The sequence below is a fragment of the Chiloscyllium plagiosum genome, unplaced genomic scaffold, assembly GCF_037043375.1.
Source record: "Chiloscyllium plagiosum isolate Xiang-an unplaced genomic scaffold, Cpla_swu_hap1 HiC_scaffold_27, whole genome shotgun sequence".
NCBI classification, from domain to species: Eukaryota; Metazoa; Chordata; class Chondrichthyes; order Orectolobiformes; family Hemiscylliidae; genus Chiloscyllium; species Chiloscyllium plagiosum.
In genome coordinates, this window is record NW_028270165.1 from 62824430 (window position 1) to 62968608 (window position 144179).

General features: G+C 45.2%; 2 protein-coding genes, 1 long non-coding RNA gene and 3 other non-coding genes across 6 annotated transcripts in view; 2 read left to right on the top strand and 4 right to left on the bottom strand.

The window, feature by feature from the left end:
• LOC148144434 (uncharacterized) overlaps positions 1–2062 on the top strand; it is a 26155-nt gene extending 24093 nt beyond the window's left edge. The window contains exon 3 of the long non-coding RNA XR_015751506.1: positions 1998–2062. This is a non-coding gene — a long non-coding RNA (uncharacterized LOC148144434). The remainder of the gene's footprint in view (positions 1–1997) is intronic.
• Positions 2063–8039: 5977 nt separating this feature from the next.
• LOC148144435 (uncharacterized) lies at positions 8040–115244 on the bottom strand. The gene is made up of 5 exons (XM_087975327.1): positions 114126–115244; positions 72239–72495; positions 71496–72168; positions 8795–8961; positions 8040–8636 (listed from the first exon to the last, which is right to left on the bottom strand). Exons 1-5 carry the CDS (start codon positions 115144–115146, stop codon positions 8040–8042), a joined length of 2715 nt encoding a protein of 904 aa, XP_087831453.1. The 5' UTR covers positions 115147–115244.
• trnae-uuc (transfer RNA glutamic acid (anticodon UUC)) lies at positions 39598–39669 on the bottom strand. Its single transcript has one exon. It is a non-coding gene; the product is annotated as a tRNA-Glu (tRNA).
• Positions 42138–42211, bottom strand: trnan-guu (transfer RNA asparagine (anticodon GUU)). Its single transcript has one exon. It is a non-coding gene; the product is annotated as a tRNA-Asn (tRNA).
• Positions 63062–63133, bottom strand: trnae-cuc (transfer RNA glutamic acid (anticodon CUC)). The gene has a single exon. It is a non-coding gene; the product is annotated as a tRNA-Glu (tRNA).
• Positions 101190–103147, top strand: LOC148144439 (uncharacterized). Its single transcript, XM_087974715.1, has one exon. The coding sequence runs from the start codon at positions 101205–101207 to the stop codon at positions 102378–102380; it is 1176 nt and encodes a 391-aa protein (XP_087830841.1). The 5' UTR covers positions 101190–101204; the 3' UTR covers positions 102381–103147.
• Positions 115245–144179: the final 28935 nt, after the last annotated feature.

A 144179-nucleotide genomic window follows, 5' to 3' on the forward strand; every position in this document is an offset into this window, starting at 1 on the left:
ACCAACTACATAGGATCAATGTAGATTTCACCAGTTTCCTTATTTCCCCTCCCCTCCCCCCACACCACACACCTTGTCCCAGATCCAGAGTTGAAAAATGTGGTGCTGGAAAAATGCCTCGAGGCCATGCCTCTAGGAATTCCCTGGCTGTTCTCTGGCATGGCACTCATCCACAGATTCTATCAACAAACACATTGACCTGGACCCAATATACCGGCCACTGCAGCAGACAGTTGGAACTGACAACCGGAAGCGGCAGAGACAAACCACTATAAATGCTGGAGGAAACATCACAGAAGCGCTTCACAAGAGGCTCCCAAGCACTGAGGATATCACCTGGACAGGAGATGAAACGTCTGCAACAAAAATTCCAAGCTCGGCGAACAGAACCACAACAATGAGCACCCGAGCTACAAATCTTCTCTCAAACTTTGAATTGAGCATAGGAGTTGGGACATCCTGTTGCAACTGTCACACGAGCCACACAACGCAAGGCGTGGTCCTTCTCTGACTTACCATCCCTTGGAATATCGGGGGGAAGACACCCCTTTAATTGTAACATTCAGGAAATATGCCTTATTTCAACAAAAATGTGCTGTGCTCACAGATGTTTGGACAGAGAAAGGGAGTTGCAGTCTGGAGTGAAGCTCAACCTTCATTCAGAAAGAGAGGAGCAGCAGTAGCTTCAGAAGCTCACCGTCCAACTTGCACATTCAGACAATAGGGGGGCTCTTCTGGGCAAAATCTGGGAATGAAGCAATGTCTCCCCCTTTCCATTCCTTATCCTGGGAGGGAGAGAGAAAGGGGGAAGCACTGTTCACTTGCAACAACGCGAGGCAGTATGAATACAAGCAGGGAGCAGACTCTGCAAAAGTCAGTTTCAGTCGGCTTCTTCTGAAATATTGTGTGCAATCCTGGTCTCCCTCCTATAGGCAGGATGTTGTGAAACTTGAAAGGATTCAGAGAAGAGTCACAAGGCTGTTGCCAGGGTAGGAGGGTTTGAACCACAAGGAGAGGCTGAATAAGATGGGGCTGTTTTCCCTCGAGCATCGCAGGCTGAATGTGTGTTTTTTAAAGAGGTTTATAAAAACTTGAGTGTGGATGGGGTGAATAATCAAGGTCTTTTCCCTGGGATAGGGGGAGTGCGGAACTAGAGGGCATAGGTTTAGGGCGAGAGGGGGAAAATTTAAAAGGGACCTTGCAGTCAACCTTTTTTTTTGCAGAGAGTGAAGCGTGTATGGAATGAGCTGCGGAGGAAGTGGTGGAGGCATCTGGATGGTTATATGCAAAGGAAGGGTTTAGAGGGATATGGACCAAGTGATGGCAAATGGAACTAGACTAATTTTGGATATCCGGTCGGCATGGACAAGTTAGATTGAAGGATCTGTTTCTGTGCTTTATGTCTCTGACTGTATGACTGGTGAAAAGCGTTGGCATTCGTCGAAACATTTATGCAACAGAAAATTATAAGAGGGTAAAGATAAGCCTCACGTCATTGATCCATGAATCCCGGTGTAGTATGGATGTATTTCCAGTAATAGAGTCAGTATGGCATGGAAGGAGTCCAAAACGACGGCTTCTTTTACAAAAAGTCACACTTAAAACTTAAATCTGAGTCTTCTGGAATTGTAAGACAACCGTGCGTTAATATAAGACAGATAAGTCTGGGGTATATGTTACATATTTGATGGAATGTTTATGGCTCTAAAAGCCTGATTTGCAGTTGTTTCTGGGCACATAATATTGCACTGCAGCATATTGTATATCTTCAGTAAGAACGTCAATACCGCATGATAGATGTCCATTCAGCAACTTGAGTGAACTCTTCCTGGAGTATGCAATCCACCACATTACCCTGCTGTATACATTTACGTATAGATCAGCACAAAGATCTTGGGTATTAAGAGAGGAAACAATGATCCACAGAAACTAGAAATGTGTGTTCTGATTTTCTATTGTGGACTGACAGCGATGACCTTTGCAATCTCTTTCCACAGGAATATTACAAGAGAAGAATTTGGAGGCAGAAATCTCAGACCAAACATCACATCGAAGTCTGACAATCGCTTGATTCACCAGGACTTGGATATTGATGGCCTTGAAAACAAAGGGGAGAAGGTCTGTCTGCTTTGTTAGGTTTTAAATGTCAGTGTGACTGGAAACTCACAGAGTCTTACATACCCACACACCAGAGTAGTGACTGGAACATGTTTTACAGAGTTCTCCAATTATCAGAGGGTTCACCAGTAACACCACACCTATGCTGTAAGTGTGAGCGAGTTTCAACTGATTGTTGAACCTGGAGAAATACGAGGACACCTGCACCATGGAGAAATCATGAAAATGCAGGGAGTGTCGGAACGGTTTCCCTTCCCCGCCTGCCCGATATTCATCAGCATTTATATACCGGGCAGCGGCCATTCACCTGCATTCAGCACAGGAAAGGCTTCACTCAGTCGCATCACCTCCTGGTCCACATTGGGGAGAAACTGCTCATCTGCCCTGTATGCTGAAGCAGATGAAGGACATTTTTTTTTTATCCTGGATGGAGCATACTGCAGGTATACCTGAAATAGATACATTTGTCTCTATCCCATTGAGTCTCCAGCACAGGGCCAGTCTGGGCTGCTCAATTGGTGTCTCAGTGTTTATTATTCTGCACCTGAGCCTACATCCACCCCTCTTCATTGCCCCCCCATCTCCCCTCCATCAGCATAAAGATATCCCCCACTTTTCGAAAGTTCACTTTACACTACTTCACTTTAACAAAAGACCTACATTAATACCTGTTCTCACAAACCGAAAGAAATCCGAAGAGGATTGTCGCTTTTACAAAGAAAGGCATAATATAAATTAATTCATGGTAATTGCTTCTTCGCTTTAGGCCATTTCGGCTTATGAAAGGAACACTCTACTTTCAAATAGTGGGGGAAAGCTGTATCAATACAATACAGCACAGTCACAGGCCCTTCTCACTTGCTTTAGGCACACACACCCCCTCAAGCCTGTGCTACTTCTTAATTCTTACTTAGACCTGCTATTTATTGCCCATGTGTGGCTTCTGTTCCTCTATTCACCTCCCCTTCATGCGTCTATCAAGATACACCTTAAACGTTGTTAAGGTGCCTGCTTCCATTACCTCCACTGGCAGTGCGTTCCAGAAACCCACCACCCCTCTGTGTAAATTCCCCACCCCCACCACTTTCCCCCCAAACAGTCCTTGAACCTCTTTTAGTTGAACTTTCTACTTTGGAGGGAAAAAAATGCCTCTGACTATCATAGAATCCCTCCAGCGTGGAAACAGACCATTTAGCCCAACAAGTCAACACTGGCCCTCTAAAGATTAACACATAGAGACTCGTTTTCTTTCCCCCATTATCTACATTTACTCCTGACTAATGCACCGAACTTACACATCCCTGAACATTGGGGCAATTTACACACAGACAATCCAACTTATCCTGCCTCTCCCTGGACGCTATGGGTAATTTAGCATCGCTAATCCACCCTAACCTATACAAGTTTGGATTGTAGGAGGAAGCCCACACAGACACGGGAGGTGGGGTGCAGGGACAATGTGCCAACTCCACACAGATAGTTGCCTGAGACTAAAATCGAACGCAGGTCTCTGGCACTGTGAGGCGTCAGTGCGAACCACTGAGCTACCATGCCACCCCTGTCCAGCCAATCTGTGTATCTCAGCATTTTGTCGAGGTCTCCTCTCAGCCTCTGTTTTTCCAAAGAAAATAATCCAGGTTTATGCCTCCTCTGCTCATAACGAGAGCCCTCCAGACGAGGTAATGTCCTGGTGAACCTTGCCTGTACCCTCTACCAGAGCACCCACATCCTTCCAGTAGCACCGTGACCAGAACTACACACTATATTCTGAATGTGGCCATAATAAACAGCTGTAACGTAACTCTTACACTCAAGGAAGTGTGCTGTGTGCTTTCTTGACCACCGTGCCCACCTGCATTACCACTTCCACGGATCTATATGCCCAGATCTCTCTGTATGCCAGTGCTCCTATGTGTTCTGCCATTTATCATACAATTCTTGTATTTCCTTCATCTCTATCGAGCTTCACCTTAACTGTCTTTCTCTCTTCATCTCTTTTTTCCCCCCTTCTCATCCCTCCACACATCAGCATATCATAAGACCATAGGAGCAGAAATTAGGCCATTCAGCCCATTGAGTCTGCTTCGCCATTCAATTATGGCTGATAAGTTTCTCAACCCCATTCTCTCCCTTAACCCTTGATCCTCACGAACCTATCTATCTCCGTCTTAAATATATTCAGTAACCTGGCCTCCGCAGCCTTCTGTGGCAGTGAATTCCACAGACTCACCACACTCTGGCTGAAGGAGCCTTTCTTCCCTCTGTTCTAAAGGGTCTTCCCTTGACGCGAAGGCTGAGCCCTCAGGTTCTAGTCTGTCCTACCAATGGAAATACCTTCCCAACATCCACACCGTTCATTATTTTGTAGGTTTCAATTAGATCCCCTCTCATCCTTCTGAACTCCATGAAGTATAAACCTAGAGTCCTCTAATGTTCTTCATATGTTAAATTTTTCATTCCTGGACCATTCTTGTGAACCTCCTCTGAACATGTTCTAGGGCCAGTACATCCTTCCTGAGATATGGGGCCCACATCTACATACAGTACTCTAATTGTGGGCTGACCGGAGCCTTACAGAGCCTCAGAAGTACATCCCTGCATTTATATTCAAGTCTGATCAAAATAAATGCCATCATTGCATTTGCCTCCCCAACTACTGACTCAACCTGTAAGTTTACCTTGAGAGAATCCTGGAGTAGAACTCCATAGTCCCTTTTCACATCAGATTTCTGAATTTTCTCCCCATAATCCTTCCGTTCCAGAGTAGCAGCAGAGATTTCCAGACACCTCGATTGTTTTCAGGGATACCAAGGGATCTTTGGAATTGCCAGTATCTCAGGAGGAGGCAGAGGGGAATGTGGTGTGGTCCTGTAAACTGCAGAACTTTGCAACTCCCTGAATCAGCAGGAACTCTTTCTGGACCAAGAAACAAAAGGGCCACTGAGAAACTGCTACATCAGGAGGCAGAAATTAGGCCATTCAGCCCATTGAATGGTGGAGCAGACTCAATCATTCTTAAGTATCAAGGGTTACAGGGAGAATTGGGTTGAGAAACGTATCAGCCACGATTGAATAGTGGAGCAGACTCAATAGGCTGAATGGCCTAATTTCTGGTAGTTAACCATCCCTGGGAAGAAGGACGCAAAACAACAAGATGTTTCCTGGGACAGATGAGCGAAGTGTTTAATAAGCTCATGATAAAAGGACAATTAAGTTTGTCTGTGGAAGCAAGGCCCTGACGTAAAGGGTTTTTTTGCAGGAAACGCTGTATCAAACAAACCACTAAACCTCGAGGATAAGAAGGTAAGCTACAGACCGGAGATCTCCAGAAGTATGGGGAGGTGGTGTTAGAATCTAAAGAAGCATCACATCACAGATTTGAAAGCGAGGAATCTCCACCAGAATGATGTAGCAGCAGTACTTGGAAGAAGAATGCTGCACTGAATCCCTGGACACTTCCAGAGACAGATACTGTTGGGGGAAACTCAGTTAAATTCTGCCATCAATTGGGTGATAGCCAAGTTGTGAGTGAGGTTGAACTTGGTTACATAGAAGAATACAGCGCAGTACAGGCCCTTTGACCCTCGATGTTGTGCCGATCCAAGCCCACCTAACCTACACTAACCCACTATCCTCCATATGCCTATCCAATGCCTGCTTAAATGCCCATAAAGAGGGAGCGTCCACCATTGCTACTGGCAGGGCATTCCATGAACTCGCTACTCGCTGAGTAAAGAATCTACCCCTAACATCTGTCCTATACCGACCACCCCTTAATTTAAAGCTATGCCCCCTTGTAATAGCTGACTCCATACGTGGAAAAAGGTTCTCATGGTCAACCCTATCTAAACCTCTAATCATCTTGTACACCTCTATCAAGTCACCCCTAAACCTTCTTTTCTCCAATGAAAACTTGAGGAGTTTTATTTTTGGTTGCTCCATACAATAAAGTGTTAATCATTGTTTCAGCAGTTAATTGTGTGCAGTTTCTGAGTTAAGAGCCAAATTAAGACGATTCACCCACAACCACTGAGAGGCTGGGATTCATGTTGACTCCATTGCATTCAGCACTACATTACGTCAATACTTTTATAAAGCAAAGGCTGACAGCCACACCTATCTCAAAGAAAAACACCCAGAGGAGCGTGTTGCCCAATAATCTGTAAAATTAGCATGAAAAGTGGTGTAACCTGCTCTAGTGATAAGAATAAATCCCCAACACTTTAAAATCAACAATCAGCAATTTATTTATCCAACTCTCACGGTGAACAAATGAACAAAAGTATTAACATACTGGATACAGGCCAGGAGCAGATGGGTGGCACTAGTTTAGTTGGGGATCATGGACTGGTTGGTCTGAAGGGTCTGTTTCCAGGCTGCATGACTCCATCGCACGGAATGAATGGGGATCCATCCCAAAGATGATAAAGGTTTCAAGCACCACCTTAGGCAAATGTGTGGACACCCCTCCAGATAACTGAGGGCAGTGGGACACTGAGGGTCAGTAGATCAGTCAGCCAGCCAGTTCTCTCCAGGAGACTTGTCTCTCAAGAAAGGAAGTGGTTTCCTGCCCCATCAGCCAGATTACCCAGTTTGGATTAGGTCCTATATTTCCAACAAAATAGGTAGACAGGGCAGTGTCTATAACAAATATGTTATTAAACTTGGAAGCATGCTGAAGACATATACAAGGATGTTACCAGGATTCAAGGGTCTGTGTAAAAGGGAGAGGTTGGACAAGCTAAGATATTTTTATTTAGAGCATTAAGAGTCTGAGAGAGGCCCTTCGAGAAATGAAGAGATCGTGAGAGGGTGAATGCACTCAGACTTTTATCCCGGGGTTGGGGAAGTGAGGGCTAGAGGGCATCAGTTTAAAGTTAGAGGAAAAAGAATAAAAGGAAATGTGAGGGGCAACGTTTCTTTTCACGCAGACGGTGGTACACATATGGAATGAGATGCCAGCGGAAGTGGTTGAGGTGGGTACATTAACAACATTTAAAAGGCATTGGGGCAAATACGTGGATAGGAAAGGTATGGAAGGAAATGGGCCAAGTGCAGGGAAATGGGCTTAGTGTTGATGGACAGTTTGGTCGGTGTGGACCATGTTGGGCCGAAGGGCCTGTCTCCTGCTGTAGGACTCTATGATTTGCATCTCTTTGTTGGTCAGACAGTTTTGAGTTTCCAAATGGAACATCTCACAATCAGGCCGAATAAAATCCAATCTCATTCGTCAACTCTGATGCGGAGGTGCTGGTGTTGAATTGGGGTGGACAAGGTCAGAAGTCACATGGCACCAGATGAAGTGATGAGGGGGCAGTACTCATGAAAGAGCAATGCTCCTAAAGCTTGTGATTTCAAATAAACTTGTTGCACTATAACATGGTGTCGTGTGACTTCAGACTTCTTCAACTCAAACTTGATGGGATACTTTGTCCAACTCGGCATATTTTATCAAGATTGCTTGGAGGAATTCTTTTTGTTAAAGATTAGATTCCCTACAGTATGGAAACAGGTCCTTTGGCCCAACAAGTCCACACTGGCCCTCCGCAGAGTAACCCAGCCATTCCCCTATCCCTATTCCTCTACATTTACCCCAACTAATGCACCACACCGACACATCCCTGAACACTATGGGACAATTTAGATGGGCCAATTCATCCTAACCTGCACACCTTTAGACCAGGGGAAGGAAACCAGAGCACTCAGAGGTAACCCATACAGACGTGGGGCGTGCAACGTGAAAGCTACACACAGACTGTCTCCCCAAGGGTGGAATTCAACCCAGGTCAGCATCGTGAGGCAGTGATCCTAACCACTGAGTCACCATGCCACCCCTGAGCCATGTAGGTGGGCTTGGTGGGTGTGAGTCCAGCACAAAACACAAAAGCTCACTGCACCCACTGTCAGAATGGGCAGGAGGTTCAGCCCTGGGGGTGACCCACTGCAGTGTCACTGGTGGAATCCGATTGTTGGATGCACTGGTGCCTCCGCAAGTTGCAGGACAATGAGAACCTCCGCCTGCAGTCAGGGCAGGCAAACGGCCTCTCCCCAGTGTGGACCCATTGATGGGCCAGCAGTTTGGAGGAGTGGGTGAACCCCTTCCCGCACTCGGGGCAGCTGAATGGCTTTTCCCTGGTGTGGACCCGCTGGTGGAACAGCAGGTCAGAGGAATTGCTGAAGGCCTTACCACACTCAGAGCAAGCGAAAGGCCTCTCCCTCATGTGGATTTGCCGGTGTCTCAGCAGGTCCGAGGAATTGCTGAAGGCCTTCCCGCACACTGGACAGCTGAAGGGCCTCTCCCCCGTGTGGACCCGCTGATGGGCCAGCAGGTTGGAGGATTTACTGAAGGCCTTCCCGCATTCTGGGCAGCTGAAGGGCCTCTCCCCCGTGTGGATCCGCTGATGGGCCAGCAGGTTGGAGGAATTGCTGAAGGCCTTCCCACACTCTAGGCAGCTGAAGGGCCTCTCCCCCGTGTGGACCCGCTGGTGGGTCCGCAGGTGGGAGGTTTTGCTGAAGGCCTTCCCACACTCTGGCAGCTGAAGGGCCTTTCCCCCGTGTGGATTCGCCGGTGGACCAGCAGGGAGGAGGAATTGCTGAAGGCCTTCCCACACTCTGGGCAGCTGAAGGGCCTCACCCCCGTGTGGTGCCTCAGCAGGTTGGAGGAATCGCTGAAGGCCTTCCCGCATTCGGGGCAGCTGAATGGCCTCTCCCCCGTGTGGACCCGCCGGTGCGTCAGCAGGTTGGAGGAATTGCTGAAGGCTTTCCCGCACTCGTGGCAACTGAAGAGCCTCTCCCCTGCATGGATTCGCTGGTGGGTCTGGAGGTTGTCCACCCAAGTGAATCCTTTCCCGCACATGGAGCAGTAAAACTTCCTCTCACCAGTGTGTATATTCTGGTGGGGCAGCAGGACACAGGAGCAAGTAAAGCCCTTTGCCCGCTCGGGGCAGGAGAACGGCCTCTTCCCAGTGTGATTGCACTGATGAGCCGCCAGGACAGGTGGGACATGGAAGCCCTTCCCGCAGTCGCCACAATTCCATGGTTTCTCAACAGGGCGTGTTTCCTCAGGTTTCTCCATGGCCCAAGCTTCAGCTGCACACACACGTGTACAACCCTGCCATGAATTATTCTTTCCAGGCAATAGAGTTGTTTCAGGCTCCACACTCAGTGCGCTGCAACAGTAGGGTCTTTCAACCGTACTCAAACTGGAACCAAAAAGAACGCTTTGCTCCTTCTCACAGAATCATAGTTGAAAATTGTTGCGGTCCTGATGGATTGAGTAACTATCAGACATTGATGTGAAAGTGAGGACTGGAGACGCTGGAGAGTCAGAGTCAAAAACTGCATCGCTGGAAAAGCGCAGCACAGCAAGCAGCATCAGAGAAGCAGGAGAATCAACATTTTGGACATAAGCCCTTTATCTGTTAACTTGAAACTTCTGTCTTCAGATAGTCTGTAAGAAAAGATTACAAAAGTCATCACTGCCAATCCAGTTTTTTTTATAGATATTTTTATTAGAAATTTAACATTTTAACAAGTTTACAAAAATAAACAAAACTCTCAGATATAAACATTGATATACAATTAACTCAAATATACAATAGCCAAAATTTAACAAAAAACAGAAAAAAAACGAAAAAGAAAAAAAATCAAACAAAACTCAACTATCTCCTAATCTAACCTACAACTAACCAGAGTGTATATTTAAGTCTCTTACATGCTCGGGATGTGTTAGTATCAGATATAATAAAACCCGTATTCGTGCGGGATTCGTCCCCCGAGGGGCCCCGGACCAGCCAGGTTTGTAATCTCAATTAAATAAAAGCCCTTGTTAGGATAGCCGAAATATCTGTATTTATGTAATTCAAGAAGGGCTGCCATATTTTATAAAATAATTCGGTCTTTCGGTGCACCATATTTGTAAGGAAGTCAAGGGGAATACATTCCATAATTAATCTGTGCCAATTTGAAAGTCCAGGATGGCCCTCAGCCGCCCAGTTCACCAAAATATTTTTCCTTGCACGAAAGAAAGAATAGAAAATAGTCTCTTCCCGTACGTGTCCAGGGAGGGAAGGTTTGAAAAGCCCAAGAGGAGAGATACAGGGTCCACTTTAATTTCCGTTCCTAAAATTTCTGTCAGGGTACTTGCTACTTTAGTCCAATATCTACAGATCTTATGACAGGTCCATAGGCAATGTACATGAGTGCCCACTTCTATTTTGCATTTAGGACACATTGGAGATGCTCCTGCCTTAAATTTTGCCAATCGAACCGGTGCTATATGGGCCCTATGAAGTATCTTCAGCTGGATAGCCTGGGTTCTGTTACAGATAGTAATTCTTCTAGCATTTTCCCAAATATCATTCCACGTTTCTATAGATTTCTCGTCCCAAATCCTGATCTCATGTTTTAAGCAGATTATCCATATCTCCTGATACTTTATCATGTAGTAAATGATAAATAGTACTGACGGAAAATACCCCCACTGGTCGTAGGACACTACATTCTCTATCTGATTTATAAAGACTATCTGATAACGTGGTCTTCTTCTGTATATAATCTCGAATTTGGAAGTATCGAAAGAGGTCTCCATTAGGTAATCCGAATTTCTGACGCAGCTGTTCAAAAGACATCAGGACCCCATCTTTAAATAGATCCCCTAAACATGAGATACCCCTGGATCTCCAGAGTTTAAAAGTGGCATCTGTAAACCCCGGTTGGAATCCCCATGCTCCCACTATCAGTGCATAAGGGGATGTTTTATGTGAATTGCCCTCATTTTGCCGCATTCTATTCCAAGCACTGCCAGTCCAGTTAAGAATGAGATATCAAGGCATTGACACTGACACCAGACAGAAACTGTACATATAGATGTGGCAAATGTTAGTGGCAAGCCAGAGTGATAGCACGGAAACAGACCCTTCGGTCTAATTCATGCGTGCCAACGAGATAACCTAACCTAATCTCGGCCAATTTGCCAGCATTTGGCCCATATCGTCTAAACCCTTCCTAATCGTATACCCATCCAGATGCCTTTTAATGTCATAATTGTACCAGCACCCACCACTTCCTCTGACAGCTCTTTCCTTAAACATGCCACTTTCTGCATGAAAGACTTATCCCTTATGTTCCTTTGTTAAGTTCTTTTGCTTGAGCTTCTTACACTGCAATACGCCAACTTCTGTGAACAACCAAACTTTATTAAGTACAGTACAAGTTGTGGAGAAACTCTTAACACTCTTCGCAATGCTTGAACACAACAGTACCAAAAAAAAAACAAACCCCTTAAACAAAGTAAAACTGAAACAGAGGCTGACAGTTGAAGTTAGAAGGGCAGAAGGAGACAGTGTTAGCAGCCTTTCTCCACATAGTCCACTGCTTAACTCACCCAAACGAGACTTCAGCTTTCAGGACTGACCACTCCCCTTTCATTGTACAGGTCACTTCTAAAACAAAAGCTTTGGCCTCAAGTCTCATCTGTTCACATATAACCAAAAATGCCTCCCAATACTGTTTTTCATCTCTGTACTAAACCAGTCACTTCGGAGCCCGGGTTTGTTTTACCACCCCTCTGAAAAAAAAAACCAAGGACACAGCATCCTTGAGAAGAATGACCAGCTTTTAGTAAAAGGACCAGCTTTTAGTAAAAAGGACCAGCTTTTAGTAAAAAGGACCAGCTTTGTGACTGAGGGATATAGGCCAAACACTGGCAGATGGGATTAGATTAGTTTGAGAACTAATCAGAGAGCATGGAGTAGTTGGACTGAAGGGACTGTTCCTGTGCTGTTTGACTCGGTAATTGTTCTGCAATGGTCTGAAAACCATTTTCTTGCCTTCCCCCATAAACATCCACTTCTTTGTTGTTCCAAAATCAGATGAACTCAGCCTTGAATATATTCAATGATCCCATAACTGCAGGAAGACATCCCCACTTCTGATCTCAATTCCTCTTGCTAAGATAACACCTGCTTTGCTCATTGCTTGCTGCACCTACCTCACAACTGGCATTGACTGGTATGGAAGGACGCTGAGGCCCCTTTATACACATTCCTGATGAAGAGCTCGTGCCTGTAACGCTGACTCTCCTGCTCCTCGGATGCTGCCTCATCTGCTGTGCTTTTCGAGCACCACACTTTTTGACTCTGATCTCCAACATTTGCGGTCCTCACTTTCTCCACATCCCAATATATCACCATTTAAACAATGCATCTCCTTTCTGCTTCCCCGCCCACAGGGAATGCTATCACTTCACATCGTGGTACTGCATTTTCCATGAGTTTGCCAACTGAGACACAGACCTGGCCCAACTTTTCCAGAATCTCTCCCCTCCATAAATTGAGATTGAGAGAGAGACACACACAATAGGGGTGTCTCTGATTAGGAGGACCACGCTCCTTCCGGTCCTCCAGGGCTTCCTATTGGCCCAACAAAAGAAGATCACGCGCAGTTTCCGCGGACAACCAGGAGCACGCGCAGGTTTTGCTGACACCGGCGAACATGCGTAGTGTGTTGTCACCGAGGAGCATGCGCAAGATGCTCTGTGACGTTGCTGATGTTACCGACAGGTTTTGTGCCCAAATGACACTCGGAGACAAGAAAGGCTGGAGCGACATTTTATATTTATCCTGCAGCTCCACATTTTATTTGACGACTCATCTTTTCCTCAGGGTAGGGGACTCCCAAACTGGAGGGCATAGGTTGAGGGTGAGAGGGGAAAGATTTAAAAGGGACCTAAGGAGTAGAAAAAAAGTGTGAAAGTTAATTCCCCACAAGTGCCCTCTCCAAACCTGCACATCTTTGGATTGTGGGGAGAAACCGGAGCACCAAAGGAATCCCACGCAGACATGGGGAGAAGGTGCAAACTCCACTCAGACAGTTGCCCGAGACTGGGATCAAACCTGGGTCCCCAGCGCTATAAGGCAGCAATGCCAGCCACTGAGCCTGTTCAGAAAAAGCAGCAATTGATTTATATGAGGGTGAGGGGGGAAAGGACTAAAAGGGACCTAAAGGGCAACTATTTTACACAGCGGGTGGTGCATGGATTGAATGAGCTCCCAGAGGAAGTGGTGGAGGCTGGTACAATTACAATATTCAAAAGGCATCTGGATGGGTATATGAACAGGAAGGTTTGGAGGGATATGGGCCAGGAGCTGGCAAATGGGCCTAGATTAATTTAGGATATCCGATTGGCACGGAACAGTTTGTTTCCACACTCCACTACTGTTTCTATATAGTCAGAATTGTTATGACACGGACTGCACCCCCCCCCCCCCCCAACTAATTTAAACCCAAAAAAGATTTACCCCATGTGGTAATGTGAAAATTCAAGAGGTAAGGAACTGTTTCTAAAAGTCACTATTTAAAGTTTTATTTAATGATCTAGGACACTAACTTGCAAGTGTTTAAATCTGCTGGGAATTTTCGTACCGCCAAATCTATTCAAATCTGTCTAAACCAGTTCAAATCTTGGACGAAAGCCCTCAAATTTTAAAACATTGTGTGCAACCTCCCCCACCTAATTTAAACCAGCAACATAGAGAAGGTTTAACCCATGCAGTAATCTGTGAAAATTCAAGAACCAAGAAACTATTCCCAAAGGTCAGTATTTAAAGTAAAAATTAACAACTTTATTTATTAAAGTCTAACAGAGAATAATTAATTAACAACTATTTACAACTCCTGTCTCTAACCTATCTTCTACCTTCCCCTATACGATACCAGTCCAATAAAAACCCCTGATTAAGATTTACCGAAAGATTCAAACTTCAAAACCAGCCAGCTGTTAAATCTTCTCTTTGTATCTTCCTCTGTAGATTTGCTCTCCAGGTCGGTGTCGATGTTTTTTCTCTGTGCAGACTCCTCTGGACAGGTACTCTTAGAGTTCTCACTAGCAGCCTACATTTGTTGGTCTTTTGGCAGTTCTCCTGTAACTGTTCAACTTTTTGTTTTGATTTTGTACTCCAAAGCATCAAATCGTTTCATTGGTGTTAATATTAGATTGGATTAAATTCCCTACAGTGCGGAACCAGGCCCTTCGGTCCAACCAGTCCACACTGACACTCCAAACAGTAACCCACCCAGATCCATTTCCCTCTGACGAATGCACCTAACACTACGGGCAATATAGCATAGTCACTTCACCTGACCTGCACATCTTTGGACTGTGGGAGGAAACTGGAGCACCCAGAGCAAACCCACGCAGACACGGGGAGAATGTGCAAACTCCACACAGTCAGTCACCCAAGGCTGGAATCGACCCTGGTGGTGTGAGGCAGCAGTGCTAACCAATATTCTCAAAATACTAAATTCAAACTTGATTGGAATTCAGTATTTTGGGGCAAGATTTAAATCGATTGGCCAAAATTGAGTATGTTTTTGTCTCCAGGCAACCCAGCTACTGAGCTGTTCGACCAAATGTTAAATTGTTACCTTGTTCAGAACGCTTGGTGCTACGTCAGGTGGTTCTGCTCGCTTTTCAACTCTCTTGAAGGTAAAATACACCTCTACACCTTCTAACAGAACCAATTTTTCAAGACTAGGGTTCGGCCATTCACCCCTAACAGGAGAAAGTGAGTACTGCAGATGCTGGAGATTAGATCAAGAATGTGGTGCTGGAAAAGCACAGCAGGTCAGGCAACATCCGAGGAGCAGGAAAATTGACATTTCGGGAAAATTGACATTTCGAGCAAAAGCCTCATTCACCCCGAACAGCCTGTCCTCAACTGCACATAGTTCAAAGCAAGTTTGAGAAAGATGGCTGCAGCTTTGTCTTAATATAAAATTGAACATGCGTTCAAACTTTACTGCTATTTCTGAATATATTATTTTAGCTATTCTCAATTTGAAAGATCAGCCATTTCTCGTGCACCCCCATCTCCCAGGCAGTTTCATCATCAACCATTCTCTCTCTCTCTTCTAAGAGCTTGATACAGCGATCAAAGAGAGCTTGAGGCATGAGAAAGTTCAGTGGGAGTTGGAAGAGAGACAGAATGGACAGGGTGACAGAGTGTGGGGGCCATTGAGAGACTGGGGGGAACAGAGGGTGGTGGGGGCGGAAAGGAAAGACTCGGGGGTCAAAGGGTGGAGGAAGAGAATGAGGGGGAAAGAGAGAAAATGGGGGGCAGAGAGTTGCGGGGTGAGAGAGAATGGATGGGGGCAGTGGGTGGGGAGAGAGACAGCACAATTCCCACCTTCCCCAGGACTGGGGCAGTGTCCCATGAACTGGAGCCTACTCCTCCCACAGCAGGTCATTTCTCAATCCACATATGGCTAAAGGAGAAGAATTATGTAATCCCTGCACGCCATTTCACCTATCAAATTCACACCGACCTTCCACACAGCATCCCACCCAGACTCATCCACTTACCCTACAGCCCTGCAGTTCCCCATGGCTAACCCACTCTAACCTGCACATCCCTGGACACTTTAGCACAGCCGATCCATCCAAAACTGCAGATCCTTGGACTGTGGAAGGAAACCGGAGCACCCAGAGGTAACCTGCGCAGACAGAAGGGGGAGAACATACCAAAGTTCACACAGACAGTCACGAGAAGATGGAATCAAATCGCTTCTAACAATTCTCCCATACCTGCAAAACCCTGAGCACCATGGGTAATTTAGCAGAGCCAATCCACCCTAACCTGGGCAAAGCTAAAAATCACATGACGCCAGTCCAACAGGTTTATTTGGAAGCACTAGCTTTCGGAGCACTGCTCCTTCATCAGGTGGTTGTGGAGTCTAAGATCATAAGATACTGAGTCTACAGCAAAACATTACAGAGTCATGCCACTGAGATGATATATTGAAGAAGCCTGGATTGTAAAGTCTTTCATCTTTAGAATGAGTTGCTGGTGTTATTAATATGTAAACCCCAGAACTTCTTATAAGACACCTACTCAAGATAACAAGGTTTTATAAGAAAAGATTACAACTTAGCTCAGACAATGCATTAAACGTGTGAGGCCAGAGTCTGTCTGCATCCCAGTTTTTGAGTCAGACTAGTTCTGTTTCCAAAGTGGAATTTATAAAATATTCCATGTATTATCTGCCTGCAGATTGTGCATTTTTTGAGTAAAATAGATGGTATCTGCAAATACAAATTCACCCCATAGACCTCGGTGTGTGCACGAGGGAGAGTAAAAGTCTAGTTCCATACTGTATATCTCTATGTCTATTGCATAACAGATGCTTTATTTCTGTTGATGTAAATATTGTTATAAATCGTAGCTGGGTACTAATACTTAGATGTAAAGGAGAGACAATTTTTCAATTAGGGCACTATAAGAATCCTGGCAGACCCCTATTTCGAGGTTACTTGCCAATGAACAGACACAAGCACCTATTTAATTCTAACTTTTCGCCTTTTTTGTTATATTTTCTGGTATGATACTCTGTGTCTGGATGGTTGACAGGCTGGGAGATTGTGGGCTGGACTTTGATTGACTTTTATTGTTCCGGAAGGTGTCAAAGGAGGTTAAAGCTTCAGCAGAAATGAAGCAGAGCTGAGAACGGACAACAACTGTGTGGGAACAGGGAGATCAATAGAGGACAAAGAAACCAGGACCTGAAATCCGAGCTGACACCAGACTACCTTGTGATCAGTGCTTTGATTAGCAGTGTCAACCCTCTACCTTTACCTAGCTTCTCATTCGACTTGAATGCCACATCTCCCCTCAATATTTAGGATCCAATCCTTGTCATCCTGAAGCTATGTCTCTGTAAGGAGTCCCAGATCATAATTATTCTCTTCAATGTGTGCAGTCAATTCATTCACTTTTGTTACGTTGCAGCGCTATTACGACACAGAGTAACCCCCTCTGCTAAATTAAACCAGAAACACAGAAATGATTCACCCCACGCAGTAATATGTAAAAGTTTGAGAGGCAAAGTACTATCCCAGAGGTAAATATTTAAAGTAAGAATTAACAACTTTACTCTTTATGTCCAACACAGAGTATTAAAACTCACAAAAATGCCTGGTTTTATAATCCAAAACATCGGATCATTTTATTGGTATCAATATTATCAAAATACATAATTCAAACTTGATTGGACTTTGGTATTTTGGGGCAAACTTTAAACTGATTGGCCAAATTTGAATTTGTTTGTGCCTCATGGCAACCCAGTTGCTCTATTTGTGTTGACCAAATATTACATTCTCATCTTGTTTAGAACACTTTGTTCTGCTCAGCTTTTTAACTCCCTTCAAGGTACAGTACCTCTACCCCTTCAAGGTACAGTACCTCTACCCCTTCAAGGTACAGTACCTCTACCCCTTCAAGGTACAGTACCTCTAACCCTTCATAACAAGCACAAATTCAGATACTGAGCTTTTAGTTTTATTGTTTGTAATCTTTTGAATCCAGTATTAATTGCTGGTACGTTTATTCTCCTTGTTCCTTTCTATTTTTCTCTGACGTCTATTTTCCACATCACTACATTGCTTACCAACCTTGATTTGGATTGGCCATGCTAAATTGCCCATAGTGCCCAGGGATGTACAGGTTAGGTGGGTTAGCCAATGGGAAATGCAGGGTTATTGTTTCATAGTAATAGAAGTAGGAGTAGGCCGTTTGGCCTGTTGAGCCTGCTTCACCATTTATTAAGATCGTGGCTGATCTATCCATCATCTCAGCTCTTCTTACTTGTGTTATCTCAAACTCTTGATTCCCTAAGGGGCGCGAGGGGTGTATGAGCAGGATGGTCTTCGGAGGGGTCAGAATGGACTTGATGGGCTGAATAGCCAGCTTCCACACTGTAGGGCTTCTATGATTTACCGCAGTTGTGTTTGCCTCAGATCACAGCTCCCAGAATCTCCCACCTTCTGCAAATCGAAAGACAAATCCCACCCTGACCTCTCGTATGTACGTTATCTAAATGCTTAATTGTTTCTAGTAAATACAGCCCACACCTCCCTCTGCTGCCAGTAACGTTTACAATGCTGATGAAACAATGCCATTCCTGCAGTACTGAAAATCGTAAGGCTTCTAACAATACCAGTTACTGATTCACCGCTCCTCCTGATGGACAACATTGGAAATACAATGTTGGAGGCTGGCAGAAATGAGCAGTTTAACTCAAAATTCCACCTAACCCTTCACTGGGCACCCCAATCAGCACACTGTCCTTACTGCTGGTAAGCCTTAAAGCACTTCACCCCCACAGTGCAATGAATTCCTACTTTCCACCAAAATCCTAGACGTACTCACGTACTCAGTTGCTGTCTCACCAATGAAATATTTCATTGTCACTTCTTCTGCTTCCAGTAAAGGCAAAACATCTTTGAAAGCTGCTCTGAAAGTCCAATCTTCACAACAACACTTCTGCTTTCACACAAGATGATTAAAGTCATACAGCACAGAAACAGAGCCTTCGGTCCAACTCATCCATGCCGACCAGATATCCTAAACTCATCTAATCCCATTTGCCAGCATTTGGCCTGTATCCCTCTAAATCCTTCTTATTCACATACCCATCCAGATGCCTTTTAAATGTTGTAATTGTAGCAGCCTCCACCATTTCCTCTGGCAGCTCATTCCAAACATGCACTACCCTCTGTGTGAAAAAGTTGCCCCTCAGGTCCGTTTTAAATCTTTCCCTTTTCACATGAATCCTATGCCCTCTAGGTTTGAAGTTGCCTACCATGGGGAAAGGATTTTGTCTATCCAACCTATCCATACCCCTTATAAACTTCTGTAAGGTCACCCATCAGCCTCTAATGCTACAGGGAAATTATCCCTGGCGTATTCAGCATCTTCCTATCGCTCAAACCCTCCAACTCTGTCTACATCTTTGTAAATCTTTTCTGAACCATTTTAAGTTTCACAACGTTCTTCCAGAGGAGGGCAACTGGAATTGCACACAGTTTTCCAAAAGTGGCCTAACATGACCTCCCAACCCCTGTACTCAATGCTCTGACCAATAAAGGAAAGCGTACCAAATGCCTTCTTCACAATCCTGTCTCCCTGCAATTCCACTTTCAAGGAATTATGAACCTGCAAGGACACTGTTTAGCAACACTCCCCATTAACTATGTAAGTCGTGCCCTGATTTGCCTTTAAAAATGTAACACCTCACATTTATCTAAATTAAATTCATGTTGCCATTCCTCGGCCCATCAGCCCATCCGATCAATTCTAATTTATATTGAACTTTATTTCCTCTCTCATCCCCTAAAAGCTGAGAATCTCCATCCCACTCACACTCCCCCCGTTCTGACTTTGCTGAACCTAATTCCTGCTGTAACTCATCCTGAAGGGTGTGGTTCATGCTGATTAACAGACCCACACTCGGGGGAGGTGGAGATCTAATTGAAACAGCCAGAATTCTGAATGGCCTGGACAAAGTGCACATGGGGAAGATGTTCCTATTGGTAGGAGAGTCTAGGACCCGAGGGCACAGTATCAGAGTAAAAGGAATATCTTTTAGAACAAAGATAAGGCGAAACATTTTCAGCCGGTGAGTGGTGAATATGTGGAATTCATTGCTACAGAAGGCTGTGGAGGCCAGGTCACTGAGTAGATTTAAGATGGAGATAGATAGGTTCTTGAGTATCAAAGGGATCGAGGGTTACAGGGAGAAAGTGGGAGAATGGGATTGAGAAACTTATCAGCCAGAACTTAATAGTGCAGCACCCCTGATGGGCTCAGAGGCCTAATTTCTGCTCCTGTGTTTTATGGTCTCTTGCTGTTCTGGACTAGGAGTGTGCAAATTGGGAGCAGGAATAGGGCATTTAGCCTGTCGAGCTTGCACCAGCATTGAACAGATCATAAGTAGATCTGAGTATACCGACGTAAAAGGCTAAAACAAGGACTGCAGACGCTGGAAACCAGAGTCTAGATTAGAGTGATGCTGGAAAAGCACAGCAGATCAGGTAGCTCCTCGGATGCTGCCTGACCTGCCATGAATATACCTACATTCAGGTTAATAAGCTGGAAATTTTTCCACTGGAGCAGAGGAGGATTATAACATCGTGAGGGGTATAGATCAGGTGAACGGCCAAAATCCTCTCTCTAGGCTGGGGGTCAAGATTACGGAGCAAATTTTGAAAGAGAGAGAGGAGAAAGATTTTAAAAGGACATGAGGGTCGCCATTTTCTTCCCCCCAGAGAGTGGTTTGTGTGTGGAATGAATTTCCAGACAAAGGGGTGGATGCAGATACAGTTAGAACATTTAAAAGACATTTGGATTAGTATATGAATGATGAAGTTTAATTTAAATTAATGTGAAGTGCTGGATTTTGGGAAAGCAAATCAAAGTAGGACTTAGCATAAAGTGTATAAGGTCCTGGGGAGTGTTGCTGAATAAAGAGACCTTGGAGTGCAGGTTCATAGTTCCTTGAAGGTCGAGTCCCAGGTAGAGAGGATAGTGAAGGCAGCATTTGGCATGCTTTCCTTTATCGGGTACAGCACTGAGTAAAGGAGTTGGGAGGTAGTGATGTTGAAGCTCTGCAGGACATTGGTGAGACCACATTTGGAATATTGCGTGCTTGGAATATTGCATGCAACTCTGGTCTCCTGCCCATCAGAAGGACGGTGTGAAACTTGAAAGGGTTCAGAAAAGATTTACCAGCATGTTGCCAGATTTGAAACAAAATAGCTCTCGGGAGAGTCTGAATAGGCTGCGGCTGTTTCCCTGGAGCGTCGGAGGCTGAGGGATGACCTTAGAGATTTATAAACTCATGAGAGGCATGGATAGGGTAAATAGACAAAGTCTTCTCCCTGGGGTGGGGTAGTGCAGAACTAAAGGTTTTGGGCGAACGGGGAAAGACATAAAAGAGCTCAAAGGGGAGCCTTTTCACACAGTAGTGCATATATGAAATGACCAGCCAGAGGAAGTGGTGGAGACTGGTATAATTACAGAATTTAAGAGGCATTTGGATTGGTCTATAATAAAAGGGGTTCGAGGGATATGGCCCAGGGCTGGCAAATAGACTAGATTAGGATAACTGATAGGCATGGACAAATTGGACCAAAGGGTCTGTTTCTGTGCTGTACATCTCTATGACTCCAATATAAAAGGTTCAGAGGGATATAGGTTAAACACAGGCAGGTGGGTCCAGTTTAGTTTGAGAACATAGTCAGCATAGTAAGTGATCTGCACTGGTCTTGCCTCCCCCATAATCATCACTTCTTTGTTGTTCAAAAATCAGATGAACTCAGCCTTGGATATATTCAATTACGCCCAAACTGCAGGAAGGCGTCCCCACTTCTGATCTCAATTCCTCTTGCTAATATACCACTTGCCTTGCTCACTACTTGCTGCACCTGTCTGACAACTTGCATTGACTGGATTAGAAGGACGCAGAGGCCCCTTTGTTCAGCCACACATCATTGCTGATGAAATGTTCGAGCCTGAAATGTCAATTCTCCTGTATTTGCCATTGAAAAAAAGACCTTGACTAACTTTCCCAGATTCTGTCCCCTCCCTGGATTCACTCCGTTTCCCTTCAGTTCCTGCAAGTCAACAGCTCAACCCCGGAATGGAAAAGGGGGTGAGAAAAGAGTGTGTTGAACTCACAGATGTTGGAGAGAGGAAGGACGTTGCAGTCTGGGGTGAAGCTCAATCTTCATTCAGAGAGAGAGGAGCAGCAGCAACCACCTCAGAAGCACATGGTGCTACTTCCGCATCCAGACGATGGGTTTGCTGTGATTGGCAGGAGAACCAGTCTACATCCGGTCCTCCAGAGCTTCTCATTGGTCCATCAAAACAAGGTCACGGAGTGTTTCCGCTTCTTGCGTGAGCATGCGTAATAGTTTGCTGACACCGTGGAACATGCGCAGTGCGTTGCTGACACCGAGTAGCATGCGCAGTATGGCGATGTTGGCATTACTGCAGATTTTCAAAATTAAAAATCACACAATGCCAGGTTATAGCCCGACAGGTTTATTTGGAATCACTAGTTTTCGAAGCGCTGCTCCTTCATCGTTGGTTGTGGAGCAGAATCATAACACACAGACTTTATAGCACCAGGATTGCAGTGACATGGGATGGAATATTAAACAACTTTAGCTTACCTCGACCATTTTTTAGAATGACCATGTTAGTTTCGATTCCTTCACATGTAAATCCTAAAACTTTTCAAAAGTTACGTTGTCAAGCTAACTTTTAACAATAGGTGTCATCTCAATCAGATGATGCATTGAAGGTGTTAAGTTAAAGTCTGTCTGTGTCCCAATGTTAGGTCAGACGGATTCTATTTCTATCGTTGTATTACAGAATCTTACGTGTATGAGTTTTTGAGCAAAATAAAATGCGATTCTGCAAGTACAAATTCAACCCACAAACTTTTATGTATGTGTGTGTGTGTGTGTGTGTGCAGGAGAAACCAAGTGATCATGTGTGTGTGAGAGAGTGTAATGGGGAATACGCCTGAGAGGGTGTGGGTGTGTGTGTGTGAGAGAGAGAGTGTGTGTGTGAATGCATGCGCACGCGCGTGTGTATGAGAGAGAGAGAATGTATAGTGTAGTGTGACATGAACCCAAGGTCCCGTTTGAGGCCGTCTCAAAGGGTATTGAACTTGGCTATCAGCCTCTGCCCAGCCACTTTCCGTTGTTGCCCATCCTGAAGTCTACTTTGAAGGATAGTCACCCGAAGGTCCAAGGCTGAATGTTCCAGACCACTGTACTGTTCCCTGACTGGGAGGAAACACTCCTGGCTGGTGATTGTTGTGCAGTGTCCATTCATCTGTTGCTGTAGCCTCTGCTCGGTCTCACCAATATACCAAGACTCAGGGCATCATTGCCTGCAGCATATGAGATAAACAATGTTGGCTGAGTCACATGAGTACCTGCTGCACTCATGGTGGGTGGTGTCCCCACGTGTAATAGTGGTAATCGTGTCAACATTCTGATACGTCTTTCATTATCTGCCGTGACAGAGTTGTATCATGTTGTCCTGAAGGCCAGGCAGTTTACTGCGAACAATTATCTGTTTAAAGTTTGGCGGTTGTTTGAAGGGGGTAAGTGGAGGCGTGGGGAAGGTCTTGGTGAGATGCTCATCCTCATCAATAATGTGCTGCAGGCTGTGAAGAACATTGCGTAGTGTTCCTCCTCACCTGAACAGATCCTATGTATGCGAAGGGCTTGTCCAGAGGGGGTGTCTGGATGAAGAACTGGTTGCAGATCTTTGGACTGTGGGAGGAAGCCAGAACACCCAGAGGTAACCAACACAGACACAAGGGGGAGAGAACATGCCAACTTCACACAGTCACCCAAGGGTGGAATCAAACCCAGGCTCCTGGCGTTATTAAGCAGCATTGCTAACCACTGAGCCACCATCCCACCCAGTGCTTTGAGGTTCTGCTTTGTCTTTGCAGCTTTTACCTTCTCATGCGCCCTCAGCAGAGGCTGTCTCCTGCTGACATCGTTGGACCACACCCATTGCACCTCCCTTTCCCACTTCTCCAGCCCAGAGCACAGCGGTTCCTGAATCCTGGCACCAGATTCTGATGCCATCTGTGCTTCTGCTGCCAACTGCAGACAACGGAGGCAATCCGCATCACTATTCTGTCCCTTATCTCCCCCTCCCTCACGTTGTTCTTACTCCCACCACCCCACAGTTAGTTCCCCCCCACCCAGCCCTCTCTCAGATCCCCTTTACCTGCCTGACCCGGGCTCACACCCTCCTGACCCTGTCCACTGACCCCATCGGAAGGCTCTCTATGGAGGGAAAGACCATCTTCCGGAATAAAAAACATCTGATTAACTTTCCGCCTTGCCCTCCCAGTGTGTCAGCAGCCTGGCTTCCAGCTCCACCTCTGAGCCGAAGGTCCTCCAAGTTGTGTTTCCCATGGATCACATCATCCAGAGCCTTCCACCTTTTGCAAATTGAAAGACAAGTCTCACCCTGCCCTCTCCAGTGTCTATTGTGTAACTGCTTAATAATTTCTCGTGGCCGGACAGAGACTGATAGCCAAGTTTGGAACCCATGAGGATGGCCTTCACCAGGATCTTGGGTTCATGTTATATTACAGGTGATCTCACTACACTGTACACATTCTATCTCTCTGTCTCTCACACACAGCCATACATTCTCAAATACTCACGCAGCCACTCTCTCAGATATACGCGCTCTCTCAGATGCACACACATGTACCCACCCACACTCTCACCCACACACACATCCTCTCACAGACTTATACTCCTGCACACTCTCACTTTACCAAGCATGCACACACTCAAACACACACTCTCTCACCAGACTCACGTATATGCACACACTCACTCACTCTCATGCATGCACACATAGATAAGACTATGGGGTGAATTTGCATTTGCAGAATTATGTTTGTAGATACATTCTATTTTGCTCAAAAAGTGCACAATCTGCAGACAGTCAATCCATGTAATATTTTATAAATTCCTACTTTGGCTCAAGACAGACTCGAACCTCACATCTTTCATGCATTGTCTGAGCTGAGATGGCACTTCTTTGTAAAACCTTAAGTTATCTCGAGACTGTGACTTAAAAGAAGTTTTGGGATTTACATACTCATGAACTGAAACCTGCAACCCATTCTAAAGATGAAACACTTAAAAGCAGTCGAGATTTGTTCAATGTATCAATTTGCTACAAATTCTGTGTCTTATGATCCTGCTGTACAGCTACCTGACGAAGGAGCAACACTCCGAAAGCTAGTACTTCCAAATAAACCTGTTGGACTATAACTGGATTTTTAACTTTGTTTCCAGTGAAAACAGCCCACCCCTCCCACTGCTGCCAGTAAACTTTACAATGCTGAGGAAACAATGAACCATCAGTCCTGAAAAACGTACAATTCTAATAATACGAGCTACACATTGACTGCTCCTTCTGATATAAGACATTGGAAACCTTGCGCCGGAGATTGAAAGAAGGTAGGAGCTTTAGAAGAAACACCTGTTGGATCTCATAGCCTTCAATGTCCGAGTCCGACGGTACGTTCAGGTAACTTTTGTTGGGACCCAATTGTGTTGCTGCTTCAGATAACTAACACACACACACACACACACACACATATACGCATGCACGCACACACACACACACACCCCTGCATCCCACTTTCTTCACTATTGGTCAGCTGAGTTGTCCCTTTGTAATTCGATCCTTGGTGCAGCCTTAGCCTGGAGGAAGTATTGCTTCACTCAGCAATTGCAACCCATAGCCTGTATGCAAGTAAGATTCCCCCCGCACATTTGCAGATGGGCTGTCAAGAATCAACCACACTGCTGTGGTCTGGAGTCACATATAGGCCAAACCAGGGAAAGGATGCAGCTGGGACGACTGAGTGAATCCTTTCCCACAACGGCAGGTTCCTCCCCTAAAGCATAAGTGAATCAGATTGGGGTGTTTGTTCCCCGAAAATGGTTACATAATGAGATTCTGAACTCCAGATTTCTGACTGAACTCCAAATCCGCCATCTGCTATGGTGAGATTCAAACCCGGGAGTCCCCAGAACTGGGTTATTAATGCAGTCGATAATGGCACTCGGCCGAAGCTCCTTCAATGCCCCGGCGATGGTAGGTGAACTCACTGATGTCTCTGCAGGTGGGAGGATCGGGTGAAGCCCTTCCCGCACAGAGAGCAAGTGAACGGTCTCTTTGATCCTCCAAGCTCAGTAAATGGTGTGAAGTCCTGTACTTTTCACGGTCACCGCACTGAATCTCCCTCATTCGGGTGTATCAGTATTCTTCCTGCCACACCAGTATCCAAGCAGACAGAAGCAAACATTTCTTCTCGACTGGAATAGCTGCTGATATTCAAGTCCCAATGAATCAAATGACTGTCAAAAGCTGATGTATCTTTTGGTTTCAGATTTCTTTCCCCATGTCTTCCTGCAAAGAAAACCATGAAATAAGTCACGGTCAGTACAGTCAAATGAACATAACATCGGTGACAATTCCTTAGATTGCCAGATACTTGCTGATCATATATTATTCATGACACAGAAACCTGAAAACCCTCATTCAGCCAGATAGCATTAAGTATATAAAGAGGAAAACTTCATTTAGGTGACAATGACCTGGAACAACCTTCCTACAAAGGTGCTGGGAATGGAGCTGAATGAAGGATATGAAAATGAAATGTCAAGGCTGCTTTAGGAAAGAAAGCCAGTAAAGTTGCTGAAAGACTTCCTGCTGACCTGTTAAAATAAAAATGAATACAAGAAATACAGGATGTAATTCCATTACTATATTAGAAGGTGAAAAATCATAGCCATGCAGCTTGTACAACAGCGAATATCAGATATACACCATATGAAGCACTCATAAAATCCCTGCAGTGCAGAAAGAGGCCATTTGGCCCATCGAGCCTACTCCGCCATTCTTTAAGATTATGGCTGATCCATCCATCATCTCAGCTTCTCTTACCTGCATTATCCTGACTACCATAAATTCACCTACAATCCAAAATCCCATCGAACTGTGTCTTGAATATGCCTGCTTCTATTGCTTCCTTGGGCAAAGAATTCCATAGATTCACCACTCTCCAGGAAATGTAGTCCCTCCTCCTCTGCCTTAAACCTACCCCTAATCTTGTTACCTAGTCTAACCCACCAGCAGAAACGACGAGATAGGGTGAGTCTGGGTGGGAAGCTGTTTGATGGGTCAGTGTGGATTGATGGGTAAAATGGCCTCCTTCCACACTGTAGGGCTTCTATGATTTACTGCAGGTGTGTTTGCCCAGAACCACAACTCCCAGAATCTCCCAACTTCTGCAAATTGAAAGACAAGTCCCACCCTGCCCTCTCATATGTGTGTTATCTAACTGCTTCATCGCTTTCAGTGAATACAGCCCACACCTCCCACTGCTGCCGATAACCTTTACAATGCTGATGCAACAATGCAATACCTGCAGTACTGAAAACCGTAAGGCTTCTGATGATACCAGTTACTGATTCACCGCTCCTTCTGATGCACAGCATTGGAAGTACATTGTTGGGGGCTGAAAGAAATGAGCAGTTTAAAACAAAAATCCACCGAAACACTTCACTAGGCTTCCCACTCAGGACACTTTACTTAAAACACTTCAACCCCACATTGCAACAAATTCCCACATTCCGTCAAAATCCTGGATATCCTCACTTACTCAGTTGCCGTCTCTCAAATGAAAGATTTCATTGTAGTTCTACTCCCAGCGTCAGGACAAAATATCTTTGGAAGCTGCTTTGAAAGTCCAGTCTTCACAACAATACTTCTGCTTTCCTTCAGTCCAAATTGTCTGTGCTGACCAGATATCCCAAATTAACATAGTCACATTTGTCAGCACTTAGCCTATATCCCTCTCAATTCACCCTGTTACCAGATGCCATTTAAAATGCTGTAATTATACCAGCCTCCACCACGTCCTCTGGCAGCTCATTCCATGCTTGCATCACTCTCTGTGTGAGAAGGTTGTCCATATGGTTCCATTTAAATCTTTCCCCTCTCACCTCAAATCTATGCCCTCTAGTTTTGGACTTCCCTACTATGTGGAAATGTTTTTGGCTATTCACCCCATCCATGTTCCATATGAACTTCTATAAAGTCACCCCTCAGCCTTCAATGCTCCAGGGAAAACAGCCCCGGCCTATTCAGCCTCTCCCTATAGATCAAACCTCCAACCTTGTTAATCTTTGCCAAACCCTTTTAAAGGTTCACAACACTTTTCCTGTAGCAGGGTAACAAGAACTGAATGCAGTATTCCAAAAGTGGCTGAATCAATGTCCAGTACAGGGGCAACATGACCTCCCAAAATCTGTACTGAAATGCACTGACCTATAAAGGCAAGCATACCAAACACCTCCTTCACTATCCTGTCTACCTGTGACTCCACTTTCAAGAAACTATGAACCGGCACTCCAAGGTATCTTTGGTCAACAACACTCCCCATTAACTTCGCAGACCCTTCCCTGATCTGCCTTTCCAGGGTGAGAGAATTGGGAGCAGGAATAGGTCATTTGGTCTTTCCAGTCAGCACCAGCATTGAACAGTTCATAACTGGATATAAATATACCGGCATCTAGGTGGACAGGGTGGGATTTTTTTCACTGCAGCATCGGAGGTTGAGAGATGACCTTAGAGAGGATTATAAAATCTTCAGGGGTATCGATGAGGTGAATAGCAGGCATTCTTTCCCTGGGATGGGTGTTTCAAGGTTAGGGAGCAAACTTTGAAGATGAGAGGAGAAATATTTTAAAAAGACATGAGGGGCACCTTTTTATTTTAAGACAGAGAATAGTTCTCATGTGGTATTAATGTCAAGAGGAGGTGATGGATGCAGGTACAGTTACAGTGTTTAAAAGACATTTGGATAAGTAATAGAAATGTAGAGCATGGAAATAGACCCTTCGGTCCAACCCGTCCATGCTGACCAGATATCCCAAACCAATCTAGTCCCACCTGCCAGCACCCGGCCCATATCCCTCCAAACCCTTCCTATTCATATACCCATCCAAATGCCTCTTAAATGTTCCAATTGTAATAGGAAAGGTTCAGAGAGTCTGGGCCAAACACTGGCAGGTGGGACTAGTTTAGTTTCAGAACACAGTCAGCATGGACTACTTGGACTTAACGGTCTGTTTCTGTGCTGTATGACTGTAACTGTTCTATACTGGTCTTAAAACCATTTTCTTACCTTCCCCCACTTCTTTGTTCTTCAAAGTCAAATGAACTCAGCCTTGAATACATTCAATGATTGACCTAACTGCAGGAAGACATCCCCACTTCTGAACTCAACTTCTCTTGCTAATAGGATAAAAACAATGACTGCAGATGCTGGAAACCAGATTCTGGATCAGTGGTGCTGGAAGAGCACAGCAATTCAGGCAGCATCCGAGGAGCTTCGAAATCGACATTTCGGGCAAAAGCCCTCCATGAGGAATAAAGGCAGAGAGCCTGAAGCGTGGAGAGATAAGCTGGAGGAGGGTGGGGGTGGGGATAGAGTAGCATAGAGGACAATAGGTCAGTGGGGGAGGAGATGAAGGTGATAGGTCAGGGAGGAGAGGGTGGAGTGGATAGGTGGAAAAGGAGCTAGGCAGGTCGGACAAGTCCGGACAAGTCAAGGGGACAGTGTTGCTGGAGGTTAGAAACTAGGATGAGGTGGGGGAAGGGGAAATGAGGATTTCGAAGCTTCTCTTGCTGATATACCACTTGCCTTGCTGATTGCTTGCTGCTCCTGTCTGACAACTGGCAGTGACTGGTGTAGAAGGACGCTGAGGCCCCTTTGTCCATCCACACATCACTCCTGATGAAGGGCTCGTGCCCAAAACATTGACTCTCCTCCTCCTCAGTTGCTGCCTAACCTGCTGTGCTTTTTCAGCTCCACAATATTCAACTCTGATCTCCATCATCTCACTTTCATCACATCTCAACATATCACCATTTAAACAATGCGCCTCCTCTCTGCGTTTTTTTTTAAACATCAAAGGCTATAGATTGTGTCACTGCATTTGCCATGTGTTTGCAAACTGAGACACAGACCTGGATCAACTTTTCCAGAGTCTGTCCCCCCGCCGCCCCCCGATTCACTCTTTCCTTTCAGTTGCTGCAAGATAACAATTGAACCCCAGAATGAAACAAAAAATGGAAAAAGTGGTGAGAAACAGACTGTTGTATTCACGAAAGTTAGACAGAGGAAGGAAGTTACAGTCTGGGGTGAAGTTCACAGAGAAAGGAGCAGCAGCAGCTTCAGAGCTCATGGTCCAACCTCCACATTTCGACAATGGCCGGCTCTGGTTGGCAGGAGGACCAGTCTCCTTCCGGTCCTCCAAGGTTCTCCATTGGTCCATGGAAAGGAGCTGACACGCAGTTTCTGCGGACACCAAGGAATATGCGCAGTGCTTTGCTGACACTGGCCGTCATGCGCAGTACTTGCTGACACCGCGGAGCATGCTCAGTGTGCAGGAATTTGTTACAAATTTTAAAGTTAAAAATCACACAACACCTGGTTATAGTCCAACAGACTTATTTGGAAGCACTAGCTTTCACAGCGCTGCTCCTTCATCGGGTGGTTGTGGAGTATAAGATCGTAAGACACAGAATTTATGATCGTATACTCCGCAACCGCCAGATGGAGGAGCAGCGCTCCGAAAGCTCGTGCTTCCAAACAAGCCTATTGGACTGTAACCTGGTGTTGTGTGATTTTTAACTTCGTACACCCCAGTCCAACACGGGCACCTCCACATCATGACAAATTTTAAGTGTCCAAATGCGAATACGAGAGAAAAATACCAAAGCAAATTTTGTCGAAATGTTTTTCCCCTGTGCCCAGACATGTTATTCCTTTTGCATTTTGTCTGGCTCTACCCTGTCATTTCCCCAGGGTAGAGGTATTGCAAAACTACAGGGTATAGGTTTAGGGTGAGGGGGAAAAGATTTTAAAAGATTTAAAAGACTCGGAATATAATATTCACCCCTTACAGGGCGAAAGTGAGGACTGCAGATGCTGGATATTAGGGTCGAGAGTGTGTGCTGGAAAAGCACAGCAGGTCAGGCAGCATCTGAGGAGCAGGAGAATCGAAGTTTTGGGCAAAACCCTTCATCAGAAAATAGCCATGGGGAACTGCATGGCTGCAGCGTCTGGGTGGGTCTGGGTGGGATGCTGCTGGGAAGGTCGGTGTGAATGGCCTGCAGGGATGATATGCCTTAGCCATGCTTATATTGAGAAATGGTTACCCCAAATCTGCTGTGGGATGAGTGGGTTCCAGTTCGTGGGACACTGACACCAGTCCTGGGGAAGGTGGGATTTGTGCTGTCTCTCGCTTCCCATTCTGCCCCTTGTCCATTTTCTCCCCACCCACTGCCCCGCCCTTTCTCCCTTCTTCACACTGCACCCCGATTCTCTCCCCAACCCTCTGAACCCCAGTCATTCTCTACACCCCAACCTCTGACCCCTCTCCATATCTCTCCCTTCTTCACCACCACCAGTGCCCCCGCCCGTCCTTTCTTGTGCCTCAGCCCTCTTTGATCTAGTGGCCGAGCAGAGGCTGATAGCCAAGTTTAGAACACATGAGGATGGCCTCAGCCGAGACCCTGGGTTCACATCACACTACAGGAGACCCAGCAACACAATACACTCTCACACACACAAGCACACTCTCTTACATACTCACACGCTCGTGCAGACCCTCTCTGATAGACATGCTCTCTCTCAGACACACAGTAATACATCCCCACACTCAAACCTACGCACACACCATCTCACATGCTTATATTCCATCTCTCTCTCTCTCTCTCTCTCTCTCTCACACACACACACACACACACACTGTACCCAGCATGCACACGCACACACACGCTCTCTCTCATGCATGCACTCACATACAGAAGTCTTTGGGGTGAATCTGCGTTTGCAGGATTATATATTTGGAAATAGAACCAGTCTCACTCAAGATTAGGATACAGATAGACCCTACCCTCACAGCTTTCATGCATTGTCTGACCTGAGGTGTCACCTCCTTTTATAGAACCTTAAATTACCTGGAGAATGTGATTTTTAAAAAGTTCTGGGATTTACAGATTAATGAACTGAAATCTACAACCCGTTTTAAAAGATGAAAGACTCAACAGCAATCTAGGTTTCTTCAATATATCATTTATGTTACATGACACTATAATCTTTTATTCTATATTCTGTGTCTTATGATCCTCCTCCACAGCAACTACAGGTCCAAGGAGATCTGTCCAAACTTTCCAATCTACCTTCAGAACTGACACTCCTCAGGCACGGCACCATTCACGTCAACCTGTTCATAACCTGAGACCAACGAGCCACATGCCATGGGCGCAACCAGCTCCAGAAGCCGCTGAGACTTGCTCAGTACGAAATACATTGTACATTGCTCCCAGAATTTCAAGCCGCAACGAGTTTCAAGAACATCTGCTTCTCAGTCTGTCTCCTGCTCCCTGAACACTGCTGTTTGTCCCTTCCCCAGGGACCGGGCTCTCTCCACTCGCGGATAATTGAACCATTTTGTTTCTATTTGCAAGCTGTGCTGGTGGAAGGCAGAGCCCATTCGCTCTTCTGCTCTCTCTCACTATCACTTGGGGTAGGAGACGTCATTGACACGAATGCATCAAATGGCAACTTTGAACTTGTTCCAAAGGTCTGTTATCGAAGAAATGGCAAGGTGATGTGCTATCGGGACAGACAGAAACGGACACCGGAGACTCTTCCCTCAGGTAAATTGATATGAGTGCCTGCTTGTGCAGCCTGTTTGGTGTTCAGAATTTGCCTTGACACAGCAATCCTGCAGAAAGTATTTTGTTACACGGGCGTCTGTTTCTTTACCGCAGGAAATGGACAAACAAAAGCAAGTCATGTGTTTCGACTTCACCATCTGAGGGAAGAGGTTTCACACTTGAGATCAGATCACACCGACAGAACAGGACAAGACAACTCAGAGCTCCACATGGTGCCAGCGCAACTGTGTAAATCTGACCCTAACTACTCTCTGCACGAAAACGTTCTTCAAAATGTTATTTTTACTTCCTCTCCTCGAGACTCTGCCTAATTGTTAGCGATCATTTCAGGCGTGGTACCATTTTCACTATATTATTTTCTCTGTCTAAACCCCTCATGTCTTGTAAAACGTCAACTGGGCCAGATTTCAAACTTCTGTCTCCAAGGAGAGCTGTCCCAACTTTCCAATCTGCCTTCATTATTGACATTCCTCATACACGGCACAATTCACGACAACCTGTTCAGCGCTGTCTCCAATCACCTGCTCTTCTGCTGTCTCCCTCTCTCTGAATCACTTGGGTAAGAGGTGTCAGCTTCACTAAAAAGGCCCTGACCATGCGGTTGCCTGACACTTTAATACATCACCCTGTTCCCTGGCCAACATCTCTGTTTCAGGCTTGGAGCAGTGTTCGAGCTCCAGATGAAAGAACAACACCTCATTTTCCACTTGCCGAATCGTTGAGGATCCTTTCAGGTGTGGGAGCATTTTCACAACATTATTTCCTGTTTCTGGGTCCCTCATGACTTGGAAAAGTTCGGTTCTCCGAGGAGAGCTGTCCCAATTTTCCAATCTACCTTGATTGCTGACATTCCTCAAACACTGCACCACTCACGTCAACCTGTTGAACACTATCTCGAACCATTTCACTTCCCTGTTTTCCGCCTCATTCGTACTCCAGACAGCCCAACCTCGTTTCACGAAGGCGTTTTTTGAGAAAATTAATCAGGCAGTTTTGCACAAGTCAAGTTAAAAAACGCGGACTCACCCGCGATTTGAACCCGGGACCACTCGCAATTCGGCATAGTAAAGGACCCTAAGCGAGAATCATACGCCTAGACCAACGAGCCAGAGAGCCGGTAGGCTGCTGGCGCCCCACACCACTTGGGCGACCTGAGACTTGCTCAGTATGAAATACATTTGAGATTGCTCTGAGAATTGCAAGCGGCAAAGAGTTTCCTGAACAATTGCTTCTCATTCAGTCTCCCTGCTGCTGTTTGTCCCGTCCCCAGGAACCGGGCTCTCTCCATTGGCAGATAATTCAACATTGGGCCAGTATATCACTGGGAAATATTTATGTCCAAGCTTTTTTCGGAAGCATATTAGAAGGCGAGGTGCAGAACAGAGCGCTGTTATACCGGAAAGCTGCTAAAGACGACATTGAGTTAATAGGAGAGAATGCTTTCTCAGCTGGGTTATGGTCCCAACACGCACCCGTTGTGCCAGGGGTTCCACCTCGGTTCCACTCTTCCTTCACTCGCAACACCCCACACCCACCTCCCATCGCGCCAAGGCACTTTCCCCTGCAACCGCCGAATGTGTAACACCTGCCCATTTACCTGCTCCCTCCTGAATATCCAAGGGCTCAAACATACCTGCCAGGTGAAGCAGCACTTTTGTCACAACCTAGTCCACTGCATTCGCTGCTCACAGTGTCGTTTCCCCAATGTAGCATGAAGCATAAACTGGGTGACTGCTTCGCAGAACATCCCGGTTCTGCCCGCGGAAAAAAGGCCCTGACCTTGCGGTTGCCTGCCACTTTAACACATCACCCTGTTCCCTGGCCAACATCTCTGTCTCAGGCTTGCAGCTGTGCTCTAGCTCCAGATGAAAGAACAACACCTCATGTTCCACTTGGTGACCGTACAGCCCTCCGGTCTTCAATATCGAGTTCCATAACTTTAGGGCCTGAACTCCCCCATGTCCTTGACCCCTACCACACAAACGACTCCTTGTTATCACCTCGTCTGCTATGACACACTACGTATTGTTAGCCGCCAACAGTCTCCATTAACAGTTATTCGCCCTCTCACGCGGATCGTTATTCACTCCTACGTCCTTTCTATTGTTCTCTCTCTGAGCTGGCGGCAAACACAGCAATGTACATCGGAGACACTGAGCCAGCTGAAACTTGCTCAGTGTGAAGTACATTCCACATTGCTCCAAGAATTGCAAGCAGCAAAGCGTTTCCAGAACATCTGCTTGTCATTCTGTCCCCGGGGCAGAATGGCCACTTTGTCTCATCCCCAGGAACTGGACTATCTCCACTGGTGGATAATTAAACCATTTTATTTCTACTTGCACGTTGTTCTGGGGGGTGGGACGGGGTGTAGAGTGGGGGGCGGGTAGAGTCCATTCGCTCTTCTGCTCTCTCTCTCTCTCTCTCTGAAACCCTTGGGGTGAGAGGTGTCAGTTACATTAATGCGGGGAACATGAACAACTTTGATTGTGAACTTTCTCCAAGGGTCTGTTATCGGAGAGATAGAACGATGCTGTGCTGGCAGGACAGAAAGAAATGGACACCGAGGACTCTTCGCTCAGGTAAATTCACATTGTTGTGCAGCCTTCTTGGTGTTCAGAAATCGTCTTCACGCAGTAATCTTACGGAAAGTCTATTGCAAAGTGGGCATCGCTTTCTTTGCTGCGACCGCGCAGCAGTTAACATCTGAGCCCCAAGTGTCCCAGATGAAGAGAATCCGAGTGAAACCTTCACTCACTGAGAGTCATCCCCACGGCCCTGAGCTGAGGGACTGCAGGCAGTCCAACATGGAAGGGACGGTTAAAAATGAAGCAGTTTTGCTCCCTCAGCCTCTCTGTCCCAGAGACAGGCAGTGGGACGGCATAAACACGTAGCATCATTCTCGCGCAGACAGAAGCCGTTCAGCCCATCGCGTTCACGGCGACTGTCTGTCACTTCTCTCTCTCTCTGAGGTTATTCACAATCGGTGGTATCCGTCCTAATAGTAGGGGGCTATGTCTGAGTCGTGATGCGGTTTCTGACATGCTTGTCATTCTCGTCTGAACCAGGGTGGCGAATTACTGCAAGGAATGGACAAAACCGCAAGGCATGTGTTTCAACTTTACCAGCTGATTGGCATCGCAGAGAACTGGGTTTGCGATTCAGTTTAGAGGAAACAGACGAATACCAGAATACCACTGAGACCTCTAAAATCCGGACACTTGATTTGACGAGTGCATCGATATGCGACATTTGGTAAGTGAATGCAACTTGCAGAAAAGAGCACCATTTTCAGGTGATCTTACTCGAGGTGACGTAGAACAATAGCAGAGGATGGTTTCGATCCATCGACCTCTGGGTTATGGGCCCAGCACGCTCCCGCTGCGCCACTCTGCTGCCACACACGGCGCCTCTTCCACAGAACACTTCAGGTTTTCGTCTGGCACGCGGCAGGCACGTTCGAGCCTGATGTCAAAGACCTCCACTGCTGCCGTGTAATATGCTGTTTCGCAGACGTATGGAGGCTGTGTAAATATAAACTTCTTTCTAAATTCCCACATTCTGTTGGTCGAACTGTGATTTCACACTGAATCACAACATGTGTCACAGCGCAGACGGAGGCCATGCGGCCCACCTTCGCTCTGCTGGTTCTACACTTAAGTAAACGTGTGTCTCGATTCGTTTCATTCTCTCGCCTTCTCAGCGTAAATCTGCACATCTGAACGTGACCACCGAATTCCCTTTTGTGCCCATTGAATCTTACTCTTTGTCAATGACATACAGGGACTTACTGACCCTAACCACTCCCTGTACGAAAACGTTCTTCCTAATGTCACTTTTACTTCTTTTCCTCGTGACTTTAAAATTCTGCCGAATTTTTGAGGTAGAGGTAAACAGCCAAAGATAATCACCGTCACTGCTTCCCTTCTATCGACTCAACTTTGTGAAACAGTATCTTTCACTGGAAAATAAAACACCGTTGTCCTCAGGTGCCTGCTTCATTTTGACCACGACTTCACGCCCCTCACTGTTCGAGTCTCATTTCCAAACACTTGGCTCATCGCCTCAAAAGCAGCTCTGCGGGTATCTCTTGTTCCACCCTGACAGGCAGTGGGTGGCAGATTCCCGACCAGTCCCAATGTGATTGAAATATTTCAACCCCTCCACTGATTTGCATCTTTTAAAAAACCATGGAACAATCTCCCTTTCCTTTTGACGGTAGTTCTCAACTGTAGTCGGCAGGGTTCACACCTGCGTGGGGAAACCGCAATGGATTTCATGTCTATCGCATTCACCTCTCGGCCCACCAATACAGAACCACACTGACAGCTTCATTTCCCAGATCTCTCTGCCTTTGGAGCTGAGAAAGAGTGAATCATTGCAGAGTTTGTTTGAATCCAATCATTTCACAGGTTTCGAAAGGGTTAAATATCTGCACATGGCGAGTCTGAAAGATGAAATGGGCGTTCACTTAAAAAGAAATACAGAAATTGCAGGAGCAACTTAGCAGGTCAGGCAGCATCTGTAGAAAGAGAATCAGAGACAACATTTCAGAACTTTTTTTTTCCTCATCCAGGTGCAGCCAAACCCACTGAGTTGCTCCAGTAGTTTCGCTTTCTGTCTCGGACTGTGAGCATCCGCAGTCATTTACTTTCGAAATTCAATCAATTCAGAAACCCCTTTGTGCTTCCTCAGTGGAAAAGATTTCCGTTTGGGAAACATTTTCCTGACACCATTAAAAACGCGCAACTTTGCAGCCAAGAAAGCAGCAGGAGCGTGAACAAAAAACACGCCGGCCCTGCATAGCCTCGAACCATGAACCACCCGTTTACGAGCCGAAAGCGCTGACCAATTGCCCCACAGAGACAGGCCCGAGCATCACGAGCACAGTCTCGTTGAGGAAGCTACTATTCAATTCATAATTCAACCTGCCCCGCCCAGAATTACCATTGTCTTCTATCAGTTCAAACACAGCGAATACTGCAGAAAGCCAACGGGTCGAGCTGCATCTGTGGAAAGGTAAACAGAGCCGACGTTTTGAGTGTGTTACGGTTTTTGTTCAGAACTCAGTGTTTTGCCTCTTCCCGAAGTTGGTCCAGGTCTGTGTCTCAATTGGCAAACACATGGCAAGTGCAGTGCCGCAATGTGAAGTTATCGCCTTGGCTGTTTAAAAAAAAGCAGTGCATTGTTTAAATGGTGATATATTGGAATGTGGAGAAAGTGAGGACTAGAGGTGAAAGTCGAAAAATGTGGCACTGGAAAAGCAGAACAGGTCAGGTAGCATCTGAGGAGCAGGACAGTGAACGTTTCGGACACAAGCCCTTCATCAGGAATGTTGTATGGATGTACAAAGGGGTCTCAGAGTCCCTCCACACCAGTCAATGCCAGTTGTCGGGCAGATGCAGCAGGCAATGAGCGAGGCAAGTGGTATATTACGAAGAGGAATTCAGTTCAGAAGTGGGGTCATTAAACATATTCAAGGCTAAATTCATCTGAGTTTTGAACAACAAAGAAGTGGATGGTTATGGGGTGGAGGTAAGAAAATGGTTTTAAGACCAGTACAGGTCAGTCACAGAGACAGACAGCACTGAACAGACCCTTCATCCAACTCGTCCATGCTGAGTATGTTCTCAAACTAAACTCGTCCCACCTACCAGTGTTTGGCCCATAAACCTTCGAACCTTTCATATTCATGTACTTATCCAAATGTCTTTTAAACGTTGTAACTGTACGTGTACAAAATCATGAGGGGTATGGATAGGGTAAATAGACAAACTCTTTTCCCAGGGGTGGGGGAGTCCAGAACGAGAGGACATGGGTTTAGCATTAGAGGGGAAAGATACAAAAGAGATCTAAGGGGCAACGTTTTCACGCAGAGGATTGTACGTTTATTGAATGAACTGCCAGAGGAAGTGGTGAAGTCTAGTACGATTGCAACATTTAAAAGGCATTTGGTTAGGTATATGAATAGGAAGGGTTTGGAGGGATATGGGGCCGTGTGCTGTCAGGTGGGACGAGATTGGGTTGGGATAGTTGGTCAGCATGGACAAGTTGGACCAAACAGTCTGTTTCTGTGCTGTACATCTCTATGACTCTATGACTTCTTCTGGACATTCATTCTGCACTCAGACCACTCTCTTAAAAACGATCCTTGTTCTGTCTTTATAAAATCTTTCTCTACTCACCTCAAAATATTTGCTCCCTGATCCTGAAACCCCCAGCTGAGGGAAAGGACACCTGCTGTTCACCTCATCCGTATCCCTCATGATTTTATAATCCTCTACATGCAGTGCGCAGTGGCTCATTGAAATAATGTCCTGATGCAGCTTCGTTTGTGGGTGTTGGGATGATTGCTTCTGTGGTTAAGCACTTGGTTTGCGTGTGTTGTTTTTCTGTAGACGTTAGTGTGAAGTTCCCTATTGACTGTTCGCTCTACTGTGACATCTAAGAATGGCACTTTGTTGTTGTTCTCCTCCTCTTCAAACCAGGAGCCCCCTCAGGCCATAGTCTCACTACTTGGAACACCAATATACAGACTAGTCAAAGGCCTCCACTGAAGACTAGAATACCAAGTCGAAGATTCACGCCACTCCATTTATTCCATCCAAGAATTCCTGAACACCAAAGACACTAAGTTAGAAGAGGATGGAATAATGCTGTCCTTTGACATAACAGCCCTGTTCACATCCATTAACATCAACGTGGCCAAAGAAAACTGGAGACACTACTCGAAGAACCAAAGACACAAATACAGCACCAACTTCATCAGCAAAGATAGCACTATCCAGCTCGTGGAACTGTGCCTTAACCACCCACTTCATATTCAGTAACAAGCCTCAAACAAATCAACGAAACACCCATGAAACCACCAGTATCAGGATTCCTAGCAGAAGCAATAATGCAGAGTCTCAAACCAACAGCCCTTCCAACGATCCAAACCAAACTTTGTGTCCGCCACAGTGATGACACTTTTGTCATCAAAAAATGAAGTAACTTAGAGGAAACCTACAACACCATCAACAATATCCTTACTGGCATAAAATTCACAAAAGAGGAGAACAACAACAAAGTGCCATTTCAAGATGTCACAGTAGAGCGAACAGTCAATGGTAAATTCAAAACAGCGTCTACAGGAAAACAACACACACGAACCAAGTACTTAGCTACAGAAGCAATGATCCCTACACATACAAACAAGCCTGAATCAGGACACTATTTCAACGAGGCAATACACACTGCAGTAGCCAGTAACGACGAAGACCAATAAGGAACTGTACAGCGCATTTAAGGAGAATGGGTAGGCAAACGATTCACAGAGAAACACTTCCCTGACCGGGAATCGAACCCGGGCCGCAGCGGTGAAAGCGCCGAATCCTAACCACTGGACCACCAGGGAGACAGCAGCGCCCCCTCACAGCTCTAATGTAAATTGCTTCCCTGCCCGGAAATCGAACCTGGGCCACGATCGTGAGAAGGCTTCCACCAATGTCATTGCTTGTATCCATTGCTCCCAATGTGGTCTCCTCTACATTGGGGAGACTGGAGACTCCTCGCAGTGTCAAGTCACAGCGCTTGAGGGAACATCTCCACGACACCCGCAGCAATCAACCCCATCACCCTCTGGCCCAACATTTCAACCCCCCTCCCACTCTGCCGAGAACATGCAAGTCCTGGGCCTCCTCCATCGCCGCTCACTCCCCACCCGATGCCTGAAGGAAGCACGCCCACCTTTCGCCTCGGATAAATTCAACCCCAGGACATCAATGTGGACTTCACCAGTTTCCTCATTTCCCCTCCCCCCACCTTACCTCAGTTCCAACCTTCCAGCTCAGCGCTGTCCTCATGACCTGTCCTACCTGCCAATCTCCCTTCTCAACTGTTCGCTCCACCCTCCTCTCTGACCTGTCACCTCCATCCCCACCCCCATTCACCTATTGTACTCTTTGCTACCTTCGGCCCAGCACCCCCCAATTTATCTCGCCATCCCTGGAAGCGTCCTGCCTCTATTCCTGATGAAGGGCTTAAGCCCGAAATGTCGATTTTCCTGCTCCTCGGAAGCTGTCTGACCTGCTGTGCCTTTCCAGTACCACTCTGATCTAAACTCTGGTTTCCAGCATCTGCAGTCCCCACTTTTGCCTACCCAATAAACCCAGTGTGACGATTTCACATCAACAAACTGACACTAGCAGACACAACGTCTGCAGAAACCCTAGCCACATTACTTTACATTAAAGACATCTGTGAAATGATTTCCAGATAACTCAACCTTCTCAGCATTAAACAACGGCTAGTGAACCTTAAATACCCTATACAAACAACCCGCAAACGAATGTTATTTACAAAATACCATACAAGGAAATACATGAACTCTGCCGCACAGTTCTCTGTGGCAAGAAATGCTGGGATGAGATAAGGAAGATTTTTTCAGCCAAAACGAATCGGCACTAACTGGACAGCCATTTAAAATCAACGCTGTCAGGCCAGGATGGAAGACCGGAAGGGATAATCAGTTTTCTTATTTCCTGAAGATTTACAAAGCTGAGACTGGGTTTTGGCGTTTCTTCCCTTTCCACTCCCAGGAGCCGCAGTGGTTGGGGTGGTGAGTTGGGGAAAGTGAAATGTGCCCGTGAGCAGCGTGTGGGGCTCTTTCAGCTTCCCCTCCTCTGACAGCGCTGTGACGTGACTCTGATGTTCTCAGGGACACTTACTGACGCGAGACAGTGAAAAGAGTCTCGTTCCTGCAGATCAGGAATTCAAACCGTATGCCGGCTTCAGGACAATGAGAAAGATTAATTGGGATGTGTGAAGAAGCTGTGAGCTGCATTTCAAACATGTAGGTGGAGTCACATGCGTCATCCATTGCGCCCCTGGCACTGTGCGGACCTGACGCCGCCATGCTGCAGAGTTCTGACGTTATACGGACATGCACAGCAATGGGAACATTCACAAGGTGAACAGCCAAAGATAATCACCATCACTGCTTCCCTTCCATCGACCCAACTTTGTGAAGCAGTATCTTTCACTGGCAAATAAAACACCTTTGTCCTCAGGTGCCTGCCTCATTTCGACCACGACTTCACGCCCCTCACTGTTCTAGTCTCATTTCCAAACACTTGGCTCATATCCTCAAAAGCAGCTCTGGGGATATCTGCTTGTTCCACCCTGACAGGCAGTGGGTTGCAGATTCCCGATCAGTCCCAATGTGATTGAAATATTTAAACACCTCCACTGATTTGCATCTTTAAAAATCCGTGAAACAATCTCCCTTTCTTTCTGACGACAGTTCTCAACTGTAGTCGGCAGGGTTCACACCTGCGTGGGGAACCCGCAATGGATTTCATGTCCATCGCATTCACCACTCTGCCCACCAATACAGAACCACACTGACAGCTTCATTTCGCAGGTCTCTCTGCCCGTGGAGCCGAGAAATAGTAAATCATTGCAGAGTTTGTTTGAATCCAATCACTTCACAGTTTTCGAAAGGGTTAAATATCTGCAAATGGCGATTCTGGGTGCTTCATCCCGAAAGATGAAATGGACGTTCAGTTAAAAGCAAAACCAGAAATTGCAGGAGCAACTCAGCAGGTCAGGCAGCATCTGTAGAAAGAGAATCAGAGACATTTCAGAACTTTTTTTACCTCATCCAGGAACATCCAAAACTACTGAGTTGCTCCAGCAGTTTCGCTTTCTGTCTCGGACTGTCAGCATCCGCATTCCTTTACGTTAGAAATTCAATCAATTCAGAAACCCCTTTGTGCTTCCTCAGTGGAAAAGATTTCCGTTTGGGAAACATTTTCCTGACACCATTAAAAACGCGCATCTTTGCAGCCAAGAAAGCAGTAGGAGCGTGAACAGCAAACGCCCCGTCTCCGGGTGGTCTCGAACCACCAACCTTCCGGTTAACAGCCGAACGCGCTGACCAATTGCGCCACAGAGACAGGTCCGCCCAGCGCCCGCACAGTCTCGTTGAGGAAGCTACTATTCAATTAATAATTTAACCTTCCCGCCCAGAATTACCATTGTCTTCTATCAGTTCAAACACGGCGAATACTGCAGAAAGCCAACGGGTCGAGCTGCATCCGTGGAAAGGTAAACAGAGCCGACGTTTTGAGTGTGCTACCGTTTTTGTTCAGAACTCAGTGTTTTGCCTCTTCCCGAAGTTGGTCCAGGTCTGTATCTCAATTGGCAAACACATGGCAAGTGCAGTGCCGCAATGTGAAGTTATAGCCTTGGCTGTTTAAAAATAAAGCAGTGCATTGTTTAAATGGTGATATATTGGAATGTGGAGAAAGTGAGGACTAGAGGTGAAAGTCGAAAAATGTGGCACTGGAAAAGCAGAACAGATCAGGCAGCATCTGAGGAGCAGGACAGTGAACGTTTCGGGCACAGGCCCTTCATTAGGAATGATGTGTGGATGTATAAAGGGGTGTCAGAGTCCCTCCATTCCAGTCAATGCCAGTTGTCGGGCAGATGCAGCAGGCAATGAGCGAGGCAAGTGGTATATTACGAAGAGGAATTCAGTTCAGAAGTGGGGTCATTGAACATATTCAAGGCTAAATTCATCTGAGTTTTGAACAACAAAGAAGTGGATTGTTATGGGGGGAGGTAAGAAAATGGTTTTAAGACCAGTACAGGTCAGTCACAGAGTATGACAGCACTGAACAGACCCTTCATCCAACTCGTCCATGCTGAGTATGTTCTCAAACTAAACTCGTCCCACCTACCAGTGTTTGCCCATAAACCTTCGAACCTTTCATATTCATGTACTTATCCAAACGTTGTAACTCTGCGTGTATAAAATCATGAGGGGTATGGATAGGATAAATAGACAAAGTCATTTTCCCTGGGGTGGGGGAGTCCAGTACGAGAGGGCATGGGTTTAGCATTAGAGGGGAAAGATACAAAAGAGATCTAAGGGGCAACGTTTTCACGCAGAGGATTGTACGTTTATTGAATGAACTGCCAGAGGAAGTGGTGAAGTCTAGTACGATTGCAACATTTAAAAGGCATTTGGTTAGGTGTATGAATAGGAAGGGTTTGGAGGGATATGAGGCCGTGCGCTGTCAGGTGGGACTAGATTGTTTTGGGATAGTTGGTCGGCATGGACAAGTTGGACCAAACAGTCTGTTTCTGTGCTGTACATCTCTATGACTCTATGACTTCTTCTGGACATTCATTCTGCACTCAGGCCACTCTCTTAAAAAACGATCCTTGTCCTGTCTTTATAAAATCTTTCTCTACTCACCTCAAAATATTTGCTCCCTGATCCTGAAACCCCCAGCTGAGGGAAAGGACACCTGCTGTTCACCTCATCCGTATCCCTCATGATTTTATAATCCTCTATATGCAGTGTGTAGTGGCTCATTGAAATAATATCCTGATGCAGCTTCGTTTGTGGGTGTTGGGATGATTGCTTCTGTGGTTAAGCACTTGGTTTGCGTGTGTTGTTTTTCTGTAGACGCTAGTTTGAAGTTCACTGTTGAGTGTTCGCTCTATTGTGACATCTAAGAATGGCACTTTGTTGTTGTTCTCCTCCTCTTCAAACCAGGAGCCCCCCTCAGGCCATAGTCTCACTACTTGGAACACCAATATACAGACTAGTCAAAGGCCTCCACTGAAGACTAGAACACCAAGTCGAAGATTCACGCCACTCCATTTATTCCATCCAAGAATTCCTGAACACCAAAGACACTAAGTTAGAAGAGGATGGAATAATGATGTCCTTTGACATAACAGCCCTGTTCACATCCATTAACATCAACGTGGCCAAAGAAAACTGGAGACACTACTCGAAGAACCAAAGACACAAATACAGCACCAACTTCATCAGCAAAGATAGCACTATCCAGCTCGTGGAACTGTGCCTTAACCACCCACTTCATATTCAGTAACAAGCCACAAACAAATCAACGAAACACCCATGAAACCACAAGTATCAGGATTCCTAGCAGAAGCAATAATGCAGTCTCAAACCAACGGCCCTTCCAACGATCCAAACCAAACTTTGTGTCCGCCACAGTGATGACACTTTTGTCATCAAAAAATGAAGTAAATTAGAGGAAACCTACAACACCATCAACAATATCCTTACTGGCATAAAATTCACAAAAGAGGAGAACAACAACAAAGTGCCATTTCTAGATGTCACAGTAGAGCGAGCAGTCAATGGTAAATTCAAAACAGCGTCGACAGGAAAACAACACACACGAATCAAGTACTTAGCTACAGAAGCAATGATCCCTACACATACAAACAAGCTGAATCAGGACACTATTTCAACGAGGCACGACACACTGCAGTAGCCAGTAACGACGAAGGCCAATAAGGAACTGTACAGCGCATTTAAGGAGAATGGGTAGGCAAACGATTCACAGAAAAACACTTCCCTGACCGGGAATCGAACCCGGGCCGCAGCGGTGAAAGCGCCGAATCCTAAGCACTAGACCACCAGGGAGACAGCAGCGCCACCTCACAGCTCTAATGTAAATTGCTTCCCTGCCCGGAAATCGAACCTGGGCCACGATCGTGAGAAGGCTTCCACCAATGTCATTGCTTGTATCCATTGCTCCCGATGCGGTCTCCTCTACATTGGGGAGACTGGAGACTCCTCGCAGTGTCAAGTCACAGCGCTTGAGGGAACATCTCCACGACACCCGCAGCAATCAACCCCATCACCCTCTGGCCCAACATTTCAACCCCCCTCCCACTCTGCCGAGAACATGCAGGTCCTGGGTCTCCTCCATCGCCGCTCACTCCCCACCCGATGCCTGAAGGAAGCACGCCCACCTTTCGCCTCGGATAAATTCAACCCCAGGACATCAATGTGGACTTCACCAGTTTCCTCATTTCCCCTCCCCCCACCTTACCTCAGTTCCAACCTTCCAGCTCAGCGCTGTCCTCATGACCTGTCCTACCTGCCAATCTCCCTTCTCAACTGTTCGCTCCACCCTCCTCTCTGACCTGTCACCTCCATCCCCACCCCCATTCACCTATTGTACTCTTTGCTACCTTCGGCCCAGCACCCCCCAGTTTATCTCGCCATCCCTGGAAGCGTCCTGCCTGTATTCCTGATGAAGGGCTTAAGCCCGAAATGTCGATTTTCCTGCTCCTCGGAAGCTGTCTGACCTGCTGTGCCTTTCCAGTACCACTCTGATCTAAACTCTGGTTTCCAGCATCTGCAGTCCCCACTTTTGCCTACCCAATAAACCCAGTGTGACGATTTCACATCAACAAACTGACACTAGCAGACACAACGTCTGCAGAAACCCTAGCCACATTACTTTACATTAAAGACATCTGTGAAATGATTTCCAGATAACTCAACCCTCTCAGCATTAAACAACGGCTAGTGAACCTTAAATACCCTATACAAACAACCCGCGAACGAATGTTATTTACAAAATACCATACAAGGAAATACATGAACTCTGCCGCACAGTTCTCTGTGGCAAGAAATGCTGGGATGAGATAAGGAAGATTTTTTCAGCCAAAACGAATCGGCACTAACTGGACAGCCATTTAAAATCAACGCTGTCAGGCCAGGATGGAAGACCGGAAGGGATAATCAGTTTTCTTATTTCCTGAAGATTTACAAAGCTGAGACTGGGTTTTGGCGTTTCTTCCCTTTCCACTCCCAGGAGCCGCAGTGGTTGGGGCGGTGAGTTGGGGAAAGTGAAATGTGCCCGTGAGCAGCGTGTGGGGCTCTTTCAGCTTCCCCTCCTCTGACAGCGCTGTGACGTGACTCTGATGTTCTCAGGGACACTTACTGACGCGAGACAGTGAAAAGAGTCTCGTTCCTGCAGATCAGGAATTCAAACCGTATGCCGGCTTCAGGACAATGAGAAAGATTAATTGGGGTGTGTGAAGAAGCTGTGAGCTGCATTTCAAACATGTAGGTGGAGTCACATGCGTCATCCATTGCGCCCCTGGCACAGTGCGGACCTGACGCCGCCATGCTGCAGAGTTCTGACGTTTACACGAACATGCGCAGCAATGTGAACATTCACAAGGTGAACAGCCAAAGATAATCACCGTCACTGCTTCCCTTCCATTGTACCAAATTTGTGAAGCAGTATCTTTCACTGGCAAATAAAACACCTTTGTCCTCAGGTTCCTGCCTCATTTCGACCACGACTTCACGCCCCTCACTGTTCTCGTCTCATTTCCAAACACTTGGCTCATATCCTCAAAAGCAGCTCTGCGGGTATCTGCTTGTTCCACCCTGACAGGCAGTGGGCTGCAGATTCCCGACCAGTCCCAATGTGATTGAAATATTTAAACCCCTCCACTGATTTGCATCTTAAAAAAAAACGTGGAGCAATCTCCCTTTCTTTTTGACGACAGTTCTCAACTGTAGTCGGCAGGGTTCACACCTGCGTGGGGAACCCGCAATGGATTTCATGTCTATCGCATTCATCTCTCGGCCCACCAATACAGAACCACACTGACAGCTTCATTTCCCAGGTCTCTCTGCCTGTAGAGCTGAGAAAGAGTGAATCATTGCAGAGTTTGTTTGAATCCAATCACTTCACAGGTTTCGAAAGGGTTAAATATCTGCAAATGGCGGGTCTGGGTGTTTCATCCCGAAAGATGAAATGGACGTTCAGTTAAAAACAAAACCAGAAATTGCAGGAGCAACTCAGCAGGTCAGGCAGCATCTGTAGAAAGAGAATCAGAGACATTTCAGAACTTTTTTTACCTCATCCAGGAACATCCAAAACTACTGAGTTGCTCCAGCAGTTTCGCTTTCTGTCTCGGACTGTCAGCATCCGCATTCCTTTACGTTAGAAATTCAATCAATTCAGAAACCCCTTTGTGCTTCCTCAGTGGAAAAGATTTCCGTTTGGGAAACATTTTCCTGACACCATTAAAAACGCGCATCTTTGCAGCCAAGAAAGCGGTTGGAGCGTGAACAACAAACGCGCCGCCTCGGGGTGGTCTCGAACCAACAACCTCCCGGTTAACAGCCGAACGCGCTGACCAGTTGCGCCACAGAGACAAGCCCGGGGCTTTTTGCACAGTCTCCTTGAGGAAGTTACTATTCAATTCATAATTCAACCTGCCCCGCACAGAAGTACCATTGTCAAAGCAGTGATAACATGGTAGTCTGGTGTCAGCTCGATTTCAGGTCCTGATTTCTCTGTCCTCTGCTCCCCCTGTTCCCACAGAGGAAAATGTTGTCTGTTCTCAGCTCTACTCGATTTCTGCTGAATCTTTGACCCCCTTTTACACCTTCTGGAGCAATAAAATATTCTGAGCCTCCAGGAAATGACACCTTATGTTGTCCCCCTCCTGATTTTAAAAATCTCTATAAAGTTGTCTGTCAACTTGCTAGGCTTCGTTGGAAAAATGTCCCAGCTTCTTCTTAACTCAAACCCTCCATTCCAAGCAGCACGCTGGTAAAGTAGGGAATAGGGATTTGTATCAAATCACATAAATGTACTGTCTGAAAAAAATCTGGCTGTGTTCTTGCCTGAGATATTGAGAGTCCCTGTTGTAAGTAATTACGAATGCAATTATTTTGGTCACAGAATTGAACAATCATTTTGCAACAAAGGGATCTACTCTGATAAGGAGGTAGTGGTCATTTCTAGGGTAACTGAACAGTTTGTAGATCAGGGAGATGAAGTTCCAGACACTTGGGAAAGGCAAGAAATGACTGTGATAAATAAGACAAAGAACTGTGGATGCTGGAAAACTGAAACAAAAACTGACAACACTGGAAAAACTCAGCAGGACTGGAAGCATATGTGGAGAAAAAGCAGAGTTTAGGTTTCCAATCCAACAACTCCTCTTCAGGATTCTGAAATAATTTGTGAGAACCTCTTAAGACTACTGCTCCGCTTTAAGACCATAATACACAGGAGCAGGATGAGGCCATTTGGCCCATCGAGTCTACTCCACCAGTCGATCATGGCTGATGTATTTCTCCATCCCATTCTGCTGCCCTCTCCTCATAACCCTTGACCCCTTACTAATCAAGAACCTATCTCTGTCTTAAGTGCCCTCAATGACTTGGCATCCTCAACCCTTCTCCTCGTGGAAACATCATCTCCACATCCACACTATCCGGTCATAGAGTAGCACAGCGCTGCCTGACCCACTGTGATCTTCAGCATTTGTTGTTTTCAGGAAGGATTCCAGAACCTACAACAACGCGCTTCTAAATTTTGTACCCATTTGGTTAGCTCTCCCTGGATCCTGTGAGATTTAACCTGGCTCAACAATCCACTGTGCGGTACAATTAACAAAGTTCCCAGGCCCCACCTCCTTTTGCACACGTAAGTCGCACGATGGATCAGTGGTGAGCACTGCTGCCTTACCGCACCACAGACCCGTGTTCGATTCCAGACTTGGGGCGACTATCTGTGTGGAGTTTGCACATTCTCCCTGCCGTGTCTGCGTGGGTTTCCTCCGGCTGCTCTGGTTTCCTCCCAAAGTCTAACGATGTGCGGTTTCGGGAGAAGTGACCATACTAAATGGGCCCAGAGTGTGCAGTCAGTGTAGTATAATGGGATAGGGGAAATTGTATGCATGGGTTCCACTTTGGATGGTCTGTGTGGACTTGTATGGCTGAATGGCGTGTTTCCACATTGTAGGAATTCTACGTGGCATTCCCCCAACTCCAGAGTCTCAGCACTCTTGGCTTTTCCCATGGACAGTGTTGGGGAGGGAAACAATGTTTTACACGGGAGGGAGGTTCAGCGAGTGTGAAGCTAAAAGTACACGCAGTGCATTACTTGAGCTGTTTTCCCCGGTATACCAGAGGCTGAGGGGTGACCTTACAGACGTTTATAGAGTCATGCGAGGCATGGATAGGTTAAATAGACAAGGTCATTTCCCAGGGATGGGAGAAGTCCAGAACAGGAGGGTAGTATGTTTGGCGTGAGAGAGGCAAGTGTAAGGCATGATCTGCCGGAGGAAGTAGTGGATGTAGGTCCAATTATAACATTTAAAAGGCGTCTGGATGGATATATGAATAGGAAGAGTTCAGAGGGATATGGGCCAAGTGCTGGTAAATGAGACGAGATTAATTTAGGCTATCTGGTCGGCACGGATGAGTTGGACTGAAGGACCTGTTTTTGTGCTGTGTATCTCAATGACTCTGGCTTGCCCATAATGTTTGCCATGCCTGTATGTTCAGTTTCTGTCTGGTGTCGGTGCCAATGCCTTGATATCTCATTTCCTCCACCTCCCCAGATGTTAACCATTCCGTGTCTGGATGTTTCTCAAGAAGCTGCATTGAAGGTTCATCCTGAATTGATACTTTTTTTGCTTCCCAAAATCAGACTTACTCACTGCTACATATCGTGAAAGATACTAACTTTCAGGTGGAGGTATCCAAAATTCAGAGGTGTCTGTCTTGATGTTTTCACTTTTCGGTCTCTGTAAGATCCTGAATCAGTACCATGGGGAGAATTAGTTTGAGCGGAGTGAGAATAGAGGGGTGAGAGGGGGTGGGATGGTGTTTTCAATTTTGTGGAAAAAGAAAAGAATGTTCTGCGTAAAGTAGAATTGCTTGTTTGGAATTTCTAACCTGGACTGACAGTGATGATTTTTGTAATCACTTTTTACAGATTATTTGAAGATCTGAAGACGTAAGTTTCAATATCAATATCTGAAGGGCTTTGCCTGAAACATTGACTCGACTGCTCCTCGGATGCTGCCTGATCTGTTGTGATTTTCCAGCATTGCACTTTGACTCTGACTCTCCAGCATTTGCAGTCCTCAATTTCACGTCAATGTCTGACAGTCACTGAATCCATCGGGACTATAACAATTTTCGACCATGATTCTGTGAGAAGGAACCAAGCGTTTTAGTTCCTGTTTCAGTACGTTTTCAGCATCAGTGAGACTGGAAGAGAGACCCTCCTGTTGCAGCACTTTGATTGTGGAGCCAGTAAATGTTATACAGACTGGGAAGAGGAATTCACGGCAGAGAGGTACTGTACACGCGTTTGTGTGCAGGTGAAGCTTCGGTCATGGAGAAACCTAAGGAATCCCGTCCCGTGGAGAAACCGTGGAAGTGTGGCGACTGTGGGAAAGGCTTCCGTTTCCCATCTGACTTGGAGACTCATGGGCGCAGTCACACCGGGGAGAGACTGTTCTCCTGCTCTGAGTGCGGAAAGGGCTTCAGCAATTCCACCCGCCAGATGAGCCATCAGCGGGTCCACATTAGGGAGAGACCCTTCAGCTGCCCTGAGTGCGGGAAGACCTTCAGCATTTCCTCTGTCCTGCAGAGGTACCAGCGGGTCACAGAAGCGAGAGGCCATTCTCCTGCCCCGAATGCGGGAAGGCCTTCAGCTATTCCTCCGTTCTGCTGACCCACTGCCGGGTCCACATATTGGAGAAGCCCTTCAGCTGCTCCAAGTGCGGGAAGGCCTTCAACGATACCTCTGCCCTGCTGAGGCACCAGCGGGTCCACACCGGGGAGAGCCCGTTCTCCTGCCTCAAGTGCGGGAAGGGCTTTAACCAGGCATCCCACCTTCGGGTCCATACCGGGGAGAGGCCCTTCCCCTGCCCAGAGTGCGGGCAGGCCTTCAGCAATTCCTCCCACCTGCTGAGGCACAGGCGGGGACCATACCGGGGAGAGGCCGTTCACCTGCCCCGAGTGCAGGCGGAGGTTCTCATCATTCTGCACCTTGCAGAAGCACCAGTGGGCACACCAGTGCTCCCAACAATCTGATTCTGCTGGTGAAACTGCTGTGGGTCACTGCCAGGACTGAACCCCTGCCCATTCTGACAGTGCTTATAGCGGGAGAGTCGGTCGGATTTTTTTGTTTTATGCCGTCGTGCTCCCCACCCCCGCAACTTTGCTTCCAGTGGGCACTGCTGCTCGTTGAGACCAGGAGCCTTCTCTCTAGTGTTTTCTGTCCAGTTAAAGAATTATTGGCTCTGTCTGGGAACGAGCCCCAGTCTGTAAGAAATAGCTGAATACTTCAGGGTGTCCATTCACATTCAGCAGTGACTTTGAAATTAAATTTACGGTTATGTGCCTGTGAACAACTCATCATCGAAGAATTGCCCAACGGCTTGGCAATCCATTGTTGGGAATTGATTGCTTCAATTGATAATGTTAAAAATTCTCTTCCTTAATTTACCCCTTAATTTTGTGTCTATGGGATGGTGGAGGACTTGATCATAAGGCTTAAATCATCGCTATTAACTGGATTATCTTGTTTAACTTTGCCCTAGTAAATTTGCGGTATTCATAATTGTTTGTTCTTGTTGAAATGAGAATTCTGGTGTGCAAGATCTGTTCATCAAGTGTGGCCCTCTTGATGAAACTGCTGTGGGTCACTCCCAGGACTGAGCCCCTGTGCATTCTGACAGTGTGTTTGTGCAGTGGGAGAGTCAGTGGGCTTTTTTGTTTTATGCCCTTGCCCCGCCCTGCCCCGCCGCCAACTTTGCCTCCATTGGGCGTTGCTGCTTGTTGAGCCCAGGAGCTGTTCTCTCGAGATTCTACTGTCCAGTTAAAGAATTGTTGGCTCTTTCTGGGAATGAGTCCCAGCCTGTAAGAAATGACTGAATACTTTGGGGTGTCTCGTCACATTCAGCAGTGACTTTTAAATTGGATTTACAGTTACGTGTCTGTGAAAAACTCATAGTCCAAGTATTGCACAAAGGCTTGGCAATACATTGTTGGAAACTGTTTGTTTGAATTGGTAAGTTTTTTAAAAAAATTCTTTCTTAATTTGCCGCTGAAATTTCTATTTCTGAGATGATGGGGGACTTGATCAAAGGGTTTAATTCATTGCTATTAATTAGATTATCTACTTAACTTTGGCCTAGAAAAGTTGCCGTATTTATAATTGTTGGTTTTTATTTAAATTATAATGTTGATGTGCAAGATCTGTTCTTCATCAAGTCTGGTTAGGAACAGTTGAGAAATTGAGGGACATTGCATGTTTTAATTTCACTGTGTTGTGAATCTGGTGAGAGTGACATTCATTTGTATTTGGTTGCTTACCCTTAGTTGTAATGTCTTTCACCCCAACTATTCACTATGGGAGTGAGTTCCACAGTTTCACCACACTCTGAGGTTTTTCATGAAATCTTTAGTACAGAATTGGAAGGGAAAGTGTTGACGAGGGCAGAATATAGGGTCTTAAATGCAAAAGCCAGGAAGTCATTCGACAAAGTAAAACCATGACAATGTAGGGACAAATAAGGAACTTTGACAGCAATGAAGAGGTCACACGTCAGATTTCAAGATAATGGTCGTGACAAAAAGAAAAAGTACTCTGCTGATATTGAATATTGTAATTAAGCAAGTTTCGAGATGCTGCAGTTGGTTGAATATGATGATGTAAGAGATGAAATAACCAAAACCACGAATGTAATTTGATGTCGGTTACCATAAAGCAAGAGTATACTGTTGATTGATATGGGTCAATTGCGTGCAAGTAGGCTATTCAGCCCATCGAGTCAACATTGACTGACCGTCCCACCCAAAACCAGTTCGTTACCCTATCTCTGTAACCCTGCAGCTCCCATGGTCAATCTACACTCACTTGCACATCCTTTGGACTGTGGTAGGAGGCCAGAGCACCAGAGGAAACCAACGCAGACACAAGGGGAGAATGTGCAAACTCCTCACAAAGAGTCGGCCCGAGGGTGGGTTCAAACTCAGATCACTGATGCCGTGAGGCAGCAGTGCTAACCACCGTGCCACCACCACATGCTGCTCTCTAAAGAAGTGAATTTCAAAGACTTGGGAACACTTGAGAGAAAAACAAAACTCTCCTATCTTAAATGAGAGGCTAGTCTCTGGCTAGAAATGAGTGGACATTACATTTACATTAAGTCCTCTCCAGATGTTATACAGCTTCATCAGATCATCTGTTTCTTCTAAACGCAAATTGATACAAGCCCAGCCTGACATCCCCTTGTCCCCGATTATAAGTTGAGTAAATCAGCGACCCTCGACCTCACTGGCATGACACAGGATGCCCTCAATCCAAGTTGACCTTAATTGTCTAACCTCTTGACGCCAACGCCACCATGTGGTCAGCCGCAACTCAGCCCTGAACGAGAGCAGAGGAATTGAATAGACAGCAGTGAGGTGGACATTGCATTCCCAGAGAATATTGTTCAAGTGAGAAAGTTGTTCAGTTCACATTCAGATCATTGAAGGGATCATATCTCCTCTCATTTAAATATCTTAGATCTCGTTTTGTTGTACATTGTGTGTGTTTTACCTGATTTTCTGTTGCTGTCATTCCCATTAGGGTGTGTGAATTCAGTACCAGATAATAGGCTCAGTTCTGAATTTTCCTTGAGGATTGGTGTAGAACGTACTAAGTGTCAGTCATAATGGAAGAAGCTGTACTGTTTATTTAACCCTTTGCTGTCATTGTCCAGGGACTGAATGAATGGGGAAGTGTAGAGGGAGTTTTACTCTGTATCTAACCCAATGCTGTTTCTGTCCTGGCAGTGTTTGTTGGGGACAGTGTTGAGGTAGCTTCATTTTCAATTTAAGAGTAGAGGAAGCTTTATTCTGATTGTAATCCCATGCTGTCCTTTTCCTGGGAGTGTGAGATGGCATCTGTAATTGAAGTGAATGCAGACTTGCTGTGGGAGTGGAGGGTACTTCTACCTGAGCACACCCATCTTTGAGATTGCTGTGCTAATCAAGACACTCTCAGACACCTTCATTCACGTTTCCAACCAACCACAGGGCGGTTAAGGATGGTATAAATGCAAGCATTGCCAGCGATGCCCACACACCATGCATGAATAAATACTTTTTGTTTAAAAGTTACATTCACGTTCCAAACCCTCTAATGTATGATTACTTACATGGAAAATTCCTGTCAGTTTGGAATATCATTTTAAAATATAGGAATGTGTCAACCATGTAGAAATATAACAAGAACAACAAATGGAGAAGTTAACAGGTAATGAGCAGGACCAGAATGCTGAGTCAGTCTGACCCCCATGGCTGAGAGAGTTCTCCCAGATGTTGAAGTTACACCAGTGCCTTTTACTCTTGCAGCTTGCCAAAAGGTTGTCCCCGATATAAGATCATTCAATAACCCGAAGAACTAACTGTTTTTATCTCCATAGCTGCTGCCAGACTTGCTGAGTAATTCCAGCCCTTCTGCTTTATTCTTTTATCGGATTTGAGCTTCCCTAAGTCAGTGTAATAAAGAACTGCAATGCTGGAGATCTGAAACACAAAAATGCACCAATTGCTGGAGAAACTCAAAAGGACTGGAAGCACAAGTGGAGAGAGAAGCAGGGTTAGCATTTCAAGTGCTGTGACCCTTCTTCACAACTGTTCTGGACGCAGGTCAGGATATTGACTTTGTTTCTTTCTCTCTCTCTATCCAGCGGTGTTGCCAGACTGGCTGAGTTTCTCCAGCAATTTCTGTTCTGACACTTTCACAAGGTTGATGTTTGTTATCCACCCCTAAGTGCAAGGTGTCTTGCTTATGCCAATTCAGAGGGCAATTTAAGAGTCAACCACATTGCTGTGGGTCTGGAGTCTCATGTAAGCCAGACCGGGTAAGGATGGCAGTTTCCCTCCTGAAAGGACATTGGTGAACATGGGTTTTTATGACAATTGACGTCAGTGCCATCGATACCATACTGAGACTAATTTTGTGTTCCCCATTTATGATTTGAATTATTCACATCTCACCTCTTGCTGTGGTGGGATTTGATCTCATGTTCCCTGGATTACTCATCCTGTGACATTATGTTCACAGTGTTGCTTCCCATCGTTTGCTATTTTGTGTTTGCCCTTTACGTCTTTGTCCTCTGATGTTTGGGAAATTGAACCTGTTTAAAAGATTGCCCTAAACCTGCCCCATTGACCAAGTCTTTGGTCACTTGTCCTAATCTGTGCTCCACTCTTGTGATTTTTAAAGGAATTCTCATTATGTTCACGTGAAGCACTTTGAGATAGTTAACTGTACCACAGAAGTTATTTGAATGCAGTTTGTATCCCTATCTTAATATCTGAAAGTAGAGGGTCATATTTTAAAAGTAGAAGACAAAAATGAGGATGATTTTTTTTTCTTTCTGATGGCTGTGTGTCTTCCTCAAAAGGCAGTGAATTCAAAATCTTTAAGGCAGATGTAGATAGGTTCTTGATAACCAAGTGGATGACAGATTGTCGGGGATGTGTAGGAATGTAGAGTTGAGGTTGAATTCAGATCAGCCATGATCTTATTGAATGTTGCAGCAGGCTCGAAGGGCCGAGTGGCCTACTCCCGCCCATTGTATGTTTGTATCAAGCAGTCTGTGTCTCCCTTCTTATAGCTATGAACTGGGTCATTCCTTTCCAATATTGCGTCTTGTAGACAGTTAAGTGAACACCAGGTGGCCTCCTATTGGGAGCAGGCATATTGTCGGAATTGCAGTATTTCTTGTGTTAATTTTGTTGCTTCTCGCTCAGTGTTGCTGAGAATCATCTAAATAAAAACCAAAACACTTCTATTATTATCGCACCAATGGAAGTGTTGGTTTGGATGTAACATTGTTGAATAAGCCATTCCGAGCTTTTCCAGAATTCTGTGTTTAAAGCCCTAGAGTCTGGTTTGTACCCCTGAAACAGTTCTTATCAAGGTCATATTTGACATCCTTTGTAACGGTGATAGGGATGAACATTGCCTCGTCGACCTGCGGACAGCCTCGATCAGGGTTAACGACAGTACTGACCCTCTCCAATATCGCTGTATACTCTGGGAGGGTCTGCTTTTAGCGTCTTCCGTTCTTATTTATTTAACCGTAGCTGCTGGTGTTGGCATCTATACTGATGATATCCAAGTGTGCCTGAACACCACTTCTCTCCCGACTCCTCTGTCATTTATAATTTACCAATAATTTCATCTGAATGCCTGCCCAATTTCCAGCATTGGATAACCATAAACATTCCCTTAGTTAAATATTGTGAAGGGTGAAGCCATTGTTTTAGTCCCCAAGTTCGACCTGACACCCCCTCCAACCCCAGTAACTCTGTTGACATCCTTCTTGTCACATTTAAAACAAGGATTGATAGATTCGTGAACAGCCGGGGGATGAACAGTTACAGGAAAAGGGCATGGAAGTGGATGTGGGGAATGTCAGATCAGCCACGATCCTACTGAATGGAGGAGCAGGCTCAAGGGGCTGAATGGCGTATTCCTGTTCCTATTTTTTATGGTTCCCGAGCCCTTACCTCTGACACAGGACACTGACTTCAGTTTGTGCCATTACTGAGAGTGCTGATGTTCCCTTGTGTAATATCAACAACGTAGCAGCTGCTGCAACCTCTCGCTCCTTTGTTACCTCTAAACACAATATGCCAATGTGTTCAGGGGAGGCGATGGCCGACTTTATTGTCACCAGACTATTCAGCCAGTTAATGTTCTGGGGATTTGGGTTCAAAACCTGCCACGGCATATGGTGGAATCTGAATTCAATATAAATCTGGAATTAAGAGTCTAATGATGAAATCGTTGTGGTTTGTTTTAAAAACTTATCTGGTTTCCTGCTGTCCGAAACTGGTCTGATCTACATGTGATTCAGATCCACTGTCAGCTGGTTGAATCTTCACTGCACTTTCAATCAAAACCTCCAGGCGGAGGTTCACTATAACCTCCCCACTTTTATACTCTATTTAAAGGCCAATCTCCCTTTTGCCTTCCCTGTTACTCACTGAACTTAGATGAAGAGTTCATAGATGCTTCCAAATCCTCCTATTCAGCAACTTTCTCCATTTAACATTCAGCACATTTCGTGCTGGCAAAGTGCACAACCTCATTTTCCCACATTCTATTCCATCTGCCAAGGGTTTGCTCATTTGCTTAACCTGTCGATATCCCTCTCCATGTCATCCTCACCACCTGCATTCCAATCAACTGTCTCTACTGCAGTCTTGGCAATAGTACATTCACTTCATGTTTCGAAGTAATTCATATCCATATTGTAAATAAATTTGGCCCCAGCCCTGATCCCTGTGGCACATTGCTCGTTACAAGTTGCGATCTTGAACATGCCCCTTATCCCTACTGCATCATTGGTTAGCCAATCATCTATCCATACGATTAGACTGTCCTCGATATCGTGCGAATATCATTGGCTCTGCCAGCAAATCTTTCCAAACTGTCCTTGAAAAAGTGGTGGTGAGCTGCCTCTTAAATTGCTTCACAAATATGATGTGGTCTATAATAAAGGTTCAGGAGCGAGTTCCAGGATTTTGATCAATAACATCGAAGCAATGCGTATATGTCACAGTTGGAATGTTGTGTTCACACTTATCTCCTCTTGCTGGTTGAAGTGATGGAGTGGAAGTTGCTCTTGAAGAGCCGCCACTCATATAATCAAGCCAGACAGATCGATTGTGGCCAGAGACTCTGCCATTTCGACTTCTCATCAATCTACATTCTTTCCATCCAAGTTTTAGTCACATCAAACTGCCACAGAACGCTGTTATGGCCTCTAGTAAACTATAATAACGTGAAGATCGCTGGGATGACTTTCTACATCCTAATATAAACACAGATCATTGTTTCCAGTTTTGGTGGAACAAAAGACATCGTATTGGTGGATAATTACAGTTAGAGCAAACACAGCTAGCCATCGATAAATATTAATCCTGTTCACTTCAACGGCCAAATTTCAATTCAGAAACCAAGTGCACTCGGCTGCTTGTAACAGAGACAACATGACAAAATGGCTCATAGGAGGAGAAATGGGACATTGAGGAGGAGTGAAATGTTTGCTTTTGGTCACCTCCACAATTGTTAGAAAAACAGGTTGAAATGATTCTTTAAAGCTGGCTGAAGTAATGGTGAAAAAGACATTTCTTATTTCTGAAAGAATGGGGAAACAGAAGAGGGAATGAAATCTGACTTGGGAGCTATTTCCTATTTGTTGAGGATGTTGCTTCATCACAGTCTTGGTTTAGAGCATAAGCTCTTCATCAGGAATAAAGGGTGGCCCAAGGGGGCTGAGAGATAACTGGGAAGGAAGTGGGGCTGGAGGGAAGGCAGCTGGGAGTGCAATAGATAGATAGAGGTAGGGATTGATGGTGATAGGTCAGAGATGAGGGTGGAGCAAATAGGTGAGAAGCAAGGTGGACAGGTATGACAGGTCAAGAGGTTGGTGTCGAATTGGAAGGTTGGATCTTGGACAAGGTAGGGGAGAGGGAATTAGGAAACTGATGAAATCGATATTGATCCCATGTGGTTGGAGGGTCCCAAGGCAGATGATGAGGCGTTTTTCCTACAAGCGTCGGCTTGCAAGAGTTTGGCAGTGTAAGAGATCCAGGGCTTGCATGTCCTTGGTGGAATGGGCGGGGGAGTTAAACTGTTCAGACACAGGGCCGTCGGTCGTTTGGTTTTATTGTCCCAGAGTTGTTCCCTGAAACGTTCCGTTAGTTGGCGTCCAGTTTCCCCAATGTGGATGAGACCATATTGCGCGCAGTGGAAATAATCTTATAAATAGATTGCATAAATCTTAGCCTGCCAGAGTTATTTTCTTTAATTAAATTAAAGAATATTTTAATTAAATTGGGTGACTGCATGAAACGGTTTGTTGGTCAGATTTGAATCATCACTCCCAAATGAGACAATGCCATGAATATCAGTGAACTGCTGTTTTTGTTAAAAGTTCTTGATGTATTTTCACAGCTTACTGGAATTCACATCTGCACATTCAATGTCAAACTCTGACACCAGAAATGAAATTACAGCATTAATTTTGACTTACAATATTCGAAGAAACAAATTAATAGCACACAGTGAATACCAAGTCTGATTAATATGAAATTAAATTTGACCAAAAAATATAAAATCAAGATGGGAGATAAGAAATGGGAGAAGTGCATTAAAGCAAGAAATGCAGCATCATAGAAGGTGCTCCTCCAGAGAGTGTATTCTCCAACTAGCACTTCTAAATATAAACACTCTGATATGAACCTCTGGTTTTAATGTAAACCATAACCCCATACAGTAGATACCATTTAAATGAGTTAAAAATACAATCCTTGATCAAACCCAGCCTCCAGCCTTACCGCCCGCTTCTTGGAGCTTGAACCTTCCTTCAGCTCCGGGGGGTCGTTGAACTCCTGGGCTCCAGCTGCCACTCCTCCACTGAAGAAGCTTTGGGAAGCAGATGCAAAGGCAAGACACAGAACAGACCACCTTTGTAAATGAAAGCAGCTTACGGAGACATTGAGCAATAGCGTCACATGGTTTTGACCCATCGATCTATGGTTCATCTGCCCAGCACACTCACGCAGCACTACTCTGCTTCTGTGCTCCCAGAAGCTGGATTGTGGATCAGTTTAAAGTAGGTCCTATATCTCTGATAACATCGGTACACAAGGCAGTGAAGAAAGGTTTCAGCACACTGGCCTTCATCAATTAGGGAATTGAGTATAGATGTTGGCAAGTTATGTTGTAGTTATACAGGACGTTGATGAGGCTGCACCTGGAATATTGTGATCCGTTTTGGTCCCCTTGGTGTTCTGACTTCTGACTTCTTCAACTCTGGGTTTGTTTTGAATTTGATGGGATACTTTGTGCAACTCAGCATGTTTAAACAGTATCTCTCAGAGGGATTCATTTGAAACTTTTCAGGAGGTGAGCTCAACAAGATTGAACTATTCAAATTTACTTGGACTCTCTTTTAAACTTACTTCAGGACCAGTAGTCGGAGACACGTACAGCATGGAAACAGACCCTTCTGTCCAACTTGTCCATGCTGAGCTGATATCCTAAATTAATCGAGTCCCATTTGACAGCACCTGACTCATATACGCTGGCAGCTTATTTCATATATATACCACCCTCTGCATGAAGACGTTGTCCCTTTAATATATTTCGCCTTTTACTCTAAACCTATGCCCTCTAGTTCTGGACTCCCCCATCCCAGGGAAAAGACCTTGTCTATTACCCTGTCAATATCCCTCATAATTTTGTAACTTCTATTGGGTCACTCCTCTGCCTCCGATGCTCCAGTGAAAACAGCCCCATCCTATTCAGCCTCTCCCTGTAGCTCAAACCCTCCAACCCTCAGCAATATTCCCGTAAATCGTTTCTCATAGAGAAGTTAGCGTTTCAGTCCTGAAGAAGGGTTAATACCAAAACGCTGACTACTCCACATCCTGGTGCTGCCTGGCTTGCTGTATTCTCCCAACCTCCTGCTTGCCTGCTACGGGTTGCAACATGTAGTGGCTCAGTGTTACCACTGCAGCCTCATAGTGCCGTGTACCCAGGTTTGATTCCAGCCTTGGGTGGTTGTCTGTGAGGAGTTTGCACATTCTCCCAGTGTCTGCGTGGGTTTTCTCTGGATGATCCTGTTTTCTTCCATAAACCAAAGATGTGCAGGTCATGTGGATTGGCAATGCTTAATTGCCCATAGTGTTAGGTACATTAGTCAAAGGGAAACGGGTCTGGATGGGTTAGTCTTCGGAGGGTCGGTGTGGACTTGTTGGGACAAATGGTCTGCTTCCACATTGTAGCTAATCTCATCTGCACTACTTTTGTCACTAAAGAATGGCAGAGAAGACTTGACGGGCCGAATGGACTAACTTCTGCTCCGATGGTCTTGCGGTCTTAGGTTTCTCTGGAACATTTCATTGGCAATGTGCAGTCCCGGGCTCAATGAGCAGCAGTGTCCATTGAAAGCAAAGCTCATTGTATCGTAGAACTCCTACAATGTGGAACCAGGACCTTCAGCCCAACACATCTGCACTGATCTTCCGAAGAGTAACCTACTCAGATCCATTTTTCTCCCCTCCATATATTGCACACAGACCCCCTAGGGTGGAATTGATCCTGGGTTCCGGTGCCATGAGGCAGCAGTGCTAACCCTGAGGCACCATGGGGTTGTGGTTGTGGGGTGTAGGGGAGGCACTTGCAGTCCAGCAGAAAACAAAAACAGCCCACCTACTCTCCCACTGCACCCACTGTCAGAACTGGCAGAGGTTCAGTCCTGGGGTGTGACCGAAGGCAGCGTCACCGGTGGGATCTGATTGCTGGGAGCGCTGGTTCCCCCGCTGGTGCTTCCGCAAGTTGCAGGAAAACATGAACCTCTTCCCACAGTCGTGCCAGCTGAAGGGCCTCTCCACGGTGTGGACGGACTGGTGCCTCAGCAGGGCTGAGGAATTGCTGAAGGCCTTCCTGCACTTAGGGCAACTGAACGACCTCTCCCCAATGTGGACCCACCAATGGGCCAGCAGGTCGGAGGAAAGAGCAAAGCCCTTCCTGCACTGTGACATCTGGGCAGAAGAATGGCCTCTCCTCGGTGTGGACCCACTGGTGTCTCAGCAGGTGGGAAGAACTGCTGAAGGCCATCTCGCACTTGGGGCCGGAGAACGGCCTTCCCTGATGTGGACCAACTGGTACGTCAGCAGGGCAGAGGAATCACTGAAGGCCTTCTCACACTCAGGGGAGCAGAAGGGCCTCTTCCCCTCTGTGGACCCACTGGTGCTTCAGAACCCTTTCAAATTTCACAATATGCTTCTGATAGGAGGGAGACCAGAATTGCACACAATATTCCAAAAGTGGTCTAACCAATGTCCTGTACAGCCACAACATAACTTCACAACTCCAATACTCAGTCAGAGGATTGTGAAAACTTACAAACCCTACAAAAAACAAACAGGAAAGAATGGAGGGACAAACCGAATTTTTGAAAGTCAGCTTGGAAGCATCAATGAGAAATCGGCGGACTGGGTTTATTGGGTACCCGTTCTCCTTAATTACACTATATACGTATTCCTCTTCTGCTCTTCGTAGTTTCTCTGTGCTGCAGTGTGTAGTGGCTCGTTGAAATAATGTCCTGATGCAGCTTCGTTTGTGGGTGTTGGGATGATTGTTTCTATGGTTTCGCACTTGGTTTGTGTGTGTTGTTTTTCTGTCAACGTTAGTTTGAAGTTCCCCATTGACTGTTCGCTCTACTGTGACATCTAAGAATGGCACTTTGTTGTTGTTCTCCTCCTCTTCAAACCAGGAGCCCCCCTCAGGCCATAGTCTCACTACTTGGAACACCAATATACAGACTAGTCAAAGGCCTCCATTGAAGACTAAATCACCAAGTCGAAGATTCACACCACTCCATTTACTCCATCCAAGAATTCCTGAACACCAAAGACACCAAGATCGAAGATGATGGAATAATGTTGTGCTTTGGCATAACAGCCCTGTTCACATCCATTAACATCAACGTGACCAAAGAAAACTGAAGACACTACTCGAAGAACCAAAGACACAAACACAGCACCAACTTCATCAGCAAAGATAGCACTATCCACCTCGTGGAACTGTGCCTTACCACCCACTTCATATTCAGTAACAAGCCCTACAAACAAATCAACGGAACACCCATGAAACCACCAGTGTCAGGATTCCTAGCAGAAGCAATAATGCAGAGGCTCAAACCAACAGCCCTTCCAACGATCCAACCCAAACTTTGGGTCCGCTACAGTGATGACACTTTTGTCATCAAAAAATGAAACAAATTAGAGGAAACCTACAACACCATCAACAATCTCCTTACTGGCATAAAATTCACAAAAGAGGAGAACAACAACAAAGTGCCATTTCTCGATGTCACAGCAGAGCGAACAGTCAATGGTAAATTCAAAACAGCGTCTACAGGAAAACAACGCACGCGAACCAAGAACTTAACTACAGAAGCAATCATCCCTACACATACAAACAAATCTGAATCAGGACACTATTTCAACGAGACACGACACACTGGAGCACCCAGGAACTTCGAAGACCAATCAATAACAGTACAGCGCATTTAAGAAGAACGGGTCGCCAACAGACCCCACAGAAAATTGCTTCCCTGACCGGGAATCGAACCCGGGCCGCGGCGGTGAGAGCGCCGAATCCTAACCACTAGACCACCAGGGAGATGTCGATGCATGGTGTCAGATCTGCTAGAAATGACTTACCTGCCCGAAAATCGAACCTGAGCCGCGGTATTTCGAAGGCTTTCACCTGTGCATCCACCAATATCATTTCTTGTATCCATTGCTCCCGATGCGGTCTCCTCTACATTGGGGAGACTGGAGACTCCTCGCAGAGTCAAGTCACAGCGCTGAGGGAACATCTCCAGGACACCCGCACCAATCAACCCCATCGCCTTATGGCCCAACATTTCAACACCCCCCCCCCCCCCCCCCTCACCACTCTGCCGAGGACATGCAGGTCCTGGGCCTTCTCCATCGCCGCTCCCTCCCCACCCGATGCATGGAGGAAGAACGCCGCATCTTCCGCCTCGGATACATTCAACCCCCAGGACATCAAGGTGGACTTCATCAGTTTCCTCATTTCCCCTCCCCCCACCTTACCTCAGTTCCAACCTTACAGCTGACCTGTCCTACCTGCCAATCTCCCTGACCACCTATCCGCTCCACCCCCCTCTCTGACCTGCCACCTCCATCCCCACCCCCATTCACCTATTGTACTCTTTGCTACCTTCTGCTCAGCTCCCCCCCCCCCCCCCCACCAATTTATCTCTCCACCCTGGAGGCGTCCTGCCTCTATTCCTGATGAAGGGCTTTTGCCCGAAACGGCGATTTTCCTGCTCCTCGGAAGCTGTTTGACCTGCTGTGCTTTTCCAGCACCACTCTGATCTAAACTCTGGTTTCCAGCATCTGCAGTCCTCACTTTTGCCGAACCAATAAACCCAGTGTGCCGATTTCACATCAACAAATTGACACAAGCAGACACAACGTGTGCAGAAACCCTAGCCACATTACTTTACATTAAAGACATCTGTGAAATGATGTCCAGACAACTCAACCCTCTCAGCATCATGGTAGCCCACAAACCTACCAACACACTTAAACAGCGGCTAATGAACCTGAAATACCCTATACAAACAACCCGCAAACGAATGTTATTTACAAAATACCATACAAGGAAATATATACATGAACTCTGCCGCACAGTTCTCTGTGGCAAGAAATGCTGGGATGAGATAAGGAATATTTTTTTCAGCCAAAACGAATCGGCACTGACTGGACAGCCATTTAAAATCAACGCTGTCAGGCCAGGATGGAAGATCCAAAGGGATGAACAGCTTTCTTATTTCCTGAAGATTTACAAAGCTGAGACTGGGTTTTGGTGTTTGTTCCCTTTCCACTCTCAGAAGCCGCAGTGGTTGGGGCGGTGAGTTGGGGAAAGTGAAATGTGCCCGTGAGCAGCGTGTGGGGCTATTTCAGCTTCCCCTCCTCTGACAGCGCTGTGACGTGACTCTGATGTTCTCAGGGACACTTACTGACGCGAGACAGTGAAAAGAGTCTCGTTCCTGCAGATCAGGAATTCAAACCGTATGCCGGCTTCAGGACAATGAGAAAGATTAATTGGGGTGTGTGAAGAAGCTGTGAGCTGCATTTCAAACAGGTAGGTGGAGTCAGATACGTCATCCATTGCGCCCCCATGCTGCAGAGTTCTGACGTTATACGGACATGCGCAGCAATGGGAACATTCACAAGGTGAACAGCCAAATATAATCACCATCACTGCTTCTTCCATTGTCCCAACTTTGTGAAGCAGTATCTTGCATTGGGAAATAAAACACATTAATCCTCAGGTGCCTGCTTCATTTCGATCACGATTTAAAGCCCCTCACTGTTCTAGTCTCATTTCCAAACTCTTGGCTCATCGCCTCAAAAGCAGCTCTGTGGATATCTGCTTGTTCCACCCTAGCTGTATCCTTTACCTGGTCTCACCAACAGGTGACTCCAAACCCACAGCAGTCTTGTTGACTCTCTACTGCCCCAACTCTCCAACCACCCTGCCCCAGCAGATGGGCTGGGAGAATCTTACATGGAGACAGGGTCTGGGTTGAAATTGCTGACTGAGGCAACACTTCCTCTGGATTAAGGTTGTACCAAGGATCCAATTACAAAGGGACAACTTGGTGGTTACCAATAGTAAAGGAAGTGAGGTGGGATGGTGTTTGCGCGCATTGACCCAGAGTTGTTTAAAAAGCAGCTACGTTTTCCATGCCTTTTTACTGGGGGGAATCTGAAGCTGTAACAAAGTTGTCACAATAAAGGTTACCTGAACTTATCGCCGGGCTCAAGCTCTCATTAAAAGCTTTGAGCTCCAAGAGGTTTTTGTTTTAAAGCTGCTCATTTCTTTCAGCCTTCTGCACGAAGTTTCCAATGTCGTGTATCAGATGGAGCAGTGAATGAGGAGCTAGTATTGTTAGAAATTGTAAACTTTTCAGGACTGCAGGTAATGTGTTGTTACATCAGCATTTTAAAGTTTACTGGCAGCACTGGGCGATGTGGGCTGTATTCACGAGAAACAATGTGGAGTAGCTGGTATTGGACTGGGGTGTACAAAGTTAAAATTCACACAACACCAGGTTATAATCCAACAGGTTTATTTGGAAGCACTTGCTTTCGGAACGCTGCTCCTTCGTCGGTTAGCTGAGAGGTATGAATAAAAGTGACGGCTTGCATTTTCTTAAAACAAGGAAGGGCAGGACTTGTACAGTTAATGGTAGGGCCCTGCATCATGTTGTGAAACAGAGAAACATTGAGGTGGAGGGGCATTCAGATACATAGTTCTTTGAAAGTTGCATCATTGGTGGACAGGGTGGTTAAGAAGGCATTTAGCACCATTGCATTTATTGTTCCCCCCACTGCGTATAGGAGTTGGCCCATCATGTTGAGGTTGTACAGGATGTTGGTGAGGCCACTTCTAGAGTACTGAGTACACTTCTGGTCACTCTGTTACTGGAAGAATACTGTGCTGTACATCTCTATGACTCTATAAAAGATCCATTACAAATTTGATGGACCAAACAATTGCCTTTTGAGAGAGATAAACGAGAGGATCAATATTTAAGTAAACTTCCAATTTTTGTTCTCCTGCCAAAGTCTCTGTTTTGTCGGGGACAGGGTAAGCCAATAGACCTTGCAACTCAACCTCATCTTGTCCTCACCCAATATTTAAGGAAAATAAGGGATGATGAAAAATACCGGCTTTGCCAGTGATGCTCACAGTCCATGAACAAATAAAACAGATTATGGTGCTGCCATCACTGCATGTGTCAGAATTAAGTGATCAGAAAAATTCTGAACTCACACTACACACAGTTTGCGCACAATGCCATCATGTCTACTAATTCTGATCATTTCAATTGATATTCAGTCTGTACCAAATTCAGAGCAGCCACGGTTTATGTTTCATTGGCAATTCTACATGTTGACTTTCTATTATCACAATCTCTTTGACGTTGTTATATGTATTTAATCTTTAGATTGGTTGTGTCTTTAATTGTGAAACAGACTGAAAATTCACAACTTCACCAAATGCCAAAACGTTTTTATTTAGGATGTTTGGGCACTAGCACTGACAAATAAAATATCAAAGAAATACAAAGTTATCAAGAGAGATACATATCTTGTTTAATCAAATACATTGGCAGTGCAGAGAATTTCAGCAAAGTGCAATAAATATTCACTTTGTACCCCTTACTCAACTCATTCAAGAATTTCAAATTGAGCTTGAGGTAATTCAAGAGAAAATGGCAACATTCGTTTGTTAATACACTCACCATAAACTCTGATAAAAATAATCTTTCAAAGTCACAATGTTTAATCCCAAACAGAGCAATTAAGTGCAAAGTTACTTTCAACCATTTAATAAAACATTGCAAATTTTATTTCCTATGAAAAACAATTTTATAGTTTTGATAAGATCTTTACAAATATATTAAACAAAATAGCTTTCCTGGGTGTTAATATTGACAACAGTTATGCAGCTATTATTTGGCAATTGACCAACTAATTGAAATAATTTCAGAATAAATTAGCTGCTTCATTATAATACATTAAGATATTTTAATAAAGTCATGAAAAGGAAATCTTTAACACAAAATTAAATAAAATACAAAACCATCTTACAGAATTCAATTCAAATCATATCTGTTGAATCACAAAAAGATGATGCTCAATGTACCAATGACAGACAATCACTGGTAATGAAGGAAAAACATTGTGAAGAACATATATATCTCAATTATATCTTAAATGAATATCTACTTTGTCTTGGACAACAATGACTGAAAGTTTTTTTGGCAAATTGAAAACTACAATAGCAAAGCTTTAGAAAATCCATCACTGAGCCCAACCTTCAATCAATGTTTTTTTCAGGAAATCCTTTTCAGATTTCAGGCTTCTCCAGCTACAATTAGCACGAAGGGAAAGGATGAGCAATAGCAATATCTTGGCTCTCACCCAAGTATTCTCTGAAGAAAAAAAAATGCATCTGGATGGGGACATGAATAAGGAAGGAATCAGAGGGATATGGGCCAAATGCTGGCAAATAGGTCACTAGGTTACTTTAGGATATCTGGTTGGCCTGGACTGAAGGGTTTGTTTCTATGTGCTCATTACAGATACTCCTCTTCTGTGATCCCCAATCATCTCCCCATACCAGCTGTACTTTTCATGAAATAATTTGACAATTGTTGACTTCTATCAACCTCTTCGATCCTGAGAAATGTCCTCTCTCTGCAAAATGTGGTTCACGTTGGCAAGTTCAATCCTCCTCCGTTCCTTAGGAATGCACTTTATAATGTGCAATGTTCTCAATAGCTGTTTAACATTCAATGGGGAACCTACTTTCAGTCCAACAGTTAGACAGAATTTCTCTGAAATGTTTATAGCAAATGCACTGTCCCACGAGAGCTCGTGAGGCCACAGTTAAAATGCTTTTAACAGCCTTTTCTTTAAATTTCCCTGTCTTCCCAGGATAGAAATTTTCTCCCAGAAATTATTTGCCCTGAAAAAAATCCAGCAGTAAAATGATTATGGAGCTATCAGTAAAAATGTCTCAGTTGGGGTATCCAAGGTTAGAAATGGAAAAACATCTCTCTTCAAGGTTACAGCTCAATTTGCCCTTTCAGCGTTCCTTGAAATTAAGGTGTTCCATCATAGTGTTTAATTATGATCCATTAAAAGCAGTATCTACTCTCATCTGAGTGCAGAACCAACTCAACTGACTGAACAAGCAAAACAACTTTTCTATATGCACTTTAGATGTGACATCCTCTCCCTCTCTCTCTCTGTTGACCCAACAGGATTACCAGGGCTAAAGAGTAACGATTGCTGATCTACAGTTTGCTTCTGCTGGTTAACATAAGCATTTAATAACTGCCAGCCTGGTCATCCCCAAAGTCAAAGAACAGACTGTTCACCTGTGCCTGAGCAGAGGATAAATTTCACTTGGAACAGATCACAAAATGACAACTGTTACCAGTCCCACAACTCATGAGTTTCCATGGACAAAGTTAAAAATCACACAACACCAGGTTATAATCCAACAGATTTGTTTGGAAGCACTATCTTTTGGAGCACTGCTCCTTCATCAGGTGGTTGTGGAGAATGAGATCATGGTCAAGGAATTTATAGTCAAAGGAGTCAAGTATTATGGAAATGTGATATATTAAACAATTTTAGATTAAATCTTTCATCTTTTAGAATGGGTTTCTGCTCTTTGGTATGTTAATCCCAGAGTTTGGTTTTAATTACCTTCTCAAGAATGCCATTGAAATGCAGAGCTTTTCGAAGAGAGTTGTGAATTCTGTTTGTGTCCCAATGTCCAGTCAGACTGACATTTTTCTTAGAAAAGCTCTGTACTTAGATTACATTCTTGAGAAGGTAAATTATAGATTAGGGTGGATTGGCAGTGCTAAATTACCCACAGTGTCCAGAGATGTGCAGGTTCGGGTGGATTAGCCATGGAAAATATGGAGTAAGGGGGTGTGTATGGATGGGATGCAGTATGGAGGGCCAATGTGGAATAGATGGGCCGAATGGCCTGCTTTCACATTGTCAGGATTCTGTGACCCTCCCCAACAAAGGCACATTTTATCTGCATCTATCCTTTCAAACCCCTTTCAGAATTCTACTGGTTTCACTTCTGATTCAGAGAGATATACAGCACAGAAACAGACCCTTTGGTCCAAATCATCCATGGATTCTCAAAGTGAACTCGTCCCACTTGCCTGTATTTGGCCCATAATCCTCTAAACCTTTCTTTTCATGTACCCATCGAAATGTAATTTAAACGCTGTAACTGTCCCTGCATCTCCCACTTCCTCAGCAAGTTCATTCCTCATGTAAACCACCCTCTGTCAAAACGTTGCTCTCCAGTTCCTTTTGCACCTCTCTTTTCACCCTAAAAAAATTCCTCCTACCTTTGAGCTCCCCTACACTAAGAAGACCCTTTCTATTCACCTTACCTCCACTCCATGATTTTATAAATCTCAGTGAGCGCACCCCTCAACCTCCTGTGTTCTCATGAAAAAAGTCCCAGCCTCTCCTTGCAACTGAAACCCTCCAGTCCTGGTAAATCTTTACCAAACCCTCTCTAATAGTATTCTTCCTCTTACAGGGTCACCCAGAGCTGTACTCAGTACCCGGAAAGTGGCCTCACCAACATTCTGTACCTCAACAAGATATCCCAACTCAATGGTGTGAACAGTGGAGGCAATGCTGCTGAATGCCTTCTTAACCTCCCTGTCTAGCAATGATGCAACTTTCAAAGAACTATGTACCCTAACTCCCCCAATGTCTCTGTTTTACAACATGACCCAGGGCCCTACCATTAACTGTACAAGTCCTGCCCTTCCTTGTTTTAGCAAAACGCAACTGCTCGCTTTTATTCATACCTCTCTCATACACACGCTCCCTCTCTCAGTCACATACATATACACACACCCCACCCCCTCGAACACTCTCTCAGCCTTATACTCCATCACACTCACACTCTACCAAATGTTCACACAGTCTTACGCACATTCGCATGCACAAACTGACATGCACACAATCACACTCTCATGCACACATATGCACAACGCTATGGGGTGAATTTGGCAGAATTATATTTGCAGATACATTCAATTTTGCTCAAAAAGCACAGAATCTTATAAATTTCTATTTTGGAAATAGAACCAGTCTGATTCAAGATTGGGATACTGATAGACTCGAAGCTCACACCTGTAATGCATTGTCTGAGCTAAGATATCACTTTTTTAAAAAAAACCATAAGTCATCTCAAGACTATGACTTAAAAGTAGTTCTGGGATTTACGTATTAACGAACTAAAACCTGCAACCCATTCTAAAAGATGAATGGCTTAACAGCACTCTAGGTTTGTTCAATATATCCTATTAGTTGCATGACACTGTGATTTTTGCAATAAAATATGTGTCTTATGATCCTGCTCCACAGCTACCTGATGAAGGAGCAGCGCTCCGAAAGTTAGTGCTTCCAAAGAAACCAGTTGGACTATAACCTGGTGTTGTGTGATTTTTAACTTTATCCACCCCAGTCCAATGCTGGCATCTCCACATCATATCTCGCGAACACAGCGCACACCTTGGTGCTGCCAGTAAACTTTACAATGCCGATGAAATGACGCACTCTACACTCCTGAAAAATTTACAATTTCTAACGATACCAGCTACTCATTCACTGCTCCATCTGACACACGACATTGGAAACTTAGTGCAGGAGGCTGAAAGAAATGAGCAGCTTTAAAACAAAAACCTGTTGGAGCTCAAAGCTTTCAAAGTCTGAGCCCAGCAGTAAGTTCAGGTTACCTTTATTGTGACCCAACTTTGTGACAGCTCCAGATCACCTCAGCAAAAAGGTGTTGAAAAAGTAGCTGCTTTTTAACAGCTCAAGGTCAAAGCACAGCCCCCCACCCCACTTTCTTTACTATTGGTCACCACTGACTTGTCCCTTTGTAATTGGATCCTTGGTACAGCCTTAACCCGGAGGAAGTATTGCTTCACTCAGCGATTTCAACCCAGACCTTGTCTCCAAGTAAGTTTCTCCCCGCCCATGTGCCGGGAGGGAAAGAAGTGGGGCGAAGCAGGTGGACTCAACCACACTGCTGTCGGTCTGCAGCCACGTGTAGGCCAGACCGGGTAAAGGATGCAGCTGCGATGACTGAGTGAATCCTTCCACAACAGCAGTTTCCTTCCCTAAAAAGGACGTGACTGAATCAGAATGGGGCTTCCCCCCCACCCCACCCGATGGTTTCATTGTTAAATTCTGACCTCCAGATTTCTGACCGAATTCCAAATCCGCCATCTGCTGCGGTGGGATTCAAACCTGGGAGTTCCAGAACTGGGTTGGTAGCCCAGTCCATAATGGTACTCGACAGTCGCTCCTTCAATCCCCCTGCGATGGCACGTGAACTCCTTGGTGCCTCCGCAGGGTGGCTGCCCGGGTAAAGCCCTTCCCACATTCGGGACAGCTGAAGGGCCTCTCCCCCGTGTGGACCCGCCGATGCTTCACCAGGGCGGAGGAATCGCTGAAGGCCTTCCCACATTCGGGACAGGGGAATGGCCTCTCCCCCGTGTGGACACGCTGGTGCTTCAGCAGGTCAGAGGAATTGCTAAACGCCTTCCCACATTCGGGACAGCTGAAGGGCCTCTCCCCCGTGTGGACCCGCTGGTGTTTCAGTAGGGTGGAGGAATCGCTGAAGGCCTTCCCACACTTGGGACAGATGAAGGGCTTCTCCCCCGTGTGGACCCGCTGGTGCGTGCGCAAGTTGCCCATCTGAGTGAATCCCTTCCCACACTCAGGGCAGCAGAAAGGCTTCTCACCTATGTGGATCCGCTGGTGGATCAGCAGGACCGACGCCTGGGTAAAGCCCTTCCCACACTCAGGGCAGCTGAAGGGCCTCTCCCCTGTGTGGACCCGCTGGTGCTTCAGCAGGGAGGAGGAATTGCTGAAGATCTTGCCGCACTCTGTGCAGGGGAAAGGCCTCTCCTGTGTGTGGACCCACTTGTGGGTCTGAAGGGCAGAGGAATCGTTGAAGGCCTTCCCACACTCGGGGCAGCTGAAAGGCTTCTCCCCAGTGTGGACCCGCTGGTGGGTCAGTAGGTTGGAAGCCCAGATAAAGCCCTTCCTACACATGGGGCAACTGTAGGGCCTCTCCCGTGTGGACCCACTGGTGCCTCAGCAGGGCAGAGACCTGGGTAAAGCCCTTTCTGCACTCGGGGCAGGTGAACGGCCTCTCCCCCGTGTGGACCCGCTGGTGAGTCAGTAGGTTGGAGGAATTGACGAAGCCCTTCTCACACTCAGGGCAGGAGAACGGTCTCTCCCCGGTGTGACTGCGCCGATGAGTCTCCAACACAGACAGGAAACAAAAGCCTTTTCCGCAGTTGCCACACTTCCACGGTTTCTCCACAGGACAGGATTCATTAGGTTTCTTCATGGTTAAAGCTTCAGCTGCACACAAAGTTGTGTACAGGCCCTTCCTGCTGTGAGTTCCTCTTTCCAGGCCCGTATATCTGTTTCAGGCTGCACACTCAGTGCGCTGCAACAGTAAGGTCTCTCATTCAGTCCCATTGATACTGAAAACGCACGCATGCAGGAACCAAAGCTTTGCTCATTCTCATAGATCCATAGTTGAAAATTGTTGCGGTCTCAATGGATTGAATGACTGTCAGACATTGACATCAAAGTGAGGATTGAAGACACTGGATAGTCAGAGTCGGAAAGTGCGGCACTGGCAAAACACAGCAGGTCAGGCAGCATCTGAGGAGCAGCAAAGTCTGTTTCGGGCATAAGCCCTTCATCTGCTGATATTGAAACTTCCATCTTCAGATCTTCAAATACTCTGTTAAAAGAGATTACAAAAGTCGTCACTGTTAGTCCAGGGTAGAAATTCAGAACAAGGAATTTTACTTGCCGTTGAACATTCTTTTCTTTTGTTATTTCATAAATTTGAAAGCACCATCCCACTCTCTCTCCCCCTCTGTTCTCACTCTGCTCTAACTAATTCTCCTGAAGGTGCTGATTCAGTATCTTACAGGGGCAGAAAAGCAAAAATGTCAGGACTGACATCACTGAATTTTGGATAACTCCACCTGAAAGTTAATATCTTTCACAACAACATTGGGATATTGCCGAGAGTGAGCAGGTCTGATTCTGGGGAGTAAAACAAGTGTAAATTCAGGTTGAACTTGCAATCCAGCTTCTTGAGAAAAAAACAGACATGAAATGGTTAACATCCCGGGAAGTGGGAGTGGAATGAGATATTAAGGCTTTGACACCGACACCAGAGAGAGACTGAACATACAGACATGGCAAATGTCTAGTGGATAGCCAGAGTCAGAGATATACAGCACAGAAACTCTCAGTCCAACTTGTCCATGCCAACCAGATATCCCAAATTAATATCGCCCCGTTTGCTGGCACCTGGCTTCTATTCCTCTGTACCCTTCCAATTCATATACCCATCCAGAGGCCTTTTAAATGCTGTAATTGTACCAGCCTCCACCACTTTCTCTGGTAGCTCATTCGTTGCAAGCACCACCCTCTGAATAAAAAAGATGCCCGAGGTCCCTTTTAAATCTGCACCCCCATCCCACAGCTCTCACCCTGAACCTGTTACCCTCTAGCTCTGAACTCTCCCATCCCAAGGAAAAGGCCTTGTCTATTTACCCTATCCATGCCTCTCATGATTTTATAAACGTCTATAAGGTCACCTCTCAGCCTCCGGCACGCAAGGGGAAATAGACCCAGTCTGTTTGGCCTCTCGCTATCACTCAAACCCCCTGGCTACATCATTGTAAATCTTTTCTGAACCCTTTCCAGCTTCACAACATCTTTCCAATAGGAGGGAGACCCGAATTGCACACAATCTCCCAAAAATTGCAATGGTTCTGTTGGCCAATGGCAATTAAATTCCAAAATGTTAATTCCTTCATGAGAAGGGAATAATTGGCAATGTAGCTGTGAGAGGTCCCTTGCGGAAGAGTGAAGAACTGAGTGAGAACTTTCCATTACGATGGAGAGCAACAGAGTTGATACTGAGACTGGGGACTTAAATCTAAAGCAAGGAAATTACAGGCACAAACAGGCTGCAACAAACGAGGGCACATTATTGAAAGAAATGACAAACATTTAGATAGCACCTGGAGCAACTGCAATAGTTGTTCCATCCTGTCTGAAAAATAAAACAAAAGGTGGCCCAGCCACCGCTAACAAGGGATATTATGGACAGGACTGGATCCAAAGAAGTGGCATACAAATTAGCTAAAAAAAAAAGCAGCTCGTCTGAAGACTGGGAGCAGTTCAGGTTTCAACAAAAGGATTGATTAAAAGGGGAAAATGGGGTATGTGAAGAGGGAAAAAAGGATTGGTGAAAACAATTACAATTAGAAACAGGCAAAGTTCTCATGTGGAACAAAGATGGCGGACCAATTAACCACATATGTTGCTGATATAATCACAAAAGGAGGGCACAAATAACGTCCCCAAAATGTTGGGGAACACATGGTCCATTGAGAGCAGAACTGAAGGAACTGAGTAGTCGTAGGGAAGTGGTGTTGGAGAAATTGATGGGATTAAAAGTTTACAAATCCCCAGCACCTGGTAATCCACACCTCAGACTATGGCCCGAGATGCATCATGCAGTTGTCCAATTTAGGCTGATCTTAGCAGGACTTCAACACATAATGATAACGTCTTTGGGAGTATTGCTTAACAAAGAGACCTTGGAGTCTAGGTTCATAGCTTCTTAAAAATACATTAGGGAAGTGCGGTGGAGATGGTGGATTCATTAGTTATAATATTCCAAAGTTCTCTAGACGTGAGAAAGATTCATTGAGTTTATTTAAGACTGAGATAGGTAGGTTGTTGATTGTCAAGGTGATCAAAGGTTATGGGGAGAAAGTGGGAGAATGGGGTTGAGAAACCAGTCAACCATGGTGGAGCAGACTCGATGGGCTGAATGGCCTCATTTCTACTCCTATATCCTATGGTCTTATGGTTCCAGTGGATTTGAAAAATGCTAATGTAACACCTGTATTCAAAAAGAGAGGGAGGCAATATGTGGGAAATTGCAGACCAGTTAGTTTAACACCTGTTGTTAGAATCAATTATAAAGGAAGCAATATCAGAACATTTTGAAAGTCAAAATTCCATCCATCAGAGTCAGCATGGTTTTATGAAGGGCAAAATCAGATTTGACTAAGTTCTTCAAAGATGTAACAAGCATAGTGGATAATGGTGATCCTGTAGATTTAATATATGTGGCCTTTCAGAAGGCATTTGCTGAAGTGCCACACAAAAAGTTAATTCACAGGTGGGATCATATGGGATTAGGGGTAATTTATCAGCTTCAATACGTGACTAGCTGATCGGCAGAAGACAGACAGTCCGAATCTATGGCTTTTTTTCTGGATGGCAAGATGTAAGTAGTGAGGTGCCACAGGGTTGGGTCCTTGGACCCCAGCTATTTACAATCCACATTAGTGACTTGGATACAGGGATAAAAGGCTCTATTGCCAAATTTGTGAATGACACAAAAATAGGTGGGACAGTAAATTGCAATGAGGAAATAAGAACCTTACAAATGGATATAGATAGGTGAGGAGAGTGGGCCCAAATGTGGCAGATGGAGTTTAAGGTGGATAAGTGTGAGATCATGCATTTTGGTCAAAAAAAAAAAGGAAGGTGATCTACTGTCTAAATGGGGAGAGACTTTGGGGTGCTCTGGTGCAGAGGGATCTGGGTATCCTCATTAATACGTCACAGAAAACTAGCATGCAGGTACAGTAGATAAGAAAGAAAGTGAATGCAATGTTGGCTTTGATAGCTAAAGGAATAGAATACAAAAGGTCAGGAAATGTTGCTGCAACTATACATGGCATTGCTGAGGCCGGACCTGGAGGATTGTGCCCAGTTTTAGACCCTTATTTCCCTTTATATGGTTATGGTAGGGGATTTAACTGTCCAAACATAGACCAGGACTGCCATAGGTTTAAGGATTTCGTTGGAGAGGAATTTAAGTGTGTACAAGAAAATTTCTGATTCAGTATGTGGATGTATCTACTAGAGAAGGTACAAAACTTGACTTACTCTTGGGAAATAAGGCAGGGCAGGTGACAGAGGTATCAGTGGGGGAGCACTTTGGGTCAGCAACCATAATTCTGTAGGTTTTAAAATAGTGATGGAAAAGGATACTCTTAGAAGAGTATAAAGGTACAAAGTATAAACAAGTATACTTAAGAGAGAAATCAGGAGGGCAAAAGGATAGACCAGATCTAAAAGTTGAAGTTCTAAATTGGAGGAAGCCTAATTCTGAGGAGACCAGAGATGGTATATTCCTGTTGGGGTGAAAGGAAAGTCTGATAGGTGTAGGGAATGCTGGATGACTAGGGAAATTGAGGGTTTGATTCAAAAAATGAAGAAAGCTTATGTCAGGTATAGACAGGATAGATTGAGTGAATTCTTAGAAGAGTATAAAGGTACAAAGTATAAACAAGTATACTTAAGAGGGAAATCAGGAGGGCAAAAAGGGGACATGAGATAGCTTTGGAAAATAGGGTGAAGGAGAATCAAAAGGGTTTTTACAAATACATTAAGGACAAGAGGGTAACTAGGGAGAGAATGGGGCACCTCAAAGATCAGCAAGGCGGATTGTGTGTGGAACCGCAGAAAATGGGGGAGATACTAAATGAGTATTTTGCATCAGTATTTACTGTGGAAAAGGTTATGGAAGATATAGACTGTAGGTGGTGACATCTTGAAAAATGTCCATATTACAGAGGTGGTGGTGCTGGATGTCTCGAAACACAAAGGTGGATAAATACCTAGTACCTTATCAGGTGCCCCTAGAACTCTGTGGGAATCTAGGGAAGTGATTGCTGGACCCCTTGCTGAGATATCTGTAAATCAATCACAGGAGAGGTACCAGAAGTCCAGTAGTTGGTTAACTTCTGAACTCAATTTTTCTTGCTAATGTACCATTGCCTTGCTGATTGCTTGTTGCTCCTGTCTGACAACTGGCATTGACTGGTGTAGGAGGACGCTGAGGCCCCTTTGTACGCCCATTCCTGATGAAAGACCCATGCCCAAAACGGCGACTCTCCTGCTCCTCCGTTGCTGTCTGACCTGCTGTGTTTTTCCAGCACCACATTTTTCGACTCTGATCTCCAGTTCTCACTTTATCCACATCCCAATATATCACCATTTAAATAATGCACCTCCTTTCTGCTTTCTTTTTTGGCAGCAAATGCTATAACTTCACATTGTGGTACTGTATTTGCCATGTGTTTGTCAACTGTGGACTTCTCTACATCGGGGAGATCAAGAGTAAACTTGAGGAACGGTTCGCCGAACATCGCAGCCGGGTCCGCAGAGACTGACTGGTCCTCCCAGTCACCACCCATTTTAATATCCCATCTACAGTTCCCCCTACACTCTCCCCCACCACCCACTCCGCCACGAAGAAGGTTTACACCCAAAACATCGCCTTGTCCACCCCCTTATGCTGCCTGGCTTAGTGTGTTCTTGAGTCTCCTGCCGATGTATTTTGCCAATTGAGACACAGACCTGGACCAATTTTTCCAGAGTATGTCTCTGCCTGGATTCACTCCTTTTCCTTTCAGTTGCTGCAAGCCAACAACCGAACCCCAGAATGAAAAAAAGTGAAATGGAAAAAGTGGGTGAGAAAAGGGACTACCATACTCACAGATGTTGGACGGACAAAGGAAGTTATAGTCTGGGGTGAAGCTCAATCTACATTCCAAAGAGAGGAGCGCGAGCAGCAGCTTCAGAGGCTCGTGGTCCAACTTCCGCATTCAGACAATGCGGTGGCTCTGATTGGCAGGAAGACCAATCTCCTTCTGGTCCTCCAGGGCTTCCGATTGGTCCATCAAAAACAGGTCGCGCGCCTTTCGTTTGGGCAGCGATGAGCATGCGCACTGCGTTGCTGACACCAGCAAATATTGGCAATATACTCTTGTGGGGATGCTAGTTTTACGGACAGATTTTAAGTGTCCAAATGCAAATAGGAAAACAAAGATGGGGCAACAATTTTGTTCCCCCGTGGTTCGACATTTTATTGCTTTTGCATTTTGTCTGGCTGATCAACTTTTGTATGTCTTTTCCGCATGTTTGGGGGGAGGGGAGCCCAGAACTGGAGGGCATAGGTTGAGGATGAGAGGGGAAAGATTTCTGAGGATCTTAAAGGCCAACCTTTTTGTACAAAGGGTGGTATGTGTATGCAATGAAGTGGTGGAGGCTGGTACAGTTACAATATTTAAAATGCATTCTCATAGGGCTATGAATAGGAAAGATTCAGAGGGAAATGGGCCAAATGCTGGCAAATGGGTCACTAGATTAATTTAATTTGTTTCTGTGCTATACAAATCTATAACTCTATTTTGACATAGTCAGAACCAATTTCATGAGACTAAGAATAGGTCATTCACCCCTTACAGCCTGTCCTGAGCTGTGGCCTAACTGCGCCTATTTCAATGCAAGTTTCAGAAGAATACAGCAGCTCTTAAAAATTGAACATGCTTTCAGACTTTAATGATGTTTCTGAATGTATCATTTTAGCTATTCTCAATTTTAAAGATCAGCCATTTGTCACCCGTCCTGACTCCCAGTTGAGTCATCACCATCTATTCTCTCTCTTTTCTGAAAAGGCCTTGATACAGTGATCAAAGAGGGCTCGAGGCATGAGAAAGGATGGGGAGAAAAGAGAGAGAATGGATGAGAGGGCAGAGGGTGGCGTGTAGAGAAACAGAAAATGGACAGGAACAGAGGGTGGTGTCTAGAGAAAGATTGGGGGGCAGAGGTTAGTGGGGGGGCAAGAGAAAGACCTGCAGGGCAAAGGGTAGGGGGCAAAGTGAGAAAATAGGGCAGCAGTAAATAGTGGAGGGGGCAAGAGAGAATGGGGTACAGAGCATTGTGGGGTAGAGAAAGAGTGGAGTGCAGAGTGTGAGGGGAGAGAGAATAGATGGGAGTCAGTGGATGGCAGGAGAATGGACAGAGGGCAGAACGTGGGTGGAGAAAGAGAATATATGGGGGAACAGAGGGATGGAGAGCAGAGGATTTGGGGGAGAGAGAAAATGCATGGAAGTCAGAAGATGGGAAGGGGGACTGGACAGGGGCGCAGAGGGTGGGGGTGAGAGAAAGAAAGAGAGAGAGAGAATGGACGGTGTGCCGGGAGTGGCGAGGGAATGGACAGGGGTGCCGTGGGTGGCACGGGGGAATGGAGAGGGGGGAGCCATGAATGGCGGGGGAGAATGGATGGGGGTGCTGTGGGTGGCAGGGAGAATGGTCAGGGGATGCTGTGGGTGGCAGGGAGAATGGTCAGGGGATGCTGTGGGTGGCAGGGAGAATGGACAGTGGCACTGTGGTTGGCAGGGGGTAAGGCCGGAGGCACTGTGGTGGTGGAGGAATGGACAGGTGGAGCTATGGGGATGTTTGTGTCTTGGAGAGAGATGGTGGTGGTGAAAGCATCCCACTCACTCCCAGCATCCCCTTCTCTGCACACATGTGGTGCACATTTTTGTTAGTCTGGATGGGCTGCTGTTTGGAGGGTCAGTGTTGACTCGATGGGCCAAATGGCCTGCTCCCACACTGTAGGGATTCTATGATTAGGAGAGCTGTCAAACCAACAACTTCTAATTGGTGAAGTAAAAGACCTGGAGCCAATCTTTAAGCAGTTTTCCATTTATTCACTCAAACTGCCCTTTCAATTGAATTCCTTGAATTTAATGTGTTCCGTTGTAGTTTAATTATGATCCATGAAAAGCAACATCCAGTCACATCTGAGGGCAGAACCAACTCAACTGACTGAACAAGTGTAACAACTCTTCTGTATGCACTTTAGATGTGACATGCTCTCCCTCTCTCTCTGTTGACCCAACGGGATTACCAGGGTTAGAATTACCACTCTCAAAATACAATTGCTGATCTACTGTTTGCTTCTGCTGCTTAACATAAGGATTTAAAAGCTGCTAGCCTGATCTCGCAGAAAGCACAAAAACAGGCTGTTCACTTGTGCCTGCGCAGAGATAAACTTTCATTTGGAATAGATCACAAAATAACAACAGGTGCCAATCCCACAACTCTGTGTTACACATGGAGGGAGGGGAGGGGAAGTAAAGTGTTTTACTCTCAGACCTTAGAGGGGAGGACAAAGTTTCAGCCAGTGGGAAGTTAAAATTAAACCCTGTGCTGTTTTCTGTTATAAAAACTCAAACCACATGGATTTGGTGGGATTAAAAAATGAAGGAAAAGGAGCTTGCAAAGTTTCCAAGCCTCCACAACACACACACACATTTCCCACTGCTCAGCCGGATACAGTGCTGCTCCCCTCTGTTTAGGAGTAAACTCTGGAAAGGTGGTGGTATTGATAGTGAGGAGGATGGTCTCCGGCTACACTTTGATACCAATCAGCTGGTAAATGGGGCAGAGAGATGGAATTTAATCTCCAGGCATTCTGGGAAATGTAATAATGGAAGAAAGTAATCAATAAATAGTAGGTCCCTACAGAGTGCTGAGGAACAAAGGAACCTTGCTGTCCAAGTCCAGAGATCCCCGAAGGTATCAGTACAGATAAAACGAGGGAGTGAGGAAGGCATAGATTTGTATTTTTTTCATACAGATGGTGGTACATGTGTGCAATGGGCTGCCAGAGGAAGTGATGGGAGCTGGTACCTTTATAACATTTAAAAGGCATCTGGTTGGGTATATGTATTGGAACCAATGAGAGAGATATGGGTCAAATACTGGCAAATGGGTCACGAGATTAATTTAGGATATCCAGTCAGCATGGGTAAGCTCGACTGCAGAGTTTGTTCCTGTGCTGTATGACTCTACCCGCCTAGTTCAATGCAAGTTTCAGAAACATGTCTGCAGCTTTCTGCTTTTCGACATTAACAATGTTTCTGAATATGTCATTTCAGCTGTTCTCAATTTTAAAGATCAGCCATTTCTTGTGCTCCCCTGTCTTCCAGGTTGAGTCATCACCATCCATTCTCTCTCTTTCCCGAGAAGGGCTTGATACAGCAATCAAAGAGGGTTCGAGGTACGAGAAAAGATGGGGGGAATGAACAGGGGTGCAGAGGGTGGGGGGGAAGAGGGAGAGAGAGAGAGAGAGAGAGAGAGAGAATGGATAGGGGAGCAGAGGGTAGGGGGAGAGTGAGAGAAAATGGATAGGAGACAGAGGGTGGAGGGGAGGAGAAAGACTTGGGGACAAAGAATGGGGGGCAGAAAATGAGGGGGAGAGAGAGAGAATGGCTGGGCAGAGAGATTTGGTGAGTGCAGACTGTAAGGAGAGAGAGAAAATGCATGGGGACAGTGGGCTGGGATAGTGACAGCTCAAATCCCACCTTACCCAGGAATGGTGTCAGTGTTCCATGAACTGGAACCCACTCCATCCACAGCAGACTTGGGTGCAGTCGTTTCTCAATAGACGGTAGATTCATATAATCCATACGGGCCATTCGGCCCATAAAATTCAGACTGACCTTCCAAACAGCATCCCACCTACTTTCCCTGCAGTTCCCCATAGTGAACCCACCCTAGGTTGCAGATGCCTGGACACTTCAGCATGGCCAATCCACCCTAAACCTCAGATGGTTAGACTGTCAGAGGAAACTGGAGCACCCAGAGTTCACCCACGCAGACACAAAGGTGAGAACATGCCAAAGTCCACACAGAGAGCTGTATGAGAGTGGAATTGAACCCAAGTCCGTGGTACTGTGAGGCAGTGGTGCTAACCACTGAGCCACCGTGCCACCTAGAGCTTTGAAGTTCTGCTTTGTCTTTGCAGCTTCTGACTTCTCATGAGCCTTCAGCAGCGGCTCTCTCCTCCTGACATTGTTAGACCACGCCTGCTGCAACTTCCCTTTTCCATTTCTCCAGCCCTGAGCACACCGGTTCCCAAATCCTGGCGCCAGGCAGACACTGATGCAACCTGGCCTTCTGCTGCCAACTGCAGAGAATGGTGACAATCCCTGCCACTATTCTCTCCCTGACCACCACTGCCCCCACCCCAACATTGTTCGTACTCCAACCACACAGCCAGTTAGCTCCTCACTCGTGCAGACCTCTCTCAGATCCCCTTTATTAGATTAGATTACTTACAGTTTGGAAACAGGCCCTTCGGCCCAACAAGTCCACACCGCCCCGCTGAAGTGCAACCCACCCATACATCTACCCCTTACCTAACACTACGGGCAATTTAGCATGGCTAATACACCCGACCTGCACATCTTGGGACTGTGGGAGGAAACCGGAGCACCCGGAGGAAACCCACGCAGACACGGGGAGAATGTGCAAACTCCACACAGTCAGTCGCCTGAGGTGGGAATTGAACCCGGATCTCTGGTGCTGTGAGGCAGCAGTGCTAACCACTGTGCCACCGTGCCACCCATTCTGTCTGACTTGTGCTGACATCCTCCTGACCCTGTCCACTGACCCAGTCAGAAGGCTTTGTCCGTAGAGGAAAGACCATCTCCCAGAATAAAGTGTCCAGTTAACTTTCCCCTTTTCCCCCAACGTGTCTGCAACCCGGCTTCCAGCTGCATCTTTCTGAGCCGAAGGTCCACCAGCCTGTGTTTGCCCTGGATCACAGCATCCAGAGCGTCTCAACTTCCGCAAATCGAAAGACAAGGCCCACCCTGCCCTCTCCAATGTGTATTGTGTAACTGCTTAATCATTTCTGGTGGCTGAGCAGAGGCTGATAGCCAAATTTGGAACCCCATGAGGGTGGCCTCAACTGGGACATTGGGTTCATGTCACACTACAGGTGACCCCACTACACGATACACTCTCTCTCTCTCACTCTCATACTCATGCTCGCACTCAGACACACACACATGCACACACCCTCTCACAGGCTTATACTCCATTATTCACACACTTTACCAAGCACGCACATACACAGACACACACATCAGTCTATGGTGTGAATTTGCAATTGCAGGATTTTAATTGCAAGTACGTTCTATTTTGCTCAAAAATCGCACAATCTTCAGACAGTCTATCCATGTAATATGTTATAAATTCTACGATGGAAATAGAACCAGTCTGACTCAAAATTGGGATACAGACAGACTCTGATATGAGTGAATCTCATGGGATATTTTTTTCCCAGAATATGGTTTCATCATTAGATTCTGAACTCCAGATTTCTGACTGAATTCGAATTCTGCCATCTGCCACAGTGTGATTCGAACTCAGGAGTCCCCAGAGCTGGGTTGATAGTCCAGTCGATAATGGCACTCGGCTGTCATTCCTTCAATCACCCTGCAATGGCCTCCACAGGTGGGAGGAGGGGGTAAAGCCCTTCCCACACTGACAGGAGGTGAGCTGGCTGAATCTAGTGTGGACCCACTGGTGCGTCTGCAGGCTGGAAGAATCAATGAATTTCTTCCTACATTTGGAGCAGGTGATTGGCCGCTCCCTGTTGTGGACCTGCTGGAGAGCTTCTAAAATCTGAAAACAAATAATCAAGAAAGAACCCACTCTATTCACTACCGCAGACTTACAGCAAGGTTACACATTAAAAACTATGCACTTATCTGTTCCTGTGCTGTGAGCTCTCCCACACAGATTCCACCAAGACCAGTTGTGAATTTTGCTGTTTGTTAATTTTTCCTAGACGCACTCCAATGTCCAGAGATACATGATTTCAAACAACAAAGGCAGTAACTACATAGATTCACTGCTGTGTCAGCTAGCAGTGTAGGATTTTCTCTCTCTCTCTCTCTCTCTTTCAGACCATGTGCTCGCTGCCTGAAGCTGTCTTTCTCTCTTTTAAAAGTGCTGTTGACTTGATTTTTTTACTCCAAAGTTCCAAAACAATGCAACAGCATATAAAACAGTAAGTGCTGCTCCTGGAATTCAAGGAAATCACCTCCAACACTAAAAATATCCTAAAAAAGAGCAGCTCTTACAGCCACAAATTTTCTCAGCCTCCATCTTGGATTAGTTCTTGGTGAACATTCCCATCTCCCAGGTTACAGTTATTGAAATAATTTGCTTTTCTATTTTTACTACCAAAGTGAATAACCTCACATTGATCCACACTAAACTGCACCTGCCATACATTTACCCACTCACTCAGCCTGTCCAAATAACATTGCATCCTCCTCACAGCTCACCCTTCCACCCAGCTTTGTGTCATCTGCAATTTGTGATATATTCCAATTAGTTTTCTCATCTAAATCACTGACATATACTGTGAATACCTGGGGTCCTAGTCCCAATCCCTGCAGTTCCTCAATCATGAATCATTATACAACATCGATCTGACGGATCCTCCCTGACTGACCGTACAAAATAGCAGATGTTTGCCTTATACATGTAATTAACAGGACTAAGACCATTTATAATGCTGCCTCCCAAGACCTACTTCACCTCAGAATGCAGCCTTTTGCCTGAAAAATGGGCGAGTACTGAGAAATTTTACTAGGTAATAATCATACCGAGCCTGTAGTGCGGCACCCGGCAGAAACTATCAGATTGGATTATTACCTGTCTCCACCAAGCAGTGCATCGTGTAGTTGATGTGGGTAAAGTCTTAACATGTAAACCTAGCTCAGGTGAAGAGGCTGAGGAGTTCCTTACCGTTTTAAGGAATGCTATGGTGCTTCCTCTGGTGACGCTAACTACCTACAAGGGTGATCATCCCAATTTAATGCCCTATGTATGACTCTCTTACCTGATCAGGTACAGAAAGCTATTAAAACCCACAATATCCACTGGCAAGATGCTGAGGTTGCACAATTCAGCCGAGAGGTTTGTTACTTCTGAGAATGAAAGGATCCCAAGAGTAAGACAGAACTTGCCCAAACTACAGTGGCTAAACTTAAACCCAGGATTCAAAGTAGACCTTTTCGTCTGCAAGATCAGTCAAGCTTGCAAATGAAACCCTCATACTATCGTCCAGTATGGCAGGACAGTAGAAATGGTACTGTGTATTCACAACATCCCAATGGACCTTGCGGTCCTCCTATGTATCCTTCCCCAACAGTCCATGATGCCCCTATACATCCTCTCATTACTCTTCACTGCCTCCCCCACCCCCTAGAGTCCCCCAACAACTACACCTTTGTTTCAATTGCAATGAACCAGGACATTGGTCCAAGAACTGCCCTTTCCATAACAGTCCCTGGTTCATCACCGCAGTAAAAACAACAGACAATCTCCTGGTCTCCCTCCCCAGTGACCTCAGCAGGTTGCCCTTTTACAGCACAAAACCCTTTTCAAAACTGACTCCCGGATATAGGGCAGCTTCCTGCTTTGAATTTTCCCATACTTACCGCTAGCCCAGAGGATGGACCTATGCTAATTCTTAACCATAATAGCCATGATATTGAATTTATGTTTGACACAGAAGCCACTGTTTCATCACTTCCCGTCCATCTTGCTAATGCTTTTGATTTTCAAATCTTGGACGTTGATGAAATCCTGCAGTGTTTTGATAGTTCCTCTAATAAACATGCATATGCTGTCCCTCTGACAGTGGTGTGGAAAACTTGTGTCACGCTCCCTTTTTGCTTTGTTGTTACTGATGGATTACGTATCCCTCTACTCGCTAGAGATCTCCTCTGTCCTCTAAATATTACGATTCAATGTCATGATGATGGTATCCGGATTCAGGATCCACCTCATTTTGTTCAATGCATCAATACCAAACCAAAGCCTCCTCGATAGTGGTCATTTGATTTGGATCCTTATGTTTTTGATCCTATTTTACATAACGTCCCTCACCCCCACATTACTTTAGCTTATGATCTCAGGCTTGAACACACTATAATCCCTTACTGGTCACTACTCAGCACACTTGGGTGATTGGTGAGATCAGGTCACCAGCTGGTGGCGTTCTTTTCGTGTCAGTTCCTCTTCATAGCTGGAAAACTGGCCCTCTCATTTTCCCCGTGTCACCACTCACTTGAACCCAGAACATAAAGCCTAAGAAGTAGGTTTTGACACACAGAGTCTTTTTGACCATGCTGATCAAACTTGCCGTGAAATTCAGCTGCTCATTCAAGGATCAATCCTATTTTATGCACAGCCTTAGTCAATTCACGGCAGCCTTCATCATCATTATGCCCACCATCACCCGCAGGACGCAGTATACCATGGAGTCTGGGTGGTCTCTAAAACACAAGTGGGCCTTGCTAAGGTCCCACCCATCATTGTTCTGATCAAACCTACTTCTGTCCTCCTGTCTATATCTCAATACCCCCTGAAACCAGAAGGTGAAGCTGGCATTCAACCTGTCATTGCTTTATTTCTACAGCAAGGCCTTCTAGTCCCATGCCATTCTTCTGTCAATACACCTATCTTTCCGATCCCTAAACAGGGATGTCCTGAATGTCGTTCACGACCTTCGTGAAGTAAATAAAATCATTGAGGCTCATAATCCTCCAGTTGCTATTCCTGCTACTATCCTCAGCCAAGTTCCAGTTGATGCCAAGCTCTTCACTATCGTTGACCTCCAACATGCATTCTTTTGTCTTCCTTTGCATCCAATTGCCCAATACATTTTTACCTTTTTTAAGGGCCACCAATATATGTGGACTTGCCTACCTCAAGGGTTTATTCAGTCGCCAACACCCTTTTCAGAGACTCTTCACGCCCAGCTTGAATTATTTGAATTTCCTGGAGACGTTACCCTAGTTCAATACAGCGATTACCTCCTCGCTAGCCCTGACAAAGTGTCCAATCACACTGACTCCACTACCTTTCTCAACCATCCACATCAATGTGGCTATATTGTACCCCCCAGCAAAGTTAAGACTAATCAGAAAGAAGTTAAGTTCCTAGGTACTCTCATTTCTGAATTCGATCGGTGCTTGACACGTGAACGTATTGATCCTATTCTTTGTATTGCCCCTCCAACCACTCCTAAACAGATACGGTAGTTTCTCGACCTCATCAATTATTGCCGACAATGGATTCCTAATTGTGCCCTTCTGATCAAAAATTATCTCCCCGTCGTTGATTAGTGAGCCTTAACGGTATGAACTCACCCCATAACAACTACAAGTCTTTACGGAGCTTAAAACTACCCTCTCTTCAGCACCCATGCTAGGCCGACGTTTGTATGACTGCCACTTTCATCTTTATGTTGCCATCCTTGACACCTGTGCTTCAGCTGTTCTCACCCAGCAGCATGGCTCCTCTTGGCGCCCTATTGCCTATTTTTCTACTAAGCTTGACCCTGTTGCCTAAGGTATGCCTTCCTGCACCCAGATTCTCTCTGCCATCCATACTATGGTAGTGGCTGCATCTAATATAACTTTACATCAAAATGTAGAAGTCTGTACCTCGCATTCTGCAGTATCCTTGCTGATTTCTAAACATACTCAACACCTCGTTAAGGTTCGTCTCAGTCGCTGTGAGATTTCATTACTTCTGAATCCGTTTCTCTCCTTTAAATGCTGCTCTAACACTAACCCCCCTACATTCCTGCAGGAAGAACTGCTTGAACTGCCTGATCCTCCCCATGATTGTGTTCTCAAAGATGAACTTGTTACTAAACCATGTCCTGATCTTACGGACGACACAGATGTGATCAACAAAACGGATCAAGATGCAGGGAAGATACCTGCCCAACTGTCGTCTGATTCATATGAATGGAAGTTTACTTGCTGGCTATGATCGCTGTTTGGATGGATCGTGTGGATTGTACTGATAGTCCTTGGTCTCATCCTAGGAATATACACTGTCGTCCGCTTATGCGTGAAATGGACTGTACATTTGTTTTTCACCTAAGCCAAAGAAGAGTCTGCTTAATTGACCCTTGTCTAACCCTCTACCTCCATGCTCAAACTTCCATGCTGAAATCCAGTATCTTTCAGACTCTGTTCCTCTGGACGATGACCTAGCAGAGGAGGCACTTGACCTATTTGAAAAAACAAATTGACTGAATGGACTAATTGTTATAAGCCAAGTAGTTGTCATGAATTAACAAAAGAAGGGAATAAGAAAGTCGATAGCCATAAAACTTGTCTTTAAACATTTAAACTAAAATATAATACTGAATTATAGAGCACATTTGCTGCACACTAGAAAATAGACAGTCAGGGAGGCTTGGTAAAAGGGGAGAACTCAAGGTATGCAGAAGATAACCAAGTGATAACAGGATACCCTAAGGCAATTAAGTACATTTGCCTTAACAGTGAATCTGTGCAAATAGGACACAGAGTGATAACATTCATGGCTGTTCCCTTGTGAAATTAATGACAGCGTTTGATTCTGACCACGAAACGAAACTTGGTACTGTCAAAAGCCTTGTAATTGACAGTCAGGTCCTGTGAATTATAATGGATTCTTATTACCCTTTGCAAGCTAGGCAAACAGAGGGAAAAACACCTTTGCTGTTAAAAGTCCCTGACGTGAGAGTTCAAAAGGACAAGAGAGAGGAACCATTATAGCGCTGGGGCTCCCGAAGCCATTAAAAAATTACCTGCGTTGGATTGAACGTAATTGCATTTTTGAGACTTTATGATGGTATTGAGTAGCCATTACCGGTTATTAAATATGAACTCTGTAAAAGGTAATGTTGACGAAGCTTTAACTTACTTGCTGTTCTTGCAGACCACTCTACAGACCTTTCAGACTGCCCCACTGTCAATTCCAACTAATCAGATCTTATGTCTTATTTGAATCACAACCCTGAAAAGAGAACATGTTTAATTCGAAGACTAATGAATCAGTTTAAATGCAACCTTTTGGTAACATCTCAGCCTCGGGTACAGTATGATTCAGTGCCTAAAAAGCAGGAGTCTGCTCCTAGCTTCGAAATTATTCTTGGCCTAACATTGAAGAGATTCTGGCACAATGTGTCAGGAAGCCATTTTATGGTCAAAAGTTTGCCCTCCTGCTTAGAAGCCGTTTTGGAAAATAGTTGTATCTGACTTGTGACCTGTGCAAGGTTAGGAACTCTCCAATTAGCTCAGACTGGTACCTCTTTATGATAGGAGTTTATCTCGCTAGCAGGCACCTAACTCGGCTGGATATGTTTTTCCCACCTGATGAATGGCTTAGGGCCTGTAGGAGTGATTAGTCAAGCATACAGAGACCTGTCAATTAACATTTCTTCCTTACGAATTAAGAACATGCAATGTTTTTGTAAACTTTTGTGTAAAGGAAATCACTTTGTAGCAGTACATCAGAGTAACCTGCCAGGACACTTGAAGAGTTGGTCCCCTACTCTCCTAGGTTTCTAGACCCTAGCGAGTTTAGCTTATCGGTATCAGTGGAGCTATTGCTAAATAAAGGGGTGAACTAAAATTAAACTAAACTGCCTGTAAGAGAATTTATTTTATTCCAGACTGTCAAAGAGTACGACCTCTGGGACGAATCGTGAGAGGCTACAGGTCTGACTCCACAAGGGATTCCCTGGGCTGTCTCAAATCCCTACTTTAACACTCCAACTCATCCATGTTGACAAGTTAGCCTAAACAGTCTAGTCCCATTTGCTAGCACTCGGCCCATATCCCTCTAAACCCTTCCATCTAGATTCCATTCAAATGTTGAAATTATACCAGCCTTCATGACTTCCTCAAGCAGCTAATTCCATACCCACACCACCCTTTGCATTAAAAGGTTGTCCCTTAAGTCCCTTTTATTTCTTTGCCCTCTCACCCTAAATGTATGCCATCAAGTTCTAGACTCCTCCCAACTCAGAAAAAGACCTTGTCTGTTCATCCTATCAATGTCCCTCATGATTTTATAAATCTCTATAAGGTCGCCTCTCAGCCTCCAACGCTCCAGGGAAAACAGCACCAACCTATTCAGCTTATCCCAATAGCTCAAATCCTCCAACCCTGGCAATGTCCTTCTAAATCTTTTCTGAACCCTTTCAAGTTTCACAACAAACTTCTGACAGGTAGGAGACCAGAACTGCACACAATATTCTAAAAGTGGTCGAACCAGTGCCCTGCACAGCTGCAATATCACCTCCCAACTTCAATACTTGATACTCTGACCAATAAAGGAAAGCATTCCAAACAAAGTGTATAAGTCCTCCTCTGATATGCTTTTCCAAAATGCACTGCCTCATATGTATCTAAATTAAACTCCATCTGCCACTTCTCAGCCCATTGCCCCATCTGATTAAGGTCCTGTTATCCTCTGAGCTAAGCATCTTCACTGTCCACGACACCTCTAATTTTGGTGTCATCTGCAAACTTAGTAACTATACCGCGTATATTGACATCCAGAGCATTTATATAAATGATGAAAACTGGTGGACCCAGCACCATCCTTGTGGTATACCACTGGTCACAGGCCTCCAGTCTGAAAAGCAACTCTCCACCACCACCCTCTATCTTCCTACGTGTGAGCTGGTTCTGTATCCAAATGGCTAGTTCTCCCTGTATTCCATGATATCTAACCTTGCGAACCTGTCTCCCTTGGGGAATCTTGTCAAACGCCTTACTAAAGTCTATCTAGTACCCTGGCATGTAGGCCAACAGGCCCAGGGGACTTGTCTGCCCTCAATCCTAATAGTTTGCTGTGTACCTTTTCCCTCTCAACGTGGATTGTTTAAGTTCTATCCTTTCTATCACCTCTGACTTGCCTGTTCCAATAGGAATGGCACTATTGTCCTCCAGCTTGAAAACTGAGGAAAAGTATTGACTTAGCATCTCTGCCATTTCAGTGTTCCTCCTATTAACTCACCGGTTTCATTTTCCAAGGGACCATAGCGACTCTGATCCCTTTAGCATGCCAACAGAAGCTTTTGCTATTCTTTTTGATATTTTGCGCTAGGGTTCTTTCGTAATTTATCTTTATTCGTTTTTTTAGTGTCCCTTCGATTATGTTTGCAAGTTTTCCAATATTTCAGCCTTCGAGGTCTGGAATAACATTTCGGAAAAGACTGAAATTTTTTTAAAACAACGTTAAAACTTAAAGACAAACCCACCTTTCAGGTGGCTGGCGAGGGGAGCAGGGAACACATTCGCCCCGCCCCCATTGTCTCCGATTGGTTGGATGCCTCGTCGAACCGCGCCCACTACACGCGGGGTGACGTCACGGTCTGGTCACCCAGCCCCTTGTGAGTTGGCGCATGTGCAGTGTAGGTCATGTAGCGAGACAAAGGCAGTGTTACTGAGTGGGAGAGGAATGGCGCCGGTGGCTTAAGGAACAAGAACAGGACCCGCTGGGAAAACTGAGCAGCCCTGGCTGCATGTGTCAAGAGAATCCGAGGAAACGTCACGGGTCCAGTGATCCTCCTTCAGAACAGAAACCGGTTTCGGAAACGTCCCGGAGAGGTCGCCAGGCCTGAGCGCCCGGGGAGAGGGGACAGTGAGTACCTACCTCGACACTGTCCTATTCCCCCCGAGTCCAGGAACTCCCCACATACGTTCGAGACACCACCCACGCCCTCCACCTCCTCCAAGACTTCCGTTTCCCCAGCCCCCAACGCCTCATCTTCACCATGGATACCCAATCCCTCTACACCTCCATCCGCCATGACCAGGGCCTCCAAGCCCTCCGTTTCTGCCTCTCCCGACGTCCCCAACACTCTCATTCATCTGGCTGAACTGGTCCTCACCTTTACCAATTTCTCCTTCGAATCCTCCCACTTCCTCCAGACCAAAGGGACAGCCATGGGCACCCGTATGGGCCCCAGCTATGCCTGTCTCTTTGTTGGCTACGTAGAACAGTCCATCTTCCACAATTAAACCGGCACCACTCCCCACCTCTTTCTCCGCTACATTCATGACTGCATTGGCGCCATCTCGTGCACCCGTGAGGAGGTTGAGCAAACTTCACTGACACATTCCACTCTGACCTTAAATTTACCTGGACCATCTGACACCTCCCTCCCCTTCCTGGACCTCTCCATCTCCATTAATAACGACCGACTTGACACCGGCGTTTTATAAACCCACCGACTCCCACAGCTACCTGGATTACACCTCTTCCCACCCTACCTCCTACAAAATGTCATCCCGTATTTCCTATTCCTTTGCCTCCGCCGTATCTGCTCCCAGGAGGACCAGTTCCACCACAGAACACACCAGATGGCCTCCTTCTTAAGATACTGCAATTTCCATTCCCACATGGTTAAAGTGCCCTCCAACGCATCTTGTCCACATCCCGCACCTCCGCCCTCAGACCCCACCCCTCCAATCGTAACAAGGATAGAACGCCCCTGGTGCTCACCTTCCACCCTACCAACCTTCGCATAAACCAAATCATCCTCCGACATTTCTGCCACCTCCAAACAGACCCCACCACCAGGGATATATTTCCCTCCTCATCCCTTTCCACCTTCCGCAAAGACCGTTCCCTCTGTGACTACCTGGTCAGGTCCATGCCCCCCTACGATCCACCCTCCCATCCTGGCACTTTCTCCTGCCACAGCAGGAATTGCAAAACCTGCGCCCATACCTCCTCCCTCACCTCCATCCAAGGCCCTAAAAGAGCCTTCCGCATCCGTCAAAGTTTTACCTGCACATTCACCAATATCATTTATTGTATCCGTTGCTCCAGATGTGGAGACTGGACGCCTCCGAGCAGAGCGCTTTAGGGAACACCACTGGGACACCCGCACCAATCAACCACACCGCCCTGTGGCCCAACATTTCAACTCCCCCTCCCACTCTGCCGAGGACATGGAGGTCCTGGGCCTCCTTCACCACTGCTCCTTCACCACCAGATGCCTGGAGGAAGAACGCCTCATCTTCTGCCTTGGAACACTTCAACCCCAGGGCATCAATGTGGACTTCAACAATTTCCTCATTTCCCCTTCCTCCACCTCACCCCACTTCCAAACTTCCAGCTCAGCACTGTCCCCATGACTTGTCCTACCTGCCTATCTTCTTTTCCACCTATCCACTCCACCACCCTCTCCCCACATACCTATCACCTTCTTCCCACCCCCACTCACCTATTGTACTCTGTTACTTTCTCCCCACACCCACCCTACTCACATTTATCTCTCCACCCTTCAGGATCTCTGCCTGTATTCCTGATGAAGGGCTTTTGCCCGAAATGTCGATTTTACTGCTCCTCGGATGCTGCCTGAACTGCTGTGCTTTTCCAGCACCTTTCTAATCTAGACTCTGGTTTCCAGCATCTGCAGTCATTGTTTTTACCGAGAGGAGACAGTGAGACAGGAGAGGATTGGAAACCGCGGGAGGAGGGAGACTGGGGAGTTTATAAAGTCCTAGGGGAGGCCTGAGGCTGCGAATAAAAGCTCCACAGGCCCAGTGTTTACTTTGTTTGGGGAAGGACCTCTGGGGGCAACCGGTCGCCATATTCGTGAGGGTAAGATGCATGTTGTCTTGGGGCGGGGAGCGCGAGCATCCATCTTGGTGAGGGCACCATCAACTGTCATTTCTGGGAGAGAATTCCAACTTTGTGGCAGCCTTTGTGTCAACCAGAATTTTCTCATTCTGGATGTAAGTTTGCTCGCTGAGCTGGAAGGTCATTTTCAGATGTTTCATCACCATACTAGGTAACGTCATCAGTGAGTCGAGTGAAGCACTGGTATTATGTCCTGCTTTCTATTTATGTCTTTTGGTTTTGGGATGGGTGATATCATTTCCGTTCTTTTTTCTCAGAGCATGGTAGATGGGGTCCAAATCAATAGATTTCCAGTTGGAATGACATGTTCCAAGGAATTCTTGTGTGTGTTTCTGGTTGGCTTATTGGATAGTGGCTTGTCATAGGATGAATGTATGGTCCCAGTCAACATGGTGTCCTCCTTTGTCTGTATGTAAAGATACTAGTGATAGTGGATCATGTGTTTTTGTGGCTAGTTGATGATCATATGTCCTGGTGGCTAGTTTTATTCCTATTCGTCAGATGTCGTGTTTGTTACAGTCATAGAATCCCTATGTGTGGGAATATGCCCTTCGGCCCAACAGCTCCATACCGACCCTGTAGAGAGTATGCCAGCCAAGCCCATTCCTCTACAATTACCCCTGACTTATGTACCATTATGGGCAATTTTAGCATGGCCAATTCACTTAGTCTGCGTATCTTTGGATTGTGGGAGGAAACCGGAGCACCCGGAGGAAACCAACACAGACACTGGGAGATTGTGCACACTCCACACAGACAGTCACCCCAGGATGGGATTGAACCCGGGTCCCTGGTGCTGTGAGGCAGCAGTGCTAATCACTGAGCCACCGTGCCGTCCCCTTATATTTCAACAGTCTTTCAACCTTAAACACATTCATCACAGTCTTCCCAGAGGATTAGACTGTTCTCTCTCATTAGAGATGGCTGGTGGTGGTTTTCTTGAGGGTCACCACACCTCAGCCGAGGGGAAAGGCCGATATGGAGATCCTCACGTTTCTCCAACTTGGGTGATACATAACGTGAAGCACCTTGGTGTACTTTTGTTGAAGTGTGACCATCAGTATTAGCTGCTGCTATTGCTGTCATTTATTGGCAAGACTCATGTCAAGTGAAACAATTCCAGCAAGAAATTGGCAGCTGGCAGAGCTCCCCCACCCAATGCCAAAAAAGTGAATGCTTTTGTTGGTGAAAGAAAATTGGCAAAGAAAAAAAAATTAAAGTATCATGTACCTTCAGAAGGAGTGGAAGGGTTGATTTTTCAAAATAAATGAAAACAATATTTATGAAGTGGAGCAACAAACTAAATTAACAACGCAGGTTTCTTTTCACATAACTGCACTACTGCAAATGTCTGTATTATGGGAAAATGTTATGTACTAAAATATGTTCTTATTTTGTAAAGAGTCAGGTCAATAGGTTTAATTTTGTCAACAGTGATCAATAAGATCTTGATTTATACAGCATCTATGTGAGATACATGGTAGTTAATATTTGATCGAGTAAGTCTCCACTGACCACCACAAGAACAAAGTTTTTCCCTGTCTGAACTGTCAGAAAAGATGTGCTTTCTTCGCAAATTTTGACTTCTTGATGTGTTTGTACGTCTTGCAATATTTGATTTTAAAATATGTAATTTACAGTGAAAATGAATTGTTTGTGCTTTTTAATGTTGATTTTAAGGTATGCTGATAAGAAACGGTGTATGCATTTAGGCCGTCTAAAAATAGAATGCTTTTCATACTCAAAGTTGCTGTGCAAACAAAACACAATTTGGGAGGTGATGGTTGTTCCCTATCTCAAAGCCAATATAAATAATACCTGTGGTGTCAACACATGCAACCACTGCCTTTCACTCTTTTTTTTGAAAATCATTAGGAATTTAACACATCACACTACTGCAGCAGAATCTGAGCACGTTACATCGGGCTTCCCATCAGGATGCTGTAACAAACCTCAACCTAATTTGGGATGTTGGGGAAAGTGCAAAATAAATGAATCACTAGTATATACCCTGTGGTTAAAGAGCGCTACAACAGTATTGTACGGACATGTCAGCTGTCTTGGTGAGACCTAACTTTACTCTGCGACACCTTGATTGGTTGTCGCTGACTGCATGTAAAACGAAACATTATGGAGTAAAGACATTTTTGCGACAGAAAATGTTTTATTTGGCCTTCAGCAGTCACACCTACACTTTTACCATATATTTTGCTGCTTATTTTGATTTAACTTGATGATATATAACCTCAGTTGCTAAACAACCCTCAGTGGAGCCTCCAGCGTTATTTGAGATCAAACACAAAAGCCAATTTCTTCCGAATACAAAATGTTGCTGACGACAAAGAAAAATCATACAAAAGCTTTTATCAACACCCAGATCGATTTACCGCAACAAATAGCAGTATTGGCCATTCTGCTCCTCCATTCAGTGAGATCATGTCTGATCTGATAACCCTCAATTCCATTTTCCTGCCTTTTCCCCAAAACCCTTGATTCCCTACTGATCTTCCTTTGACACCTTCAATTTTTCAGAGGTTTAACTTATCTAGAACTTTGAAGACTGAGACACTTGAACACACAGTAGCAACATCAATCCTTGTTAATTGTCCTTGCTTCTGTGCCACAGAAAATTGTTTTCTGGATCCTTGTTTGAGTCTACAAACTGCTCAATAAGCTCAAACAACCCTCTTCTGTTCTTCTAATGAGCCAATATCTCTGACAGCTCCATTTCAATGAAACTGAAAAAGCTTCCTATCACTTTTGGTTGCAGCCAATAGGGTCAGGATTAAAGATGATTCTCATTTTCCTAAATACTTGGAATAGATTCAATTGATTTTAAACAAACAAGTTCTGACACATGTTCGGGTTCGTTTGAGAAGTTTAGCAGAATTGTTTTTCTCAGATGGGACAATGAAACTTCTTTAGATTGTTTCCACTATTGGAGGTCTACCTCCAGTTCTTTTTCTTAGCACATTATAATGATCTTCTGAACTAGTTTTATTTCATTATATCCATCCCTTCAAACAAACCAATTCTTCCCATAAGTAAATTCATCCATCTCCAGCACATTCTAGGTGATATTGTTCCTTAAATTCCATTAAAATGTCCTATCTCTTTCCTTAAATCTATGCCCCCTAATTGCTGAAGCCGTCCACCAAGGGGAAAAGTTTCTTCCTATCTCGACCCTAAGTGTCTTATCTGTACAAACAGGTCCTCACCCATCCTTCTCTGCTCTAAGGAAAATACCCTCAGCCGATCTAATCACTCTCATAGCTGAAACCCACCAACATGCACCACCCTGGGTTAGTATTCCCTTCTGCACCCTTTCTAGTGCCATCAAATCCTTCTAATAATGTGACGACCAGATCCACTACTCCAGCTGTGGCCCAACGAATGTCTTGTACAGTTCCATCATGATCTCCTGGTCTCATGTTTAATGCCTTAACTATTAAGGGCAAGTGTTTCATATGCCGCCTTAACCATTTCATCCACATGTCCTGTTGCCTTCAAGAATCTATGAACACATATACCTTTCTCTGATCTTCAGTACATTCTAAGTTCTTGTGATTCATCATGTACTCCCTTGCCTGTTGATCCTCCTGAAATGTATCATCTCAATCTTTTCAGGATTGAACTCCATCTGTCATTGTTCTGCCCATCTGACCAACCCATCTTTATTGCCCTGTAGTCTAAAACTTTCCTCCTTGCCATATATTAGTGTGGGTTCTGAATTTCTTTTGGGCCTGATTTATTTAGGTTGCATTGTGTTTATTTTGTGGGATATCATAAGAAGATTGGGAGGACACTTGGATCCAGTATCTGTTTATACCCAAAGAAAAAACTCAAACCAGAATTTTTTTTTATCCAATGTTTTCCCTGGTAACATTTTCACAATGACTTCAATTCCTGAACACCCTTCGCTTAACTTAAACTATGTTCAAATCAAGACATTACTGAATGGAGATCATAACTTCTTGTACTATTAAATCTGTCTCAAGCAATGCTGCAAATTAGGTAACCTTGCATTATTATTTTATAACTGTGCTCAAAACCTTTTCTAAAAAGTGACCGGATGAAGATTGAAGTTGACTGAACTGCTTTCTTCATTTTATAATATTGCCAAAAAAAGTAAATGTTCAAACATATGCAATATTTTTCTTTCTCTAATATAGGTAATGAGGTGAAAGGGAATAATGGACAAAGCATTGAAAACAATGCTGACTCTAATTCAGCAAGTATGTTCTTTTCAATAAGTTTAATTCAATATTTACATTAATTACAGTTGTGGGTGACACAACTAACAATACTTTAAGGCTGTTACTTAAGTTTAGAAATTCAATCACACTCTGTGTAGATGGCTTAAAATCATGATATCAAAAGCTTAAAGTGCTTGCATAAAACACGAAACCTCAGTTATGTTTATTATTTCCCAAAATGGGTTATCAAGTAAAAGTATTATTGGAGATTTGATGACAGCGGGCAAAATGGCAACTCTAATTTCGCAAGTATGCAAGGTTTAAGCTTAAAATGCATGACAGGTTTATTTATCCAAGAAATAAGCACCTTTACTCTCTCTAATATTAGCTCCAATTATCAATATTTGATATGAAATAGAAGATCTAGCTTGAGAAATCTACAACGTATTGCCACATGCTTGCCATAAATACGACAGGAACACAGTAAAAGTAGTGAAAATTAAGTCAGATCTTTGTGGTTACTGATCCATAAGATACAGAAGCAGAATCAGTCTGCTCCACCATTCGATCATGGCCAATGTGTCTCAACCCCATTCTCCTGCATCCTCCCTGTAACCCTTGATTTCCTTACTAATCAAGAGCCTATCTTTATCTGTTTTAAAAGCACTCAGTTACTTTCCTCATTTCAGTGGCAATGAGTTCCACAGAGTCACCTCTTTCTGACTGAAAAAAATCTTCCTTATCTCATCCCAGCATTTCTTGCCACCGAGAACTATGGGGGCAGAGTCCATGTCTATACTTCCTTGCATGGTAATTTGTAAATAACATTTGTTTTTTCAGGTTCATTAGCTGCTGCTTAAGTGTGTTGGTAGATTTGTGGGCTACCATGATGTGGAGAGGTTTGAGTTGTCTGGACATCATTTCACAGATGTCTTTGATGTGAGGTAATGTGGCTAGGGTTTCTGCGCATGTGTCTGCTTGTTTGAGTTTGTTGTTGAGAAATCAGCGGACAGGGTTTATTAGGTACCGTTCTTCTTGAATATGCTGTATAAGTATTTATCTTCTGCTCTTCGTAGTTTCTGGGTGGTGCAGTGTGTAGTGGCTCGTTGAAATAGTGTCCTGATGCAGATGTGTTTGGGATGATTTGCTTCTGCTTTAGGTACTTGAGTCTGTGTATGTTGTTTTCCTGTAGACGTTAGTCTGAAGTTCCCTATTGACTGTTCGCTCTACTGACATCAAGGAATGGCACTTTGTTGTTCTCTTTTGTGAATTTTATGCCAGTAAGGATATTGTTGATGGTGTTGTAGGTTTCCTCTAATTTGTTTCATTTTGTGATGACAGGTGTCATCTCTGTGGCGGACCCAAAATTTGGGTTGGAGCGTTGGGAGGGCTGTTTGTTCGAGTCTCTGCATTATTGCTTCTGCTAGGAACCTTGATATTGGTGGTCTCATGGATGTTCTGTTGATTTGTTTGTAGGGCTTGTTATTGAATGTGAAGTGGGTGATAAGATACGGTTCCACAAGCTTGACAATGTTATCTTTGCTGATGAAGTTGGTGCTGTTTGGTGTTTGTGTCTTTGGTGGTTCTTGTAGTGTAGTCAGTGTTTCTTTGGCCACGTTGATGTTAATGGATGTGAACGGGGCTGTTATGTCAAAGGACAGCATTATTTCATCCTCTTCTATCTTGGTGTCTTTGATGTTCAGGAATTCTTGGGTGGAGTGAATGGAGTGGCATGAATCTTCTACTCAGTTTTTTAGTCTTCACTGGAGGTCTTTGACTAGTCTGTATATTGGTGTTCCAGGTAGTGAGACTATGGGCCTGAGGGGGGCTCCTGGTTTGAAGAGGAGGAGAACAACAACAAACTGCCTTTCCTAGATGTCACAGTAGAGCGAACAGTCAAGGGGAACTTCACACTAGCGTCTACAAGAAACAATACACACGGACCAAATACCTAACTACAGAAGCAATCATCCCAACCCCCACAAACGAAGCTGCATCAGGAGATTATTTCAACGAGCCACCACACATTGCAGCACAGAGGAACTGCGAAGAGCAGAAGAGAAATAAGTATACGTACTCAAGAACGGAAAACCAATAAACCCAGTCCGCCGATTTCTCATTGAGGCTTCCAAGCTGACCCTCAAATTTGGTTTGTCCCTGCATTCTTTCCTGGCTGTCTTTTCTGGGTTTTGAAAACTTTCCTCTGACTGCAGATAAGAATTGGGAAGTTGTGTTGTGGCTGATAGGACATTGGGTAGACCACTTTTGGAATATTGTGTGCAATTCTGGTCTGCTCCTATCAGAATGATGTTGTGAAACTTGAAAGGGTTCAGAACGCATTTAAAAGGATGTTGCCAGGGTTTGAGCTGAATGGGCTGGTCTGTTTTTCCTCGTGCATCAGAGGCTGAGGGGTGACTGAGAGTCATTAATAAAATCATGAGAGGCATGGATAGGGTAAATAGACAAGGACATTTCCCTGGGTGAGAGAGTCCAAAACTAGAGGGTAAAAGGTTTAGGGTGGAGGAGGGCAAGATTTAAAAGGGTCCGAAGGAGTAACCTTTTCATGCAGAGGGTGGTGTGTGAAAGGAATGAGCTGCCAGAGGAAGTGGTGGGTGTTGATACAGCTGTGACATTTAAAAGGCATCTGGATAGGTATATGAATAGGAAAGATTTAGAGGGTTCTGGGCCAAGTGCTGGCAAATGGGACTAGATTAGGCTAGGATATCTGGTTGGCCCGAAGGGGCTGTTTCTGTGCTGTAGATCTGACTCTGGCTTGCCACTAACATTTGCCATGTCTGTATGTTTAGTTTCTCTCGGGTTGTCTGTGTCAATGCCTTAATGTCACATTCCACCCACCACATACCACCACCACCACAGGGACGATAACCAATTCATGTCTTTTTTTTATCAAGAAGCTGTATTGCAGGTTCAACCTGAATTTACACTTGTTTTGCTTCCCAAAATCAGACTTGCTCACTCTCAGCAATATCCCAATATCCTGAAAGATATTAATTTTCACGTGGTGTTATCCAAAATTCGAAGGTGTCAGTCCTGACGTTTTTGCTTTTTCTGTCCCTGTAAGATCCTGAATCAGCAACTTCAGGAGAATTAATTTGAGGGAGTGAGAATAGAGGAAGAGAGAGAGAGTGGGATGCTTTCAATTTTGTGGAACAGCAAAAGAAAAAAATGTTCTGCAGAAAGTGGAGTAGCTTGTTCTGAATTTCTACCCTGGACTGACCGTGATGACTTTTGGAATCTCTTTTTCCAGAGTATTTGAAGATGTGAAGACTGAAGTTTAAAAATCAACAGATGAAGGGCCTATGCCTGAATCGTCGATTCTCCTGCTGTTTGGATGCTGCCTGACCTGCTGTGCTGTTCCAGCACCGCACTTTTCAACTCCTCTCCAGCGTCTACAGTCCCCACTTTCACATCAATGTCTGACAGTCACTCAATCCATCGGGACCTCAACGATTTTCAACTATGATTCTGTGAGAAGGAGCAAAACATTTTGGTTTCTGTTTCAGACCATTTTCAGCATTATTGGGACTGGATGAGAGTCTCTACTGTTACAGCGCACTGTGTGTAAAGCCTGAAACAGTTATACAGCCAGGAAAAAGGAATTTACTGTAGGCAGGGGCTGTAGCTGCGGCCATGGTGAAACAAGAGGAATCCCACACCGTGGAGAAACCATGGAAGTGTTGCGACTGCGGGAGAGGCTTCAATGCCCCATCTGTCCGGGAGATTCATCGGCGAAGTCACACCGGGGAAAGGCCATTCTCCTGCCCCGAGTGTGGGAAAGGCTTTACTTGCTCCTCCCACCTGCTGGACCACCGCCGAGTCCACACTGGGGAGAAGCCATTCTCCTGCCCTGAGTGTGGGAAGGGCTTCACCTACTCCTCCCACCTGCTGGCCCACCAGCGCGTCCACGCTGGGGAGAGGCCCTTCCCTTGCTCTGAATGTGGGAAGGCCTTCAGCAAATCCTCGGACCTGCTGAAGCACCAACGGGTCCACAGAGGGGAGAGGCCATTCAGCTGCCCTGAGTGCGGGAAGGCCTTCAGTGATTCCTCTATCCTGCTGAGGCACCAGTGGGTCCACACTGGGAAAAGACCGTTCTCGTGCCCGCAGTGCAGGAAGGGCTTCACCCGCTCTTCTGCTCTGCTGACCCATCTGCGGGTCCACACGGGTGAGAAGCCCTTCAGCTGCCCCGAGTGTGGGATGGCCTTCAGCAGGTCTTCCCACCTGCTGAGGCACCAGCGGGTCCACACTGGGGAGAGGCCCTTCTCCTGCCTCCAGTGCGGAAAGTGCTTTACCCAGCCCTCCAACCTGCTGACCCACCAGCGGATCCACACCTGCGAGAGACCGTTCTCCTGCCCCGAGTGCGGGAAGGGTTTTGCTGTTTCCTCTAACCTCGTGGCCCACAGGCGGGTCCACACAGGGGAGAGGCCATTCAGTTGTCCCGAGTGCGGGAAGGCCTTCAGCAATTCCTCTGCCCTGCTTAGGCACCAGCGCGTCCACACCGGAGAGAAGCCGTTCTCCTGCCCCGAGTGCGGGAAGGGCTTTACCCGATCCTCCACACTGCTGACCCACCGGCGGGTCCACACGGGGGAGAGGCCATTCAGCTGCCCCGAGTGCAGGAAGGCCTTCAGTGATTCCTCTGCCCTGCTGAAGCACCAGCGAGTCCACACTGGGGAGAGGCCCTTCAGCTGCCCTGAGTGCGGGAAGAGGTTTACATTTTCCCGCAACTTGCGGAAGCACCAGCGGGGGCACCAGCGCTCACAACAATCAGATTCCACCGCTGACACTGCTGTGAGTCCCCCCCAGGACTGATTCTCCTGACAGTGGGTGCAGTGGGAGAGTTGGTGCACTGTATTTGTTTTCCATTGGACTGCAACCCCAAGGTGGCTCAGGGGTGGCATTGTGACTCAGTGATTAGCACTGCCTCATGGCACCAGGAACCAAGGATCAATTCCACCCTTGGGGCGACTGTCTGTGTGGAGTTTGTGGAGGGTAGGAGAATGGATGAGATAAGAAACCGCTCCCTTTCTTGAGACAAGTCTCCCGGAGAGAAGTTGCTGACTGACTGTCTGATCTGTTGATCCTCACAGTGCCCCATTGCCCTCAGTTAATTGGAGGAGGTCGACACGGATGTACCGAAGCCCCTCTTTAGACAGTGGAAGGAAACCTGTGCAGACAGGGAAAACATGCAAACTCCACACAGTTACCTGAGGCTGGAATTGAACCTGGGTCCCTTATGCTGTGAGGTAGCAATGTTAAGCAGTGTGCCACCCCAATATGTTATAAAACTGGAATAAACCTACTAAGTTGGAAATGTGTCCATACCAAGAACTTACTGTAAATGTTTGGAAGCAAACGTCCACCGGAATTGTCTTTGGGATGGATCCAAAACTAACTTCGTTAATGATTGAAATTACTTTGACCTCTGGAACTGTCTGCCAGAGAGTGTGTTGGAGTCAGATTCAATTATGGATCATTAAACTGAAAAGGAAAGCAATTGCAGTGTTCAGTGAAGAATAGTACAAGGTACTGTAGTGGGCGGCACGGTGGCACAGTGGTTGGCACGGTGGCACAGTGGAGATCCGGGTTCAATTCCTGCCTCAGGCGACTGACTGTGTGGAGTTTGCACGTTCTCCCCGTGTCTGCATGGGTTTCCTCCGGGTGCTCCGGTTTCCTCCCACAGTCCAAAGATGTGCAGGTCAGGTGAATTGGCCATACTAAATTGCCCGTAGTGTTAGGTAAGGGGTAGATGTAGGGATATGGGTGGGTTGCGCTTCGGCGGGGCGGTGTGGACTTGTTGGGCCGAAGGGCCTGTTTCCACACTGTAAGTAATCTAATCTAATATGAGTTTCCTGATTGGGGCTGTTCACTTGCTCCTGTTACCATTTCAGGTTGCTAACTTTTCGTTAGCATCCTGCACATGTTGGGATTTTTTCTCCTTTCTATATCTCCTTGAGTGAGTCAGTGACAAATCTAGTTTATGAATTGTTCCTATGATATCTCATGAGAGGGTTTATGATATTCACAGTGTGTCCAAGTGACGAAAAACAAACTGTTCATCTTAAATATTTGATTTTAAACAATGGAAATAAAATTAATGTTTGGAAAACACAACTTGCTGTGTAGTAAGATAATCAGAAATAGGAATGGGAGTAAGTAATTGACCGTTGAGATGCTCTGTCTTTCATTGATCTAAATTCTCTTTCCTACACTTGTTTTTTCATGACTTCATCTGCTGAAGTGACTACACTCCAAAAGCTTGTGATTTCAACATAAGAGCATAAGAACTAGGAGCAAGAGTCAGCCTTCCGGCCCTTCGAGTCTGCTCCACCACTCAATAAGATCATGACTAATCTTTTCGTGGACTATGCTGCACTTATCTGCGTTTTCACCATATCCTTAATTCTTTTATTTTTCAAAAACGTATCTACTGATTCTAGTGATTGCTGAAGTAATGTCAAATACTTCCCTGGGCAAGGAATTCCATAGATTAACAACCCACTGGGTGAAGAAGTTTCTTCTCAGTTCAGTTTTAAACCTGCTTCCTCTAATCTTGAGGCCATGCGCTCTTATCCTAGTCTCACCTACCAATGCAACATCCTACTTTTATTTCTTTCATAATTTAATATATTTCTGTAAGATCCCCTCCAAACAAACCTGCTGGACTATAACCTGGTGTCATGTGACTTATGACTAAAAAATTTATTACGCATCCTCATAGCTGTGGGATTTCAGGGCTCGAAGATAGGGACACTACCACTGCGCCATAAAAAAAAACCTCTGCAGCAAATAGGCCTTCTTCTATTGAATGAATGGGCAGAGATTCCTTCCCAACATGGGATACAAATATTATACCCTCAGAGCCCATTACACTAAATTGAGCCCTCTTCGGTTGAATGAATGGATGCGGAGGTGCCAGAGTTGAATTGGTTGATAACGTTAAAAATCACATCTTCCCCCTGAATATGTGACACTACTGCTATAGCCCCAGAGCCCGTTGCAGTAAATTGGGTTAGCTGCTGTTGAATGAATGAACGGGAATGAAAAGGGCGGATACATGATGTGGTTGTGAAATTCCCAACCAATCCCAAAGCTTGTGGTCGTTACCGACTAATCGGAGAGAGAGATTACAGAAGGTTGGACCAACACGACACGGAATGCCAGCTGCCATTGGTCAGGTGGAGTAAGGTGCGCTCTGATTGGAGGGGACGCGGATGACGCTCGTCACTGAAGGAGGAGATGGAAAGAAGAAGAAAAACAAAGATGGCGGCGCGAGGCTGCGGTTTTCTCATCGACTCAGCGGGCGGTTTCTGACGGAGGGAGGGGGCAGACAGGCATCGTTTACCTCAGAAAATACCTTTAAAATACATTTCAAATTAAAGTCGGACCTTTTCAAACAAAAGTTGTGAAAAAAAGGAGACAGTCCCCGGTGGGGTTTATTGTTTATTTGTGTATAATTCCTGGGGCCCGGGAAGGGGGAGGTGACGGTTACCGGGTGAACGAGAAAACAAATTAAAAATGTCGGCGGTGGAGGAGAGAGAGCCGGCGCCCGCGGCTTCTTCGGCGGCGGCCGGAGCCCAGGAGCTCAACAACCCCCCGGAGCTGGAGGAAGGTCCGAGCTCCAAGAAGCGGGGGGTCCGGCTGGAGGCTGGATTTGCTCAAGGCTTGTATCTATTAACTTATTTAAATGGTACCTACTGTATGGGGCTATGGTTTACATTAAAACCGGAGGGTCATGTCAGAGTGTTTGTTTATATTGAGCAGTTGTAGTTGGTAAAATACACTCCCTGGAGGAGCACCTTCTATGATGCTGCATTTCTTGCCTTCTGCCCTTCCCCCATTTGTTATCTCCCATTTGATTTTACATTTTATTTGGTCAAATTTAATTTCATATTAATGAGACTTGGTATTCACTGTGTGTTATTAATTTGTTTGTTGGATTATTGTAAGAAAAAATTAATGGTGTCATGTCATTTCTGATGTCAGAGTTTGACATTGAATGTGCAGATGTGAATATCAGTCAGTTGTGAAAATAAATCAAGAACTTGTGGTTCTGACAAAAAAAGCAGTTCACTGATATTCATGGCATTGTCTCATTTGAGTCTGACCAACAAACCATTTCATGTAGTCACCCAATTTAATTAAAATTTTCTTTGACTTAATTGAAGAAAATAACCCTGGCAGGCTAAGATTTGTACATTTTGTTTATAAGATTTATTTATACGTCCCTTGCTCTCGATGTGGTCTCTGCCATATTGGGAGACTGGACACCAACTTGCAGAACATTTCAGGGAACAGCCTTGGGACACCTAAACTAAACGACCCCACTGCCTTGTTTCTGAACGCTTTAACTTCCCCTCCCAATCTGTCAAAGACACGCAAGTACTCTGCTGCCTCCCCCTTCCAGCTCTAGCTACCTGACACTTGTAGGAAGAACACCTCGTCTTCTGCCTTGGGACCCACTAACTACATGGGATCAATGTAAATTTCACCAGTTTCTTTATTCCCCCCCCCCCCCCCCCCCATACCACACACCTTGTTCCAGATCCAGAGTTGAAAAATGTGGCGCTGGAAAAATGCCTCGAGGCCATGCCTCTAGGAATTCCCTGGCCGTTCTCTGGCATGGCACTCATCCACAGATTCTCTCAACAAACACATTGACCTGGACCCAATATACCGGCCACTGCAGCAGACAGTTGGAACTGACAACCGGCAGTGGCAGAGACAAACCACTATGAATGCTGGAGGAAACATCACAGAAGCGCTTCACAAGAGGATCCCTAGCACTGAGGATGTCACCTCGACAGGGAATGAAACGTCTGCAACAAAAATTCCCAGCTCGGCGAACAGAACCACAACAATGAGCACCCGAGCTACAAATCTTCTCACAAACTTTGAATTGAGCATTGAAGTTGGGACATCCTGTTGCAACTGTCACACATGCCACACAACACAAGGCGTGGTCCTTCTCTGACTTACCATCCCTTTGAATATCAGGGGGAAGACACCCCCTTCAATTGTAACATTCAGGAAAGATGCCTTATTTCAACAAAAATGTGCTGTGCTCACAGATGTTTGGACAGAGAAAGGGAGTTGCAGTCTGGGGTGACGCTCAATCTTCATTCAGAGAAAGAGAGGAGCAGCAGTAGCTTCAGAAGCTCATGGTCCAACTTGCGCATTCAGACAACAGGGGGGCTCTTCTGGGAATGAAGCAATGTCTCCCCCTTTCCATTCCTTATCCTGGGAGGGAAAGAGAAGGGGGGAAGCACTGTTCACTTGCAGCAACGGGAGGCAGAGAGTATGAATCCAAGCAGGGATCAGACTCTGCAAAAGTCAGTTTCAGTCGGCTTCTTCTGGAATATCGTGTGCAATTCTGGTCTCCCTCCTATAGGCAGGGTGTTGTGAAACTTGAAAGGATTCAAGGAAGAGTCACAAGGCTGTTGCCAGGGTAGGAGGGTTTGAACCACAAGGAGAGGCTGAATAAGCTGGGGCTGTTTTCCCTAGAGCATCGCAGGCTGAGTGTGTGTTTTTTAAAGAGGCTTATGAAAATTGAGGAGTGTGGATGGGGTGAATAGACAAGGTCTTTTCCCTGGGATATGGGGAGTGCAGAACTAGAGGGCATAGGTTTAGGGCGAGGGGGGAAAAATTTGAAAGGACCTTGCAGTCAACCTTTTTTTGCAGAGGGTGATGCGTGTATGGAATGAGCTGCCAGAGGAAGTGGTGGAGGCATCTGGATGGGTATATGAAAAGGAAGGGTTTAGATGGATATGGACCAAGTGATGGCAAATGGAACTAGACTAATTTTGGATATCCGGTCGGCATGGACAAGTTAGATTGAAGGATCTGTTTCTGTGCTTTATGTCTCTGACTGTATGACTGGTGAAAAGCATTGACATTCGTCGAAACATTTATGCAACAGAAAATTATAAGAGGGTAAAGATAAACCTCACGTCATTGATCAATGAATCCTGGTGTGGTATGGCTGTATTTCCAGTAATAGTCAGTATGGCATGGAAGGAGTCCAAAACGACGGCTTCTTTTACAGAAACTCACACGTAAATCCGAGTCTTCTGGGAATCTAAGACAACCGTGCGTTAATATAAGACAGATAAGTCTGGGGTATATGGTACATATTTGATGGAATGTTTATGGCTCTCAAAGCCTGATTTTCAGTGTTTCTGGGCTCATAATATTGCACTGAAGCATATTGTATATCTTCAGTAAGAACGTCAATACCGCATGATAGATGTCCATTCAGCAACTTGAGTGGACTCTTCATGGAGTATGCAATCCACCACATTACCCTGCTGTATACATTTACATATAGATCAGCACAAAGATCTTGGGTATTAAGAGAGGAAAGAATGTCCCACAGAAACTAGAATTGTGTGTTCTGATTTTCTATTGTGGACTGACAGCAATGACCTTTGCAATCTCTTTCCACAGGAATATTACAAGAGAAGAATTTGGAGGCAGAAATCTCAGACCAAACATCACATCGAAGTCTGACAGTCGCTTGATTCACCAGGACTTGGATATTGATAGCCTTGAAAACAAAGGGGAGAAGGTCTGTCTGCTTAGGTTTTAAACGTCAGTGTGACTGGAAACTCAGAGTCTCACATACCCACACACCAGAGTAGTGACTGGAACATGCTTTACAGACTGAATGAGAGTCCTCCAATTACCAGTTCACCAGTAACACCACACCTATGCTGTAAGTATGAGCGAGTTTCAACTGATTGTTGAACCTGGAGAAATAAGAGGACACCTGCACCATGGAGAAATCATGAAAATGCAGGGAGTGTAGGAACGGTTTTCCTTCCCCACCTGCCCGATATTCATCAGCATTTATACACAGGGCAGCGGCCATTCACCTACATTCAGCACAGGAAAGGCTTCATTCAGTCGCATCACCTCCTGGTCCACATTGGGGAGAAACTGCTCATCTGCCCTGTGTGCTGAAGCAGATGAAGGACATTTTTTTTTTATCCTGGATGGAGCATACTGCAGGTATACCTGAAATAGATACATTTGTCTCTGTCCCATTGAGTCTCCAGCACAGGGCCAGGCTGGGCTGCTCAATTGGTGTCTCAGTGTTTATTCTCCATCTGAGCCTCCATCTACCCCTCTTCATTGCTCCCCCATCTCCCCTCCATCAGCATAAAGATATCCCCCACTTTTCGAAAGTTCACTTTACACTACTTCACTTTTACAAAAGACCTACATTAATACCTGTTCTCACAAACCGAAAGAAATCCGAAGAGGATTGTCGCTTTTACAAAGAAAGGCATAATATAAATTAATTCATGGTAACTGCTTCTTCGCTTTAGGCCATTTCGGCTTATGAAAGGAACACTCTACTTTCAAATAGTGGGGGAAAGCTGTATCAATACAATACAGCACAGTCACAGGCCCTTCTCACTTGGTTTAGGCACACACCCCCCCTCAAGCCTGTACTAATTCTTAATCCTTACTTAGACCTGCAATTTATTGCCCATGTGTGGTTTCTGTTCCTCTGTTCACCTCCCCTTCATGTGTCTATCAAGATACACCTTAAACATTGTTAAGGTGCCTGCTTCCACTACCTCCACTGGCAGTGCGTTCCAGAACCCCACCACCCCTCTATATAAATTCCCCACCCCCACCACTTGTCCCCCAAACAGTCCCCCTCTCACCTTGAACCTGTGCCCTCTTTTAGTTGACCTTTCCACTTTGGAGGGAAAAAACGCCTCTGACTATCATAGAATCCCTCCAGCGTGGAAACAGACAATTCAGCCCAACAAGTCAACACCGGCCCTCCAAAGATTAACATATAGAGACCCGTTCCCTTACCCCTGTGATCTACATTTACTCTTGACTAATGCACCGAACTTACACATCCCAGAAAATTGGGGCAATTTACATACAGACAATCCAACTGAACCTGCCTCTCCTTGGACACTATGGGTAATTTAGCTTCAGTAATCCACCCTAACCTATACACGTTTGGATTGTAGGAGGAAGCCGGAGCACCTGGAGCAAACCCACACAGATATGGGAGGTGGGGTGCAGGGACAATGTGCCAACTCCACACAGATAGTTGCCTGAGACTAAAATCGAACGCAGGTCCCTGGCACTGTGAGGTGTCAGTGCGAACCACTGAGCTACCCTGCCACCCCTGTCCAGCCAATCTGTGTATCTCAGCATTTTGTCAAGGTCTCCTCTCAGCCTCTGTTTTTCCAAAGAAAACAATCTAGGTTTATGCCTCTTCTGCTCATAACGAGAGCCCTCCAGACTAGACAATGTCCTGGTGAACCTTGTCTGTACCCTCTGCCAGACCACCCACATCCTTCCAGTAGCACAGTGACCAGAACTGCACACTATATTCTGAATGTGGCCATAATAAACAGCTGTAACGTAACTCTTACACTCAAGGAAGTGTGCTGTGTGCTTTTTTGACCACCGTGCCCACCTGCATTACCACTTCCACGGATCTATATGCCAAGATCTCTCTGTATGCCAGTGCTCCTATGTGTTCTGCCATTTATCATACAAATCTTATATTTCCTTCATCTCTATCGAGCTTCACCTTAACTGTCTTTCTCTCCTTCTCATCCCTCCACTCATCAGCATATCATAAGACCAAAGCAGCAGAAATTAGGCCATTCAGCCTATTGAGTCTGCTTCGCCATTCAATTATGGCTGATAAGTTTCTCAACCCCATTCTCTCCCTTAACCCTTGATCCTCACGAACCTATCTATCTCCGTCTTAAATATATTCAGTAACCTGGCCTCCACAGCCTTGTGGCAGTGAATTCCATAGACTCACCACACTCTGGCTGAAGGAGCCTCTCTTCCCTCTGTTCTAAAGGGTCTTCCCTTGACGCGAAGGCTGAGCCCTCAGGTTCTAGTCTCTCCTACCAATGGAAACACCTTCTCAACATCCACACCGTTCATTATTTTGTAGGTTTCAATTAGATTCCCTCTCATCCTTCTGAACTCCATGAAGTATAAACCTAGAGTCCTCTAATGTTCTTCATATGTTAAATTTTTCAATCCTGGACCATTCTTGTGAACCTCCTCTGAACATGTTCCAGGGCCAGTACATCCTTCCTGAGATATGGGGCCCAAATCTACATACAGTACTCTAATTGTGGGCTGACCGGAGCCTTACAGAGCCTCAGAAGTACATCCCTGCATTTATATTCAAGTCTGATCAAAATAAATGCCATCATTGCATTTGCCTCTCCAACTACTGACTCAACCTGTAAGTTTACCTTGAGAGAATCCTGGAGTAGAACTCCATAGTCCCTTTGCACATCAGACTTCTGAATTTTCTCCCCATAATCCTTCTGTTCCAGAGTAGCAGCAGAGATTTCCAGACACCTCGATTGTTTTCAGGGATACCAAGGGATCTTGGGAATTGCCAGTATCTCAGGAGGAGGCAGAGGGGAATGTGGTGTGGTCCTGTAAACTGCAGAACTTTCCAACTACCCGAGTTAGCAGGAACTCTTTCTGGACCAAGAAACAAAAGGGCCACTGAGAAACTGCTACATCAGAGGCAGAAATTAGGCCATTCAGCCCATTGAATGTTGGAGCAGACTCAATCATTCTTAAGTATCAAGGGTTACAGGGAGAATTGGGTTGAGAAACGTATCAGCCACGATTGAATAGTAGAGCAGACTCAATAGGCTGAATGGCCTAATTTCTGGGAGTTAACCATCCCTGGGAAGAAGGACGCAAAACAACAAGCTGTTTCCTGGGACAGGTGAGCGAAGTGTTTAATAAGCTCATGATAAATGGACAATTAAGTTTGTCTGTGGAAGGAAGGCCCTGACGTAAAGGAGTTTTTTGCAGGAAACGCTGTATCAAACAAACCACTAAACCTCGAGGATAAGAAGGTAAGCTACAGACCGGAGATCTCCAGAAGTGTGGGGAGGTGGTGTTAGAATCTAAAGAAGCATCACATCACAGATTTGAAAGCGAGGAATCTCCACCAGAATTCAACTCCAGAATGATGTAGCAGCAGTACTTGGAAGAAGAATGTTGCACTGAATCCCTGGACACTTCCAGAGACAGATACTGTTGGGGGAAACTCAGTTAAATTCTGCCATCAATTGGGTGATAGCCAAGTTGTGAGTGAGGTTGAACTTGGTTACATAAAAGAATACAGCGCAGTACAGGCCCTTTAGACCTCGATGTTGCGCCGATCCAAGCCCACCTAACCTACACTAACCCACTATCCTCCATATGCCTATCCAATGCCTGCTTAAATGCCCATAAAGAGGGAGAGTCCACCACTGCTACTGGCAGGGCATTTCATGAACTCACTATTCACTGAGTAAAGAATCTACCCCTAACATCTGTCCTACACCGATCACCCCTTAATTTAAAGCTATGCCCCCTTGTAATAGCTGACTCCATACGTGGAAAAAGGTTCTCATGGTCAACCCTATCTAAACCTCTAATCATCTTGTACACCTCTATCAAGTCACCCCTAAACCTTCTTTTCTCCAATGAAAACTTGAGGAGTTTTATTTTTGGTTGCGACATACAATAAAGTGTTAATCATTGTTTCAGCAGTTAATTGTGTGTAGTTTCTGAGTTAAGAGCCAAATTAAGACGATTCACCCACAACCACAGTGAGAGGCTGGGATTCATGTTGACTCCATTGCATTCAGCACTACATTACGTCAATACTTTTATAAAGCAAAGGCTGACAGCCACACCTATCTCAAACAGAAACACCCAGAGGAGCATGTCACCCAATAATCTGTAAAATTAGCATGAAAAGTGGTGTAACCTGCTCTAGTGATAAGAATAAATCCCCAACACTAAAATCAACAATCAGCAATTTATTTATCCAACTCTCACGGTGAACAAATGAACAAAAGTATTAACATATTGGATACAGGCCAGGAGCAGATGGGTGGCACTAGTTTAGTTGGGGATCATGGACTGGTTGGTCTGAAGGGTCTGTTTCCAGGCTGCATGACTCCATAGCACGGAATGAATGGGGATCCATCCCAAAGATGATAAAGGTTTCAAGCACCACCTTAGGCAAATGTGTGGACACCCCTCCAGATAACTGAGGGCAGTGGGACACTGAGGGTCAGTAGATCAGTCAGCCAGCCAGTTCTCTCCAGGAGACTTGTCTCTCAAGAAAGGAAGTGGTTTCCTGCCCCATCAACCAGACTATCCAGTTTGGATTAGGTCCTATATTTCCAACAAAATAGGTAGACAGGGCAGTGTCTATAACAAATATGTTATTCAACTTGGAAGCGTGCTGAAGACATATACAAGGATGTTACCAGGATTCAAGGGTCTGTGTAAAAGGGAGAGGTTGGACAAGCCAAGATATTTTTATTTGGAGCATTAAGAGTCTGAGAGAGGCCCTTAGAGAAGTGAAGAGATCGTGAGAGGATGAATGCACGGGGTTGGGGAAGTGAGGGCTAGAGGGCGTCAGTTTAAGGTTAGAGGAAAAAGAATAAAAGGGAATGTGAGGGGCAACATTTCTTTTCACGCAGATGGTGGTACACATATGGAATGAGACGCCAGCGGAAGTGGTTGAGGTGGGTACATTAACAACATTTAAAAGGCATTTGGGCAAATACGTGGATAGGAAAGGTATGGTAGGAAATGGGCCAACTGCAGGGAAATGGGCTTAGTGTTGATGGACAGTTTGGTCGGTGTGGACCATGTTGGGCCGAAGGGCCTGTCTCCTGCTGTCGGACTCTATGATTTGCATCTCTTTGTTGGTCAGACAGTTTTGAGTTTCCAAATGGAACATCTCACAATCAGGCCGAATAAAATCCAATCTCATTCGTCAACTCTGATGCGGAGGTGCTGGTGTTGAATTGGGGTGACAAGGTCAGAAGTCACACGGCACCAGATGAAGTGATGAAGGAGCAGCACTCATGAAAGAGCAATGCTCCTAAAGCTTGTGATTTCAAATAAACTTGTTGCACTGTAACATGGTGTCGTGTCACTTCTGACTTCTTCAACTCTGGGTTTGTCTCAAACTTGATGGGATACTTTGTCCAACTCGGCATATTTTATCAAGATTGCTTGGAGGAATTTTTTTTTTTAAAGATTAGATTCCCTACAGTATGGAAACAGGTCCTTTCTCCCAACAAGTCCACACTGACCCTCCGCAGAGTAACCCAGCCATTCCCCTATCCCTATTCCTCTACATTTACCCCAACTAATGCACCACACCTGCACATCCCTGAACACTATGGGACAATTTAGATGGGCCAATTCATCCTAACCTGCACACCTTTAGACCAGGGGAAGGAAACCAGAGCACTCAGAGGTAACCCATACAGATGTGGGGCGTGCAATGTGAAAGCTACACACAGACTGTCTCCCCAAGGGTGGAATTGAACCCAGGTCAGCATCGTGAGGCAGTGGTACTAACCACAGAGTCACCATGCCACCCCTGAGCCACGTAGGTGGGCTTGGTGGGGGTGAGTCCAGCACAAAACACAAAAGCTCACTGCACCCACTGTCAGAATGGGCAGGAGGTTCAGCCCTGGGGGTGACCCACTGCAGTGTCACTGGTGGAATCTGATTGTTGGTGCCTCCGCAAGTTGCAGGACAATGTGAACCTCCGCCCGCAGTCGGGGCAGGCAAACGGCCTCCCCCCGGTGTGGACCCATTGATGGGCCAGCAGTTTGGAGGAGCGGGTGAACCCCTTCCCACACTCAGGGCAGCTGAATGGCTTTTCCCTGGTGTGGACCCGCTGGTGGGACAACAGGTCAGAGGAATTGCTGAAGGCCTTACCACACTCAGAGCAGGCGAAGGGCCTCTCTCCCGTGTGGATTTGCCGGTGTCTCAGCAGGTCCGAGGATTTACTGAAGCCCTTCCCACACTCTGGGCAGCTGAAGGGCCTCTCACCTGTGTGGACCTGCTGATGGGCCAGCAGGTTGGAGGACTTACTGAAGGCCTTCCCACACTCTGGGCAGCTGAAGGGCCTCTCCCCCCTGTGGACCCGCTGATGGGCCAGCAGGTTGGAGGATTGACTGAAGGCCTTCCCGCATTCTGGGCAGCTGAAGGGCCTCTCTCCCGTGTGGACCCGCTGATGGACCAGCAGGGAGGAGGAATTACTGAAGGCCTTCCCGCACTCTGGGCAGCTGAAGGGCCTCACCCCCGTGTGGACCCGCCGGTGCCTCAGCAGGTTGGAGGAATCGCTGAAGGCCTTCCCGCATTCGGGGCAGCTGTATGGCTTCTCCCCCGTGTGGACTCGCCGGTGCGTCAGCAGGTTGGAGGAATTGCTGAAGGCTTTCCCGCACTCGTGGCAACTGAAGAGCCTCTCCCCTGCATGGATTCGCTGGTGGGTCTGGAGGTTGTCCACCCAAGTGAATCCTTTCCCGCACATGGAGCAGTAAAACTTCCTCTCACCAGTGTGTATATGCTGGTGGGGCAGCAGGACACAGGAGCAAGTAAAGCCCTTTGCCCGCTCGGGGCAGGAGAACGGCCTCTTCCCAGTGTGATTGCACTGATGAGCCGCCAGGACAGGTGGGACATGGAAGCCCTTCCCGCAGTCGCCACAATTCCATGGTTTCTCAACAGGGCGTGTTTCCTCAGGTTTCTCCATGGCCGAAGCTTCAGCTGCACACACACGTGTACAACCCTGCCATGAATTCTTCTTTCCAGGCAGTAGAGTTGTTTCAGGCTCCACACTCAGTGCGCTGCAACAGTAGTGTCTTTCAACCAGTCCCCCGTACTCAAACTGGAACCAAAAAGAACGCTTTGCTCTTTCTCACAGAATCATAGTTGAAAATTGTTGCGGTCCTGATGGATTGAGTAACTGTCAGATATTGATGTGAAAGTGAGGACTGGAGACGCTGGAGAGTCAGAGTCAAAAACTGCATCGCTGGAAAAGCGCAGCACAGCAAGCAGCATCAGAGAAGCAGGAGAATCAACATTTTGGACATAAGCCCTTTATCTGTTAACTTGAAACTTCTGTCTTCAGATAGTCTGTAAGAAAAGATTACAAAAGTCATCACTGCCAATCCAGTTTTTTTTAATAGATTTTTTATTAGAAATTTAACATTTTAACAAGTTTACAAAAATAAACAAAACTCTCAGATATAAACATTGATATACAATTAACTCAAATATACAATAGCCAAAATTTAACAAAAAACAGAAAAAAACCGAAAAAGAAAAAAAACAAACAAAACTCAACTATCTACTAATCTAACCTACCAGTAACCAGAGTGTATATTTAAGTCACATGCTCGGAATGTGTTAACATCAGATATAATAAAACCCGTATTCGTGCGGGATTCCTCCCCCGAGGGGCCCCGGACCAGCCAGGTTTGTAATCTCAATTAAATAAAAGCCCTTGTTAGGATAGCCGAAATATCTGTATTTATGTCATTCAAGAAGGGCTGCCATATTTTATAAAATAATTCGGTCTTTCGGTGCACCATATTTGTAAGGAAAAGTCGAGGGGAATACATTCCATAATTAATCTGTGCCAATTTGAAAGTCCAGGGTGGCCCTCAGCCGCCCAGTTCACCAAAATATTTTTCCTTGCACGAAAGAAAGAATAGAAAATAGTGTCTTCCCGTACGTGTCCAGGGAGGGAAGGTTCGAAAAGCCCAAGAGGAGAGATACAGGGTCCACTTTAATTTCCGTTCCTAAAGTTTCTGTCAGGGTACTTGCTGCTTTAGTCCAATATCTACGGATCTTATGACAGGTCCATAGGCAATGTACATGAGTGCCCACTTCTATTTTGCATTTAGGACACATTGGAGATGCTCCTGCCTTAAATTTTGCCAATCGAACCGGTGCTATATGGGCCCTATGAAGTATCTTCAGCTGGATAGCCTGGGTTCTGTTACAGATAGTAATTCTTCTAGCATTTTCCCAAATATCATTCCACGTTTCTATAGAGATTTCTAGTCCCAAATCCTGATCTCATGTTTTAAGCAGATTATACATATCTCCCGATACTTTATCATGTAGTAAATGATAAATAGTACTGATGGAATATACCCCCACTGGTCGTAGGACACTACATTCTCTATCTGATTTATAAAGACTATCTGATAACGTGGTCTTCTTCTGTATATAATCTCGAATTTGGAAGTATCGAAAGAGGTCTCCATTAGGTAATCCGAATTTCTGACGCAGCTGTTCAAAAGACATCAGGACCTCATCTTTAAATAGATCCCCTAAACATGAGATACCCCTGGATCTCCAGAGTTTAAAAGTGGCATCTGTAAACCCCGGTTGGAATCCCCATGCTCCCACTATCGGTGCATAGGGGGATGTTTTATGTGAATTGCCCTCATTTTGCCGCATTATATTCCAAGCACTGCCAGTCCAGTTAAGAATGAGATATCAAGGCATTGACACTGACACCAGAGAGAAACTGTACATATAGATGTGGCAAATGTTAGTGGCAAGCCAGAGTGATAGAGATATGTAGCACAGAAACAGACCCTTCGGTCTAATTCATGCGTGCCAACGAGATAACCTAACCTAATCTCGGCCAATTTGCCAGCATTTGGCCCATATCGACTAAACCCTTCCTAATCGTATACCCATCCAGATGCCTTTTAATGTCATAATTGTACCAGCACCCACCACTTCCTCTGACAGCTCTTTCCTTAAACATGCCACTTTCTGCATGAAAGACTTATCCCTGAGGTTCCTTTGTTAAGTTCTTTTGCTTGAGCTTCTTACACTGCAATACGCCAACTTCTGTGAACAACCAAACTTTATTAAGTACAGTACAAGCTGTGGAGACACTCTTAACACTCTTCACAATGCTGGTACACAACAGTACCAAAAAAAAACAAATCCCTTAAACAAAGTAAAACTGAAACAGAGGCTTACAGTTGAAGTTAGAAGAGCAGAAGGAGACAGTGTTAGCAGCCTTTCTCCACATAGTCCACTGCTTAACTCACCCAAACGAGACTTCAGCTTTCAGGACTGACCACTCCCCTTTCATTGTACAGGTCACTTCTAAAACAAAAGCTTTGGCCTGAAGTCTCATCTGTTCACATATAACCAAAAATGCCTCCCAATACTGTTTTTCATCTCTGTACTAAACCAGTCACTTCGGAGCCCAGGTTTTTTTACCACCCCTCTGAAAAAAAAACCAAGGACACAGCATCCTTGAGAAGAAGGACCAGCTTTTAGTAAAAGGACCAGCTTTTAGTAAAAAGGACCAGCTTTGTGACTGAGGGATATAGGCCAAACACTGGCAGATGAGATTAGATTAGTTTCAGAACATAGCATGGAGTAGTTGGACTGAAGGGACTGTTTCTGTGCTGTTTGACTCGGTAATTGTTCTGCAATGGTCTGAAAACCATTTCCTTGCCTTCCCCCATAAACATCCACTTCTTTGTTGTTCCAAAATCAGATGAACTCAGCCTTGAATATATTCAATGATCCCATAACTGCAGGAAGACATCCCCACTTCTGAACTCAATTCCTCTTGCTAAGATAACACCTGCTTTGCTCATTGCTTGCTGCACCTACCTGACAACTGGCATTGACTGGTATGGAAGGACGCTGAGGCCCCTTTATACACATTCCTGATGAAGGGTCGTGCCTGTAACGCTGACTCTCCTGCTCATCGGATGCTGCCTCATCTGCTGTGCTTTTCGAGCAACATACTTTTTGACTCTGATCTCCAACATTTGTAGTCCTCACTTTCTCCACATCCCAATATATCACCATTTAAACAATGCATCTCCTTTCTGTTTCCCTCCCCACCCCCCACAGGGAATGCTATCACTTCACATCGTGGTACTGCATTTTCCATGAGTTTGCCAACTGAGACACAGACCTGGCCCAACTTTTCCAGAATCTCTCCCCTCCATAAATTGAGATGAAGAGAGAGACACACAATAGGGGCGTCTCTGATTAGCAGGAGGACCACGCTCCTTCCAGTCCTCCACGGCTTCCTATTGGCCCAACAAAAGAAGATCACGCGCAGTTTCCGCGGACAACCAGGAGCACGCGCAGGTTTTGCTGACACCGGCGAACATGCGTAGTGTGTTGTCACCGAGGAGCATGCGCAAGATGCTCTGTGACGTTGCTGGTGTTACCGACAGGTTTTGTGCCCAAATGACAATCGGAGACAAGAAAGGCTGGAGCGACATTTTATATTTATCCTGCGGCTCCACATTTTATTCCTTTTGCATTTTATTTGACGACTCATCTTTTCCTCAGGGTAGGGGACTCCCAAACTAGAGGGCATAGGTTGAAGGTGAGAGGGGAAAGATTTAAAAGGGACCGAAGGAGTAGAAAAAAAGTGTGAAAGTTAATTCCCCACAAGTGCCCTCTCCAAACCTGCACATCTTTGGATTGTGGGAAGAAACCGGAGCACCAAAGGAATCCCACGCAGACACAGGGAGAAGGTGCAAACTCCACTCAGACAGTTGCCCGAGACTGGGATCAAACCCGGGTGCCTAGCGCTATAAGGCAGCAGTGCCAGCCACTGAGCCTGTTCAGAAAAAGCAGCAATTGATTTATATTAGGGTGGGAGGGGAAAGGACTAAAAGGGACCTAAAGGGCAACTATTTTACGCAGCGGGTGCTGCGTGGATTAAATGAGCTCCCAGAGGAAGTGGTGGAGGCTGGTACAATTACAATATTCAAAAGGCATCTGGATGGGTATATGAACAGGAAGGTTTGGAGGGATATGGGCCAAGAGCTGGCAAATGGGCCGAGATTAATTTAGGATATATGATTGGCACGGAACAAACAGTTTGTTTCCACGCTCCACTACTGTTTCTATATAGTCAGAACTGTTATGACACGGACTGCACCACCCGCCCCCCCCCCCAACTAATTTAAACCCAAAAAAGATTTACCCCATGTGGTAATGTGAAAATTCAAGAGGTAAGGAACTGTTTCTAAAAGTCACTATTTAAAGTTTTATTTAATGATCTGGGACACTAACTTGCAAGTGTTTAAATCTGCTGGGATTTTTCGTATCGCCAAATCTATTCAAATCTTTCTAAACTAGTTCAAAGTAACGGGGCTCAGGTCTCTGGCACGGAGCCTGTCCCCGTTACTCAGAAGGGAAGGGTGAAGAAGAGCAGAGCAGTAGTAATTGGGGACTCGATAGTTAGGGGCACAGATAGGCGGTTTTGTGGGAACGAGAGAGACTCACGATTGGTATGTTGCCTCCCAGGTGCAAGGGTACGTGATGTCTCTGATCGTGTTTTCCGGGTCCTGGAGGGGGAGGGGGAGCAGCCCAAAGTCGTGGTCCATATTGGCACCAACGACATAGGTAGGAGGAGTGCCGAGGATGTTAGACAGGCTTTCAGGGAGCTAGGTTGGAAGCTCAGAGTTAGAACGAACAGAGTTGTTGTCTCTGGTTTGTTACCCGTGCCACGTGATAGAGATTCGAGGAATAGTGAAAGAGAACACTTAAATGCGTGGCTACAGGGATGGTGCAGGAGGGAGGGATTCCGGTTTTTGGATAACTGGGGTTCTTTCTGGGGACGGTGGGACCTCTATAAACAGGATGGTCTACACCTGAACCTGAGGGGCACCAGTATCCTTGGGGGGAGGTTTGCTAGTGCTCTTGGGGGGGGTTTAAACTAACTCTGCAGGGGCATGGGAACCCAGATTGTAGCTTCAGGGTGCAGGGCCAGGAGTGTAGGGAGGTTAGGAACATGGCATCAATTTCCAAGGAGGGTGTCTGTAAACAGGAAAGTGGCTTGAAGTGTGTATACTTCAATGCAAGAAGTATACGAAATAAGGTAGGTGAACTTGCAGCGTGGGTTGGTACCTGGGACTTCGATGTTGTGGCTATTACGGAGACATGGCTAGAACTGGGACAGGATTGGCTGTTGCAGGTTCCAGGATTTAAATGTTTTAGTAGGGTCAGAGGTGGGGGTAAAAGAGGGGGAGGTGTGGCATTGCTTGTCAAAGATAGTATTACAGTGGTGGAAAGGACGATGGATGAGGACTTGCCATCTGAGGTAGTTTGGGCTGAGGTTCGGAATAGGAAAGGTGAGGTCACCCTGTTAGGAGTCTTTTACAGGCCTCCCAATAGTCCTAGAAACGTAGAAGAAAGGATAGGGAAGGTGATTCAGGAGATGAGTGACAGTAATAGGGTGGTGGTTATGGGGGACTTTAACTTTCCTGATATTGATTGGGAAAGCTATAGCTCAAGTTCGTTAGATGGGTCAGTGTTTGTTCAATGTGTGCAGGAGAGTTTCCTGACACAATATGTAGACAGGCCAACAAGAGGTGAGGCCATACTGGATTTGGTTCTGGGTAACGAACCAGGCCAGGTGTTAGAATTAGAGGTAGGTGAGCACTTTGGGGATAGTGACCATAATTCGGTGATTTTTACTCTCGTGATGGAGAGGGATAAGTGTGTACTACAGGGCAAGAGTTATAGCTGGGGTCAGGGAAATTATGATGCGGTGAGGCATGACTTAGGATGTGTGGCCTGGAAAAGTAGACTCCAAGGCAAGAGTGTAAATGATATGTGGAGCTTGTTCAAGGAGCAACTATTGAGTGTCCTTGATAATTATGTACCTGTCAGGCAGGGAGGAAAGGGTCGTGCGAGGGAGCCGTGGTTTAATAAGGAATTGGAATCCCTTGTTAAATGGAAGAGGGCGGCCGATCTCAAGATGAGACGTGAAGGTTCAATTGGGGCGATTGAGAGTTATAGGGTAGCCAGGAAGGACCTGAAGAGAGAGTTAAGAGCAGCAAGGAGGGGACATGAAAGGTCCTTAGTCGGTAGGATTAGGGAAAACCCTAAGGCTTTCTATAGGTATGTTAGGAATAAAAGAATGACGAGGGTAGGAATAGGTCCAGTCAAGGATAGTAGTGGGAAGTTGCGTGTGGAGGCGGAAGAGATTGGGGAGACACTGAATGAATACTTTTCTTCAGTATTTACTCAGGAACAGGGCATTGTCGTCGATGTGAATACTGAGTCACAAATAAGTAGAATGGATGGCTTTGAGGTATGTAGAGAAGAGGTGTTGGAAATCCTGGAAAAGGTGAAAATAGATAAGTCCCCTGGGCCTGATGGCATTTATCCTAGGATTCTCTGGGAAGCAAGGGAGGAGATTGCAGAGCCATTGGCCTTGATTTTTATGTCCTCAGTGTCTACAGGAGTAGTGCCAGAAGACTGGAGGATAGCAAATGTGGTTCCCTTGTTCAAAAAGGGGAGTAGGGATAACCCTAGTAACTATAGGCCGGTGAGTCTCACTTCTGTTGTGGGCAAAGTCTTAGAGAGAATTGTAAGGGATAGGATTTATGCACATCTGGATAGGAATAATGTGATCAAGGATAGTCAGCATGGTTTTGTGAAGGGCAGGTCGTGCCTCACAAACCTTATTGAATTCTTTGAAAAGGTGACGAAGGAGGTTGATGAGGGGAAAGCGGTAGATGTGGTATATATGGATTTTAGTAAGGCGTTTGATAAGGTTCCCCATGGTAGGCTACTGCAGAAAATACGGAGATATGGCATTGAGGGTGAGTTGGAGGTTTGGATTAGGAATTGGCTGGATGGAAGAAGACAGAGGGTAGTCGTTGATGGCAAAGTTTCTTCATGGAGTGCCGTCACTAGCGGTGTTCCGCAAGGATCTGTTTTGGGACCATTGCTGTTTGTCATTTTTATAAATGACCTGGAAGAGGGGTTAGAAGGTTGGGTGAGCAAGTTTGCGGATGATACGAAAGTCGGAGGAGTTGTTGACAGTGAGGAAGGATGTGGCAGGTTACAGCAGGATATAGAGAAGCTGCAGAGCTGGGCAGAAAGGTGGCAAATGGAATTCAATGTAGCTAAATGTGAGGTGATTCACTTTGGGAAGAATAACAAAAAGATGGGGTACTGGGCTAATGGTCGGATACTTGGTAGTGTGGATGAGCAGAGGGATCTTGGTGTCCATGTACACAGATCTCTGAAAGTTGCCACCCAGGTAAATAGTGCGGTGAGGAAGGCATATGGCGTACTGGCTTTTATTGGTAGAGGAATTGAGTTCCGGAGTCCTGAGGTCATGACGCAGTTGTATAAAACTCTGGTGCGGCCGCATCTGGAATATTGTGTGCAGTTTTGGTCGCCATACTATAGGAAGGATGTGGAGGCACTGGAACGGGTGCAGAGGAGGTTTACCAGGATGTTGCCTGGTATGGAAGGAAGATCGTATGAGGATAGACTGAGACACTTGGGGCTGTTTTCATTAGAGAAAAGAAGGTTTAGGGGTGACTTGATTGAGGTGTACAAGATGATTCGGCGGTTAGATAGGGTTGACAGTGTGAACCTTTTCCCGCGTATGGAGTCGGGTATTACAAGGGGGCATAGCTTTAAATTAAGGGGGGGTAGATATAGGACTGAAGTTAGGGGTAGGTTCTTCACTCAGCGAGTCGTAAGTTCATGGAATGCCCTGCCAGCAGCAGTGGTGGACTCTCCCTCTTTATGGACATTTAAGCGGGCATTGGATAGGTATATGGAGGATAGTGGGTTAGTATAGGTTAGGTGGGCTTGGATCGGCGCAACATCGAGGGCCAAAGGGCCTGTACTGCGCTGTATTCTTCTATGTTCTATGTTCTAAATCTCGGACGAAAGCCCTCAAATTTTAAAACATTGTGTGCAACCTCCCCTACCTAATTTAAACCAGCAACATAGAGAAGGTTTAACCCATGCAGTAATCTGAAAATTCAAGAACCAAGAAACTATTCCCAAAGGTCAGTATTTAAAGTAAAAATTAACAACTTTATTTATTAAAGTCTAACGGAGAATAATTAATTAACAACTATTTACAACTCCTGTCTCTAACCTATCTTCTACCTTCCCCTATATACCAGTCCAATAAAAACCCCTGATTAAGATTTACCGAAAGATTCAAACTTCAAACCCAGCCTGCTGTTAAATCTTCTCTTTGGACCTTCCTCTGTAGATTTGCTCTCCAGGTCGGTGTCGATGTTTTTTCTCTGTGCAGACTCCTCTGGACAGGTACTCTCAGAGTTCTCACTAGCAGCCTACATTTGTTGGTCTTTTGGCAGTTCTCCTGTAACTGTTGAACTTTTTGTTTTGATTTTGTACTCCAAAGCATCAAATCGTTTCATTGGTGTTAATATTAGATTGGATTAAATTCCCTACAGTGCTGAACCAGGCCCTTCGGCCCAACCAGTCCACACCGACCCTCCGAAGAGTAACCCACCCAGACCCATTTCCCTCTGACGAATGCACCTAACACTACGGGCAATATAGCATAGTCACTTCACCTGACCTGCACATCTTTGGACTGTGGGAGGAAACTGGAGCACCCAGACTAAACCCATGCAGACACGGGGAGAATGTGCAAACTCCACACAGTCAGTCACCCAAGGCTGGAATCGACCCTGGTGGTGTGAGGCAGCAGTGCTAACCAATATTCTCAAAATACTAAATTCAAACTTGATTGGAATTCAGTATTTTGGGGCAAGATTTAAATCGATTGGCCAAAATTGAGTATGTTTTTGTCTCCAGGCAACCCAGCTACTGAGCTGTTCGACCAAATGTTAAATTGTTACCTTGTTCACAACGTTTGGTGGTATGTCAGGTGGTTCTGCTCGCTTTTCAACTCTCTTGAAGGTAGAATACACCTCTACACCTTCTAACAGAACCAATTTTTCAAGACTAGGAATCGGCCATTCACCCCTAACAGGAGAAAGTGAGTACTGCAGATGCTGGAGATTAGAGTCAAGAATGTGGTGCTGGAAAAGCACAGCAGGTCAGGCAACATCCGAGGAGCAGGAAAATTGACATTTCGGGAAAACTGACATTTCGAGCAAAAGCCTCATTCAACCCGAACAGCCTGTCCTCAACTGCACATAGTTCAAAGCAAGTTTGAGAAAGATGGCTGCAGCTTTGTCTTAATATAAAATTGAACATGCGTTCAAACTTTAATGCTGTTTCAGAATATATTATTTTAGCTATTCTCAGTTTGAAAGATCAGCCATTTCTTGTGCACCCCAATCTCCCAGGCAGTTTCATCACCAACCACTCTCTCTCTCTCTCTCTTAAGAGCTTGATACAGCGATCAAAGAGAGCTTGAGGCATGAGAACGTTCAGTGGGAGTTGGAAGAGACACAGAATGGACAGGGTGACAGAGTGTGGGGGCCATTGAGAGACTGGGGGGAACAGAGGGTGGTGGGGGCTGAAAGGAAAGACTCGGGGGTCAAAGGGTGGAGGAAGAGAATGAGGGGGAGAGAGAGAGAAAATGGGGGGCAGAGACTTGCAGGGTGAGAGAGAATGGATGGGGGCGGTGGGTGGGGAGAGAGACAGCACAATTCAGACCTTCCCCAGGACTGGGGCAGTGTCCCATGAACTGGAACCTACTCCTCCCACAGCAGTCATTTCTCAATCCACATATGGCTAAAGGAGAAGAATTATATAATCCCTGCAGGCCATTTCACCTATCAAATTCACACTGACCTTCTGCACAGCATCCCACCCAGACTCATCCACTTACCCTACAGCTCTGCAGTTCCCCATGGCTAACCCACTCTAACCTGCACATTCCTGGACACTTTAGCATAGCCGATCCATCCGAAACTGCAGATCCTTGGACTATGGAAGGAAACCAGAGCACCCAGAGGTAACCCGCGCAGACAGAAGGGGGAGAACATCCCAAAGTTCACACTGCCAGTCATGAGAAGGTGGAATCAAATCGCTTCGAACAATTCTCCCACACCTGTAAAACCCTGAGCACCATGGGTAATTTAGCAGGGCCAATCCACCCTAACCTGGGCAAAGATAAAAATCACATGACGCCAGTCCAACAGGTTTATTTGGAAGCAGTAGCTTTCAGAGCACTGCTCCTTCATCAGGTGGTTGTGGAGTATAAGATCATAAGACACTGAGTTTACAGCAAAACATTACAGAGTCATGCCACTGAAATGATACATTGAAGAAACCTGGATTGTAAAGTCTTTCATCTTTAGAATGAGTTGCTGGTGTCATTAATATGTAAACCCCAGAACTTCTTATAAGACACCTACTCGAGATAACTTAAGGTTTTATAAGAAAAGATGACAACTCAGCTCAGACAATGCATTAAAGGTGTGAGGCCAGAGTCTGTCTGTATCCCAGTTTTTGAGTCAGACTGGTTCTATTTCCAAAGTGGAATTTACAAAATATTCCATGTATTGTCTGCCTGCAGACTGCATTTTTTGAGCAAAATAGATGGTATCTGCAAATACAAATTCACCCCATAGACCTCGGTGTGTGTGTGTGCACGTGCGCACACACGAGAGAGAGAGTAAAAGTCTAGTTCCATACTGTATATCTCTGTCTATTGCATAACAGATGCTTTATTTCTGTTGATGTAAACATTGTTATAAAACATAGCTGGGTACTAATACTTAGATGTAAGGGAGAGACAATTCTTCAATTAGGGCACTATAAGAATCCTGGCAGACCCCTATTTCTAGTTTACTTGCCAATGAACAGACACAAGCACCTATTTAATTCTAACTTTTCGCCTGTTTTGTTATATTTTCTGGTATGATACTCTGTGTCTGGATGGTTGACAGGCTGGGAGATTGTGGGTTGGACTTTGATTGACTTTTATTGTTCCGGAAGGTGTCAAAGGAGGTTAAAGCTTCAGCAGAAATGAAGCAGAGCTGTGAACGGACAACAACTGTGTGGGAACAGGGAGATCAATAGAGGACAAAGAAACCAGGACCTGAAATCCGAGCTGACACCAGACTACCCTGTGATCAGTGCTTTGATTAGCAGCGTCAACCCGCTACCTTTACCTAGCTTCCCATTCGACTTGAATGCCTCATCTCCCCTCAATATTTAGGATCCAATCCTTGTCATCCTGAAGCTATGTCTCTGTAAGGAGTCTCAGATCATAATTATTCTCTTCAATGTGTGCAGTCAATTCATTCACTTTTGTTACGTTGCAGTGCTATTACGACACAGAGTAACCCCCTCTGATAAATTAAACCAGAATCACAGAAATGATTCACCCCATGCAGTAATATGTAAAAGTTTGAGGTAAATATTTAAAGAAAGAATTAACAACTTTACTCTTTATGTCCAACACGCGAATCCTATGCCCTCTAGGTTTGAAGTTGCCTACCATGGGGAAAGGATTTTGGCTGTCCAACCTCTCCATACCCCTTATAAACTTCTGTAAGGTCACCCATCAGCCTCTAATGCTACAGGGAAATTATCCCTGGCGTATTCAGCATCTTCCTATCGCTCAAACCCTCCAACTCTGTCTACATCTTTGTAAATCTTTTCTGAACCCTTTTAAGTTTCACAACGTTCTTCCAGATGAGGGCAACGGGAATTGCACATAGTTTTCCAAAAGTGGCCTAACATGACCTCCCAACCCCTGTACTCAATGCTCTGACCAATAAAGGAAAGCGTACCAAATGCCTTCTTCACTATCCTGTCTCCCTGCAATTCCACTTTCAAGGAATTATGAACCTGCAAGGACACTGTTTAGCAACACTCCCCATTAACTATGTAAGTCATGCCCTGATTTGCCTTACAAAATGTAACACCTCACATTTATCTAAATTAAACTCATGTTGCCATTCCTCCGCCCATCAGATCAATTCTAATTTGTATTGAACTTTATTTCCTCTCTCATCCCCTAAAAGCTGAGAATCTCCATCCCACACACACTCCCTCCATTCTGACTTTGCTGAACCTAATTCCTGCTGTAACTCATCCTGGAAGGTGTGGTTCATGCTGATTAACAGGCCCACACTCGGGGGAGGTGGAGATCTAATTGAAACAGACAGAATTCTGAATGGCCTGGACAAAGTGCACATGGGGAAGATGTTCCTAATGGTAGGAGAGTCTAGGACCCGAGAGCACAGCATCAGAATAAAAGGAATATCTTTTAGAACAAAGATAAGGCGAAACATTTTCAGCCGGTGAGTGGTGAATATGTGGAATTCATTGCTACAGAAGGCTGTGGAGGCCAGATCACTGAGTAGATTTAAGATGGAGATAGATAGGTTCTTGAGTATCAATGGGATGGAGGATTACAGGGAGAAAGTGGGAGAATGGGATTGAGAAACTTATCAGCCAGAACTTAAGAGTACAGCAGCCCTGATGGGTTGAGGGGCCTAATTTCTGCTCCTGTGTTTTATGGTCTCTTGTTGTTCTGGACTAGGTGTGTGCAAATTGGGAGCAGGAATAGGCCATTTAGCCTGTCGAGCTTGCACCAGCATTGAACAGATCATAAGTAGATCTGAGTATACCCTCGTAAAAGGTAAAAACAAGGACTGCAGATGCTGGAAACCAGAGTCTAGACTAGAGTGGTGCTGGAAAAGCACAGCAGGTCAGGTAACTCCTCGGATGCTGCCTGATCTGCCATGAATATACCTACATTCAGGTTAATAAGCTGGAAATTTTTTCACTGGAGCAGAGGAGGATTATAACATCGTGAGGGGTTTAGATGAGGTGAACGGCCAAAATCCTCTCTCTAAGCTGGGGGTTCAAGATTACGGAGCAAATTTTGAAAGAGAGAGAGGAGAAAGATTTTAAAAGGATATGAGGGTTGCCATTTTCTTCCCCCCAGAGAGTGGTTTGTGTGTGGAATGAATTTCCAGACAAAGGGGTGGATGCAGATACATTTAGAACATTTAAAAGACATTTGGATTAGTATATGAATGATGAAGTTTAACTTAAATAAATGTGAAGCGCTGGATTTTGGAAAAGCAAATCAAAGCAGGACTTAGCATAAAAAGTGTATAAGGTCCTGGGGAGTGTTGCTGAATAAAGAGACCTTGGAGTGCAGGTTCATAGCTCCTTGAAGGTCAAGTCCCAGGTAGATATGATAGTGAAGGCAGCATTTGGTATGCTTTCCTTTATCGGTTACAGCACTGAGTAAAGGAGTTGGGAGGTAGGTGATGTGCAGCTCTACAGGACATTGGTGAGACCACATTTGGAATTTGGGTGCAACTCTGGTCTCCTGCCCATCAGAAGGACAGTGTGAAACTTGAAAGGGTTCAGAAAAGATTTACCAGCATGTTGCCAAATTTGAAAAAATAGCTCTCGGGAAAGGCTGAATAGGCTGCGGCTGTTTTCCCTGGAGCGTCGGAGGCTGAGGGATGACCTTAGAGGTTTATAAAGTCATGAGAGGCATGGATAGGGTAAATAGACAAAGTCTTCTCCCTGGGGTGGGGGAGTGCAGAACTAAAGGTTTTGGGCGAACGGGGAAAGACATAAAAGAGCTCTAAGGGGAGCCTTTTCACAGAGTAGTGGGTATATGAAGTGACCAGCCAGAGGAAGTGGTGGAGACTGGTATAATTACAGAATTTAAAAGGCATTTGGATTGGTCTATAATAGAAGGGGTTCAAGGGATATGGGCCCAGGGCTGGCAAACAGACTAGATTAGGATAACTGATAGGCATGGAAAAATTGGACCGAATGGTCTGTTTCTGTGCTGTACATCTCTATGACTCCAATATAAAAGGTTCAGAGGGATATAGGTTAAACACAGGCAGGTGGGTCCAGTTTAGTTTGAGAACATAGTCAGCATGGACTAGTTGGACTGAAGGGTCTGTTTCTGTAACTGACCTGTACTGGTCTTGCCTCCCCCATAACCATCACTTCTTTGTTGTTCAAAAATCAGATGACCTCAGCCTTGGATATATTCAATTACGCCCAAACTGCAGGAAGGCGTCCCCACTTCTGAACTCAATTCCTCTTGCTAATATACCACTTGCCTTGCTCACTACTTGCTGCACCTGTCTGACAACTTGCATTGACTGGATTAGAAGGACGCAGAGGCCCCTTTATTCATCCACACATCATTGCTGATGAAAGGCTCGAGCCTGAAATGTCAATTCTCCTGTATTTGCCATTAAAAAAAAGATCTGGACTAACTTTCCCAGAGTCTGTCCCCTCCCTGGATTCACTCCGTTTCCCTTCAGTTCCTGCAAGTCAACAGTTCAACCCCGGAACGGAAAAGGGGGTGAGAAAAAAGTGTGCTGTACTCACAGATGTTGGAGAGAGGAAGGAAGTTGCAGTTGGGGTGAAGCTCAATCTTCATTCAGAGAGAGAGAGGAGCAGCAGCAGCAGCAACTTCAGAAGCACATGGTCCTACTTCCGCATCCAGACGATGGGTTTGCTGTGATTGGCAGGAGGACCAATCTACATCCGGTCCTTCCTTGCTTCTCATTGGTCCATCAAAACAAAGTCACAGAGTGTTTCCGCTTGATGCGTGAGCATGCGTAATATTTTGTTGACACCTTGGAACATGCGCAATGCGTTGCTGACACCGAGTAGCATGCGCAGTATGGAGATGTTGGTATTACTGACAGATTTTCAAAGTTAAAAATCACACAATGCCAGGTTATAGCCCAACAGGTTTATTTGGAATCACTAGTTTTCGAAGCGCTGCTCCTTCTTCGGTTGGTTGTGGAGCAGAATCATAACACACAGTCTTCATAGCAACAGGATTGCAGTGTCATGGGATGGAATATTAAACAACTTTAGCTTACCTCTACCCTTTTTTAAAATGACCATGTTAGTTTTGATTCCTTCACGTGGAAATCCCAGAACTTTTCAAAAGTTACGTTGTCAAGCTAGCTTTTAACAATACGTGTCATCTCAATCAGATAATGCATTGAAGGTGTTAAGTTAAAGTTTGTCTGTGTCCCAATGTTAGGTCAGACGGATTCTATTTCTATCGTTGTATTACAGAATCTTACGTGTATGAGTTTGTGAGCAAAATAAAATGCGATTCTGCAAGTACAAATTCAACCCACAAACTTTTATATGTGTGTGTGTGTGTGTGCAGGAGAAACCAAGTGATCATGTGTGTGTGAGAGAGTGTAATGGAGTATAAGTCTGCGAGAGGGTGTGTGTGAATGCGTGCGCGCGCGCGCGTGTGTGTGTATGAGAGAGAGAGAGAATGTATAGTGTAGCGTGACATGAACCCAAGGTCCTGGTTGAGGCCGTCTCAAAGGGTATTGAACTTGGCTATCAGCCTCTGCCCAGCCACTTTCCGTTGTTGCCTATCCTGAAGTCTACCTTGAAGGATAGTCACCCGAAGGTCCAAGGCTGAATGTCCCAGACCGCTGTACTGTTCCCCGACTGGGAGGGAACACTCCTGGCTGCTGATTGTTGTACAGTGTCCATTCATCTATTGCTGTAGCCTCTGCTCGGTCTCACCAATATACCAAGACTCAGGGCATCATTGCCTGCAGCGTATGAGATAAACAATGTTGGCTGAGTCACATGAGTACCTGCTGCACTCATGGTGGGTGGTGTCCCCACGTGTAATGGTGGTAATCGTGTCAACATCATGATACGTCTTTCATCATCTGCCGTGACAGAGTTGTATCGTGTTGTCCTGAAGGCCAGGCAGTTTTCTGAGAACAATTATCTGTTTAAAGTTTGGCGGTTGTTTGAAGGCTGGAAGTGGATGCGTGGAGAAGGTCTTGGTAAGGTGGTCATCCTCATCAATAATGTGTTGCAGTCTGTGAAGAACATGGCGTAGTGTTTCGGCTCCTGAGAAGTACTGGACAACAAAGGATACAGTTTTGGTTGCAGCTCGTGTCTGTCTCCCAAAGGAAGTCATTACAGTTTCTTGCTGTGACACATTGGAACTGGCAGTTGATGAGTTGAACATTGTACCCCGTTCTTATGAGAGCATGCTTGTGTACTTCCAAGTGTCTGCCATGTTCCTCCTCACCTGAACAGATCCTATGTATGCGAAGGGCTTGTCCAGAGGGGGTGGATGTTTTAATATGTTACACGAGAGAAGTATAGCACTGTCAGGTTATCCATGGGTTTGCGGTACAGAGAAGTGCTGAGATATCCATCCTTGATAGAGCTGCATGTGTTCAAAAATGAGACAGATACTAAAGAGTGTGGTGAATGTGATAGTGGGATGAAACTTGTTAATATCACAGTATCGTTGTTTCAGTGACTCCTCACCATGGGTCCACAGGAAGAAATGTCATCAATATATCTGATGTATAGTGTTGGTTGGAGGTCCTGTGCAGAAAAGAAGCCTTGTTCGAACCTCTGCGTGAAAATGTTGGCATACTGGGGTGCACATTTGGTCCCCATGGCTGTTCCATGTGTCTGGATGAAGAACTGGTTGCCAAAGGTGAAAATGTTGTGGTCAAGGATGAAGTGGATGAGTTGTAGGACAGTGCTCAGAGATTGGCAGTTGTTGGTATTGAGTATTAAGGCTGTTACCGTGATGCCATCATCATGAGGAATGCTGGTGTAGAGTACTGACATGTCCACGGATTCAACTAGTCTGTGGGTGCTGAGCTTCTGGAAGGATTGGATCAGAAGTCTTGATGAATGCTGTCAGTTCACGTTTGTGCTCTTTGGTCAGATCAGCTGGTAGTTGCCTGTCGTGTTCCTGGTCAGTTGTTTGTACACTTCCTTGCAGAAGTCCATTCTATTCCGAATTACTCAAAAACTGCATAAATCCATGTAAGATTCTGTAGCTCCCACTTTAGAAATAGAATCAGTCTGACCTAACATTGGGACACAGGCAGACTTTAATGTCTCACCTTCAATGCATTATCTGAGCTGAGATGACACCTATTGTTAAAAGCTATCTTGAGAATGTAAATTTTAAAAAGTTCTGGGATTTACAAATGAAGGACGCGAAACTAGCATGGTCATCCTAAAAGATGCAAGCTCACCTGCACACTTTAGCACAGCTGATCCACCCTAAAGTGCAGATCTTTGGACTGTGGGAGGAAGCCAGAACACCCAGAGATAACCAACACAGACACAAGGGGGAGAACATGCCAAACTTCACACAGACAGTCACCCAAGGGTGGAATCAAACCCAGACTCCTGGCGTTATTAAGCAGCATTGCAAACCACTGAGCCACCATCCCACCCAGTGCTTTGAGGTTCTGCTTTGTCTTTGCAGCTTTTAACTTCTCATGCGCCCTCAGCAGAGGCTGTCTCCTGCTGACATCGTTGGGCCACACCCATTGCACCTCCCTTTCCCAATTCTCCAGCCCTGAACGCATCGGTTCCTGAATCCTGGCACCAGATTCTGATGCCATCTGTGCTCCTGCTGCCAACTGCAGAGAACGAAGGCAATCCCCATCACTATTCTGTCCCTTACCTCCTACTCCGTAACGTTGTTCTTACTCCCACCACCCCACAGTTAGCTCCTCCCCCCTGCAGCCCTCTCTCAGATCCCCTTTACCTGCCTGACCCGGGCTCACACCCTCCTGACCCTGTCCAATGAATCCATCGGAAGTCTCTCTACGGAGGGAAAGACCATCTCCCAGAATAAAAAAACATCTGATTAACTTTCCGCCTTGCCTTCCCAGTGTGTCTGCAGCCCGGCCTCCAGCTCCACCTCTGAGCCGAAGGTCCTCCAAGTTGTGTTTGCCCTAGATCACATCATCCAGAACCTTCCACCTTTTGCAAATCGAAAGACAAGTCTCACCCTGCCCTCTCCCGTGTCTATTGTGTAACTGCTCAATCATTTCTCGTGGCCGAGCAGAGACTGATAGCCAAGTTTGGAACCCATGAGGATGGCCTCCACCAGGACCTTCGGTTCATGTTACATTACAGGTGACCCCACTACACTGTACACATTCTGCCTCTCTGACTCTCACACACAGCCATACATTCTCACATACTAAGGCAGACACTCTCTCAGATATACGCGCTCTCTCCAATGCACACACATGTACCCACCCACACTCTCACCCACACACACATCCTCTCACAGACTTATACTCCTGCACACTCTCACTTTACCAAGCATGCACACACGAAAACACACACTCTCTCAGCCAGACTCACGCATATGCACACACTCACTCACTCTCATGCATTCACACATAGATAAGACCACGGACTGAATTTGCATTTGCAGAATTATGTTTGTAGATACCTTCTATTTTGCTCAAAAAGTGCACAATCTGCAGACAGTCAATCCATGTAATATTTTATAAATTCCTACTTTGGAAACAGAATCAGTCTGACTCAAGACAGACTCGAACCTCACATCTTTCATGCATTGTCTGAGCTGAGATGGCACCTCTTTGTAAAACCTTAATTTATCTCGAGACTGTGACTTAAAAGAAGTTTTGGGATTTACAAACTAATGTACTGAAACCTGCAACCCATTCTAAAGATGAAACACTTAAAAACAGTCGAAGTTTGTTCAATATATCATTTTGCTACAAATTCTGTGTCTTATGATCCTGCTGTACAGTTACCTGACGAAAGAGCAACACTCCGAAAGCTAAATAAACCTGTTGGACTGGAACTGGATTTTAACTTTGTTTCCAGTGAAAACAGCCCACCCCTCCCATTGCTGCCAGTAAACTTTACAATGCTGAGAAAACAATGAACCATCAGTCCTGAAAAATGTACAATTCTAATAATACGAGCTACACATTGACTGCTCCTTCTGATATAAGACATTGGAAACCTCGCGCCGGAGATTGAAAGAAATTAGCAGTTTTAAAAGAAAAACCTGTTGGATCTCATAGCCTTCAACGTCTGAGTCCGACGGTAAGTTCAGGTAACTTTTGTTGGGACCCAACTTTGTTGCAGCTTCAGATCGTCCCAGCAAAAAGGTGCACAAAAAGTAGCTTTTTATTGAAACACACACACACACACACACACACACTCTCTCCTGCATCCCACTTTCTTCTCTATTGGTCAGCTGAGTTGTCCCTTTGTAATTCGAACCTTGGTGCAGTCTTAGCCTGGAGGAAGTATTGCTTCACTCAGCAATTGTAACCCATAGCCTGTATGCAAGTAAGATTCCCCCCGCGCATTTGCAGAGGGGCTGTCAAGAATCAACCACACTGCTGTGGTCTAGAGTCACATATAGGCCAGACCAGGGAAAGGATGCAGCTGGGACGACTGAGCGAATCCTTTCCCACAATGGCAGGTTCCTCCCCTAAAGCATGAGTGAATCAGATTGGGGTGTTTGTTCCCCGAAAATGGTTTCATAATGAGATTCTGAACTCCAGGTTTCTGACTGAACTCCAAATCCGCCATCTGCTATGGTGAGATTCAAACCCGGGAGTCCCCAGAACTGGGTTATTAATGCAGTCGATAATGGCACTCGGCCGAAGCTCCTTCAATCCCCCTGTGATGGGAGGTGAACTCACTGATGTCTCTGCAGGTGGGAGGAGCGGGTGAAGCCCTTCCCACACAGAGAGCAAGTGAACGGTCTCTTTGATCCTCCAAGCTGAGTAAATGGTGTGAAGTCCTGTACTTTTCACAGTCACCGCACTGAATCTCCCTCATTCAGGTGTATCAGTATTCTTCCTGCCACACCAGTGTCCAAGCAGACAGAAGCAAACATTTCTTCTCGACTGGAATGGCTGCTGATATTCAAGTCCCAATGAATCAAGTGGCTCTGTCAGAAGGTGATGTATCTTTTGGTTTCAGATTTCTTTCCCCATGTCTCCCTGCAAATAAAATCACGAAATAAGTCACGGTCAGTACAGTCAAATGAACATAACATCGGTGACAATTCCTTAGATTGCCAGATACCTGCTGATCATATATTATCCATGACACAGAAACCTGAAAACCCTCATTCAGCCAGATAGCATTAAGTATATAAAGAGGAAAACTTCATTTAGGTGACAATGACCTGGAACAACCTTCCCACAAAGGTGCTGGAAATGGAGCTGAATCAAGGATATGAAAATGAAATGTCAAGGCTGCTTTAGGAAAGAAAGCCAGTAAAGTTGCTGAAAGATTTCCTGCTGACCTGTTAAATAAAAATGAATACAAGAAATACAGGATGTAATTCCATTAGTATATTAGAAGGTGAAAAATCATAGCCATGCAGCTTGTACAACAGTGAATATCAGATATACACCATATGAAGCAATCATAAAATCCCTGCAGTGCAGAAAGAGGCCATTTTGCCCATCGAGCCTACTCCGGCATTCTTTAAGATCATGGCTGATCTATCCATCATCTCAGCTCCTCTTACCTGCATTATCCTGACTACCCTAAATTCACCTACCATCCAAAATCCCATCGAACTGTGTCTTGAATATGCTTGTTTCTATTGCTTCCTTGGGCAAAGAATTCCATAGATTCACCACTCTCCAGGAAACGTAGTTCCTCCTCCTCTGCCTGAAACCTACCCCTAATCTTGTTATCTAGTCTAACCCACCAGCAGAAACAACGAGATAGGGTGAGTCTGGGTGGGAAGCTGTTCGATGGGTCAGTGTGGACTTGATGGGTTGAATGGCCTCCTTCCACACTGTAGGGCTTCTATGATTTACTGCAGTTGTGTTTGCCCAGAACCTCCCAACTTCTGCAAATTGAAAGACAAGTCCCACCCTGCCTTCTCATATGTGTGTTATCAAACTGCTTCATCGCTTCCAGTGAATACAGCCCACACCTCCCACTGCTGCTGATAACCTTTACAATGCTGATGCAACAATGCAATACCTGCAGTACTGAAAACCGTAAGGCTTCTGATGATACCAGTTACTGATTCACCGCTCCTTCTGCTGCACAACATTGGAATACATTGTTGGGGGCTGAAAGAAATGAGCAGTTTAAAACAAAAACCCACCGAAACCCTTCACTAGGCTTCCCACTCAGGACACTTTACTTCAAACACTTCAACCCCACATTGCAACAAATTCCCACATTCCGTCAAAATCCTGGATATCCTCACTTACTCAGTTGCCGTCTCTCAAATGAAAGATTTCATTGTAGCTCTACTCCCAGTAAGGACAAAATATCTTTGGAAGCTGCTCTGAAAGTCCAGTCTTCACAACAATACTTCTGCTTTCCTTCAGTCCAAATTGTCTGTGCTGACCAGATATCCCAAATTAACATAGTCACATTTGTCAGCACTTAGCCTATATCCCTCTCAATTCACCCTGTTACCAGATGCCATTTAAAATGCTGTAATTATACCAGCCTCCACCACGTCCTCTGGCATCTCATTCCATGCTTGCATCACTCTCTGTGTGAGAACGTTGTCCATATGGTTCCATTTAAATCTTTCCCCTCTCACCTCAAATCTATGCCCTCTAGTTTTGGACTTCCCTACTATGTGGAAATGTTTTTGGCTATTCACCCTATCCATGTTCCATATGAACTTCTATAAAGTCACCCCTCAGCCTTCAATGCTCCAGGGAAAACAGCCCCGGCCTATTCAGCCTCTCCCTATAGCTCAAACCTCCAACCTTGTAAATCTTTGCCAAACCCTGTCAAAGGTTCACAACACTTTTCCTGTAGCAGGGTAACCAGAACTGAATGCAGTATTCCAAAAGTGGCTGAATCAATGTCCAGTACAGGGGCAACATGACCTCCCAAAATCTGTATTGAAAGACACTGACCTATAAAGGCAAGCATACCAAACACCTCCTTCCCAATCCTGTCTACCTGTGACTCCACTTTCAAGAAACTATGAACCGGCACTCCAAGGTATCTTTGGTCAACAACACTCCCCATTAACTTCGCAGATCCTGCCCTGATCTGCCTTTCCAAAATCAAAATTTCAAAATGGGGTTGAGAAACGTATCAGTTGTCATTGAATGGTGGAGTAGATCTGATGGGCTGAATGGCCTAATTTCTGCACCTTTGTCATATGGTCTCTTGCTGTCCTGGACACAGGGTGAGAGAATTTGGATCAGGAATAGGTCATTTGGTCTTTCAGTCGGCACCAGCATTGAACAGTTCATAACTGGATATAAATATACTGACATCTAGGTGGTCAGGGTGGGATTTTTTTCACTGCAGCATCGGAGGTCGAGAGATGACCTTAGAGAGGATTATAAAATCTTCAGGGGTATCAAAGATGGGAACAGAAGGTATTCTTTCCCTGGGATGGGTGTTTCAAGGTTAGGGAGCAAACTTTGAAGATGAGAGGAGAAATATTTTAAAAAGACATGAGGGGCACCTTTTTATTTTAAGACAGAGAATAGTTCTCATGTGGTATTAATGTCCAGAGGAGGTGATGGATGCAGGTACAGTTACAGTGTTTAAAAGACATTTGGATAAGTACATAGAGATGTACAGCATGGAAACAGACCCTTCGGTCCAACCCGTCCATGCTGACCAGATATCCCAAACCAATCTCGTCCCACCTGCCAGCATATCCCTCCAAACCCTTCCTATTCATATATCCATCCAAATGCCTCTTAAATGTTGCAATTGTAATAGGAAAGGTTCAGAGAGTCTGGGCCAAACACTGGCAGGTGGGACTAGTTTAGTTTCAGAACACAGTCAGCATGGACTACTTGGATTTAACGGTCTGTTTCTGTGCTGTATGACTGTAACTGTTCTATACTGGTCTTAAAACCATTTTCTTACCTTCCCCCACTTCGTTGTTCTTCAAAGTCAAATGAACTCAGCCTTGAATACATTCAGTGATTGACCTAACTGCAGGAAGACATCCCCACTTCTGAACTCAACTTCTCTTGCTAATAAGGTAAAAACAATGACTGCAGATGCTGGAAACCAGATTCTGGATCAGTGGTGCTGGAAGAGCACAGCAATTCAGGCAGCACCCGAGGAGCTTCGAAATCGACATTTCGGGCAAAAGCCCTTCATCAGGAATAAAGGCAGAGAGCCTGAAGCGTGGAGAGATAAGCGAGGGGAGGGTGGGGGTGGGGATAGAGTAGCATAGAGGACAATAGGTCAGTGGGGGAGGAGATGAAGGTGATAGGTCAGGGAGGAGAGGGTGGAGTGGATAGGTGGAAAAGGAGCTAGGCAGGTCGGACAAGTCAAGGGGACAGTGTTGCTGGAGGTTAGAAACTAGCATAAGGTGGAAGAAGGGGAAATGAGGATTTCGAAGCTTCTCTTGCTAATATACCACTTGCCTTGCTGATTGCTTGCTGCTCCTCTCTGACAACTGGCAGTGACTGGTGTAGAAGGACGCTGAGGCCCCTTTGTCCATCCACACATCATTCCTGATGAAGGGCTCGTGCCCAAAACATTGACTCTCCTCCTCCTCAGTTGCTGCCTAACCTGCTGTGCTTTTTCAGCGCCACAATATTCAACTCTGATCTCCATCATCTCACTTTCATCACATCTCAACATATCACCATTTAAACAATGCGCCTCCTCTCTGCGTTTTTTTTAAACATCAAAGACTATAGATTGTGTCACTGCATTTGCCATGTGTTTGCAAACTGAGACACAGACCTGGATCAACTTTTCCAGAATTTATTCCCCCGATTCACTCTTTCCTTTCAGTTGCTGCAAGTTAACAAGTGAACCCCAGAATGAAACAAAAAATGGAAAAAGTGGTGAGAAACAGACTGTTGTACTCACAAAAGTTAGACAGAGGAAGGAAGTTACAATCTGGGGTGAAGTTCACAGAGAAAGGAGCAGCAGTAGCTTCAGAGCTCACGGTCCAACCTCCACATTTCGACAATGGCCGGCTCTGGTTGGCAGGAGGACCAGTCTCCTTCCGGTCCTCCAAGGTTATCCATTGGTCCATGGAAAGGAGCTGACGTGCAGTTTCTGCGGGCACCAAGGAATATGCGCAGTGCTTTGCTGACACTGGCGGTCATGCGCAGTGCTTGCTGACACCGCGGAGCATGCTCAGTGTGCAGGAATTTGTTACAAATTTTAAAGTTAAAAATCACAAAACACCTGGTTATAGTCCAACAGACTTATTTGGAAGCACTAGCTTTCACAGCGCTGCTCCTCCATCAAGTGGTTGTGGAGTATAAGATCGTAAGACACAGAATTTATGATCTTATACTCCACAACCGCCTGATGAAGGAGCAGCGCTCCGAAAGCTAGTGCTTCCAAACAAGCCGATTGGACTGTAACCTGGTGTCGTGTGATTTTTAACTTCGTACACCCCAGTCCAACACGGGCACCTCCACATCATGACAAATTTTAAGTGTTCAAATAGGGGAGAAAAATACCAAAGCAGTTTTTTTGTCGAAATGTTTTTTCCCTGTGCCTAGACATGTTATTCCTTTGGCATTTGGTCTGGCTGCTCAACGTTTCTGTCCTTTGCCCAGGGTAGAGGCATTCCAAAACTACAGGGTATAGGTTTAGGGTGAGGGGAAAAGATTTTAAAGGATTTAAAAGACTAGGAATATAGCATTCACCCCTTACAGGGCAAAAGTGAAGACTGCAGATGCTGGAAATTAGGGTCGAGAGTGTGGAGCTGGAAAAGCACAGCAGGTCAGGCAGCATCTGAGGAGCAGGAGAATCAACGTTTTCGGCAAAATCCTTCATCAGGAAATAGCCATGGGACCCTAGTTCCAAACTTCCAGCTCAGCACTGTACCCATGACTTGTCCGGACTTGTCCTACCTGCCTATCTCCTTTTCCACCTATCCACTCCATCCTCTCCTCCATGACCTATCACCTTCATCCCCTCACCTATTGTACTCAAGGCTGTAGCGTAATCGAGTGGGTCTGGGTGGGATGCTGTTGGGAAGGTCGGTGTGAATGGCCTGCAGGGATTATATGCCTTAGCCATGCTTATATTGAGAAATGATTGCCCCAAATCTGCTCAACGTTTCTGTCCTTTGCCCAGGGTAGAGGCATTCCAAAACTACAGGGTATAGGTTTAGGGTGAGGGGGAGAAGGGGCGGGGGGATAAGATTTAATTTTTAAGAAAATAAGCAAGTTATTACGATTTGGAATGATCTTGAAGGGATGATGGCAGCAGTAAGTGGCAAACGTTAATACAAAATTCTTGAAAAGAAAATGATTCCAGATATATGCGGATGCAGGAAAATAATTCAACAAAAGAGCCATTACAAATTTATGGAGCAAACAATATCTTTTTGAGAGATATAAATGGGAGCATCAATATTTAAGTAGGAATTCCAATTTTTGTTCTCCTCCCAAAAATCTGTCTTGTCAGGATGCAGTGTAAGCCAGTACAATTTGTTATGCCACAGTAGGCCTTGCAACTCAACCTCATTGTGTCTTCACCCAATATTCACATCTGTGTGCTTAGTCGTCAAGCTTTCAAGGGAAAGAAGGGATGATGGAAAATACTGGCTCTACCAGTGCTGCTCACATTTCATGAACAAATAAAACAGATCATGGTGCTGCCACCACTGCAGGTGTCAGAATTAAATGATCAGAAAAATTCTGAACTCACTACAAACAGTTTGTGCACAATGCCGTTATTTCTACTTATTCTTATTATTTTGACTGCGATTTAGTCTGTACCAAATTAAGAGCAGCCTTGGTTTACATTTCATTGGCAATTCTACATGTTGACTTTCTATTATCACAATCTCTTTGACATTCTTATATGTATTGAAATTAATCTTCAGATTGTTCACAACTGAATGACATTACCAGACCGAAAATTCAGAGCTTAAAAACGTTTTGGCATTTGATGAAGTTATTTGGGCAAGAGCAATAGCAAATGAAATATCAAAGAAATACAAAGTTATGAGGAGGGTTACATATCTTGTTTAACCAAATGCAATGGCAGTGCAGAGAATTTCAGAAATGCGCAATAAATATTCACAGTGTACCCCTTATTCAACTCATTCAAGAATTTCAAATTGTGTTTGAGGCAATTCAATGGCAAATGGCAACATTTGTTTGTTAATACACTCACCATAAATTGTGAATATGATTTTGATAAAAATAATCTGTTTAATCCCAAATGGAGCAATTAAGTGCAAAGTTACTTTCAACCATTTAATAAAACACTGCAAATTTTATTTCATATGAAAATACATTCATTTTATAAAATCTTTACAAAGGAAATATATTAAACAAAATAGCTTTCCTGGGTGTCAATATTTACAACAGTTATGCAGCTATTATTTGGCAATCGACCAACTAATTGAAATAATTTCAGAATAAATTAGCTGTTTCATTATTATTCATTGAGATATTTTAATTAAAATGTCACAAAGGAAATCTTTAACACAAAGCAAAGTTAGATAAAATACAAAAGTATCTTGCAGAATTCACTTCAACAGATATGATTTGAATCACAAAAAGATGATGCTCAATGTACTAAATGATGGACAATCACTGGTAATGATGGAAAAATATTGTAAAGAATGTATATATCTCAATTATATCTTAAATGAATATTTACTCTGCCTTGGACAACAACAACTGAAAAGTTGTTTTGACAAATTGAAAACTACAATAGCAAAGCTTTAGAAAATCCCCCACTGAGCCAAATCTTGAATAAAAGCTTTTTTCAGGAAATCCTTTAAAGATTTCAGGCTTCTCCAGCTTCAATTAGCTGAAGAAGAAAAAAATGCATCTGGTTGGAGACATGAATAGAAAAGAATCAGAGGGCTATGCACCAAATGCTGGCAAATGGGTCACTAGATTAATTTAGGATATTTGGTTGTCTGGACTGAAGGGTTTGCTTCTGTGCTCTACAACTCTACGACTCTATTTCTACATCGTCAGAATCAATTTCTCAAAACTAGGATTAGGCCATTCATCCTTTACAGCCTGTCTTGGGCTGTGGCCTAACTACGCACGTTTCAATGCAAGTTTCAGAAAGATTTCAGCAGCTCTTTTCAAAAAGTGAACATGCTTTCAGACTTTAACAATGTTTCTGAATATATCAATGTAACTATTCTCAATGTTAAAGATCAGCCATTTCAGAATGTCATTTAAACGTAGAGCTTTTCTAACAATAGGTGTGAATTCTGTCTGTGTCCCAATATCGAGTCAGACTGACATTGTTATTCGAAAAACTCTGCATTTAAATGACATTCTTGAAGGTAATTTGAAACAAATTCTGGGATTAACGTACCAAAGAACAGAAGCCCATTCTAAAATATGAAAGATTTAATCTAAAATTGTTTAGTAAAGGACATCTCCATGACCGTGGACTCCTTTGGCTATAAATTCTGTGATCATGATCTTACTGTCCACGACCAGCTGATGAAAGAGCAGCACTCTGAAATGGAGTGATCAGTAACAATGTCTCATTTGGATCACCCAAGGTTAGAAATGGAAGCATCTCTCTCCAAGGTTACAGTTTGATTTGCCCTTTCAACGTTCTTGAAATTTAAGGGGTTCCATTGTCGGGTTCAATTCTGATCCATTAAAATCAGTATCCAGTCTCATCGGAGTGCAGAACCAACTCAACTGACGGAACAAACAAAACAACTTTTCGGTTTGCTTTTTAGATGTGACATCTTCTCTCCCTCCCTCTCTGGTGACCCAACAGGACTACCAGAGCTGGAAGTACCATTCTCGAAATACGATTGCTAACCTACAGTTTTCTTTTAAAGGATTTAAAAGCTGCTAGCCTGATCTCGCACAAAGCACAAAAACAGACTGTTCACCCGTGCCTGCGCAGAGGAGAAATTTCAGGAGGAACAGATCACAAAATAACAACTGTTACCAGTCCCACAACATGTTTTTCCTTGGACAAAGTTAAAAATCTCATAACACCAGGTTATAAACCAACAGATTTATTTGGAAACACTAACGTTTGGAGCACTGCTGTTTTATCAGGTTCGGCGTGGAGAATGAGATCATGATCATGGCATTTATAGCCAAAGGAGTCCAGTGTCATGGAGATGTGATATATTAAACAATTTTAGATTAAATCTTTCATCTTTTAGAATGAGTTTCTGCTCTTTGGCATGTTAATTCCAGAACTTGTTTTTAATTACCTTCTCAAGAAAGTCATTCAAATGCACAGCTTTTCTAACAATAGGTGTGAATTCTGTCTGGGTCCCAGGGTTGAGTCAGATGGGCATTTTTCTTAGAAATGTTGTGCATTTCTGGATTGGCCATGCTAAATTACCCTTATTGTTCAGGATATGCAAGGTAGGGTGGATTAGCTATGAGAAATATGAAGTAAGGGGGTGGGTCTGGGTGGCAATGGTGCTAAATGCCTTCTTAACCATCCAGTCTACCAGTTCTTTGCAGGTTGCATAACTGTGTATCTGAACCCTCCCATGTCTCTGTTCTAACAATACAAGTCCTGTCCTTCCTCGTTTTAGTAAAATGCAATCCCTTGCTTTTAATCATACCTCTCTCATATCCGCACACCCTTACATGCTCACACACACTCAGACTTTTACTCCATCACACTCTCACTTTACCAAGCATGCACACACTCTTACATGCACTCTCACACACAAACTCACATGCACACACACACAACTCTATGGAGTGAATTTGTATTGGCAGAATTATATTTGCAGATACTTTCAATTTTGCTCACAAAGCGCACAATCTATAGGCAGTCAATCCATGTAATATTTTATATATTCCTACTTTAAAAACAGAACTAGTCTGATTCAAGATTGGGATACTGACAGACTCGAACCTCACAACTTTAATGTATTGTGTGAGCTGAGTTGTCACTTTTTAAAAAAAATATAAAACCACAAGTCATCTCAAGAACATGACTTAGATGTTGTTCTTGGATTTACATATTAATGAACCGAAACCTGCAACCCATTCTAAAATGCATCAGTTGCATGACACTATGAATTTTGCTATAAGATTTGTGTCTTATGATCCTGCTCCACAGCTACCTGTGGAAGGACCGGCGCTCCGAAAGCTCGTGCTTCCGAATAAATCTGTTGGACTATAACCTGGTCTTGTGTGATTTTTAACTTTATCCACCCCAGTCCAATACTGGCACCGCCACATCGTTTCTAGTGAACACAGCCCATACCTCCCAGTGCTGCCAGTAAACTTTACAATGCCAATGAAACAACACAGTACCTGCACTCCTGAAAAATTTAAAATTTCTAAC

Bases quoted from the DNA above. Each gene is read 5' to 3' on its own strand.
- LOC148144439 (XM_087974715.1), top strand. From the start codon at position 101,205: ATGGTGAAACAAGAGGAATCCCACACCGTGGAGAAACCATGGAAGTGT.
- LOC148144435 (XM_087975327.1), bottom strand. From the start codon at position 115,146: ATGGAGAAACCTGAGGAAACACGCCCTGTTGAGAAACCATGGAATTGT. The intron at 72,496-114,125 runs AACAATCAGATT...CTTTGTGTGCAG, and splicing joins CTGCAACTTGCGGAGGCACC to CTGAAGCTTTAACCATGAAG. The intron at 8,637-8,794 runs GCCTTCAGCGAT...GAGTGTGGGAAG, and splicing joins GCTGCCCCGAATGCGGGAAG to GCCTTCAGCAAAACCTCCCA.